This window comes from Anastrepha ludens, chromosome 6 (genome assembly GCF_028408465.1).
Source record: "Anastrepha ludens isolate Willacy chromosome 6, idAnaLude1.1, whole genome shotgun sequence".
Taxonomy (NCBI): domain Eukaryota; kingdom Metazoa; phylum Arthropoda; class Insecta; order Diptera; family Tephritidae; genus Anastrepha; species Anastrepha ludens.
This window is the reverse complement of record NC_071502.1, coordinates 41,165,429-41,309,607: the sequence shown is the minus strand read 5'-3', so window position 1 is coordinate 41,309,607 and position 144,179 is coordinate 41,165,429. Positions and strand designations below refer to the sequence as shown.

General features: G+C 36.4%; 5 protein-coding genes and 1 non-coding gene across 10 annotated transcripts; 4 read left to right on the top strand and 2 right to left on the bottom strand.

The window, feature by feature from the left end:
- The first annotated feature begins 73,608 nt into the window (after positions 1-73,608).
- LOC128868891 (oocyte zinc finger protein XlCOF6) lies at positions 73,609-78,970 on the top strand. Its single transcript, XM_054111462.1, has 12 exons — positions 73,609-73,790; positions 73,860-73,987; positions 74,060-74,229; positions 75,444-75,596; positions 75,664-75,807; positions 75,872-76,001; positions 76,074-76,241; positions 76,301-76,588; positions 76,663-76,888; positions 76,955-77,190; positions 77,265-77,449; positions 77,522-78,970. Exons 1-12 carry the CDS (start codon positions 73,676-73,678, stop codon positions 78,021-78,023), a joined length of 2,445 nt encoding a protein of 814 aa, XP_053967437.1. The 5' UTR covers positions 73,609-73,675; the 3' UTR covers positions 78,024-78,970.
- LOC128868892 (uncharacterized) lies at positions 78,190-97,891 on the bottom strand. 2 transcript variants are annotated; one of them, XM_054111463.1, is made up of 3 exons: positions 97,865-97,891; positions 92,418-92,870; positions 78,190-79,070 (listed from the first exon to the last, which is right to left on the bottom strand). In XM_054111463.1, exons 2-3 carry the CDS (start codon positions 92,752-92,754, stop codon positions 78,967-78,969), a joined length of 441 nt encoding a protein of 146 aa, XP_053967438.1. In that variant the 5' UTR covers positions 92,755-92,870; positions 97,865-97,891; the 3' UTR covers positions 78,190-78,966. The 2 variants fall into 2 exon arrangements, with proteins under 2 accessions (XP_053967438.1, XP_053967439.1); XM_054111464.1 differs by lacking the exons at positions 92,418-92,870; positions 97,865-97,891 and adding an exon at positions 88,005-88,482.
- Positions 97,473-97,554, top strand: Trnas-cga (transfer RNA serine (anticodon CGA)). Its single transcript has one exon. It is a non-coding gene; the product is annotated as a tRNA-Ser (tRNA).
- A 3,949-nt stretch (positions 97,892-101,840) lies between the features above and the next one.
- LOC128868890 (cytochrome b-c1 complex subunit 9) lies at positions 101,841-102,297 on the top strand. The gene is made up of 2 exons (XM_054111461.1): positions 101,841-102,053; positions 102,128-102,297. The coding sequence occupies exons 1-2, from the start codon at positions 101,922-101,924 to the stop codon at positions 102,161-102,163; spliced, it is 168 nt and encodes a 55-aa protein (XP_053967436.1). The 5' UTR covers positions 101,841-101,921; the 3' UTR covers positions 102,164-102,297.
- Positions 102,291-103,008, bottom strand: LOC128868889 (39S ribosomal protein L18, mitochondrial). Its single transcript, XM_054111459.1, has one exon. The coding sequence runs from the start codon at positions 102,888-102,890 to the stop codon at positions 102,306-102,308; it is 585 nt and encodes a 194-aa protein (XP_053967434.1). The 5' UTR covers positions 102,891-103,008; the 3' UTR covers positions 102,291-102,305.
- Positions 103,009-103,370: 362 nt separating this feature from the next.
- Positions 103,371-141,266, top strand: LOC128866208 (tafazzin). 4 transcript variants are annotated; one of them, XM_054106756.1, is made up of 6 exons: positions 103,371-103,724; positions 110,569-110,719; positions 137,220-137,348; positions 139,714-139,821; positions 139,914-140,302; positions 140,403-141,266. In XM_054106756.1, exons 1-6 carry the CDS (start codon positions 103,602-103,604, stop codon positions 140,445-140,447), a joined length of 945 nt encoding a protein of 314 aa, XP_053962731.1. In that variant the 5' UTR covers positions 103,371-103,601; the 3' UTR covers positions 140,448-141,266. The 4 variants fall into 4 exon arrangements, with proteins under 4 accessions (XP_053962731.1, XP_053962729.1, XP_053962733.1 ...); XM_054106754.1 differs by having other exon boundaries at positions 110,557-110,719; XM_054106758.1 differs by lacking the exon at positions 103,371-103,724 and adding an exon at positions 105,974-106,457.
- The last annotated feature ends 2,913 nt before the right edge of the window (positions 141,267-144,179 follow it).

Genomic DNA, 144,179 nt, shown 5'->3' with positions numbered 1-144,179 from the left:
AGAATGGGCGTGTGACTCTGTTAGACTCTATCAATTCTGCTATGTACTAGGAATGTTAATTTTTGGGACTTCATTTTGTAATTCCAAAATCTTCGGAATGTTCCGATATGAAATGATTTTAATTTTGTGAAAACTTATTTTATTTATTAAAAACTATCAACCTATCATTCTTACATTCTATTGATAAATCCGTTTTATTTATAAGCAAAGAAAACGAACATAAAATTCTTCACACTTAAGTGAGGCTGCGTTGCGGTGGCTGGCTGGCACTCTCCATAAGAGTACATATACAAAAACTCGCTCAGGTCGGCTCAAATTCCCCTGTGAAATTTAATATTCATTTGGTGTAACAACTTCATCGCTTCAATAAACGATAAAATATTTTGGAGGCCTGCGAATTCTAAGTCTGCCTGACTTCCAAAGAAATAAGAGCTTAGACAGCGGTGTCATATTCTCGCAAGAATGAGATAGTGCTAGAAGTCACATCCTCCGCCTCGTTCTGACAGCTCTAACAGAAGTCATTAGAGGTAAGCCTCATACATTTGCCATGTGTTCCTATTAGGCAGTAGCCGGTGATGGTACCAACTACTTTACTGATGAATGCTAGTTTAGACTGCTGAGCGACGTATCTAGTTCTGTGTTCATTCCTTCTAAGCCAGATCTCTGTTGTTATCCAGCTCATGTGGAATAGCTCCCCATTCGACTTCGACTTAAACTTAAGTCTTCAACATTTTATAACATATCAGGTCAGTCCATAAGTGCGTGCGTATTTTACCCATAATTTCGCTTTTGTACGATTTTTGCATACAACCAATTATTCGCGTAATATAACGGAACTATTTATATTTTCTTTGACATATTGTGCATTCAACAAGTGATTTTAATCGCGGATAGAAGCATTTGATGCTAAAAAATAAAATGGAATCTTCGAACGCATATAAGAGACATATTTTGCATTTTTTTTTTTAAAGTGGGAGAACAACTGCTGTTGCAGAAATAAACACTGTTCACGGAGAGGATACCGTGAGTGTAAAGACTGCGCAAAAGTGGTTTTAAAAATTCCGAAGTGGTAATTGCGGCGTGGAGGATGCCCGGCGCGCTGCTCGTCCTGAAGACTTTAACTCCGACGCCTTGCTCGAACTCGTGGAAGCTGAGCCAAATTTGACAGTCGATATGATAGCTCAGAGGTTAAATTCATCGGTTCATGGTTCAGTTGAGAAAGGTTCCAAAGCTGGGAAAATGGGTTCCGCATAGACTTTCCGTCGCCAACCTTCAGCAGAGAGTGAATGTGTGTTCTCAGCTGCTGCAACGGCTTGAAAATGAAAGTTTTTTGAACCGTATCGTTTCTGGTGATGAAAAATGGATCCTTTACAATAATCCTGTTCGCAAACGCCAATGCTTGAATAAAGATGAAACACCAGAACCGACCCCAAGAGCTGGCCTTCACACCAAGAAGATTCTCCTGACTATTTGGTGGGCCATGTATTGTTTATTATGAACTTCTGGAACCAAACCAGACGAAAGCTGCTGATTATTATTCCCGTCAGCTATCAAACCTGAATGAGGCACTTAACAAAAATCGGCCGTCTTTAGTAAATAGACGCAAAGTTTTGTTTCACCACGACAACGCAAGACCTCATACCGCAAGACAAACATTAGGCAAGCTGAACGAGCTCGGATGGGAGCTAATGCCGCATCCACTATACTCTCCGGATATTGCACCTTGTGATTATCACCTTTTCCGTGGACTTCAATCCCATATGAGTAACAAGAACTACTCCTCAAAAGAAGCTATAAAAAGGGATATCGAAGCGTATTTTGGCTCCAAGGACAAACAATTTTTTGAGCAGGGAATTAAAAATTTGCGTTGGGAAGACATTGTAAATAATGAAGGAAAATATATTAATAATTAATAAATACTTCAAACATCTTTTTTATTAATTTTAAAACCACCTTTAAAAAACGTACGAACTTATGGGCTGACCTAATAGTTTTTGTACATATGAAAACCTGTCAAAATACTGAGGTGCTATATTTTATCGCGGTCTGTGTATTTGCTTGCCTGCCCACAGCTGTAACCTTAACCCAATCGAAAATATGTATATGGGCAATACTTTCTAAACCGGTTTCAAAAATAGAAGACAGTTTGAATGCGCTAGAAGCCGTAGGAGTGCGACTAATGTTGAATAATCAAAAATTATCAAAATATTATAAAAAAGCTTAAGCAAATCTACTCGATTACTTCAACACTTTATAATCAAAGGAGAATCCAATGCAAATTATTAAGCTCCAAATTATAAACTAACCCAAGGAATATATTTGTATATTTTAAATAAATACAACAACATTGGTCTTATCCTTTTTTCGTTCTATAGATTTTACTTTTCTTAATAATTAATTTAAGTTTCGTGAAATGTGTGCATATTTCTGGGTATTTTTAAAATATATTTAAGAAAATGTATGGTAATTTTATGCTTGAAAAATTCATTTTAATTTGTTTTCATGTTTATTGTCTGTAAGCGCTCCTGCGGTCCTGCCTAAAATCGCTGAAAGTGGCAATTCTGTCAATTTTAAATGATTTACGGGCTTAAATGTTGGGTATCTTAATCTACATAGATCTTAAAAAGGATTTATTTGAGAGTAATATACGTATGCAACACGTAACTGCAAGCAAATAATATTGATTACAATGTTCAGCAATTAAAAAATAATCATTTTGATCAGAGGCCAAAGGCAATGGGTAACAATGCCAAGTGCTCAAGTGCCACAGCAAACATTCAAATTAATATGATGTAAAAACATTTGATTTTCCAGCCTGTGATTTATTGCTGTGGGTGTATAAATGATCTGATAATGTAGCGTCGAACACCATGAGCAATAAATCATACATACAATAATCAAAATACACACAGATACAAACAATCAAACGCATATTTCAAATGGGTGCAAAATGATTTGCTCGAAAGGCACATTTTTAAAAAATCTCACACGGCCTTATGTAATAATTTCACACATACACGCACATACATAAACTTATCTGTGCATGTGTTTATGAAAATTTTAAAACTTTAATTAATTTTCGTCATTAAAAAAATATATTACAAAAAAATACGCATGCGCCAGCTGGCTACCAGCTGAAGTGAGTGCAAAGCAATTTAATTAATTTTAATTGTTTTCCATTTCTGGTGCGTGCTCAAAACATTCACTGCATTTTTTCGCATAACGCAACGAATAGCCGAAAATTTCAAAATTACAAAAACAAATTATTAGTAATAAATAAATGAGAGATTCACATTTCTCACTGTTTTGGTAATAATTTCGGTATCAATTGTCGGCGCACGGACTACCTACATACATACAACCACACACAAACTGAGACTACCAGGTGTAATAATGGATTTCTATTTTCGCTTTTTATAATGCCATTTTCCGTTGGTTGCCGTAGTGTTTTTGTTTTTGTTGTTGCTTTGACCAAACATGTGCAACCGTGGTTCCCATCATTCAAAAAGCAACCCAGAGTGTTTGCTAATTTTCACTAAACGTACATTTCTTTTAAAGTTTACACGCTTCATCTTCAACTAAGGTTTCTTGCTAATTTGGCTGCAAAGTGAGTAAAGCAATTATCATCCATCAAACACAAAAACAAAAACAAAAAACAAGAGATAAAACATAACAAAATATCTCACAGTAACCATCGATTGAGGCTTGATGACGCAGCTACTGACTTTTTCATTTTGATTTATGTAACAGCTTTTTAATTTTATTTTATCTTTTATTAGACGCCTCGTTGTTAGTGACTTTGTAGTTTTCCAGCGTTTCTTTTTTCAATCGCCGCATTTCCAAATATTTTATTTATTTTCTTGTAAACAATTCGATGATGAAGCCGTCCAGTCATTATGCACCTGTGTTTAAATTTTGTATGTGCGTGTGTATGTGTGCATGATTTTTTTTCATTCTATTTTTATACAAACATATAAAATTATGTTTACCACCAATCAAGTACCCTGCCACAACATCTTACTCATTCCCAGTAGTTATGTTTGGGAGTTTGTGCCTCCAGCTGATAATAAAGCAGTATCGGCTCTTTCATGCTACTCATTAATATGTTTAATGCGGTTTGCTGTTATTTTTTGCTAGTTTTTCGCCAGTTGAAGATAATCGTAATAGGTAATTTGGTATTAGCTGGCAAGTGATTGTTTTGTGGAAAATATAGTCAAGTAGGAAAACGCAACTTTAAACATCGGTGAAAAGGCATTTCATAGACAAATCATGTAAAGAGGAGGAAATCAATCTTTCTCAACTTCTGCTTTCAAAAGTTTTCAAATGAAAGTTTTTTCTTATAGAAATGGAGTCTTTGTATTGGATTTGAAAAGATTTTAATTGTTTCTACGCACAATTACTTGTTTCCGCTTTCAACAGCCTAGGAAACTATTAGGAAATTGTATAGATCTGCGCTGCATTTTCTGGAAAATGAATGCTTGAGCTAAGAAAGATTAGTAAAGAGTGTGATATTGAAGTTATCACCATTACTTTACCAGAGGGTTTTCCAATAAGAGGTGTTATTGGAGGCCTTTTCCCGTAAAAGAGCAACCGTTTCGTTGCATGTGTGGCACGTAGCGCCGTCTGGTTGAAAATAAACGTTGTGCAGATCAATACCATCCAATTCCGCCCATAAAAAAATCGTTAAGCATCTCTCGATAGCGCAATCCAGTCACCGTAACTGTTGCTCCGCCGGACCATAAACTGCATCAAACAGTCACACGTTGAGAATAGAGAGGCTTTTCAACAATATATATATATATAATTGGCGCGTACACCCTTTTTGGGTGTTTGGCCGAGCTCCTCCTCCTATTTGTGGTGTGCGTCTTGATGTTGTTCCACAAATGGAGGGACCTACAGTTTCAAGCCGACTCCGAACGGCAGATATTTTTATGAGGAGCTTTTTCATGGCCGAAATACACTCGGAGGTTTGCCATTGCCTGCCGAGGGGCGACCGCTGTTAGAAAAATGTTTTTCTTAATTTTGGTGTTTTCACCGAGATTCGAACCGACGTTCCCTCTGTGAATTCCGAATGGTAGTCACGCACCAACCCATTCGGCTACGGCGGCCGCAACAATATGACTCTTAGATTTTCTGAACCCCAGATCCGACAATTTTGCTTTTTGACGAAGCCACCATGGTGGAAATGGGCCTCATCACTCAAGATGATTTTTCGATGGAATTCCGGATCATTTTCATGCATTTCAACGACCAAATCAACAAAGACAAGACGTTGTTGATGATCGGTTGGCTTGAGTTTTTCTGTTAACTGGACTTTATAAGCCTTAAGACCCAAATTTTTATGCAAAATACGGTGTAATGACGTTTGTGAAATGCCTAATTCCAAAGAACGACGAGGAATGGACAAACCTGGTCTTCCTTCAACACTTTCGGCTACAACAGCAATATTTTCGGCTGTTCTTGAGCGACGTGCACGGGTTTTATTCTTCACATCACTAATTTGTCCCAACAGTTCGAATTTTTTTATCAATTTGTGTATTGTGGTCCGACAAGGTTCACAATGACCCAAAAATGTGCGAGTTTTACGAACCACCTCTGCCAAATTTTCACCATTTTTATAGTGAATTTTAATAATTTGAATGCGATGTTTAAGCGTGTATCGTTCCATTTTTATTAATGGCGTAGTTTCTACTTGTCAAATATCAAAAAATCACAGCTTCAAAAGTGGCATCTACCGAAATAGCGGGCTATTCAAATAACACCTGTTATTGGAAAACCCTTTACTCACTTTTCCCCATCATTCTTTTAACATAAGAGAAATATTTTCAAATAAAAGCTCACCTGCTCAGTCAGTGCACGAGCCATAGCTTCAGAATGTTCAGAATCGTTAGTAGATCCATTTCTAATCGCCAAAGCCTAATGCTTCATAAAACTCAGCAAGCAATGTTAAGTATATCGATGCTGTAATAGAAGTAAACTGAAACATTTTGAAAAAAAATTATAATATAGCGATTTTTTCTAATTATGTTAAAAATTTTGTTATGGGATTATTTATAATAAAATAAAAAAGTATCTTTGGTGCTTTTAGCATTTCTAAATTTTTGTTTATCAATTTAAAGTAATTAAAAACAATTAAAAATAAGTTTAGAATTGAAAAAAAATTTATTTTTTTCTAAAAAAATTTCTGCGAAAATTTTTTCTTTTTGTGATTTTTGAAAATTGGTGTATTTGTACGCTTGAGTATATTATAATAAGAAGTAAAGTAGAAAATTTATTAATGATACGCCGATTTTTTCAATGAAGAAAATTTATTTTACTTATAGGACTATGAATAAGTTCGTGCGGTTTTTTTTCGAAATTTGAAACTTTATTGACGTAAAATGGTTACAAATTTAATATTCAAAATATTGTCCATCGCTTACTACTACTTTTTCCCATCTTTCTGGCAATTCACGGATTCCCTTTGTGAAAAATTCGGTCGGTTTTGCCGCAATCCACGAATCGATCCATTTTTTGACTTCATCGTAATTACGGAAGTGCTGGTCAGCCAGGCCATGTTGCATCGATCGGAAGAGATAGTAATCGGATGGCGCAAGGTCTGGACTATACAGCGGGTGGGGTAGGACATCCCATTTGAGCGTTTCTAAGTATGTTTTGACCACTTGTGCAACATGTGGCCGAGCATTGTCATGTTGCAAAATAACTTTGTCGTGTCTATCGGCGTATTGCGGCCGTTTTTCTCGCAGTGCTCGGCTCAAACGCATCAATTGTCGTCGGTAGACATCCCCCGTAATCGTTTCATTCGGTTTCAGTAGCTCATAATACACAACACCCAGCTGGTCCCACCAGATACACAGCATAACCTTCAGGCCATGAATATTCTGCGCCGACGTCGATGTTGAAGCATGGCCAGGGTATCCATACGTTGCCCGACGTTTTGGATTGTCGTAATGGACCCACTTTTCATCGCCAGTCACAATTCGATGCAAAAAACCCTTTCTTTTGTGCCGTTGAAGCAGTTGTTCGCATGCCATAAAACGGCGTTCAACGTCTCTTGGCTTCAATTCATACGGCACCCAATGGCCTACCTTTCGGATCATTCCCATGGCTTTTAAACGTTTGGAAATGGTTGATTGATCAACTCCCAAAGTTTTTGCAACCTCTTCTTGCGTTTGAGCCGGATCTTGATCGAGCAATTCCTCCAATTCGGTATCCATGAACTTTGGCGGCGCACCCTCGCGTTCTTCGTCTTCCAAGCCAAAATCACCACTTTTAAAGCGTGCAAACCACTTCTGGCACGTTCGCTCAGATAGAGCATGCTCACCATAAACTTCCACCAAGATACGATGACTTTCGGCTGCTTTTTTCTTCATATTAAAATAATGAAGAAGAATTCCCCGCAAAAACACATTATTTGGCACGAAATTCGACATTTTCAAGTCTGGTAAAAATATTGTTGTTTACGCTTCAAATAAAAAACTTATATTGACATTTGTGCCTTACGACAGTAGCTCTCCAATGAATGTTTGGAAATGTGGATCGATGGAATAATAATCAAGTTACGCCATCTGTTGTAAAACCGAAACGAACTTATTCATAGTCCATAAAAAACACATTTGGAAAAAATTTTAATTTCTGTCCAAAGTCTGTGGGGATTTTTTTTGTGATTTTTGAAAATTGGTGTATTCGAATATAATGAGAAGTAAACTGAAAGAATTTGGAAAAAAGAAAATAATAATACAACAATTTTTTAATAGTTCAAAATTCTTTTTAATATTTCTTAATTTTTGTTTCCTAATTTTATTAGACAAAATGTACTTGGAAAAAAATTTTAATTAAATTTTTTTGTTCAAAATTTTTAGGGAATTTTTTTTCAAAATGAAATATTATTGGTTGTTTCTAGCATTTCCAAATTTTTGTTTTCTAATTTAGTTAATTAAAATAAAAATAAAATAAATTTGAGTATAATAGAAAATTTGGAAAATTGAGTATAATAGAAAGGAAATGAAATATCTTCTGCACTTTTAAACAATTTTATGCGATGAAATATATTTAAAAAAACTTTTTGGGAAAAAATTTAATTTTTGTTCAAAATTTTTCGAAAACAAATTTTAGTTTGCTATATTTAAAAAAACACCCTCTGATTTCATATTTCTTTCAATAATAGCTAAGACTTAAAAAGAAATATCATCGGTTCTTTTTAGCATTCCTAAATTTTTGTTTTCTGATATTGTTAGATAAAATGTACTTAAAAAGCACAAATTGGAAAACCCTTAATTATTTAGTTAAAAATGTTTGAAATTTTTATTATTTTAAGAAGAATAGAATATAAAATATAGAATATATATTATATTAGAATAGTAATATAATAAGAAATAAACTAAAAAAATATTCAGAAAAAAAATAATATAATAAAGCAATTTTTTTCAAATAATTTTATTTATTTCATCAGATAAAATGTTATTAAAAAAAATGTTTTTTTTCAAAATTTCAAAAAAAATTGCTTCAAAATTTCGAAATTTTTTTTCAAATTTCAAATTTTTTTAACTTTTTTTAAATTTTTTTTTTCATGTTTTTCCTATTTAAAAAAACCCTTCCCAATTTGATTTTTCTTATTTTTGTTCTGTAATTGCTAAAATTGTGCTCAGTAACCTCAGTATCCATAAATTTACAAGTTATATTCAAATATGTACGGCGAACCAGTGCAAAATATCAACCCCCTAATGAAGGCTAAAGAATCTTCCAAACCAAAATGATTATCGTAGCACAGCAATTTTAATTTATCATTCCCATTCCCAAGAGATTTGGTAGCTCCTAAACCACTCATCTTAAAAAGCCCATTGTATTTAGAGCTCTGGAAAGAGGGCAGATAGTCAAGGAGGGAAAAAGAAAAGTATTAGAGAAAGAGATAGGAAAGGACAGAGACAGAGATAAAGGTAGCTAGTCCTGTGAGAATTTTTCAGATTCTTTGGCAAATCTGTAAATTTCCTCCAGTTTTAGAGAACGAATATTACTCATACTCACGACATCGGTACCCAAAATTCGTAGCCTTGCTCTAGCAAAGGCAGGACACAGGTACACTGGGTCCTCAATGATTGCAATGGTGGTAATATGCTCACTCCATGGGTTGTGTCCTGTAATAATACCGACTATCAACCGAATGTCTTTCCTTCTAATTTTTAGTAGAAAGTTTTCTGTTCGGACTTGTCACAAAACACTTTGCAGTTCTGCAGCGTTCTAGACCGGACCATCGCTCTTTATGTAAATTGTATACATAATCGCTGATCCAATTCATGATTCCTGCGGAACTGATTCCGATTATTGGTTCTGGCCATTGTGGAGGAACCGCTGATCCACGGTTGGCAATTCATCGGCAATTTCGTTTCCTTGAAAACCGGAGTGTCCTGGAACCCATATAAGTACAAGCATGTTCTGTCTTGCGACAGAATTAAGCTTCTTCTTACATTCTTCAACAATCTTTAAGGTTGGCTTCGCATTCTCCAGGGTCCTCAGTACAGCCTGACTATCACTGAAAACTCCAATCTGTTTCCCGCTCCATCTCCTCTTGATTATCCATTCGGCTACTTTCTGGATGTCAAAAATTTCCGTTTGGAAACAGTTGCCGTTTCCTTTATTACTATCGTTTAATTACCATCCGGCTCCAGACCCTATTTCATTCTTGGACCCATCGGTAAAGAAAATATCCGTCAAATGCATCTTCACATCAAATTTCCTTCCAAATAAAGCAATGGGTATCAGGTCGTCTTTAGGTGACAAAAACAGTTGGTACTGCTCAAATAGCAACTGGAAGATTTCTCTGTGTCCCGAAGTTCTGTCTTCGTGCCATAAACCATATCTATATATTGATTTTATTGCTCCCTATTGTATCTTAAGAACCAAGGGGAGCAAACCAAGCATAGCATTTAGGACATCGCCAGTAGTTATTCTCATGGCACCCATTACGCATAAACATACGCTTCTTTGCAGCCTGTATAGTTCCCGGAGTGTGGAATTAACCTCCGTCGCCACCAGACCACAGAGGCGTAAGTGATAATTGGTCTGATAAGTGCTGTGTACATCCATAGGACCAGAGCAGGTTTCTGACCCCACGTTTTACCAAAGACTCTGCGGTATTACTGAAAATTCTTTAATGCCCGATTCACCTTCAGTGAAACGCGTGTCTCCCGGTCAGCTTCTAATCTTAGTGCTAAGGATACCAGGTTATGTTATTCTGACCCTAATTCTCTATAATTGGTGTCGAATTGCAAAGCTGTTGCTAAGCAGATATTTGAACAAAGAAAAGACGTGTGTTAGCATACGTTTGGGAAGTATATAAAACCACATGTCATGTAATAACTAAATGCTATACAAGCACAGAGCAAACTCGCTAGTTATACCGCGAAAATATGATACCAATACTCCATCAACTTCAACAAAATATCACAATAATTGGGCGATTTGTCTAACCGCTTGAAAAAACCTATTACGAGCGTATTTATTTAAATGGCCATTAATATGTCACTTCTTTCAAAATATTACATAATGGCATATTGTATAAATACAAATATTAGCATTTATATTTTAATTATGTTTGCTTTTTTTCAGCTTGAAATTTTGCACATTTTACGCTAAACGCAAGGCAACTCCTATTAAAATGTTCGCATTCAGATCAAAATAGTCGAACTGTCGCTTTTGTCGCTCCTGCTTTGTCATATTGCATTGTGACGTTGGAAAAACACTGACTATCTGACAATAATTGGCGCAAACTGTTGTCGCTAGACAAGCGGCCATAGCAGCAGCTAACAGCGGACAAGGCAGACAAACGCATTTAAAATTTAATAATTGAATTGTTGCAGCACCAAAAGAGAAAAAAACACACAAACATAAAATACGCTAAAGAAATACTCGTAGCGAGGGGCATAGAAAAAGTTTGAATACGAAATATAAGCATATCTACACTTAGTAAAATGTTGCTGCTGTTCCAGCTTTGACACAAATCAATTAAAAATGAGTGCAATCATTGGGCGCGTGAACTCTTGTTGGCCTACTATGAGCAACAGGCAGCCCCAACAACCACCACTCCAATAGCCAGCGCAATAAGCACGGCTGGCAGACATTCCGTCAGCGACATTTTCGCCAAACGAATATTGGGGGAAAATTTGCTGCAGTCCAATGCTACTACTGACGCTGTCGCTACTGCGGCTGGTTGGACTTTCAAAATTCAAAATTAACTAGCGCTTACAAACAACTGTGTTTTTTTATTGGTACAATAATAACAACAATACAACAGCCAACAGCTAACATCCAACAAGCAACAAACAAAAGTGAAGTGGTGCATTTGCTGTGACAGCAACTAAAATAAGCGCACGTTGCAACAAGCGTTGCAAGCACAAGCTGGTGGCAAGAAAGCGAATGCAGAAAAAAGTTGTTGCACCGTTCTGCTGAGCAGCATGCTGATGGCGCAGCTGCTGGTGACAGGATGACAACAAAAGTAGAAACAAAAACACGCTTACGTGTGTGTGTAAGTATGTGTGTATACATTCCTGGTTAGCATGTAGCATGCAACGGCTGTCATAGCCGAGTAGCATGCGCGTGGCCACAATTCGGTTGGTCCAAAGTTCTATGTCCACTTTCAAAAAATAAACTGACATTTGGAGGGGTCACTCCATTTATGAGACAACAACAACGAATTGGAAGAAAAGCGCGGTCAAACTGCTGAAAGGATAATTATATTAGTATAATATATACATACATTAGGGCGGGCAAATTTGAATTGAACGATTTTTTCGACAACAGTCTTAGCATATTTAGATTCTATATAAAATTCTAAGAAAAAGCATCAAATGACAAAAAATGTTATTCTAATAGGCGTCACTCCTCAAGCCCTTGATTGTATTGTAAATGCCTTTACAAAGAAAAAAACACGATAATTTGGAGGCGTTGTCGGGATGGGCCAATTTATTCGGCATTTCTGTATAGAGTTCTAAAAAAAAAACGCCATTAGTGCAAAACGCAAAACGTCGTTAGTGCAAAAAAATCAATTTCTAGCCCTGCAAATTTCAAAAGAATCATCTTAGAAGACTTTTATGACCATAAAGATAAAAAGCAGAAAAAATATATTACAACAACCATATGAAAGTGAAAAGAATCTAAAACCAAAATAAATGTAAGTACTTGTTGATTGTTAAAAAAAAATTAATGATAAGAAAAAACAAATTCTTAAATATCGCAAAATCTTATTGTTTCTCTTCTTAGCAGGCTTTAGTTTGATTTACGTAAAAAGAAATTACGTAGTCAGTTTTCTATTACAATATTAAAAATCACTTATAATTTGCTTTGTAGCGCCATGTGGCGGTGAAAAAATTATAAATAGTTATCAAAAATAAATCCTTCGCATCGAAAAATTCCCAAAATACAAGTTTCATTAAAAACGTAGCATTCATGCTGCTTAAGGAAATACTAATCCTCATATTAATTTTGTGTTAATTAAAAAAAGCTTTATATTAAATTTGAGAGGGGGAAGGGGGTCCAAAATTTTCTTTAGAGCTATGCCCTGTTGGACTTTTTTCTTATAATTTTATGTAGAATCCGAATTTGTTGGGAACGATGTTGGACCCGCTCTAATGTACCCACATATACAGGGTGCGTACGGTATTTGAACTTGGAGTAAAACTAATTACCTTTTATTTAAAACAAAATTTAATGAACCTTAATGTAATCATCGTCATCATCAAAGCTCGGTGTGAGCCTTATTTTCCTCCATAATTTTGCTCTATACATCTTGTAATATAGCCATACTATGGTAGTTGGCCGCTCCTATGCTTCTTAGATCGACCTCAACGTCGTCTAACCATCTTTTCCGCGGTCGCCCTCTCCGAAGAAATTCACAATTTTCGGTTTAATGGGTTTGGTTTGGTTTTTTGGCAAATGGTTTAAAACTTGGTTATGGTAGATCTTTAGCTCCAGGGCGATGCTACGACTACTAATATACCGGTCAACATTGATTATTTCTGTGATTTTATCGACATTTTCGACTCATTTTTAACATCAAAAATGCTAAATGGAATAGACGAAACAGTTACAGTATCGACACCATAACACCATACACATTTCTTGCATTGGTTGCATTTTCGCCTTTATCAAAAAAAAAAAAAACTATAAAATGTTTCAAATTTTTTCTTTGTTGACTTCCATTGTTAACACCCTGTAATTCACAACTGAATGGAACAAATCAAAAACAGCAAACACATTTTTTAGTGTTGAATGTCACCTTGTCTTACTTTACGAGATATCAATCACTACAATCATCTACCGAGAAATTAATGGATATCGTTTTCCCCAAGCTAATATTTTGATTTTCGTTCTTCTACTCAAGGCTTGCTTTGTAACATTTAATGTGGGCAAAATTTGCTCTGCTTGCAGCCTACACACTTCCTTTGATAGCAAACGTTGTACCATCCGTTCCACTGAGAAGCTGTCCTACTTCTTTTAAAGCATTCATTCAGCCTCGGGGAGGCTGATCAGGTCATCAGTAAAGCAACATATTTGGGAAGTTTTGTGGAATATAGTTTCTCGTGTATCAACATCTTTAATAGCATAGTCTTTCCTCTGTATAAATCAGACGCTTTGTCTTGCAAGAGTATTTTTAAATAGGTCTCAGCGAGGGTTAGTCTTATGTACTAGCGAAGCCAATATTTTCAGTATTCCTTGCATGCGTAGCTCCAATTCAATTTTGCATCTTTCAATACTATCGAATGCTTTCTGAAAGTATATAAAGAAGACATGCACGTTGATTTTATACTCACGAAATTTTTCAAAAACTTAGCAAACTAAAAAGCTTTGATCTGTTGACGGCCTTCCACTCCTAAAACCACATTGGTACTCGCGTAATTTTCACCTTACTACTTGCCTCAATTTAATATTGGACATTATTTATTTATGTATTAAAATAAATACAATTATTTATTTATTCATGTAGTACAAAGTAAGACTACAGTCTTTTAGAAGTACATCACCTAACATAAATTTTCACGTGATAAAATTTTAACAATAATTAAAATTACATGAAAATTGTAATAGTAATAATAGAAAATATTTTTTTTCAATCCTTCGAGAGCATAGGGCCTCAACAAGGCTCTTCCAGCGTACATGGTTCTGTGCTATTGTTTTTGCACTGTCCCATGTAATGTCGGCATCTGCTAGTTCACGCAAACTCAACCTTCTCCAAGTGTTTTTTGGTCGACCGCGACCTCTGCTCCCTTGCGGGTTCCAGTCCAGTGCCATTCTCTTGTTGCTATCTGGTGGTTTTCTCGATGTGCGACCTATCCATCGCTACTTTCTGCGTTTGGTTTGCCTAAGGATGAGTTCAGACATTTGTTGACGAAAGATTGTAGCCTCTGTGTGATGCCTTGCGTTATTGTGGTTAACTCTCATAGACTTGGTCTTGGCGATGTTGACTTCCAGTCCGATACTGTGTCAGTACGACTAGTCTGTCCACATTCGCTTGCATTTCAGAGAGTTTGTGAGAGAGAAGGCAGATGTCATCGGTGAAGTCCAGGTTCTCAAGATGTCAGGTGAAACTCCATATAATGCCATTTCTACTCAATGCCAGCCATATTGCACCTCGTTTGATAGTGTCGAACGTCTTTTTGAAGTCTGCCAACAACATGTAGAGCGGGAAGCGCCACTCAACTGATTGTTCTACTATAATCCGAAGTGTGTTGGCTTGGTCAACACAGCTTCAGCGAGGGCGAAAACCAGCTTGCTCGTCTCTTAAAGAGCTTTCGATCTCTTTGAGCCTGCTTTGTATGATCGCGGCTACAATTTTGTAGAAGGTATTAAGTAGGGTTATTCCTCGCCAGTTGCCACAGTCACGCTGGTCGTCCCTGGTCGCAGGTCGAAAATAGAAATGTAAAGTAGAGATGGCCTTATGAAAAAAAGTGAAAAGAAAAATAATGGTTTCGGGAAGTTATAGCCACAGGTATGCATATCCTCAATCTCCGTATGCACCCTGTATTATATACCTCCCCTAATACACACAACCGTGTATGTGTTTGCGCGCATGCGTGCTCCAAAATGCCTCCACAAAAAATAAGTAACGATACACAAGCTTAAATCAACGTGCAACAAACTTTCAATAGGCAGCAGTAGTACTTGTGGCATTAGCAACAAAGAGACATCGTTGCTGCAACAAGAACTACTACAGCAACAGCAATAGCAACAATGTTGTGCAAACACAAATCGCACTTAATCACTTTGCCAGTGTGCGGCTACCGTCACTGCACCAACAAAGTTCACAGACTTGCAACAGCATATTTTTGTTAGTGTTATTGTAGTATGTTGTTGCATGAATGTTGCTACTGTTTACGACTGTGACTTATAATCAACTGACAACTGGCTATGAATGTTGTTGGCTGCTCTTATTTTGGCGGCTGCTGTTGTTGCTGTAGCTGTTGCTTTTTATAAAAGTGACCACAATTGTTGGTTTTGTTGTTGCTACTGTTGCCTCTGTTACCACTGATGGTAATTTATCGTACAGCCACAGTTGCGTTTCTCTAATGAGCGTTCTAATTGCTGCTGGTATTGCTGTTGCTGCCATCGCATCGCCTATTGCCGCCACACAACTGTCTACATTGACTACACTGGCATTTGCATACATACCTACATATGCGTGTGTGTATTTACGTATAAACATTTTATGTAGCGCATGTGAGCATAAATATACATACATATATATATATCACTTGTTGTTGCCATTGCCAGTGCTGTTGCTGTTACTGCAATGCTTGTTAACACTTTTTCTTATCGCACACATGAACATAAATAATAAGCCGCCTATCAGCTGCGATAAGGCCAAGTCATAAGCAATAGTTGTCGGTTGTTGTTTTTCGGGCGCTAACGCTGACGACGTTCTCCAACTGCCCACTGTGGCAATTTTCCGACATACGTACTCATTCCTACAAACATTCAAGCATCGTCCGCTACGTAAGTGAGCGGCGAAAATCAGCTTAAGAAATGAATACTAAGTATAAATATGTACATATGTATGTATGTATCGTCTTAGTAACTCCAACCAACGAGCAAACTGCTCTAACTGAGCAGTCCATTCTCTTTGCTAATAATGCGTTTGCCCAAAGCTTAGACTTACATACGTGCTTAGGCGCGTACTTATTAATAAATGTGCCTCTGTGTGTGCATGTGTGCCTGCATATCGTAGCTTGTATCAGCTTTACAACTACTTTGCGATATGGTAAAGTTAATATGTATGTAATTCAGTGAGAAATCGATGTTTGTTGACGCTTCCGCTAAGCTTTAATATTATGACATAATTAATATTTATGTATGAATATTTATGGAATTGAGATTCCTTAAGAATTAATGATTAAATCTGAGGAACCATTGCAAACTACATTTCTATGTCAATGCTATAGTTATTGTTACTGGAATAGTTCAAGGAGTTCCCAATAAGTCTTCTTCTTCTTGTTGAAAAGCTTGATAACCGCTTACGAGATTTTGAACCAGTCGTTCCTTTCTCGTGCTAATCGGTGCCAGTTGGACACACCAAGTGAAGCCAAGTCCTCCTCCACCTAATCTTTCCAATGCACAGAAAGCCTTCCTTATGATTTCAATTTCATCGGTATACACCAACAATTGTACGATCTTATAAAGTTCAACGCTCACATTGAAGTTCTGCAGCTCGCACGATCTTTGCCAGCATCAGGTTAAGGAAGTTACACGATAGCGAGTCACTCTGGTATCAAACAGCTCGGAGAGGTCCTTCCCAATTCTGATGGCGCTGCTGGTATTGAGCATTGTCGTTTTGCATAGCCAGATTAGTTTTGCGGGCATACCAAATTCAGACATCGCGGCATAAAGGTAACTCCTTTGTATCGACTCTGCTTTCATGGCCCTTTTCCAAGACTTGACGTATTATGAATGGTGGTCGATGGTGAATTTTCCAGATCTAAAGCCACACTGATAAGGTATACAATCAGTTGGTTGATGGTGAACTTTAGCCTTTCACACAATGCGCTCGCATACTTAAATTCTAGTCGGCAGGCTTTGGGTAGATATAAATCCAGACCCTTCTGTTAGGGCGCGCTTTACCACCTCCAGCGCCCAGAGCAATATGTGGCCGAGATACGTTACCTCAACCTGTTTAGCTTGGGACAATTCCTAAATTGTAGGTGAGTGATTCCATGCCGAGTGATCCAAGTATTTGTACGTTGTTGTCAATTCTTCTAATAATTGGTTTCTTTGTAACCTTGAGTAAATGTAACAAGAATTAAATTGAAAAAATGTTGAGGTTTATTCAATTTTGAGAATTTCCGTAGAGAGTTTTTAACATTTTTTTTTTTTTTTTTTTTTTTTATTATTATTTACATTGTAACTAGTTAATAAATTATAAACTAACGAACAATTTGGATTTAATTTTGTACAATACAACTAAATTTAAAAATACTCTGCATCAGGCTTGCAGGGAGATGGGCTACTGCGTGAGTTGGTGCGGTTTTTTTCGTTTCAGCCTTTCTTTCCATTTAACGGGGTCAATTAGGGCTGAGGCTTCGCTATTTACATGGTGGCGTAGTCTTTCCATATGAGACTTAGCGTTGATGTTGATCGAAGTGGCAACTGATTCGATGCCAAGGTCGCGTTCGATATCGGTGTTACGGACGTACCAAGGTGCATTAACAGCGCATCGTAGTACCTTATTTTGGAATCTTTGTATGGATTTTTTGTTGGTTGAACTTGAGCAGCCCCATAGCTGGATCCCATATGTCCAAATTGGTTTAAGCACCTGCTTATATAAAAGAATTTTATTGTATAGGGATAAGGCTGATTGGTTGCCCATAAGCCAGTACATATTTCTAAATCTGATATCTAACTCTTCTCTTTTCTTTTTAACGTGAGCATTCCATCTAAGCTTGGTATCTAGTGTCATACCTAAGTATTTGGCGGTGTTGTGATGCGGGATTTGTACGCCGTTTATATGTAGTGGCAGATATTTGATTTTCTTCTGTGTGAAGTCTAAATGAACCGATTTTGTTTCGTTTAGTTTTATGCGCCATTTAATGGTCCACTCGGAGATTTTATTTAGATAAATTTGAAGGTTTTTGATTGAGTCAATCTGAGTTTCTCCTACCGATAAGATGGCTGTGTCGTCAGCAAAAGTTGCTGTGGAGCAATTTATGTCAATAGGTAGATCACACGTAAAAAGAATATAAAGAATGGGCCCCAGCACGCTGCCCTGTGGGACGCCAGCTTTAATTTCCTTAAGTTCGGAATATGTGTCTTCGTATTTTATTCGGAAAAAACGATCGGATAAGTACGATTTTAGAACATTAAAATATTGTATTGGTAGAAGCGCATTTATTTTGTTGAGGAGCCCAATGTGGCAAACTTTGTCAAAGGCTTTAGACACGTCGAGAAAGACAGCAGAGCACACCTTTTTTTCCTCAAAGGCGTTTTCAATGATGCGAGTAATTCTGTGCACTTGATCGATGGTAGAATGTTTTGTGCGAAAACCAAATTGATGCGCTGGTATTATATTTCTTTGCTTAATAATTATGTTGAGACGTTTGGCTAAAAGCTTTTCCATCAGTTTTGATATAATTGGTAGGAGCGAGATAGGCCGATAAGATGTGACATCATGCGCTGGCTTCCCTGGTTTATTAAACATAATTATTTCAGCAGTTTTCCAATATATTGAGATATGGTGCAATTTGAATGTGGCGTTCATTATTTCAGTAAACCTAGATATCGTGCATTGAGGAAGTTGTTCTAAAATTTCAGCAGTAATAAGATCATACCCAGGCGCTTTTTTTGATTTTAGTTTATTTATTTCACCAAGCAATTCGGAATCCGTAACAAGGGGAATTTCGGCATCAGTTTCATAGGTAAGTGGCTGAATTCCGGCTATCCTCGACGTGTCATATGGCTTAAAGATGCCCTCGAGGTACTCAGCAAAAACATTAGCTTTTTCCTTACTGCTTTTGGCCCAAGAACTGTCTTCTTTTTTGATTGGTGGGTACTGTGTTACTGGCTGTGAACATTTTTTTGTACATTTCCAGAGCGAGTAATCAGTGCTGCGTTCGTTCGATAAGCTCTTTAGATACGTACTCAGAGATCTGTTTTTAAAATCTTTTATTTTCCTGGAAATTTCTTTCGTAATTTTATTTAGTCGTTTTTTGTCGGAGGGAGATCTTGTTTGCTGCCATCGTCTTCGTATTTTGCGTTTTTCTGCGACCATATCTTTAATATCTTTGGTATATTTATGACCTGATGTGACAAACTTTTTTTCCGAAGTGCTACTCCAGGCTGCCAGTTGTATAAGGTTAGATAATCTTAATATTTCATCATCTAAATCGGAAGTGTTGGTAATTTCTGCATTGTGATTATCCGCGGTTAAAACGTTCCTAAAATATTCCCAATCCGTATATTTATTTGTTAGCGTAAATGGCAATTTCTTGACAAGCGCATTTTCATATAATGTTAATAAAATTGGAGAATGATCCGAGTTCATATCCAACCCGCTTTCTATGCCGATATAATTAGCTGATATTTTTTTGGCAATGAAAAAATCGATTAGGTCGGGTATTTTTTGTGAATCCGTTGGCCAGTATGTTGGAGTCCCAGTAGAAAATGTTATACATCCAGTCTGTTGAAGAGCTTTGCATAATTCTCTACCTTTTGTAGTGGTTAATCTCGAGCCCCAGTGTGTGTGCTTCGCATTGAAGTCACCGCCCATTAACATTTTTGACGTGATAACGTCTTATAATTCGATTTAACAGGCTGCACGCACGAGAAAATGTGTCGTTACCTTGCTCATTAGTGTTACCTTGCTCATTTGTCGTTACCTTGCTTATTTATCGTTACCTTGCTCATTAGTGTTACCTTGCTCATTTGTCGTTACCTTGCTTATTTATCGTTACCTTGCTCATTTCTCTGCAAGAGAAAGCGCGGAACGAACGACAAAGCAAACGAAAGGCAACGTTCGACATCTTGCTCTCTCCTATTTAAGTGAGCGTATATATGTATGTATATGCGCAAATGTACATATATAAATTCACGTATTTGTATTCGCATATGCCTTCTTATTGATTATTATTAATTTGATTTACTGGAAGAATTTAAAATAAAACCAATTTTGTTAATAATACCTGTTGTCTTAATGTTATTATTATTAATTTTTTTTATTATATATGAAGGAAAAAATGTATGGTAATATTTACCACATACCTTATAAGATATGTTGTATACTAATATATGTATATAAACATGCATATACATATACAATTTCGCGCAATTTTCAAAAAGAACAAATCTATATGTAATGATGCATACAAGTCATATGGACATATCAAATATACGAATCTATTCCGTACGCAAGCAAATGTAAGCTAATGTGCTTGAACTGCAAGCGGGAGCGCGGAACGAACGACAAAGAGCACAATCGGCCCCCGCGTTCGGCAACGTTCGACATCTGGCTCTGTCCTACTTTAGTGAGCATATATAGGTATGTATATGCGCATTTGTATATAAATTCACATACTTGTATTTGCATATGCTTTCTTCCTGTGTGCATGGTAATGAACCAATTCTCTGTTGAGAATAAACGATGATAGGAAAAGTAGGAAATGAAAGGGAGTGTTTCAAGTGTAAAGTGTCTTGAAAAAGGCAAATCGATGATGGTGCCTCTTAGTGTTGTTGACTTATTAACTTCTGATGCACAATCGAAATTGAAGATATCTTTCATGAATTTGATAAATGTTTCGTCATTTTTCACGTTTGTGTAAATGTAACTTTACCTATTCTGTTGCAATTCCATTTACCTCCTCCTCTATATCCATACAAAGTATCTATCAAACAAATAAAATTAAAATTTTGTTTTGAAAATTGCAACCATTCCATCAATATTTTCTTATGACGTTGTCACGTTAAACTATCGTCAGTAAACCGACTTTACAGACAACCTCTTTTTTATAAAAAAAAATTCTTTTAAATTTTATTATAAAATATATTTTAAATTATTTTTCGGTACCAGAAGTGTATTCATGTTCAACATACTTGTATGACTGTACCACTTACATTTTTGTAACTCACCATACAGTAAATGCCAAGAAAGATAGATTTTGAAGGTTTGCTGTTGTTGTTGTAGCAGCATAAACATTCCCCATACTTATACAGAAAATGTTACTGAAGTGACATCCCTTGACCGGATCATTCCCGTTACGTAGAACCGACTGTCGTGGGAACTCATTCACTATGGTGAAAAAGAAAAGTGAAAAACTTCGGCTGCCACGTCATAAAGGATTCGGCAGCCGAATTCTGCACATTACACACAAATTCACACACTCCTCCAATCAGTCTTTGTTCGGTCAATCTTAGTTTTTTTGTAAACACATCCCCTATTACGTCGGCCCATCAGCTGATTCTGTCAAATTCGCTGATATAACGGATATAACGCCGGTAACAGTCTATTATTGAGAACACCTTCTCAAATCTTTTCTCTGTGGTAAATGCGACCTTAAATGTAAAAATGAGGCGTAACCGTCTTTGAATTTCTCGCCTTTTTCATTGCACATTGAATTTTGGTAGAATAAAATGCAAGTTTCAGTTGGCTCAAAATTCGCGTTGATTATTGACAATTTTTTTTTTTTTTTGCTGGCGGTCTTGCGCATTTTCCCCTTATAATGAATGCCCGGCATTTTTTTACATGGAAGAAAACAACGAGCAACGTCTGCAAACAAAATTTAAAAAATCAGCGCAATTTTCGAGTCACTCAAAACGTGCAGTTTATTATTCAATGGGATTTGAAACTGCGTACTCAAATTTTTTCTAAAAATTCTTATTAAAAAGTTTGCAATTTTTATGAAATTTTTTAAATTTTTCTTTAGTTTACAGAAAGAACTTCAAATTATATGATTTGTATAGGAAAATGCACTATATTTTCATAAAAAATTATTGGAATTAACTAATAAACAAATAAATTGTAAAAATTTGCCATTCATTCTCTAAGCTATGCTTAATTAACGGAGTGTCTATGTAAATACAATAATTAAAAACTTTTTGCATTTTTCTACTAACCAATGCTACTATAAAAATTGTGTCATTGCCAAAATCAATATAATTTACCAATCAGCAACACTTAAAAACTCTGAACAAATTTTGTTTTCAAAGCTTTTAATATTTTACTGTGGCCTACAGAATTTGTATTTTTTTTTCTTATATATTTTTCATTGTACAAATTCTTTTATTACATGAGTCATTTAAATATGTACGTACGTTTGTATTGCCCAACTAGATTTGCTATAATTACAAATAATTCCATAATTTCAATTTAAATGCACCATTCATGTACATACTTACATATGTATGCATTAGGCGGTATGCGCCGCATACCAACGCTTTAATTCCATCATTTCCACCTTTTGATTGCTGAAAAGAGGTGAAAAAATACGCAAATATACAAAAGTGTATGTGTTCAATTTTAAATGCAGCAATTTTTAAGCATTTTTATATACGAACACACACACACACACACATGTGAGTCCATAACAAACGTCCACTTTGACTGAGTATGTGGCTGCCGGACTGTCCAAATCTTTACCATCACCTGGCAGCTGGTATCGGTATCGCCATCGGCATCGGCATCTGCACCGGACAGCCGTCACAAATTTCGCGTGCGATACACAATTCAAATCGAATCTAATGCAATGCAATGCGAGTTGAAAGATTTTCTAGATTAATTGTCGGCTTGAGTGTAATTACTTGTTGCCAGTTGGATTAGCCAACACACTTCAGGGCAATTATTTACGATTTTTTTTTTCATTTTCATATTTTTTATTTTTATTTAACAATGTTTGGTAGTTTATGGCCATTTGAAGGGGCGCCTATCAAGAAAGAGCTTATTCAATTAGCCTTTCTGGCCGCTTAGAAAGCGTAATTTGGTGAAAAAGGAAAATAAGAGTTGTGATATATTTATGTTTGTACGCATGTATATTATTACGATCACTTTGTATGCGTGTGAAAATTAAAATAAGTTTGCGTACAAATTTAAAAGGATTACGATAAGGTGGCAGGTGCATATTAGCGTGAAATTGGCAACCAGGTGTACTGGTTTATTTTTTGAATATTTATTTTAAGAAAACAGTAGTTGGCAACATACCTGGACGGGGCAGATAGAAAGCGAAATGAAACGAGCAAACACCGAGACGCGTTAAGATCGAAAAATCAGGCGATTAGGAATTGTGATAGAGCTGACCTCTAGGTCAAGTGAAACAGAACAAAAGTAAGGAAGGAGTAGAAGAAAACAGTAGATGGAAATGTAGCAACAGTTAGAGGAAGAAGCTTATCAGGGTTAATTCGAAAATGTTAATGCTTCCAAAACGAACAAAGTAGCTTAAAGTACTAGGGCTAAAACAAATTAATCAAATCTAGCCTCCATTTTCCACTCGACTTTGAATTTAAAATGATAAATTTTTCCCATCGTTTCTATGTTGATTTGGTTTGTTTCGTTTAAGATAGAAATGTACGCAATCCTTTTAGAATCGTCTGCTTGTATGCTTGATAATCCACTAAAGTACTGCCTTTTTATTGGCCCAAATTCGAAAATATTTGCACACTTTTCCATAAAAAACGTTAATTCCACAACCCTAAAAAATTACAAAAACAAGTTACATACCTAAAAAACAATATGTTTTAATATTATTTACTTATATGATGTTCAACTTTTCAATTAGGACTGCGCATGCGCTGAAGCAGAATCTAGAACAAGTCCGTTTTCATTTCAATCCTTTGAGGTTTGCTTTTCCAAGAAATTTTTTAACACAATTTTTATATACTTCAAAAAGATTTATTAAACTAATTAAATGCAGACTAGAGCAATCGTTTCTGAAATATTTTCTAAACACAACAAAGACTAAGAGAAAAAATGTTGGCGAACATACAACTTATCTGTTCAGGTGTAATTTGCCAATTACTTTCACTTCGACTACTTATAAGCAAAACTGCTTAAAACCGAAAAAGTAGTGTCGAAAAGGAAATCAAAAACACCGACCAACTTGGATTCCGAAAAATTTGATCGGAATCGAAACGCATTTTGTGTTTTTACTAAGAAACTAAAGACTTAAGACACAAACTTCACGAAGCAAAAGCATATGTACTTTTCTCCCCTTTTACTAAATTTTTTTTTATTTTTGTTGGATATGAAACTCATTTTGTCCCTTCTAATTATATCGCATTTTTCTAAAAGTGTCTAGACAAACCGCCACAACCTTCTAATAGGAACTATAGAGAGTAACTTGTAAGCAAATTTAGGCAATGATGGTATAGAATTTGTGTAATGAGTAATAAGTAATTTTTATTTCATTTATTTATTTATTACTTCAAACTGGGCATCCAGCTTGTAAAGCAATTGTTTCATTTCTCGTCTCTTACATACAACGTACAAGCGTTTTTATAGGAATTTTAGTCAATGCAAGTCAATAACAATTTTTCGGTGTTCTTATGTAATATGATTCTAGCATTCACGCGCCGCACATAAAAGAATTACGTTAGCTATGTTTGCATTTAGTTTCAAGTGTAATGAACCTTTTAAGAAATATGATACTATTTAAACGGCACAGCAAAGTGAATGCATAAGTGGACAATAAATTTAAAAAACCAAAACAAAACAATAAATGTTTATGAATATTAATTTTAAGGGATATCCGACTTATAATCATACTACATTTGCTCGAAACTATATTTTTTTGAATGAATATTTAATATAACGTTTTCTAAATACTATTTGAAATTCCGTTACCAAACAAAATTAAATTACCAAACAAAACCAAAAAGAAAGCTGTTGTTAAGACTACAAAAACCCCCAAATTGCCCTTAAACAACATTGTGGTCCAATGGGTTAATTAATTGCTAATCAAATACAATTTCTGGAAGCTATTTCTATAGACAAATAATTAAACCAACAAATTCAAAAGGCATGGAAAAAATAGCATCATGATAAAGGCTTATCAGTCGGCTTCAAAAAATCGATTTTTTTTTTACTGCAATCGATAGATATTTTATAGGAGAATATGCCCTCAAAATTTTATAGCGCAATTCAAAGTGGTTTCGGAGTTACAGGCCTATGTACCGTCCCTCGTGTGAGTATACTGCCTACCTTCTGTCAAAACCATGTTTTTGAAAATGGCGATGAAAAAAGCGACGAAAGTTATCGTTTCAAACAAATAATCTATATAAATACAATTAAAATGCGCAACTAATTAACTAACAAAATACAAAAAAAATTCATTTTTTAATGTTATTTAACACCTTTTTTGAAAAAAAAACGAAAAAAGCACTTTTTTCAATAATTAATTGTGTGTTCATATTTTCATATTTTTATACAAGAGTAATCTATTATATGCGGAAAAGCCTTCTGAATAAGACAATATTTTTCTTTTGCGTTTCAGGTGAAAACTATGACCGCAATCTTACACGCCGTTTTACTAGCGCGCAACGAGAAGGTGTGCGAGATCCCTCATATGTCCGCCATTTTGTTTTTTTATTTATGATACAACATTGTTAATTACCCTTCAATCATGCCTACAAATAAATGCAAAAGATTATTCCTGTGTGTCGTTGTTTTCGCCTCGAAAAAAAAAATTGAGAAAAAACACCTTTTTTTGAAGCCACTGATAAGAGTAAGTAAAAATAATCTGTGGATCAGGAAAGCGCAAGCAACTTGGATGCTTGGTCCCGTGCCTACTAGGTTTGCTTTCTTAGTGCAATTCAGATTTAAATTAATAAATTTATACCACCTTAATCCTGGAACATGTTCTCCGAATGGCAAATTGTTTTTTATGAGGAACTTTTTTATGGCAAAAATTCAGAGGTGTGTCATTGCCTTCGAAGGGACGACCGCTATTAGAAAATAACTTTTTCTATCTAAGGCAACATAATAAAGCTAATTACCGAAAAACATGGCATCCATTCGTTATATGGAGAAAATGCGCAACGCTTTTAGAGAAAAAATTATTAAAAATCAACGAGCTTTCTGAGCCACTTTAAACCTGCAATTTATTATACTATTAACAGGCGTACCCAATTTTTTTTTTTCAATCCTGAATAAACAAATTGAAAATTTTGAGTGTTATATGTCGAATTTTTTTACAAAGTTTGAAACTTTGACTAACATGATATTTATTGTAGAATAATATATATTAAAAAAAAATTTAAGTAAAGTATTTTAAATATCGTGGTTCCATTATTTTGTACGTAAGTGTATGTATATTATATATTTTAAAAACGATATATTATTGTTGAGTTGCCAATTGCTTTCACTAATTTTTCAGTTTTTACCAAATAGTATTTTTTTCATTGATAATGTAACAACTATTTTTTTTTCTTTACGGTACTTTCAAATATTCAGAAATATGGCGCGAAATTAATTTTCACGCATAATTTTAACACCCAAAACACTACTTTTAATTATTTTATCTTCACACAATTTTAAGGTAAGCAATTTAGGCTGTTTAGAAAATGTTTCACATTTGTGCCAGAAATTTTACCCAAAAGAATATTGTAATGCAGAATTTAGGCCCGCTCCCGGTCGAGAATAATTTTGTAGGTTTAGGTAGGTTTGGCAGCCGCATCGCACATAGAGACAACGATGCCACTTAGACCACGGAATGGGTCCGTTGTGAGCCGCGGGGGCTGGGCTACATTTCCCCTTCCATATTGAACCATAATAATTTTGTAACCTTAGTTAATTTCTACTTCACTTTACTTCCCTTGAAAATAACTGTAATACTTGTGCGCAGCTTAAAAGTGCCCATCAACTAACCTCTAAATATTCGCATTTCGGCCCGATAGTTTTGGAGAGACCAAACAAGTATTTATAGGCATTTTAAAACGAGCTCCAATGATAATCTTAGTTGAGCAAACGATCCGCCGAGTGTTGGTCATTAATAAGCAATTGCGTGCATGAAGTTTTCTATTTTATACCGTTAAGTGAGTCGATTTCAAAACTTGCATATTTGTCATGGCTTTCCACATTCGAATGTAGCCATTTAATTTGTATGCAAATTTGTTATATTTTACAATTTTGTGTAATTCAGTTTTGCATGCTTGAAAATTTCAGGCAGCTAAAATAGCAATTCAATTAATAAATGTACATCTCGACCAGCAAATACAGCAACCAACAATCACCGACTACACCTACATTAATCTTCTACAATTGCGCCGACCGTTCAGTGGCGAGCGAGGGTTTTGACCCAAATCAGTAACGCGGAATTGTGCCGCAATTATCTTCCCCCATTCGCACGTGAACTCATTTCTATACACACTCATTTATTGACTAATTTTTCTAGCACAATGCAAAATCATGTCCGTCAATTTGTTAGGCATCACCGTGAAAAAATAAAAAAAAAAATTATCGTGTTTCATTTATGTATTTGATTTCATGATTCGCACTTTACGCACGAAAATTAGCTACACTCGAAAGAAAAAAAATGCACAGTAGTGATAATAATTATAATACGAAATAATAATTATAATACGAAATAGCAATCACTGCTAATTTAATGCTTTACACTTTGCCACAACAACGCCTTCACCATCTCTCCCTTTTGCCTATTTTGTGGGCGTTTGTTGAATTAAGCAGTCCGTTGGCGCCGAGTCGGTCCGTTGGTGGTTGATTCATTACTGGATGGTTGGAGGGTCTGAGCTGAAAAGAAATACACTTCTACAGTGTAGCTAATTCCATATTTTGTTTATGAGTCGTAACACTTCAACGAATTATTTTTGAACCCTCCTTTCTCATCTTTGTTGGGCTATAAAATGCTTGAATTCGTACCGAAAATATAGTGTAATGAATGATGTGCCCTACTTAAGCGAATCTAATAAAATTATGTAAAAGACGAAACCACTTTTAAATAACAAAAAAATAAAGCTTGGCATTTATTATAATTTATACTCACTTCATCTTTTCTTTAAAGAAGTGAATCATCCTCGCACAGGTCAACGGCTTTGATTTCGCACTTTCATGTATTCCTCTTCAAAGCATCTGCGATCAAAAAGTAAAGTAAAATTTATGTTCATTTAATTTAAAAAATGCAACTATCATTGTCGCTACGCTTGGTAGAGTATGAAGATTTTTTTTTGTGAGCAAATTTCAAAACTTGTTCACAGAACGGAAATAAAACTCATCCCTTTGAAAAGATCATTATTTTTAAAAAATTGCTAATGTTAGGAAAATAATTGTTTTCGGAAAGTCGTTGTTTTTAAGTATTTGCCTATTGAAGAAAAATATTAGCTAATAAAAAGAATCGAACGTAGAAAAAAGTATAAGGAAGTGACTGAAAAATATGGCATCACAGAAAACATGGTTTACACAATTTCAAACAAATAAAGAATCAATAATAGTGTCGTTCGAGTTTAGTGCTACTTCAGGGCGTTGTATGATGAAGAAGGTTACGTTAAGTTAAGTTGAAGCGGTTGTCCACTGTGGGAAACACTCAGGCTCATGATGCCGCGTGGGGAACTAACCCTTATCCCTCCTAAAACCAATGTGTACTTTTCAAAAATTTTGTAAGGTCCTTAATTTCGACAGAGCCCAAATCTTCCAATTCATTAAAGCATTGTCTACCCAAAATGGCGAGCCTACGTCTTGATAGTGCAGGACAGTGACACAGAAAGTGCGGGATCGTCACTTCTTCCTCCTCGTCTAGACAACTTCTGCAGAAGTCATGTGTTTGCACACCCATTTCACCGATTAGGCAGCGCCCCGTAATAACTGAAATCAGTGTGTTAAGGCTGTGCTTATCTCTTCTTAGTAGAAGTTCCGTGCGTTTAGCATTGAGAGTCGGCCACTTCTGTCGGGCGATTTTGCAAGTGGCTTCATTACGCAATCTTTCATTCGCTACTACTCTTACAATTTCTTCGAGGATATGTAGTGTACATGTCATATCATTGCTTATGTACTCATCGGTCAACTTGATGCCGGTCTCGCTAGTTCATCGGCTCTGTAGTTACCCTCAATGTCACAATGGCCAGGAACCCATGTTATCATTATGTGAAATGACTCAGCCATCTCGTTAAGAGATGTGCGGCATTTCATGGCTACCTTGGAGGTTGTCGACTGTTCTGTGAAGGATGTTATCGCTATCGATTTTTTTATCAGTGAAAATGTAGATATCATCTCCAGGTATCGCATCACACTGTACCAGTGTCAAGGCTTTCATTATTGCCATCAGTTCAACCTGACAGACCCTACAGTAGTCGGGAAGCCGAAACTGAATAATATAAACCTCCACCCACCCTGCCCGCGAGCTTTGAGCCGTCTGTGTATACACGGATGGGCTCGCCCTGTCTTACTTCGTCCCGTTCCCACTCTTCTCTTGAGAGTAGGAGGGTCATGAACGTTGTAATGGCAAGTATAGGCGGTACTGTATAGTCCACCTGTCCGGAAGCCCTAACGTGCCAACCAGGTTTTTACCGTGGCCATAGGGTTTGACCACTTACTTATAGTGCTTAGCCTTATTGCCGCACTGCGCTCAATGTACCTTGCCTGCAAGTCTACCGGAAGGAAGTTTAATATCGCATACAGTGCTTTCGATAGTGTGGTTGACAATGCACCGCTCATAAGAACAGATGCAAGTCTTTGGACCTTGTCAACTCTTTTATTGTTCACGCCCTTCTTAAGGGCATTCCACCATATTGCAATACCGTCGTAAAGAATTGCTCTAATTACTGCTGTGTACAACAACCAGTGTATCATTCTGGGTTTCAAACCCCATTTTTCCCCAATGAGGCTTCCGCAGGAGTATAACGCCGTCGTAGTTTTGCGTACTCTACCTGCGATTGTAAGCCCCAGTTTTTGCGCTTTCTGTTACTTTATGGAGTTTTCCTCCTAAAAATATTTCTTGAAGAGCAGGTGTTTTCTGTTTTATGCTGAACAGTATTCGTTGCGTTTTTCCTGTATTTACTTATAGTCCTCGACTTTTGCACCAAAGTGATAGTCTGTTGGGAGCTCTTTGTTGAAGATCAAACAGTGTTGAAAGGTGTTTGCACGAGATTGCTATTACAACAATATCATCAGCATATGAAATTGTCCTACCTCCCATTTTTTGTATGATGAAGAAAGCAGCGTTAAAAGTGTGAACAAAGCTATCCACTAATGGTTAACAGTAACTAGAAATCAAAACATTTCAATATCCGGACCAATTTTAAAGGGCAAAGTAATGCAGCACGCAAGGCGATTTGGTGATCAACACTTCAAGGAAAGCACAGATTGGCTTCATAAATGGCAGGAGGGATACTAAGTAAAGTGTAACAGGTGAATTATTTGTTTAAAGTGGACAGTTTGCTTTATTTTAGGTATTGATATCACATAATAGCAATGATGCTACTAACGAGGACTGTAAGAAATGGAAAACTACAATTTTTGCCGAATTTACTAAAACAGTTCAATGAATGCGATATTTTTATTTAAATTTTTTACCAAAAACAGCTTTAGCTTTCAAGAACGGAAAATGTCATAGTGGCAGAAATAATAAACAGCGAGTTAAATTAATGGTGGCAGCAAATATGGATGGTTCAGAAAAGCTTTAATTGGAAGATGAACCAAACCTCGATGCTTTCGTGGTATTAAGTGGTTACTCGTTAAGTGATTACCCAAATTCCAAAGCATGGATGACCGGGCGGCACCTTTTTGAAGAATGAATTTTGAAACTGGATAAACACTTTCAACTTGAAAAGCGAAAGATGTTATATTGAAAATATACTGAATCCTATTAAGTTGGTGTTCTTTATACCGAATATGACCTCCAAATTTCAACCATTTGACCAAGGTGTGGTTCAAAATATGAAGCGTCACTATCGTAGCAGGATCGTAAAAGACTACGCGTATATAGGTAAACCAAAACACGATCGTAAGAGAAGCCTTTTGGTCTGTAGAAGAAAACAAAATACAGGGTGTCCCACTTATTGATTGCATCAATCGTACATTAAAAGCTTGTAATATTGACGTTGTTAGACAAACCATCGTCCACTGCTTCAAAAAGCTGGTTGTCGTCAGTGTTCTTCTTAGGCCGAAGAGGACGACTTTTAATTTTCTTTAATGAGTGATGAAGGTAAGGAAACGATAGATGCTGTCACACTTTTCTTACATGCAAAATACTCGAGTTTGATTTTTTGTATGGAAGAAAAAGCCTTGCAACGTCAACAAAAAAAATGTTCACAAATCAAAGGTATTCTATAGTCACTTGGAACTTGCACTAAATTCAATTCATAGCCCATTAAATTTAGTGTAAGAATATCTGAATAATAATTATTGAATATCTAATAGCTGAAAAAAAATTCAGAAAATTCTGGTTAAAAAGTTGAAAATATTGATGTTTTGAAAATTTTTGCAGCAAGTTTGGAACTTTGCGTTAGACGGTTTTTGCTGCCGTATGAACTATATCTTTATAACAAAAAATAGTGGTGTGTTTATAATTTTGCAACAGGATGTATATGATAAGAAACTGGAGGTAAGTATTTGTAAAATTTTAGTGTTTCTTATTTATTTTGAATATTATATTCCCTTTCCTTACCTTTCACCGCACACACGCACATATAAATAAATCAAATTTTTGCCCACCTATCAGCTTGTAAACCAAAATTCTAAAACTCATCAATCAGTGTTTGCGAAGAAAAAATGTTTAATAATTACATGAATGTTAACTATTCATTAAGGCTTTTAGTAAATAAAATATGAGCCAGCACAGAATGGGGAAAAAATACAAAAAAAATCATCGCAAAAACTTCATAAATTTGCATATTATAAATCCAGACGCATTTTCCTGCCGATCAATTATATCAAAATCAAAGCCCGTAAAGCTTTGCGTGAACAAAAATACATATGTACATGGATGCATATGTGCACTTACATATTCGACTCAAGTGTGTATAGACCTACGTACACACATCCGCATTGCCTCTTGTGAACGCCTTTCATTATTCAATTTACAGCATACCGATGTGGAAAACAAATTTGTGAACATGGCCAACAAATGGCTCTAAGCTCTGCTCAGCTCCGTAAACTAACGACTGACGACTGGGCAAACGAATGAGTGTACAAGCGAACAAATTTCATGTACGAATATGTAAATCAATTAAAAGGAACACAACGTCACAGGAACAAATTGCAAATTCATTGTGTTGTGCCAAAAAATAAAAACCTGAGCAAAACTGGCATTGCATGCGGCCAACGAAAGGTGATAAAATACACGAATAGGCAGGAGTAAATTAATACAAAAAAATAAAATAAAATAAAAGCAAAAAAAAAGAACTAAACAAAGTAAAGGCAATGTGTTGTCCATTGAGATTTGTGTGGCGTACTTCCAGTTAAATTAAACAAAATCATTCACTCCTACACTGCCAGTCAGTGAAGGTATATAGACTTTTGAACAGTGAAGAAGCAAAAGAGTTATCTATTTGAGTTCATGTGACTTCGAGTAGGCTGGAATTGGTTTAAGAGTAGTTGCATTGGCGAGTGATCACCACAAAACAGTACTGATGAAGTGATAAACGTAATGTAATGGGGACTACCTTCTCATACGTTCACCTTACATCGTTCCATTGAATTGGGTGAGGAAAAGGTGACGCCTATTTGGAAAGTGCGGGTATGCGCTGCTAATATCGATGGAAACAAATTCAATATATTTTTTCTTCCGCATTGCATAGTGAGTGGGTTGAGGAGTGAGTAGTAAGAGTCGTTTGGTGATCAATAACTGCAAGAATTAACTTCTGTCCTCAAATAAGCAAACCGGTTTAGTCCGGTCTGAAAAGCAGTCAAACCAAGTGGAAGTTCAAGTCTGAATATTTTTTAAGGTTAGAGTTTAGGATTTTTTGGGTTAGAGTTTTTTTAGGTTAAAATTCCACTTCTTACACATTCATATAGCCGATCGAGGAAATATGTGACTTTGCATTTCAGATAAATGATGTGTTTAGCAGTACTATGGGAAAACAACAGGAAAAGATTCCTCTTCTTCGGATGTCTACACATTTTTTAAGAAACTTTCTCAGCAAAAGAAAAAATGTAAGTACGCACATTTTTTTCAAAAACGGTTACTTCGTTCTTGAGATAATTCATTAATTGTACAAATTGATAAAGTCAAGAAATTTTCTTAAAAATGTAACCCTTTTTAATCAGAATAATAGCGCTTTATAGCAATGAATTAAAGGTGAAGTTTGAAATGGTTCCTTCTCATTGATTTTTCATGACTTTTTTTCTCGATACGAAATAAATTCGATAATTAATAATTTAATACGATTTTTCCAATTATCATACCTCGACTCCTGCGTCACTTAGCTGATAAAATCGTTTCCTAATGTATGATATGAGTTAAGTGTAACTTACACAAAAAAAAAATAGTTTGATATTGTAGGTGGTTTTAAATTAATCTCCTATAAATACGAACGTGATTGTGCGAATTTGTTTAACAAATTTCCAAGGCGAATCTCTTAAAGGTGGTATCGGTAAATCAGCTGATGTGTTTTTTTTCTTTCGTCGTGTCCATGTGGCTGTCAGCCCAGAATGAAACAAGGGAAATTCGTTATTTATTTTCTTCTTTTCCAATACTTTGGGTAGATAATCAAACGTGCGAACATTGTTGTTGGTCTAGTGCCACCACTTTTAATGAATTTGTCTTGAAAGTGTCTATCTAAAATAAATAAAATAGATGTCATGTGAGTTTCAAGTCGATTCAAAATTTTTCCACGTCAATCTGAAATGAAACGGAAAACGCTATGCATTAGAGATGTCAGTCCCGGAATTCCGGTTTTCCGATTTTTTAAAGTCCCGAAATTTCGGGTTTTCTAATTTTTTTAAAAATCATATGAAACGAAAACATAAAACTCCCTTTTTCTAGCAAAAAAAAACCACACTGACTTAAATTTTTTAGCAAAAATGAATATATTTGGACGTTCTTGTTTTCTTTTTAATATAAAAGGCAATACCCTACATCCATATGTATGTCCCTGTTGTAAAACGCTGCATTGATTTACTTAATTTTAACATAAATGAATATTAGTTCTAAATATTTTTTGCTTATTCCGTTTAAATTGTACGAGATTAAAATTATATAACCTTTTTTCAACCACAAAATACATTTCGTTGATGACGTGGGGCTTTCAGCGACGAAAATCAACAGAGATGCATTCAGTGCCAGATAAATACTAACTTTCTCAGGTACCTGTTATACGCCGATGGCATATGCTTGATTACATACAAGCTTTGCGACCTGAAGTTACTAACTCAAGTCTTACAGCCCATTTTAAATACATTAAAGACTGCCGGCCTCAAAGTAAATTTTAAGAAAACAAAAGCACTATACCGTAATGGCACTATATCGGAGCCGCAACTCTTTGAAAACGTTGATAGTATTCGCTACCTTGGCTGCATGGTCTCTGCGGACGGTGGTTCTGAAGTGAATGATGAATACAGAATTAGCAAAGCAAATTCGGCTTTCGGCATCCTCGCTCCAGCCAAATGCAGAAATGAGAATTTTTGGCTTAACATGGAACGAATGGGAATCGCTAGCACATAATCATATTCGTTGGTGAAGAGGAGTAGTTGGCACCCTGTGATGCAGAGAGGAGTTGAAGGAACCTATTATTCAATAAGTTTTGCTATTCGATAAGAGAAGGCGCTGCTACTAGCCCACATTTTTCTTTTTTTTTTTGTTATTTGGAAGTATGTGAATTTTCATTTCAATCTGTCAATGGAAAAAATCAAGTATCCTGCAATGATTGAATTTTCATTTTTGAAAGGTTTAAAAGCAAAGGAAATTTATAAATAGATTAACGGATGTTGAAAGTATTATATCGCCATCAAATAGTTCAGTAGAAAGGTGGGTTGCTGAATTTAAACGTGGTCGTACCAGCCTTAATCCACGTTCCACGACAAGGAGGTTCAGAAATCGTAAAAAAAATACTGGAAATCGTATTGAAAAATCGTCGAGTGATTGAAAGAAATTTAGTAGATGCCTTAGGCATCTTAAGCGATATTTTGATTGAAATATTGGGTTCCAGAATGCTGTGTGCACAATGGGTGCCGCATTCACTAACAATGGAACAAAACCGCATTCGAATGCGACTTTCTCAGCAACATTTAGAGCATTTTCAAAAGAATAATGCGAGTTTTGTACGTCGACGCATCACAATGGATGAGACTTGGGTCTATCACCGTGATCTTAAATCAAAAGAAAAAGCTAAAGAGTGATGTCAACCTGGTTCTTCGGCTCCAAAACGAATTCGAGTCCAGCAATCGTTCAAGAAGTTGTTAGCATCAGTTTTTTTTTTGTTTGGCACAAAAGGAATTTCGTTTGGGCATTACTTGCAAACTTGTTTTACTAGTAAATTCTGAATATTTCAGTAATCTTTTAATCCAGCTGTAGGTAAAACTTCGTGAAAAAATATCCAGTTTACAAAAGAAAAAAATGTTTCGACATATGTACCTTAAGTTACTTTATCAGCTATATTCACTTTAGGTATTATCTATATATATAAAAAGAAGTTACATTTCCTTGGTAATCTTATAACTCAAGAACGGGCTCACCTATCCAAACCAAATTTTTAGGCTTTGTTTGTAGATGGTTTGTGTTTTAAAATTTTAAGAATCGGATACCAGGGTCTCGAGAAATAGGCCAAAACGTGAACCCGGGTAACCCTAGGATGTGTTTGTACAATATGGGTAGCAAATGGAAGCTGTTGATGATTCTATAGTATAGAGTATTTTTGATGCCGCTCCGTGACTAGGGTCTCGAGATATCGCCCAAAGTGTGGACCCCGATAACTTAAGGATGTGTTCGTACAATATGGGTAGCAAATGGGAGCTGTTGATGATTTCTATAGTATAGAGTATTTTTCATACCGTTCCGTGACTAGGGTCTCGAGATATAATCCAAAACGTGGACCCGGGTAACCCTAGGATGTGTTTGTACAATATGGGTAGCAAATGGAAGCTGCTGATGATTCTATAGTATAGAGTATTTTTGATGCCGCTCCGTGACTAGGGTCTCGAGATACCGCCCAAAATGTGGACCCCGATAACTTAAGGATGTGTTCGTACAATATGGGTAGCAAATGGAAGCTGTTGATGATTTCTATAGTATAGAGTATTTTTCATGCCGTTCCGTGACTAGGGTCTCGAGATATAATCCAAAACGTGGACCCGGGTAACCCTAGGATGTGTTTGTACAATATGGGTAGCAAATGGAAGCTGCTGATGATTCTATAGTATAGAGTATTTTTGATGCCGCTCCGTGACTAGGGTCTCGAGATACCGCCCAAAATGTGGACCCCGATAACTTAAGGATGTGTTCGTACAATATGGGTAGCAAATGGGAGCTGTTGATGATTTCTATAGTATAGAGTATTTTTCATACCGTTCCGTGACTAGGGTCTCGAGATATAATCCAAAACGTGGACCCGGGTAACCCTAGGATGTGTTTGTACAATATGGGTAGCAAATGGAAGCTGCTGATGATTCTATAGTATAGAGTATTTTTGATGCCGCTCCGTGACTAGGGTCTCGAGATACCGCCCAAAATGTGGACCCCGATAACTTAAGGATGTGTTCGTACAATATGGGTAGCAAATGGAAGCTGTTGATGATTTCTATAGTATAGAGTATTTTTCATACCGTTCCGTGACTAGGGTCTCGAGATATAATCCAAAACGTGGACCCGGGTAACCCTAGGATGTGTTTGTAACAATATGGGTAGCAAATGGAAGCTGCTGATGATTCTATAGTATAGAGTATTTTTAATGCCCCTCCGTAACTAGGGACTCGAGATATAGACCAAAACGTGGACCTGGATAACCCTAGGATGTGTTTGAACCACATGAGTATCCATTTCGGCAAAAATGTAAGCACTTATGGATTTAATTGTGAAATTATATGTATTTGGGGAGTTGCGTTGCCATATGTACTCCATCGAATGGCAGATAAGGGGATTGCCGCACGCACATATACTAATTTGGCTGGTACATAAAATAACTCCGGATCAAATCGATAGCCTTATATCAGCTGAAATTCCTAGCCACACTGCTAATCCTGGGTTATTTCAAGTTGTCGTTATATATTACATTTCCTTGGTAATCTTATAACTTAAGAACCGCACTTAAGAATAGCACAGGAGGGCTTCCTAACAATATTGATGCATTTTTTCGAGTTAAGTTTTTACAAGGTAATGAATCCCAAGAGGAATCCCGGAAAACCGGGATCATGATCCGGTTTACTTTACGTCCAATAAGAGAAAGAAAAAGAGGCAGAAAGTGATGAACGCTCGTAATTGGAAAAATATAGCAAGATAAGGTGAACTGGTGGAAGATTGTTGATGAAGCTATGGTCCCTCCCAGACTGTGAAGTTAAGAAGAAGAAGAAGAATTAGTAAAATCCCGAAAATTTTAGGATCATAGAAATTGAAAAACTTTACATCTGATTAATACACGAACGGGCTTTGAATGTTCGCTCGTATCTAAATCTGTTTTAATTATTTTTAATTACTCTATTTGTTGCATTGCGTGGAATAATCTGATCGTATTGCTTTACAATTATTACAACTTCGATTATGACTACGTGCAAACTCTCGAATATACACTTTCGTAAAAGTTTATTAAAGCGTATTTATTAACTTCTTTGAAAATCACTTTTCCCAACACACCCAATAACCAATTTCCGGAGTTTATTAATTAAAATGTACATAAATTCGCGAATAAAAATTTAAGTAACATTTTAAAATCATTAGTTGCACACGCGCCTAGCATAAATAAGTCAATATATCGACTATCAAATTTGTGATACTATCGCAAATGCGATTTAACTTTTACTCAAAGCTTTTTATGGTCAATCAACGTGCGGCCAAACAAATCAGTTGCAAATAAGAAATATACTTACATATTTATGTTTATATATTCGTTAGTATAATTGCAGAAAAACAGAATATTGCGCACGAAAAAGTGCGAGTGCAAATGCTATTGCGAGTGATTGTGAAAATTGGCGTATGGTGTGGCGCATGCGTTTTTAGGCCGACTCCTTGCCTACCGCCAATCGGCCACAGGCAAAGCAGTGCTGCATTCATTACGTATGACGACAACGTTCGAGCACTTTGACCAATAATGTTTCAACAGCAATGCAACAACCCGCTGATTGAGCAGCTGAAATAGTGGCAGCAGCAGCAACAGGAGCATAAGTAATGGCGGCGATTTAGTTGGTGTGATGATGGTAACACCGTTATTGGTCATTGCAGCGGCGATGCGCCCCCTCCAGCTTCACCCACCCTCAAACACAATTACGTAACATAGAAGTCGGAGGTGGTGGTAGGGAGCAGGCAAAGATACACCAGTCACACCTCACACCTCAAATAGTAGCGCGCTACCCAATTCCCAAAGTTAGTCACTCAAATTAAGCAGCTTGCACAGAATTGATTATAAGGCATGCGGCGTGTGGCATATGGCGTGCTGTGCAACAAGAGTCTACAACATGTTGCTTGTTGATTGTGCTACTGCTTGCCATTTATGGTTGCAGTGCGGGAAAATATGATTACTTTAAATGGTGGCAACACCAAAGAGCCATAATCTAAATGTGGTGCATGAAATATTTACACGAATTATTCACGAAATGCGAAAATCTACCGATTTACAAGCAAATACGAATTCACACAAAAACTTGCGCACACAGAAATTTGCAGAGCAATCATTATGGCAGCGCATAACTCACACAAATCGGGCAATATTTAGTGCAACAAGTGCAACAACAAAGCGTAGTGCAACAATAAAAGTAATTGTAGTTGCAAGGAGATCGATTGCCGCCACCACACCAAACCATTTAAGCACCAACGGCAACACCTCCGCCACCGAAACGTTCATCAGCAATCGCCACCCAACCACCTGCGGGCTTATTGAACGCCACGTACGTTTTTTATGTGTATGTAGGTGTGCGGTGAAGGGGGCGTAGTTAGTCGCACGTAATGCTACTTTCTAAAATATGCCGCCTTAATATAGCGAAACTATTCATTTAAATAGTTTTTTCAGCTGTGTGGATTTTCCTTAACTAAATAATGCATGTAAAATATGTGGATGTATGTACATATACATATGAATAATTATATGTGTGTTGGTGTATGAAAAAGAGCACTGATTTAGTTTCGTGTCCATTCGATTTGGTCAATACGCGCCTTATTTTGTGGCTTGAAAAAATCGAACACTTCTTTTTACAACAAATTTATGGTAAAATTTGCTTAGGCGGTTTTCAGCCTGCTCGTCAGTCAGATTGGCATTTGGCGGTACTTTTGGACAATTGGCTTTTGGCAATTGAACAAGAGATATAACAATATCTGCATTTGTTTATATGTATATGTATTTTCACAAAATCGAAATGTAGATATTAGGGATGCCAATTTTTTCGATTTTCCCCATTCCGGAATTTTAGGAATCTCGTTTTTTATTTAAACTTGAAAAAAATTGCATATAGTAAATAAAAAATCAATGGGTAAAAATTATTTCATTAGTAACGAAATAAAATATACTTTTTGGGTGTTTGGCCGAGCTCCTCCTTCTATTTGTCTTGATGTTGTTCCACAAATGGAGGGACCTACAGATATTTTTATTATGAGAAGCTTCTTCATGGCAAAAATACACTCGGGGGCTTGCCATTGCCTGCCGAGGGGCAACCTATTAGAAAAATTTTGTTTTTCATTTTTAGAATTCCGAATAATAGTCATGCTACGGCGGCAAAATAAAATACTGTAGATAAATTTGTCCTTGTTTTGCTTTAGGGTCATGGTGATAGACACAAATCTCATCCATAGAGATGTATCGACGCTTAAAATCCACTTTATCTTTTTGAAAACGCTCTAAATATTGCTGTAAAAGTCGCATAGGGAATGCAGCACTCATTGGGCACACAGCTTTCTGAAACCCAATAATTCACTCAAAATATCGCTTTTACTGCCTAATAAGATCCCTAGGGCTTCTACTAAATCTCTTTCAGTCACTGGACGATTTCTCAATACGATACCCTGTATCTTTTCTACGATTTCTGGACCTCTTTGACGTGGATCATCTTCAGGGCTGGTACCACCACGTTTAAATTCAGCAACCCACCTTTCTACTGTACTATTTGAAGGCGAAAAGTCCTTATACACTTTCAACATCCTTTCATCCATTCATAAATATCCTTTGCTTTTAAGCCTTCCAAAAATAAAAATTCAATAACTGCACGATACTTGATTTTTTCCATTGTAGTAAATGCTGTGACACGTCAGTACTATATGTCTTTTGCAACATTAAAACGATCGGAGATTTCTCCATAAGTAACCCTACTGTCGCCAAGTTTCCACAAGGTGATGTACAACGATTGCTCCAACGAATACTTGGTGTCAGCTGTGCACCAGAAAGGGCTTAGAGCCTCACGTAACTTCATAAATAAAAAAACTTCGATTATACCAAATGCCTATATTTATATAATTCAAATTGATTATTTACAAGAAATGTGTGTCGAGGCATCCGAAAATGGGTAAAAATATATCTTCAGGGTATAGTGCAATAATCTCAAAAAAGTATTTCACTTTTCTTTGTTTGGAACAATCGTTAAACAATAAGCCTTTTATCATATATCTTCTCCTCCTGGTTTCGTCCATGTTTATTAAAAAATTATCACGACTCCTTTCCATCTTCTCATCTGCTATCAAATAAATTAAAATTTCCATTTTTTTAAGCAACACGTTCGTACAATTCTTCTTTAAATCTGCGAGCACCTGGATAATATACACGGAAAACCTTTTTCATAAATTTCAAACCAGCCATTACTACTAACAAATTGTGAAATTGGCTTGTCGGAAGAAACAGAAAAAATTAAAAGAATATTCATTAAAATATTACACAAATTATTTAGAACCTTAAAAAAGTTTTGGATATGTAGTGTTGTAGCTCATTAAATTTTGGTCTAATATTTGCACATTTAAAATGACTCGAAATTCGCGTCGATTTTTGATACCTTTTTTGTTTTAACGAATGCTCAAAATTTGTTTTATACTGGTCGCCTCTGTTCATCCGTTGCTAGGTGATTTTCTGAGCTCCTCCTACAATTTGTGAAGGATTTTTGGTACTTAAAAAAGGATGGATGGAAATCGTAACCCATTTAGCAGAATCTCACTGATGTTATCTTCAAAAGTCTATTCATATTTCAACTCAAGTTAAAAATGACCGATTTATGCTTTAGCACAGCAAATTCTTCTTTAGCGCATCTTGTAATGAAAATTTGTGAGATTTACAATATTAAAGTATAATATCTTAAAAATATTATGTAAAAAATTGAACTGTATCCGACAAATACTTTTCGAGTTATTCAACAATTAACAAAGGGCGCTCGGTTGCTCCGGAGAGAACTTTAAATGGGTTTTCACCAAAACTATGTTTTTTCAACTGGTGATCACTGTAACTTAGAAATCGCTTGGTAGATTTCAACACCAAAAAATTTTGCCTGATCGAAAGATTTTTTTTTCAAAAATTTCGATTTTTTTAAACAAATTATTGTCGGTTTTTTTCTCGAAAATCTGAAAAATATTTCCTGAGGCCGCGATATTGTTAATAAAGCTTCGCTTAGACCTCTGTTGATTCTTCTTTTTCTTGATTTGGCACAATAACCACTTACGCAATTTTGGCCGAGTTTAACAAAAGGCGCCAGCCAGTTCTTTCTCCTGCTAACCGGCGCCAGTTAGACGCATCAAGTGAAGACAAATCGTTCCTCACCTGATTTTCCAGAAAAAGTCTCCCACTTCCTGTGCTACCACCAGCTAGTACCGCACAGAATACTTCGCAGCGTTTGTATTACTCGGATGGCATGACTGCACCATGCCTATGTCGTTGTAAAGCTCATACAGCTCATTGTTCACTCGTCTGCGATACTCGATTCGTCACCAACGTGCAAAGGTTCAAAAATCTTCCGCAGAAGCTTTCTCTCAAACACTTCAATGGACATTTCATCGGATGTTGTCATGGTCTAAACTTCTGTGACATACGATTGGACGGGCATGATTATAGACTTACACTCCTAAAGTGTTAGTTATGTTCGTCGAAGAGAGCCTTACTACTCAATCGCTTACTTAGTCCAAAATAGCACTTGTTGGCAAAAAAGACTATCCGATGATCCCTCTACTTAAAAAAACTGATTGCATTTACCTATGTATGTGTTTACTATCTTGGCCAAAGCAATTTTTCATAATAACCAGCACCGTCCGTGAAATTCCCATAACTTTTAATCAAAACCAAAAACAAAACTTATTTTTATTATGTCAGCAATGCGTGTCTTTGAACATTAATTTTCCAGCTCAATTCCAACAGACTCAACATAATATTTGCTTACTAAAGCAACTAATTCGCACATTTCTCACATTTCTTGCGTATTTCTTTGTATTTGTTTTATGAATAAAATGCATTATTTATATGATTTTGGGGAAAATGCGAACAATGATACAATAAAATATTCGACTATGCTATTATGCTAGACGAGCAGCGATAAGCTCGTAAATTTCTTATACACCAATACATGCATAGGCGCAGATACAAATGTACAAGCAACAGGAAAATGTTACAAGCTTCGTTGCATTGATTTTCATAATTGTTTTAACGTCACATAAACAAATGCGCGTATGTTGCATTTCACACACAGATAAACATACACATATGGACATTTTTTGTTGTTGTTTTTTTGTATTTGCGTTTGAGTGGGCTTGTCGATTAGATTTTTTTGTGCAGTTTTCCTTTCATTATATTTTTGTTTGTTTATTTTTCTTTTTTTTGGCTTTTTTCATTTAATTTTTTTTTTTTTGGTATTTTATTTTACTGTGCGTGTATGCATTCGAAATGCAGAAAAAATTATGAAAACCATAAAATCGATGTGTTTATGAGTATTCGGACATGTTTCGCCGCTGCTATACTTCCTCAAAATTGTTGCATGTTGCCGCTATATGAAGTCTAATGGTTGCATGAATGCCTTTATTGTAAATTATTTATTTTGCTTTCGCATTTAAATGTGACTGCATAAATACAAATAAACAAGCCTATGTTGCAAGTTCTTTTTTTAATTAAATTTTTTTCTTTTTTTTTTTTGTTTGAATTTTTAGCATTATGGACTTCTGCATAAAAATGCAAAATTAAAACTGAATGCAATGAGTACATGTGTGGTATTTTTTTATTTCTTGTTTTTGTATTCTGTTAATATTGCTCCAGCATTTAATGCTATGCATTTCATAAAGCCGAATAAGAAAAACCGCTTGCTTTTGAGAAATCCAGTGCTGGCCATAATTTTATAAATGAAAGTTGCCACACTTGCACACAAAACTAAAATGCATGTATGTACGTGTGCATGGCTTACATTAACAACCAATTGTACACCGACTCACCGATTCGCGCGCCAACAATACAACACTTGTTGCTGGCCAAAAATAAATCGAAACCATAAATCCATATTGGACAGTTTTCAACTTGCTACATATCAGAATGGCCAACATCGTGTCTGCAGGCAAATTATCATCTCATTAAACTGCACTGTGTGTAAAGCAAATGCACAAGTGGATGCAATCATACAATCACACTGGTGCCTGTGTCAGCAATGGCCGGACGCAGTGTTGTAAGAGAGTTTTGCAAGTGCAATACAAGCAGCGGCGCCACAGTCGACACTCTAAGCACAAACAATAAGAATCAGTAGTAACCCTGCAGTGAGAATGCGATCGAGGAAATAAACATTCTAATACATAAAGTGGAATTTTGTATCTAGATTGGCACTAGTGACATTATAACTAGAACCGGACCAGTTGCGAAATGCCCCAATTCATGTTGTATGCAAAGCATAACATAGTATATGAAAACGTCTTATAGAAAATAGAAAAAGTTTCAAAATAATGTTGGATAGTATTCCGCAATAGTATTTTTCATGCGTAAAATACACTCAAACGTTTGCCATTGCCTGCCGAGGGGCAACCGCTATTAGAAAAAACTTTTTCTTAATTTTTGTGTTTCACCGAGACTCGAACCTACGTTCTCTTTGTGAATTCCGAAAGGTAGTCACGCACCAACCCATTCGGCTACGGCGGCCGCCGTGTAAAGAAGGTTACCGAGAATAAAATGAACTATCCCCTATCACCAAATAAGCTGTCAGTGCACTCGGCACCCACGTTACACATATTAACAATTATAGTCTTTGATTCGCAGAAAACTTCGTTTATTTCGGAAATAGCACTAAAAATGTTTAATACCAACCTTGAAATCGAATGGAGATCCTCTCTAGCCAACAACTGCAAGTAGTATAAGTGCTAATTAGGCAATTGTTCAGTAAAGTTCACCTACGCCGAACAAAAATGCCGCACATTATACACGTCCTAGTGTATGACCTTTGGTATGGTCTTTGAGGCCTCCATTCACCATGAAAGGATGAAATATAAGAGATTTACAGGGATATAGACATAGTTCAGCAAACAAAACTTCAGCGGCTAGCTAGCTAACATAATTCATGCCGTACGATTACATACCAACTCTCCAGCTCTGAAAGTATTACATAAATATGGAATTGTTGATGGTGGCAGAGGAAAGAGAAGACCTTTTCGTGCACTAAAAAGTTCAAATAGAGGAAGTCTTGGCTTGGATTGATGTGTTTAATTAGCGCCAGTTAATATGAGGAAAAAAAGATTAGTGTATTTTGTTAAACTCAGCTAGACCAGTTGAGGCGGTTACAATGCTTTCCGTATTTTTTCATACCTTACCTTACCTTACATTACCTTTTCATACCAGAAAAATGGAATCGCGATTATTCATGAAGTGTAAAAGATATATATTATATTTAAAATTTTTTTTACATAAAAGAATGTACAAAACTACGAGTCGCAATTACTCAATAAGCTGTGTAGTCTCCATCGAGTATAGCCTGACAGCTTCTTAGCATGCTTTGAAGCTTTTCTGCGTAGCTCGTCGACAAAGAGGCCCAGACTTTGTGAACTTGTCGCACTAGTTACTTTAAATCGAGGACTATATTTTCGACAGATGCGCTTTCATAATTCCCCACACATTTACAGTGGAGTTGGTGTCTGGCGACTGGGAAGGTCAGTCCATTACTGCGACGCCATTTTCTTGTTTTGTTGTTTCTCAATGTGTTTTTCTGATAGTAGTGGTTTTGATGATGTGGGACGGTAGGATATATTCGCCTCTCTCAGTCGACGTTCGATGGTGTTGATACTCACATCTATTCCTTTTTTAACAAAAACTGATTGTGCTTGGTGTAGTCGCAAAGAAGGGCGCCACTTAAAAAGTTGGGCGATCACTTTATCCTGCTTTTTGCTCGTCACTCGCTTCAAGCCGCGCTCGGAAAACTCATCAACATTTTTGTACACCTTATACCGCTGGTTCCACATCACAACAAACTTTTTTGATTTTTTAATCACTTTTGCAGCCGCGGCGTAAGATAATTTCGGCTCTTTCGAATGCGTGTATAAAAATACCGCCTCGAAACGCTTCGTGTACTTCTTCGTGTACCACTCATTGTTGTTTGGTTGTGTTTACGGGAAAGTTTCGAACGACACTAACCTGAGTTAGCACTGGCGTCATAGCCCTTGAGTAAGACTAATACGCAGCAAAAAGCAGAACGAAATACATCTTGAAGTTACAGGAAAAAATAAACCGGTTCTTTTCTTCTGACACAGGCTGTAGATAGTGTCTTTTTTGCTCAAACAACTCATAGAACAGTTCAGCCAGATTATCTCTTAAATGAAAAAAAGCCTTTTTTCTAAAGGTTCGATTCTGAACTTTAAAGCTCTAAGTATTAAAGTGAAAACGGTATATTTTGTGTTTATAAATTTCTTGCAGAGCTTGACAACAGTTCAGTCTGGTCAGGCTATCTAAATGGTGAAACACTAGTATGAAAAATTTTGCAGTGATTGGTTAATCAGAAAGAAAAGCCCAGAAATATACTTCACAACATATGGATGGAATAGCCACATCGGCAGGCGGAGTGTCGAACCAATTTTCTCAGGAAATGAGAACAAAGTAGAATAATTTGTGCTACTTATATAAAAAACTAAATATTTCTATTGTTCTAACACCACATCATGTCTCTCTCAAGCGAAGGAAGTAAAGGATGTCATCTGATGTGTAGTGAGAAAATGTTCCAGTTCTAAAAAAAATATTATTATAGTTGGAGAATAGTTCTTGTCTGCATTTTGCATTTTAGTTGAAAATAATAAAATACTAAGCTTTCCTATTTCATTTTTTTATCTGAACTAAAGCTCAAATTTGTATTAACATTCGTTTCGTAAATCTTATTCCGGTTTCTAACTCATCCAAAATAGGGCTTTTTGTGCTGAAACGAACTCTATTTTTTTCTTTTTTGACTGCTATGAACTCGTACGTAATTATATTAATAGAATACTGTAGCAAAAGCTGGTAAGCGGTATATTCTGGTGCAATGTCAAGTTAAAGTCACAATTTTCTAACATTGAAACCAGATACAATGCGAACTATTTGAACTTCAAAACGAACTAGTGATTCCTTTTAGTTCAGAGCAAGTACATAAGACTGCAGGGTATCACCCAACCACAGTTTTGTAACAGTAGCACAAACGAATTATACTGCACCGTCTATTCCAAAAAAACTGAACTTTTCATAAATAGAAGAAAATTATGGCGCCATTTTCTGAAAATTCTTTGAATTCAATATACACTAAGCTTAAAACTTTAATGCAAAATAAAACAAAAATCAAGAAATTTCCATAAAAATTTCACAGATTTCAATTAGAGTGTTAGAGAAAATTCGGCTATGCTGTTTCATAGCCCAGAATATTTCAATATAAAAAGGGCTGAGGGTGTTTTTGTTTATAATAAAAAATATATCGAGTATTCGTTATATTGAGAGAATGCATCAGACCTTCAGCCCAAAAAAACATTCTCAAAAATCAATCAATCAAATCGAGTTTTGTTCCACTCTATCATTCAATGAGTCAATAGGTTATAAAACTGCGTACTCAACCTCTTTTTTTTAAATGTACTGGTTAAAATGTGTGAAATATTGATGAAATTTATTGATTCTTTTTAATTTTCACAAAGCTGTGTTTTCATAAACGAAGTATTAAAATTAAATACGAAACAAATAAATTGTCAGAACTTTTAATAAGTCCCTGTGCAAGATTACCATACTATGAAATAAGTGCGACCTAATAATTGCCTGATCTTTGTTAGTACATTTTGTATTGCGGTCCGAAAATGAAAAACAAAGAACCATAATTGACTATTGATTGTTTTGTAAGTATGTATAATTGGCTCTTGCACCCTCTTTTGGGGACTTGACCGAGCTCCTCCTTCACAAATGGAGTGATCCACACTTTGAAGCCGACTCAGAACGCCAACTGATTCTTATAAGGAGCTTTTCCATGACAGAAATACACTCAGAAGTTTACCATTGCCTGTCGAGAGACGACCGCTATTAGAAAAAACGTTTTCTGTCAATTTGCTGTTTCATGCACGGAGATTCGACCCTATGCACTTCCGAGTGGCAGTCGCGCACCAACCTATTCGACTTTGGGACCGCCGTGATTGTATTAAACTTGGTTAATCTTTTACCGAAACACCCCAAATGTTATAAAAAGCGTATGTTTATAATTGTTTTTCCGACACGCATATTCATGAGTGGTGCGCCATCGACTTTAGTCAGGTATATACCAGATCGTAACTGGGATGATTGGGCTTTGGTTTCGATGTCATAACCATGTACCCATGATTCGTCACCAATTCGTCGAATGACCCTTTTAGGGGAAAGGCTAGGTAGGAAATAAAATACCACCCGCGGACCAAAAACAAGCAAACACCTGCTTAGACTACATCTCCAAGTCCATCATTAAGTTAGGGCATTTAATAACTCGGAAAACATAAAAAATTGTGTGTTTCTATATGGCGATGAAACGTGTTTCGCATGCGATGGATCGATGCGCTGTATGAGCTTCACGACGACATAGACATAGCACAGCGCATAAAGATCCAGCGGCTACGTTGTTGGGGGAAATGTCGTCTGAATGGTTACAAACACTCCGGCTCTGAAAGTATTCGATGTGGTACCAGCGGGTGGTAGCAGAGGAAGAAGAAGGCCTCCTTTGCGTTGGAAAGATCAAGTGGAGAAGGACTTGATTTCACTTGGTGTGTCCAACTGGCGCCGGTTAGCACTGGCGTCGGTTAGCACGACTGTCGCGCGTTGTTAAATTCGGCCAAAATCGCGTAAGCGGTTATCGCGCCAATATAAGAAAGTTTCTATATGCAAACAGTTTGATATTTTTTAGAATAGAGGCGTAATAAAAGGCGTGCACTACATTCTGATACCTTCTACCTTAAAATAAACGAAAAAAAAACACCAAAAAAACACTGCCTACACTCCATTCATTTCGATGGACCACAAACAAACAAACAAACAAACAACCGTTTGCTGATTTCAGTATGTTTATGTTTGTTAACCAGCAGCTACATAGTTGTAGCCATAGTCGCCACGCTCAAAAAGCGAATCAAATTGCGATTTCGTAATTTACAAAGCCAAAAACCATAAACGGTAGTTGTGAAAAAGTTTATGCCGCCATTTGTTGAAATAATTTGTCAGCTAGAAAATTATATTTACAATGTGTTCTCTAAATGTGGAGTATTTTTTCAGTGCATATGCACATACATACGTATGTATGTACCTATGTATGTATGTATGTAGTTTGTGATATTGCATTTTCATTTGGGCGTCATTTCCAAAGTGGGTGCTCACTAATACTCATTAAGGACATTCCCACAAGTTCAGTTATTCGACGCGGCTATTCTACTACTTATGGAGCTGTGTGTAGTTTATGAGCACTTACCCAGGCTATTAAATATCCATATCAATTGATTTACTCAGCTTAATTACATACGTAGATCTAATTAAAAGCAGGGTGTTGCAATAGGTTGGTCGCATTCCATTTTTTAGAGACAATTAGAAAAAAATTGCATACAAATTAGCAAGCAGTTCAGAAAGAATAAAAGTATCGAAAAATAAGTACTCGTTTATGAAGGTTAGCGGTATTGGTGATTTAAATTGAACGTATAAAATGTAGTTGGAGACTGATTCGCAGATTAGTTTTTATGTTCCTTTAAATGAAAAGCACAAAAAAATATGAATGCGTAATGCTGTTTGTATGTAGATATCACGAGGTATTTGTATCATATTTGCTTATCAGCCATCAAACGAAGGCTGTAAGAAGGGTATAAGAAGTCATAGGCGGGTCTTAGTGCCCGACATTCAAAGATCTACAAGGTGAAGTCAAAAATAAACAAAACTGAGCTAAAATAATAACTACAGGAGCTTTATTCTGATAACTTCGAGTTTATTTATTAAATATAGTCTCTAGTAGGCCTCGATACACTGTTTTGTGCGATCTAAAAGCTTTTCGAAAGAGTGTTTCAGGTTGTCGGGAAAATCCTTTGGGATGGTCCGTACGGACGCAAAATGTTTTCTTTACATGCCCAAATGCAATTTTCCAAATAGATAGAAGTCACAGGGAGCCATAGCAGGCGAATATGGTGAGTGATTTATGGTTAAAAAGCGATTTCTAGTCAAAAAATCAGTCACAAAGGTGGATTGATGAGATGGTGCATTATCATGCAATAAGCACCAGGTTCTTCCTTCGCGGTATTCAGGGTGAATTCGACGAATGCGATGCAACAAATGCTTCTAAACGCCAAGATAGAAAATTGAATTGACGGTTTGGCCCGTTGGCACGAACTCCTTGTGAACAATTCCTTTGGAATCGCCTTGATTTTTCACTTCCCCAAACGGGATTTTTTGGGTGGTAGCTCGTCTGGGGGTTTCCAGTCGGCACTTTGATGCTTAGTTTCAGGTTCATGTTGGCAACACCACGTTTTATCACCAGTTACAATGTAGTAAAGAAAGTTCGGCGTCTTTAATGAGGTCTTTCGAATGTTGAATTCTGAGCAACTTTTGGCCCTCAGTTAAATTATGATTTTACTGGAAGTCAGCTAGGGATGTAACTTCCAACGCACTAACTCATTAAAGAGATAGCACCATCAAACACATTTTTATGGCGCCAGTCTTCTTTATTTTGGACTTCACTTTATACATATCAAGAAATTGACGAGTATGAGTACATTTAGGTTAAATGAAGCGGGTCGCTGGAAGGAAAAAACGTATGGTTATGCCAGTCTATTTTTGCGACAAACTGAGCACACCTCGTGTATGACTGATTACATCGTCCCGACGGTAAAATTAAACAGGAATTTTGCCACTGTCTTTCCATATCAGGAGATATGGAGTAAGGAATTCTCATTAAACAACATCGAAACTACAGTCTATACAGACGGTAGCAGGCATAGACGATTTATCATTGATTTAGAATGAAAAATTCATACGTTTTTCTAATGCTTGTAGGGCCTTCCAGTCGGAAGTACTGGCAAATGGGGAAGCTTGTAGGATACTTATCGCAAATTTCTCATTTAAGGGCAATATAGCTATTCTTTCGGATAGCCAAGCTGCAATCCAGGCACTGGATTCGGCTACAACAACCTCTAAGCTAGGGGAGTAAAGCAGAAATAGCCTTACCACCTTGAGTGTAAACCACAAAGTTACCTTAATCTGGGTCCCGCGGCATCGGAACAATGAAGGTAGCGTAACAGCAGTTGAACTGGCTAGAAGGGGATCTGCCATGAATAGCATTTTTGCAGAATCGGTATTCACACCACTGGGTGCAATGAAGAATAGAATTTTCACAAAATACCTCCGAATCGCGGATTGTAAATGGAGAGACCAGACTACATGCAAAATTAGAAAAACGTTATAGCTCACCTACAACCTCAAACAAACGAAGGGGTCGCTTGAAGACTCACGGAAGCCATAACTGGATTTTGGTCTGTCGGGAAACATGCAGCCAAAATGGGAATCTTTTACAACACACACTGTCACAATTGTAAACAACCGGGGAAAAGGAAACAATTTTCCATTTCCTCTATGAATGCTCTGCCCTATGGAAGCAAAGAATGTTAACCCTGGGCAAACCTCTGTTCTAGAGCCTCGAACAACTGTTTGACTTAGACGTCAACAACCTACTAAGGTTCTTAAACCGCACAGACTGGATATGGTCGTACTGCAAATAAGCATAAAACAAGTTGGTAGCGCGATTGTGGCAACAAAACGTTGCGTAAACGCTAATTTGATTCTGGATGAACCAACCAACCATGCTTTCACTCCTGCCTTCCTTGGCCCAGCGCCAAAAAAAAAATTCTCCAGCAACGTAAAAGCACTCTCAAAACGATACACCAATGGGCATCTCGCGCAGGGCTAGGGATAAACGCCGGAAAAACGGGCATGGTACTTTTTACCAGGAAGTTCCGGCGTGGAACCTACCGAAGCTAGGCAACAACGAACTACTTCTCAAAGACTATGCGAGGTACCTCGGAGTAATACTGAACAGCAAATTGCTGTGGAAGCACAACGTTGAGGAGAGGGTGAAGAAGGCCAGTAATGCATTGTACGCATGTAAAAGAATGCTGGGCGTTACTTGGGGTCTATCACCCTCTCTGATGCATTGGTGCTACACAGCAGTAGTCAGACCGATATTGCTGTATGGAACCTTAGTATGGTGGACTGCGTCAAAAACACTGACATACTTAATGCCGCTAGAAAGGATTCAACGCCTCGCTGCTCTGTGCATAACAGGAGCGATGAAGACCACTCCAACGGCGGCGCTGGAAATGATACTCAGCATGCCACCTACTGACCTCATGGCGGAAAACCTGCCAGCGAAATCCGCGTGGAGGCTAATGGCTGCGGGGGTATTCACCTGCAGAACCTTCGGTCACAGCTCAATAGGAAAGTGGAGCTCAGGTGGCACGGACTACATGACTCTGTACTTTAATTGGGAGAGAAGGTTTCGCACTACAATTGAAGAGGAGGGATGGCACAAAGGCATGAAGCCTGGCCATAGAACTTTTCACATCTATACAGACGGCTCGAAAACTCCAGACGGAGTGGGAGCGGATATTTACTGCTCAAAACTAGGAATAAGGCAAGCTGCCAGACCACAGCAGTATTTTCCAAGCGGAAGTTTTTGCTGTGGGGAAGGCCGCGGAGCTAGCCTACTCTAGAACAAGAAAGAACTCAACAATTAATATATATGTGGACAGTCAAGCAGCAATAAGAGCAATATATTAAGTCCAAAAATGTATTAAGTCCAAAAATGCTCGACGGAGCAGGGAGGCCATAAAAAGGCTAGCCGGAAACAATAGGCTGCATGTCTACTGGGTACCTGGTCACAAAGGCATTATGGGGAACGAAATAGTAGATGAGATAGCAAAAAGTGCTGTGAGACTACCATTTGAACAAGAGAACGACATACCAAAACCGCTAAACACAATATACAACGAAATGGACGACCACATGAAAAGGCAAGTGGAAGCTAGGTGGACTAACTTGACCACATGCAAAACAGCAAAAGTCTTGTATAGAACTAACGACAAAAAACTGACTCCATTTGTACTTACGCTCTCGCGAAAGGAATGCAGAACTATCATAGGTATGCTAACAGGCCACAATCTATTGGCTGCATATGCGTACAAGATAGAGATTGCTAACACGAAGAAATGCAGAAAATGCAGAGAGGATGTTGAGGATACTTTAGAACACCTTCTGTGCGCTTGTCCGGCATTATTAAAAACGCGACTAAGATGCCTGGAAGCCCCACTGTTTGAGGGTCTGGAAGACGTCTCAAAAGCGGAGCTCCCAGCCCTACTTAGATTCGCCAAAAGCGCTGACATCCTACATGATGTCTACTTTAGGTATTCATAGAGGTCGGTCTCCATCTGGTATCGCTAGTGACCAAAAGGTCTATGCGCGGCTTATTGCCAACCTGGCTAACCTAACCTAACGTAAAAGCCATGTGAGTAGTTTTGGATTCATAGTTCCAAAACGGACCATAGCACTCTGCATCACCCGCTTGTTAATCGATACCTTTTTGAGTTTTGCGTAATGTTTTTAACTACGAGTGAATTATTTTGTGTACCTTCTCGACAAAAGGCTGCCTTATAAATATCATTTTGGTAAACAATATTTTGTATTAACTCTTTTTAAGCTTTATTTCGTATATTTTTTAACTTCTTCTACGGTCTCACCAATTCGGGCAAAACATACAGTCATATGCACACACACACACAAACAAACATATTGCCTACCGTGCACATGGATACGAGTGCAGACTTAAAATGCTTGTAATGACCATAATTGTTGCAACTCTTTTATGCCATTATTGTCAATTTGCAATGGCATTTATCGCATTGCTTGCAACACCAAACAAATGCATTCATACTTACATACATGCATACATACATAGATTGTAGCAAACGACTAACTAGCAACAGATGCAGTAGTTCCTACTCCCCAACTAGACATGCTCAAGAAAAAGCCAATATGAGCGAATAGAAAGTATGCACAACAACACCAACAACAAAGGCTAAAGTAAAGAGACAAAAGCAGACATCCAGCTCGATGTTATATAATTTTACTGTAAGTGACCACTTTCTTGCATTAAACATGTTGTTGCAAAATAATATAACTCTGATCAAATAAATGTGGCATGAAAAAAATAAAATCAAAATTAGAAGAAAAAATTATTTGAAAAATGAACTCAAGCAAAAAACCAACAGGCAGACAGTTTGGTGGTGAAGCAAAATCTCAGACATAAAAGCGAAGCATTGCTTTCTGCCGGTAAATGCTTGTTGTTGTTTTTCCTTCTGCTGTTGTTGTTGTTGTCGCTTTGACCGACTGACCAATTGTCTGCATGCACCAATTCACCAATTGACCAGCTAGAAATAATTCAATCGCATCGCGCGCATTTCGCTTGTGGCATGCAATAATTGTGTTATGTTGCGTTGTGTATGCATTGTTGCATATTGCGGGAGTTACACGTGTTTATCTGTATCTTTGTAAGTACGTTCACACATACATATGTACATGCACATATATGTACTCGTATATGTACTAGTGGATGCTTGTAATGCCGAAAAAATACCTTCGGTTCGTTGACTTTTGTCCACCACTGTGCGTCTATGCACTATGGGCCTCATAATGTGCAAAAGCGATTAAAATTAAGCAAATTTCATTTAACATTTGTATTCAAAAGTTTTTGGAAGCGCTGTTTATGAATTTCAAGGTAGAGCTCAAAATACGAAGTGGCGGATATAAAATGACGAACTGAGATTGATATTTGAAAGGGCGGTATACAAATTATAAATATTATTAGTAGCTGCCTCGGGAGTCTAGCATAAGAGCACTAGCCTTCCATGCCAGAGGTTGAGGCACGTAAAGTACGGTCCTCGCACTTTTCCAAATTTACCTACTTTCCCTGTTTGTAAAACAAAAAAATCCTCCAATTCCATTCCTCAACCCCTAAAACTTATCCTTTCCATCCTTACTCCCGCACAATAGTCTGCGCATTATTTGCATTGTGGCTGCTAAAACAAGCAAAAAACAAAAACAAAGAAAAACACACAGTTACACATTGCATCAGTGGCGCCAGCAACAGGAAGCGGACGACCGGGTTAATAGCGAAATCCTCAACTATCTAAGCGATCCTTCTGCCAGAAAAATGTGACACATAGACGGCGCTCCAGGCAGTAAGAAGGCGCTGTTCCTAGGCAACAACCAGTGTGCATTCCCACTACTTAGGACTGGTAGCGGCAGGCTAATCACCTAACCTGCCAGTAATCAAAACAGACTAACGATACCAACGCCAGACGGAGACTTGTCGAGGTCCTATGCTCCCGAGAGGAATGAACAAGGAAAAAAAAAAATAAAAATTAAAAAAAAAACTTTTTTTTGGTTCACGAGTTTTTTGTTTGTGTTTATTTAAGGCTTTAAGAGCACCGTTTTTTATTATACTTGACCTAACCGCTATTTTATTATTATTGTTACGATTTCTTTTCATACACACGACTGAGTTTCAAACTTCGCACAAAATTTTCAAACTCTTTCAAAACTTTCAACTTTTTGACCAGAACTTTTAGAATATTTCAGCATTTTTATGCAGTTTTATAGTTTATTAAATTTTAGTATAGAAAAGTGCAAGTTTTATATACCTACAAAATATCAACAAATTTGAAAATTGGTTTTTTGCTAGAGTATCACGACTTTTCTGCTGCATAAAGCCCATGATCGAACTTTTTTATTTGGTAGAAAAAGCCTAACACGGTCAACAAAAAACAATTGAAACTTGGGCTTTGTTAGACTAGAATCCAATGGGCTATAAAACTGCATGCCTAACAAAAATTCCGAAAACTATGGTTCAAATGTTGATAGCTTTTAAATTTTGAAAAAAGTTTGGAATTTAGCGTTATATGATTTTTTGGTAGTAAGAACTAAATTTTTATAAAAAAATAATCATGTATTAATACAATAATTTCGCAGCGTAGTGTATAAAAGCAGAAATCTTAGTGGTACGAATTAATAGTGGGTTGAGCAAGTATAATAAAAAACGCAAGCATCGGTTGTTTGTTTAGCTGCATGAGAATTGTCGATATCAATAAATATGATTTGACAGCTGAGTATGGCAAACTATGTTGATGGTAAATCATTATGAGTTGTTTAACGCTAGAACAACGCTTCCAAATTGTGAAACTTTACTTTGATAAAAATATGTATATCTGTTCGCGAAGTTCATAGAGCACATCGTGTCATACTGACTGAATTTTCGTTTTCAAAAATTACTCAGCTAAACTTCGACAACATTTGGTTCCAACAAGACTACCGTCTTCGATCTTCGATTTATTGCAATACGTAAACAAGCCACCATTGACACCATACGCCCAGGCTTATTGGAAAATGTAATCTAAACTGTGATTGATTAAAATGGGCCATGTAACTAATAGGCGCGACGGACATATGCCAGATATCATATTGAAAAAATAAATGCCATGAAATTATCTACCCGATTATAATAAAAAAACATCATTCCAACAATATTTCTGTTTTGTTTTATCATTTTAAGTTCTCAAACTCTTGAAAAAAAATACCCGACCCGATCATTGCCTGAAATAAACGTCATTCAAAAATTTACAATAAATGTGTCAGGCAGTACGGCATCCTCACTTGCTTCTTCATAGTTATGGCCATCTTCTACAAATTCATTTCTATTGGATAGATCATAATTAACATAATTGGAGGAATAGAGAATATTACAAATATACGCGTTATCGCTACTCGGCTCTCATTGAATGCGTCAGAGTTGATTGTTGCGCTGACGTAATTTTAGAGTTTTGTTAACATTTTCTGTTTCCAATTTTTTTTTGTCTTTCCGTTCTCTTCCCCGTTTTCTTCCTTGCTTACATTAACCTAACCTAACTGATAATTTATGTTTACAAAAATTTAATATTTTGGCTCTTTATTTTTAGTTCTCTCACGCAACTCAACACTCATTTGCGTCACGGTAAAGTGAGGCTAATTTTTTCGATTCAATCTGCATACAGGGTTTGATTGAAAAGTAATGAGCCTAATTTTTTTTAAGCAGTTTTATTAAACCTTTTGGCTTATACAACTAATATTCTTCATAATAGGACCCTTGAGCGTCAATACACCGCTGGTAGCGATCCTTCCACTGCAGGAAACATTTTTTAAACTCATCCGGCGGAATCGCGTTCAATTCGGCTGTCACAGTTTTTTGGATCACCTCGATGGAGTCTCAAAGCACCAGGTTTCATCTCCTGTGAAACAATTGTCTAAAGTATTATCCTGTTCGTCACTTTCCAATACTTCACGACTCTTTTCCACACACTATTGCTTTTGTTCATCAGTCAAAACCCTTGGAACCAATTTCGCATACACTTTGCGCATTTCAAGTTTTCCGGTCACGATTTGCCGCACATTGTAATAAGTTAAACTTAACTCTTCACTGATCTCACGTAGACTAGCACGACGGTCAATGTTAAAAAATTCCCGAACCCGGTTCACATCTTCGTCTGTTTGCGTCGTCGAAGCCCTTCCAGATCGCTGTTCGTCTTCAACGTCCTCCCGGCCTTCCTTGAACGACTTATACCACCGTTTTTCCTGGGCACTGGACAGAGATTCAGTAAGCCTCCTTGAGTAGCCCGGTACTCGTTTTGTTTAGCTTTAAGCAACATTTGATCGAGTAACGTTGCTCCAACGATCGCTGTATTTTCGCCACTGTATTTTGTATTCTATTACACTTACTTGGTAAATTTCTCACACTTGGCATCTTTTTATTGAAGTTGTATTTTACTATGTAAAGAATGGAATATCTCCAACAGTGTGTTTCTGACTGAGTTTTCTATCATCTGTGACCCGTCATATCTTTGGGCATATGATTAAAAAGTTGTATATTAGTTGGTGAATATTAAGTGGGTGAACTTGTTTCCAAAGTATTTCCAATCAAAAAAGAGCAAGTGTATCCTGAATTGTTTTTAATATAGAGATAGTTATTACTTGATTTTTGTTCTATGAGACTACTGCCTGGCAGAAGTATCATAATATCAAATTACAGCGAGAGTAACTCGAAAATAATCGCTACTTTTTATGATAAATTTGATAAAAAGAAAATTCTAATTTAATTTTTTTGTTTGTATCCCATTAGTAAGAAGATGAAAAACTGTGCTACTTTATTATATCCAGAACTTATAAATTTTAAATAAATTTTTTAATTGTTTTTGGAATAAAAATGAAATTTTGAAAGTCCAATTCTATCGTATTAGATTTAACATTATCAAGCCGATGTTTTTCTAGTCAATTAAACTGTATTATAATTTAACTTTTTAATAACGACTTTTTGTAGTATTTAGTGAGTAAGAAAAATTGTAATTTAACTTAATTTTTATTTCGTTTGCTGAATATACTTTTGTAATAAGTAGGCAATAAGAACTATTGCTTATTGATTTCTAAAATAAATATATAAAAAATAAATAATTTTTGACCACTTCTGTCCCTCTGTACTGTTTGCGCCACGAAATTCTGCGCCAAAGTCAGTGTGGCTGCTTTTAGGCTTGAGGCTGTGAAATTATTGTTTTATTGTTGTTGTTGTGTTGACTTGTTGCCGCTGTTGTATTTGAGAATTTATTGTCATAAAGATTATCTTCGCTGTTGGCGCTTTCAAATGGCCGCTGTTAGCGCACTTTAAATTTATAATCTGCGCGTCCAATCAACGGTCATAATTCATAATTCGAACAAGTCGCTTGCAATTTAGTTATGAACCTACGTGCATTCGTACATAGTAAAAGCAAACATAAGTACGCTTGTAAATACATGCGTACATAACAGTGCATGAATTTCATAGGCCAACACTTTTGATTTTCTTTTTTTTTTTGTAATTTGCTAGGCTTAGAGGGTAAAAAAATAGCTAAGGAAAAATGTATTCTAAAGGTTTTCTAAATTAAATTAACTTTTTTATTTATTAATTATTAATTTTGAGATGACAAAAAAGTTGATTTTTGTCGCACGATGCTATTAAATCATTATCGGTTGCTGTTTCTTCCACTGGAGCATAGGGGCTCAATAAAACACCTCCATCTGATTCTATTTTTTGCAAGAAGCGTGATTTCGCTCCAAGTTTTTCCTGACGTTTCAACTTCCATCAGGACTGTTCTTCTCCATGATATTTTTGGACGGCCATCCTTGTGAGCACCTTGTGGATTCCAATCCAGTGCCTTACGACAGATTTAATTTGCGTCGTTGCGAAACGTATGCCCCATCCACCTCCACTTTAGCAGTTTTATCATGTGAGATACCGGCTGGATTTTGCACCTCTCGTATAGATCGTCGTTACTTATGGTGTTGGGCCACTAGACCTTCAATATCCTGCGTAAACATCTGTTCACACAGCTTCCATACAAGAGTTCTGATAGTACATTTGTCTTAAAGATCCGTAATTTTTAATGTACGCTGAGGATGCTCGAATACCAGATGCTATTAAATGGAATAATATTAATTTAGCTATGGTTTAGCTAAAGAAATAATTTCCACTTTAAATGAATGAGTCTATTGATACCCATTTACTCATTATTTATTCTATGCTGGTACAATTCCTTTTGTTGCAATTTTTTCGAGTGAAGTTGTTTCAAAATAATGTATATCTAAATCCCGAGATAATTTCGGGATTTCAGGATGGTAGAAACGAGATCCTGAAAATTCCGAAAATCCTGTAAAATGTACGCTAATAACTCTGCACAGTATGCCCCGACCTGCCCATGGTTTTTTATATTTTGAAGAAGGTTTTCTTCAACATAAATTGCATAAAGATGTATTTCTATAAGTGTGTTGAAAAATCATTAAATTAAGTTTCAAACAATGAGAAATCGAAAATTACCCAACCTATTGGAGTATTTCCATGCGAGTTTCGTTTTTATTATTATTATTTATTAGATATATCAAAATGCTTATATCTAAATATAGAGGAGTACTAGCTGCCAGGGCTTACGACTCTTTCTTTAAGTATTTAATACCTGTGTTGATTTAGTTCTAATTATGGAGTTTAAATTATCTTTATTGACTTACATTGTTTTAGAAAGTTATATATTTTATGAATGTTTTCAGAAGAAGTTTTTTCAAGAAGTGCGGAGGGTTTAATGTCGCCAAATATTTTGATCCTGTGACTTCGGAGATTGGGGCATTCATCTAGTAAGTGGTCGACCGTGGAAAGTGATCCACACCAAGGACATGTGTTTTTGGGTTTCCCTGTGAGGAGGTGTTCGTGTGTCAAGAGGATGTGCCCAATGCGTAACCTTATAAAGGTAGTGGTTTGGCTCCGAGTGTTATTATTTGGAAAGTGGGGCTTTTGTCCTGATGGGTTAGCTTTACTGTACCAGGATGAAAATTCTTTCCAATTCTTATCTTTCTCACTTTGAATATATGCTGCAACGGTCTTAATCGAATCGTGTTTTTCAAATGTTGCAAAAGTAAGGCAGGGTTGGAGATGGATTTGTTTGGCGGCCGCATCTGCTGCCTCGTTACCTGGGATCCCAGCATGACCCGGGACCCATAATAAGTTGATCTTTTTATGATAAGTATTTAGTGCTGCTTTAATATTTTTAATTAGACTACTGGAGGTGTTTACGCTTTGGAGTCCACTCAGGCATGATAAACTGTCTGTGCATATTACGAATTTCCCCTTCAGTTTTGTCGCATATTCAATAGCAATTTTGATTGCCAGTGCTTCGGCTGTGAAGACTGAGGTTCCACCGAAAAGCCAGCCACCTGATATGATTAATCCTGTGTTGGAAACTACGGCAAATGTGGCAACATTATTGGTTTTGGATCCATCTGTGTAGATGAAGCTCCAGTTGTCTTGAGTATACTTATCAAATTGTTCGCGAAATAGAGCTCTGTAAACTTCAGGACTAGTTGCGGCCTTTTTATACTGATGTAGGCAAACGTTTATGGCTGATTTATTAAAGATCCACCAAGGATGACGTGATGGTTTGTTACATGTTTTCGGAGGCAGAATATCTAATTTTTTGGAGAATGCTGCGCAGCGCCTTAGGGCGGATATTTGTTTATACACCCGCTTGTGGGTTAAAATGTTTTTAAAACAATTAAATAGCACATAATTTGTTGTATTCATTAAGCGGGGGACCAATTTCAGCGTGGTTTCCTTTACCCTTTCTTCTAAGGAGGAGAATCCGGCTTCAGCTAGTATGGCTCTGGTTGGTGAAGTTTTTATAAATGAATAAATATTTACTATCACGCTGTTTGATCAAATTTATCTATTATTTCCTATAACTATTAAAATTTTGAAAACAATAGAAAACAAATATTGAAAGGAGCATTTTTTGAATAAATTGCTGCTTGTGAGTATGTTCGCAGTGTGCCAAACTCTACTAAAGCAGAATAAAGAAAGTGGTTGTTGTTGTTGTTGTAGCAGCATACATATTCCCCCATACATATACGGAGAATGCTACTGAAGTGACAGGCCTTGTACGTGGATATAAATCCGGATCGTTACGGTTACGTAGAACCGACTGTCGTGGGAATGTGTTGGTGGCCGTTAGTTTATTGGGTATAAGAATAAGTTTTCTTCCTTTCTTAGCCAAAGTTACGAATTATTTAAACAATTAAATAATACATGATATTAAGTGAAGTATGAGCCATTAGAAGCTACAACTTTACTCCATCTTTCAGGCAGTATACGGATTCCTCTGACGAAAACTTCGAGTTCCTTTGACTTAATTCATTCATTGAGCCAGTTTGCGATGCTCTCATAAAAAGTGAACCGCTTTCCAACAAGGACTTACTGCATTGATCGGAACAGAAGATAATCCGAAGGTGTCATTCTGGGGAATACGGCAAGGGGCAAGATTTCTCAATTCAGTCCCTCTAAATATTTCTGGACCGACTTAGCAACGTGTGACATGCCGTTGTCATGCAGAAAAATCACTTTTTCATGTCTACCGTCCCATTCCGGCCGCTTTTCTTTGAGAGCTCAATTCAAACGCATTAGCTGCAGTCGGTAACGATCACCAGTGATGGTTTTAGATGGTTTAAGGAGTTCATAATAGACGACACGCTTCTGATCCCACAACATAACCTTTGAAGCATGAATATTTTTTTCGATGTCGATGAACCTGGTTTACCTGGCGGGCTCCAACATTTTCGACGCTTAGGGTTATCATTATATATATATATATATATATAATTGGCGCGTACACCCTTTTTGTGTGTTTGGCCGAGCTCCTCCTCCTATTTGTGGCATGCGTCTTGATGTTGTTTTACAAATGGAGGGGCCCACAGTTTCAAGCCGACTTCGAATGCCAAATATTTTTTATGAGGAGCTGTTTCATGGCAGAAATACACTCGGAGGTCTGCCATTGCCTGCCATGGGGCGACCGCTACTACAAAAAACTTTTTCTTAATTTCGGTGTTTCACCGAGATTCGAACCTACGTTCTCTCTGTATTCCGGATGGTAGTCACGCACCAACCCATTCGGCTACGGCGGCCGCCGGGTTATCATTATAGATCAATTTTTCATCACCAGTGACGATGCGATGCAGAAAACCGTTTCTTTTCTACCGTTCAAGAAGCATCTCAGAAGTCACCAAAAGTCTCTTGATATTCGTCTCCTTCAATTGAGATGGCACCCAGTTACATACTTTCTGAACCATTTGCATCGCGTGCAAACTTTTATCGACGGTTGATCTGTCAACATCCAACTCTCGACATGCGTCTTCATCCAATAATTGTTGCAGTTGAGTATCTTCGAATTTATTCGGTGGCCCTCCACGATCTTTATCACTCATGTCAAAATTACCACTTTGAAAGCGTCGAAACCACTCTTTACAAGTTGTATTTGATGGAGCATGATTATCGTAAATACTGATCAATATACGACACGTTTCAGTTGCACTTTTCTTTAAAAGGTAATAATGAAGCAAGACTTCCCAAAAATGCTATTTTTCAGGACGGGCGTAAACATTTTTGACGTCAGATAAAAAAGGATCTTTACTCTTCAAACGAATCTCTACTACTGCGGTCGACACCTCACATATACGAGGTGTGTTGAAAAAGTATCCCGAATCTTGAATTTTCGCAGGTTACGTTTATTCGAATTTCGATTTTTTTGCGGCAATATGTTGGTACTAATGTCTCTCACTCATGCCGACGAATTCGGCCATTTTGAATGTTCAGTTAATTGCTGACAGCTGCTTTGCTTGCATGTGTTTCGGCTCGTCTTCTATTCAAAAAGATGGATTAAAGAACCTGTATCAAATTTTGTGTGAAAAACGAAATTAAGTGCGCGGATGCATTTCGAATTGACGAGATAAAGACGGCATCGAAGGAGGAACTGAACAAGATAAAAAAAAAATATTTTTTGAAGTGCTTCGAAGATTGGAAACAACGTTGGCACAAGTGCATAATATCTCATGGGGAATACTTTGAAGGGGACAAAATAGATAATAATGAATAAAGAAATTATTTTTGGAAAAAAACACAAAATTCGCGATACATGCCATTCAGCGTTTTTAAGCATAAAGAAATACTTACAATTTGAAATGAGGTATAATCCATTTAAATATTATCCATCTACTACTACTCACCTCTTGCAATTATTCCAAACACGCGCTTTATATGGAAGAAAATTCTGAGCATCGTTTACAGAAAAATTTGAATAAATCAACGCAATTTCTGAGCTACTTCAAACTTATATTCCATTATAATAAAATTGAATGGGTTATTAAATTGCATACTCAGAGGTTTTCTTGCGATTCTAATTAAAAAAATAAAAATGAACAATTAATTAAATTAAAATATATTAGATAAAATTTTTTTCAAATTTGTTGAACTTTTGCGAATTTCGTACAAAGTTGGGAACTCAAGGACTCTCAAGGTTTTTGTTATGCAATGAATTATCTATATAATTGGCGCGTACCCTTTATTGTGTATTTGGCCGAGCACTTCCACCTACTTGTTGTGTGCGTTTTGATGTTTTTCCACAAATGGAGGGCCAGACAGTTTTATGCCGGCTCCGAAAGGCAGATGGTATTTTATGAGTATCTAGTTCATGAAACAGCTGTTTACTTTTACTTTAATAAAAAATTAACGAAAAAAATGTATCTGTATACTTAAAAAAATTTCTTTAACCAAACAAATTTTAATTTTATTATGGTTTGCATTATTATGTATGTTTTGGATCTCGTTTTAAGCACTCAAAATGAATGGACGGGCAGTGACATTTTTGGATCATACACAAAGGTAATTGGGCTTTTTTGCTGTACTAATTCGCCCTGGCCATGACAATCGTATGACTTCTAGGGAAAATAATCCATGAAAACCACGAAACTCAGACCTGTGTTAAAAATTTGAATTGCTAAAAAATGTTGCGTATCCGCCATGTATGCATAAAGCTAAATTTTATACACTAGTGAGTACAACGTAGCTTGCTTTGCTTTTTCAAAATGAAGATTTATATTTTTTGAGCGACTTAAACTTATGAATACCACAATTGCGTTTTGTTTTTATTTGATTGCGAAACTCAATTTTTTCATTTCGAAAATTTGTTCTATGCAAAAATGTTTAATTTTCGGGCTATAAATTATTCGGTTACATTTTTTTTAATATTTGATTGGTAGTAATAAACTAATTTTTGTGAAACAGTGTATTTTCCTAATAAGCTATAATAATAAAGTAAAACATAAATAAAAAACAATTGCAAATTTATTTTACTTTGGGTATTTTTCTACATTATTTAATGTCTCAGTAGACTTCCCCTTTTTGTTCATTCTCCATCAATATTTGTTCATATTATTAAATAATGACGATGAATTTCTGATTTTGTAAAATACTGTAACGATGATTTTTTTGTGAATTATTATATTTTTCTGATAAGCTATAAAAGGAAAATAAAGCACAAATTTAAAAAAATTATTATACGTAATTTGGATACATTATCAAATTTCCCAGTATAGTTAGTTGCGTTTTTATTCAATCTCATCATTATTTTTGTCATATTGAATGAATGAATATATTTAATTGATTTTTTTTTTATGTTTCTATGGCTTTCAACATAGTTTGAATTTCTTTCTCCTTGGTATTTTAACAAAAAACAAATTAAACACGCACGCATCCCATATCGGTGGTCGGACGTCGTCGGTCACCTTTTCTCATTTTGTCGACAAGTCGCAGAAGTCGATTTCGCGACATCACTATACTTGCATTTTACCAGGCGAACAGGAGCACGCAGCCGGTCGACCGGTCAAATATTTCTGCAGACAACTAATCACAAGCAGCATGGTTTCAGGCGACTTTTAGCGAAGTCAAGTGAACAGAAATGGTTGATAACACAGCTAAATTGAAATTTGCTGTGCACCCTGTGTTGGGCGCTAATTACTGATTGCTTAACACAAAAATCAAATTTCTTACAGTAAACAATGTAAAAAAAGAAGTAATCGAATCAAATTTATTACAAAAATAAACAATGAAATCAAATCTTCAACGCTTTTGCGGAATACTTCGCCAGCGGGTTTAACTCAACGTGAATTTCGTAACAAATACCTTATTTGCTGAAGTGAATGGCAGGTGGCTTAACTTGCAGAGGGTGGGCCAAGCCGAAATCGAAAATCATCTGGATGACCTAAGTTAACCGGTCACTTGAGGGCATTCAAGGTGCGAGGGTAGTGACGAATGGCAACCATTAATATCAGCGCGAACCATGCAGGGCAATCAGCAATTTATTGGCGATCCCTTCAAAGACACCAAAGATAAGAAGATGTATCCGTGAAAATTTCATGATGGTTCAACTGGCAAAATCATATGGCGTACAGTAATTGCAACTGGGTAACGAATACCTGATTTTTCGAGACATTGAGGACGAGCGACGAGACGTATTCCATATTCTTAGAATGCTTTCTGTGGGTTGATTAACACGTTCCCTGTCCCAATACAAAAATGCAAAATTGACCGACAAGTCCAACAAGGGTTTTTGAATAGTTTGTTTTTTTGTAGTCTAGGATAGCTTTAGTCTTAATAATAAATAAAAAACAAAAAGCGGATGTAGGGTATTTCTACCTGAAACACATATGGTCCATGAGCGTAGAGGGGCATTTTTGCTTCTGCACGTTCATGAAACATATGGCTCAGGAACGTATCAGTGCTTATCAGGCGCACGTTTACTGAACCATATGTGGCTCTGCGGACAGGGAACGTGTTAAAAGAGCTGGTCCAAACATACATGGTGAAAACTTTTCGTCAAGAAATCGACAATCTACCAACGTGATATAAACTTCATAAAAAGAGCTGAAACTGAGAGCTGATTTCCAAAATGTGAAAAAATGTCATTAAGAAAGAAGGTAGCTCCACTTAACGATATTAGCTGTCATTTTACTTGTGCTTGTAATGTGTCATAATCATCGGATAGAAAATTGTAATTAATTTTTTTTTCCAACTGCCTTTGAAAGAATTTTACCAAAGTAAATTTAAATATGACATGGGTAAAATCATGTAATGTATATCATACATTAAACTTGTTTGGGATCGTCTGAGAATACTAAGAAAGTTTTAAATTTAGTTATGTAAAAGAATTTCCCATCTCGAAATACAATAATTTACTTTTAACTATTAGCAATGTGATAACTCTGCCAGCAAATATGAAAAAATTATGTAGCTTTAAAAATCTCAGTATCTGTCGAAAAATTTCTAGTGAAACTACGTTCTTTCATGGTTTTATAATTACTTTTGAAATTATAGCAAAAAACTTGGATGTACCACCTTGTAGATACTTACTTATACATATTTCGTTCAATAATTATTGTAAATCATGTGGCTTTCGAAAGTGATTTAAGTGATTTAAATTTGATTTCAGCATCCCGATATTGTACTTACCCAATTCCTGCATTATGATGTATTCAAAATTGTATTTTATTTTTCATATTCCATTACATAACTTAAAAAGGTTCCTTTAACTTCTAAAAAATTATATAAAAAACAGTATAGAAATTAAAAATTCTTATTTTCTATTCCAATACGATTTTCATTTTTTCGGTGTCACGAAATCACTGCACTTGCGGTAGAAACTAGGCGGTCAGAAAAGTCGGCAGCTAGATACACGCTGCATAGTTTCAGGCGTTAGCTCGGAAGGAAGAGTAGATACAGTACAATCGGTGTTGGATGAACCGCGACTTAATTGAACTCTTCGATGGAGTGAACACCAAATCTCTTTCAATGAGTACTCTGTAGTGTGAGGACATAATTTCTTTTGTACTGAGTTTAATGAATAAAAAAAAAATAAAAAATGTGTTAGAATGGCGTCAGAATCTATCACAGTTTTTGGCAAAACTGTCAAGTGGGCCGAATTATCTTGTTAATATAATTGCTCCTCGAAAATGTGAAGTTGAAACTTTAAAGGAGTATCTTAAAGGAAAAAGAGACAAACTAGTATTAATAAAGCCTTTTTTGGAAACAAAATTATACAAATATTTGAATTGAATCTGATATTAGATTTTAAATCAAATGTATTTATTTAGTCAGTGAATTAACTTAAATTGTCTTAGAATTCTCTGTTTGAGTTCTATGAACATTTTTAATTCAGTGGACAGGCCTTGCACACTAGCCCAGATTGTGCTACATATTGTATATTAATTATGTTCTCACTGGCAGTTATTTTGTTGTGCAGCCGCTACCTTTGGTTATTTCGCAATAATATATACTATCATAACTCTTGTAAAACCATAAAAAAATAAAAAAAATTGTAAATTACCCGTAAGTAACACAACTATGTTTTATTATATGCGAATTAAAAATAACTTGGTACCAAAATTTGTTTAAGAATCTATTTTTTTATTTAAAGTTTTCAATCAAACTCAGACATTACTCTTCTTCCGAGCTGTGTAATGCTAGAATTCTTCTTTTTTTTTTGGTAGGACTTGTGTAACATCATTATCCGAGTCACTAAAAGAAAATTCATCAACGCTTTCCATAGGCGCAGCTTCACTAATTGAGATGTTGGCTACATTTTCCACTTGGTTACTAAAAGTTGATTTACTTTTGGATGGCACGAAATGAGAGATTAGGTAATTTTTCCAAATTCTTACTTTTCATCACACGCGGCCTTTGAAATCTATTAATCCGCAAAGGTTTCAAAAAACGATCACCTGATGCGTTACTACAAAGAAGTGAAGGGACCCTATCCTTAGCTGCTTTAAACCTTCCTGCTGATCTCTCCGATTTTGACAAACAATTTTTTTGGGCATTTTTTCCCATACTATCTTGGACTCATCGGCATTAAATGCTTGGTCAGGAACGTAAGTTTTGTCTTTAATAATTTTTCTTTTGCAGATTTTTCATCATCAGAGGCGATTTCACTTTTAAGTTGAATGTTATGCAGATGGTGTATTTTTTTTTTTTTAGTTTTCAAAACATCTCTTGCTTGCACTAAATTCTTTAGTATAAGTAGATGGAGGTTGTTACTTTTCTTTAAAAGAGCTAAAAATTTTAAGCGCTTTGTACCTTATCGAATCTGCGGTACTTTTTTTACTGTTACTCCCCATCCAAGTTATTAGAGCCTTTTCTACTGATGCTATTAAACCATATCGGTGATGTGTGGAGAATTTTAGTTTGTCTAAAACTACAATTTTTCCTCAAACTGATTATCTTGCTTTCCTTGGGTTTTCATTTTGTTGATATTCAGTAATTAGATTTGAATACTTCAAAGCCTTCTATGATAATTTTAATGGTTTCTTACTTTAAGAAATTAAGAAAAATTACCCAAGACATAATAAAATAAAAGAGATAAAAAGTGATTAACATTTTTCGAATTACAGATTTTTAACTAAACATTTTATGAGTAAATATTTTATTTAAAAAAAAATACACCCTATCGACCTATAATATTTTTATTTCAATCGTTAAACTTATTACACGTCAGTACTAAGTTAAATTTTTTAAAGCACTGCAACTCCATATTTGTGTTTTTTTCATTTTTGTGTGCTTATATTAAATGCAAATTTTGTTCAGGTTGAGTCGATTGCAATTGCATTTTTAAATATGAAGAAGAAGGAGAAAAGCTTGCCATTAAACATAGAATAAAATTTCATTGAAATGACTTCCACGGTTGGCTCTACAGTAGCCTATTCGGAAAACTCAATTGATCAGTACATTTTCACGAGTATCAGCACTTGTTGTATCTGCATTTGCAATTAGATTTCACGTTTCAACATTTAAATCGTCGTTGGATAGCTGTCTCAGGATACTATAAAAAAGTCTAATAGAGTCAAATCGCAACTTGCAGCCGCCATTGCCTTCCACTACAATTTTGAAAACAAAAATAGGTTCATAATATCATTAACTGTATTAACAGGTCATTAACTCCGTTTTTTTTGTTCGCAGAAACACAATCCACATCAAACACTCACTCGTTTTGAATGCATCAGCTACCCCATGGCGCCGTATGAGTTTTGCTTCATTTGTGCACCTTCACGTTAGCATCAACGTTTTGTATTGGGAAATGGTTTGCGATATTTATGATTGAATTAAAAAGTGTAGTAGGCTATATAATTATGGCAAGTTGTTGATGTTGTTGCTGGTTGCGGGTGATGTCACAATCGATTACAGCCTTTATTGGATTAACGTCATGTAATTTGGTAAATCGAAATGTGGGAAGATATATATGCATGTACAAATGTTTCTTCTCTATTTGATTGTGTGTGTAACGGCGTTTTATTTGATTTAATTTCATTATTTAATTTTTCTTTATATTACCTAATACTTTGGTATTTTATATATTTTTTGTTTTTGTTTTTTTTTCTATTATTCTGTTTGAATCTATTTCGTTTCATAAATTGTTTTAGTGGACTGCGATTTTAAATGTGTTTAAATTTTTTTGGAAATATTCATTTAACAGGATGAGAATTTCTGATAAACTGTATTATTTGATCCTGATTTACTTATTTATAATTTTATTTTTATACAAAAGCGCACTAGTACACAGGGGTATTAAAACTTGGTTAACATAACGATTGTTTGTATACCATAACGGGACATACCAAAATATTTCGAAAAGAGAGAAATCGGCTTAACAAAGTTTGTCTAACCATTCGTGCACACGATAACTCGAGAAATGAGATACGCTAATAGCCTAGACAGACGGTGGCGTTAATCGGGATTAATATATACATATGTAAGACATATGTATTGAAAATGGCGAAAAATCTAGCTCTATCCACACCCACTTACCACATGGCATTAATTTTCAGGAATGAAAAAAATGCGCTTTTCAGCAATAATAAAGCAAAAATGCTAAAATTGTGTATGCGGGATATCAGAGCTATAAAAACTGCTCATTTTTTTAGAGTAAATTTGTATATATGTATGTAAAGTATATATGAAACTTTTTTCTCAAACTCAATGGAACTTCGTTCACGCATTGTTTTTGACTTTGTCAAGCACGAGGTTTGAAAATTTTGAAAATTGTGAAGCAAATATAACCACGCTTACCTCGACAAGTCTTTTAACCACATTCAACGGGAGCTCCTCACCACTGTCACGAACTCTCGCTCCTCGAATATCCTCTGGCACAATTACGCTCCGGATATTGTAACAAGTTAAACAATACTACCTATCCAGAATCGACCCTGAAAAAGCATTTTTCTTGGGCCTACCGTTAGATAAAATTGACGGCAAGAACTGATGACTTTACTGCTCTTAAGAGGACTTTATGTCATAAACTGCTACAACAAAAATACTTACCTCACCTACAAAATAATTCTGATTTGCTTCTGCGAATTTCTAGTATAAGAACCCCTAAAATCTCTCGCATGACACTTAAAAAAAAACTAAACTGGAAGTCTTGGGAGTAGTACAATTTATATGGTTAAAAAAAGTAAAACATGAGTCAAGAAGTACATCTAGATCCAATAATTCTCAAACAATAGAAAGTTTTATATATAGAAAGTTTATATATTATATTTTTATTTTTCTACAGGGTCCGGCACTCGTAGTGTAACCAACTTCAGACCGCTCGCACAGCTGATGCACGGGCATCTGCTGTCTGTTAGTTGGCTAACAGAGGCTAGTTCAGAGTATTGTTTACAAGCGCGCGGAAGCATTTTGCCAAGAGTAAACGCGAAAAAAGAAAATCAGTAATGGATTTCAAACGTAATTGCTTTATATTTGGCTGGAAAATCACAACCAGCAATTGGTCGTTACTCGAGCACCTCAAAGTAAATAAAGTTTTTATTTATCGCACCATTACTCGTTACAATGAGATTGCAACGCCACGTGAAATGTTTCAAAAAGTGAAGAAGCGACTTGAGCGAAATCCCCGACGAAGTGTGAATAAAATGGTGAAAGAATTGAAAGTATCTGACCGTAGCATCAACCGCATACTGAAAAATGATCTCAAATTCAAGCCTTCTTCTTCTTCTTAATTGGCGCGATAACCGCTTACGCGATTTTGGCCGAGATTAACAAAGCGCGCCAGTCGTTTCTCTCTCGTGCTAACCGGCGCCAATTGGACACACCAAGTGAAGCCAAGTCCTTCTCCACCTGATCTTTCCAACGCAGAGGAGGACTTCCTCTTCCTCTGCTACCACCAGCTGGTACCGCATCGAATACTTTCAAAGCCGGAGCGTTTGTATCCATTCGGACGACATGACCCAGCCAACGAAGCCGCTGGATCTTTATTCGCTGCGCTATGTCTATGTCGTCGTAAAGCTCATACAGCTCATCGTTCCATCGTCTACGATATTCGCCATTGCCAACGTGCAAAGGTCCAAAAATCTTACGCAGAATCTTTCTCTCGAACACTCCAAGCGTCGCTTCATCGGATGTTGTCATCGTCCAAGCTTCTGCGCCATACGTTAGGACGGGCGTGATGAGAGTCTTGTAGAGTGTTAGTTTTGTTCGTCGAGAGAGGACTTTACTGCTCAATTGCCTACTTAGTCCAAAGTAGCACTTGTTGGCAAGAGAGATTCTACGTTGGATTTCAAGGCTGACATTGTTATCGGTGTTAATGCTGGTTCCTAAATACACGAAGTCTTTTACAACCTCAAAATTATAACTGTCAACAGTGACGTGGGTGCCGATACGCGAGTGCGCCGACTGTTTGTTTGAAGACAGGAGGTACTTCGTTTTGTCCTCGTTCACCACCAAACCCATTCGCTTTGCCTCTTTATCCAGTTTGGAGAAGGCAGAACTAACAGCGCGGCATACGCCAGCAATTGTACGCTCTTATAAAAAATTGTGCCTGAGCGATTAAGTTCTGCGGCTCGTACGATGCTCTCCAACATCAGGTTAAAGAAGTCACACGACAGCGAGTCACCCTGTCTGAAACCTCGTTTGGTATCAAACGGCTCGGAGAGGTCCTTCCCAATTCTGACGGCGCTGCTGGTGTTGAGCAACGTCATCTTACATAGCCGTATTAGTTTTGCGGGGATACCAAATTCAGACATAGCGGCATACAGGTAACTCCTTTCCGTACTGTCGAATGCAGCTTTGAAGTCGACGAAAAGATGGTGTGTGTCGATTCTCCTTTCATAGAGATCCAAAAGTCGCATGATTTCACACCAAAGCAGCAACAAGTCAGACTTGAAAGAGCGAAGGAGTTGCTTCGTTTGCATTTTCTGACGAGAAAATTTTCCAAATTGAGCAATTCGTAAACTCCCAAAACGATAGGTTTTATTTCACCGCCCGTTCATACGAGAATTTGAGTCATCGTTTTCATCGAGCCTGAAGCCGTGGGCAGACAAACATTTCGGTGGGAGACCATGGACGTTTCAACACAACTCGGCACCGTCTCACAAAGCTCGAGAGAACCAAGAATGGCTAAAAAATAACGTTCCGTACTTCATAACGTCCCCACAATGGCTCTCAATTTCACCAGATGCGAATCCGATGGATTCTTTTGTTTGGGCCATTCTGGGGAGCAAGGTCCGAACTAAAAGATTCACCAGTCTCAATGGGCTGAGTCTCGCGAGGTGGCCAAAATACCTTCAAGTCACATTCGGGCAGCTTGCAATTCGTTTCTGGACCGTCTCAAAGCCATAGTCAAGGCAAGAGGTGGTCATATCGGGCAAAAGTAAATTGATTCTTAATTTTGCATTATTTTCACACATTTTTTACTTTGAATTGAATATAAGTAATTTTCCACACTAAATGTATGGCCTTTTTAATTGGTTACACTTCGAGTGCCGGACCCTGTATAATAGAGCAATGGTTGTATACGATTTGGCCATCACTGTAGGTATGTATCCGCAACCAATAACTTAAGTAAAATTTCGGATATATTAATAAAAGTCCTGAGATGAAGTAAGTTACCGTTTAAAATGACCCAAGTCGGTCAACAACTTAGCCCACCTTCGATATAATGGTGCACTTCAACGCTTCCAAAATGCGACATTCCTGCAACTAACAAGGAAAATGTGCTCAAATTTAATTGTTGTGCAGAATCGTCGAATCACAATTAGAGAAGTTGCGAGGATGTCGGCATATCGGTTGGCTCATGCCATGCTATCTTTTCGGGAATTTTGGACATGAAGCGTGTGGCAGCGAAGTTCATTACAAAATTACTGAATTTTGACCAAAAACAACGTCGCAGGAGCATCGTCGATTATCCATATTTGCTTAAAAGGTTATGACATCGAAACCAACCGAGTCAAGCAGTCAAGAAGTGAATATATCTTCCAGACGAGTGTACCAACATAAAAAAAATAATAATCACAAGTCAAATGAACGTAGCCCACGAGATTTGATAATTCACCTTATTTTTTGAACAGACCTCGTACATACATACATATGTATATTCTTGCTTCTTGTTGTCAAGCCAATGAATAAAGTGAAATGAAATTAATAGAATATCAAACATAAATTGTAAAATTGCATGTTTCCCAAAACAGAATTACAAACAACACGGAAAAATGTTTTTTCATTCAGCGATATATGAAATAAAGAGCATAAACAATTATTCTATTTTTTTAATTTTCAGCAATTTATTGTTTGCTTCTTATAATTCTTTAATTGAATTTAGCGACTCCCTGTTCTCCATCTCGCCATAATTTCACACGTAGATGTCGCCATGCACATACACAATCAGCTGTTTCTTCAGTAGTAAAATTTTTACGCGCAAGTTCACGTCAAATATTTTTGTAAATAAATCATAGTTTCCTAATGGCTGAAGAAATGCCAGAAAATACCAGCGAAGATGAACAGTTTTCGGACGCTCCTGAAAGTATCGAAAGCGATGATGAAGCGCTACCAAATTTTGCTTTCCCCAATTTAAAAGGTGAGTTAAATCAAACGTATGCACGTGCTTGTGTACATTTGTACATATAATAATGCCTTTCGTACGCAGATGATCCAGATTTGTTGTATGAATTCAACACTGAAGACGACAATGCAGATAGCCTTAGGGAATATTTAGATGAAGCCGTCGCAAGTAACTTTAACACATTGGAATTCAAATGGAATAGTGAATGTTTGGTAAATAATCGCAATATAGAATGGAGGAATAGCAGTAAGATGACACATTCGATGTGATTTTAAATTCCGTAGATATGCTGCGAGCAGTTTGAAGAGTATCAAGACTTGTTGCAGCATTGCATAATGTTCCATGAGAATGAGTTCAACGAATATGCATGCACCTTGCAGGATTGTGATGTGGTGTTTCGAAGTGAGTACTCACTTGCCAGACACTTGGTATTGCGACACAGCGATTTGCAAAGGTACGCATAAATACCAGGGCAGGTGTGAATGTTGGTTGTGCCGAAAGAATTCCAATGTGCAACTTGTCAAAAAAATATCGGGAATTGCTCATTTAAAAAAGTGCGAGTTTCACGCGTCTAAATTTTTTTTTTTTTTTTTTGCTGGAATGTTGGTACAACTGTTCTCTCTAGTGTCGCAAAGTTTGTGCGTGATCTGTCAATTAGCTTGTTTTTGGCATATCAGTCAACCACAGGTGTGCTCTACGATTTTCACTATAGATAAAAATGTCGTACAAAGAATTTGTCTAAAATTTTGAGTTTTTAACGGAATTTCGTGTACCGAATCATTGAAAATGTTGCAGAAAGCCTATGGCGAGTGTTCGTTATCAAAAACACTGGTATACGAGTGCTATAAGGCTTTTCCAGAGGGCCGAGAAGTCGTAGAAGATTTGCCCCGATCTGGTCGCCCACCAACGGATGAAAATGTCGACAAAGTCAAGGAAATGGTACTGGAAAACCACCACTTAAGTTTGAGGGAGGTAGCTCGTGATCTTATCGTGTCTCACGTATCAATTCGCAACATTTTACACCGTCAATTAGGCATGAGACGCGTGACTGCCCCACTCGTTCCAATAGAGTTGAATTTCTTTCAAAAAATGCATTAAAAGAAGGTGGCTGAAGACATGAATTCGAACCCATAATTCATAACAGGTGATAAGATGTGGGTATATGAGTTTTACATGCAAACCAGTCAACAGGCGGCTGAATGGCGCTATCCACATGAGTTATGCGCGTAGGAAACGGCACCATGATAACGCACCGTCTCACAAGGCTCATATTGTGTACACTTTTTTTGACCAAAAACTGGGCAAATATCATCGAACAACCACCGTATTCACCTAGCCCTCTGTGATTTTTCCTTTTCCCAAAACTTAAATTGCCACTCCGCGGACGCGCTTTGAGTCGATAGAGGCCATTAAAGAGAATTCGCTGAAGGAGCTGAAGAAGATCTCTTCAAAAGCGTTTAAAAGGTGGTTAAGCATATGTGTATTGCTTCGAGTGGAGCCTATTTTGAAGGCGACAAAATAAATTTTGATGATTAAACAATCATTTTGCGTTTTATTGAACAATCCCCGGTACTTTTTTGACAGAATGTATATCTATTTAATATTTGGCAAAAATGTACTGTTACTAGATCTGTAGAACTTGTATTCCTTTATTTCTTGATCGTTTAGCATAAAAATATACGGTAGCTGCCCCTATTGCGATCTACGGTTCTCAAACTTTCATCAACTGAATAAGCATTCCTGTTATCGCAAACTAACGCGCAGAGCTTGCACGCAGCCTTATTGCCAATATTGCAAACAAGAATTTGTCTCACACAAAAGGTAAATACGGATTTGACAATACGAATATTGTTCCATATAAACTAAAAAATGTTTACTTTGAATCAAGATTTGTTTTTCACTTGCAATTTCATTTGGCAAAACGGCGTTCTAAAATCTGTTTGATTTGCAACAAAGATTTTACCAATGTAGACGAGTTCTTCGTGCATGTAAATTATGAGCACGAACCACCGGGAACACTGGCGTGCACCATGTAAGTAGTAGCAGTAATGAAGTATTAAAGAAATATATTAACCTTTTCCCCACATCACTGCTAGCTGTGATCGCATATTCGCAGAAATGGAGCCGTTCGTCAAGCATCAAAATTCGCATAAAATAAAGCCTAAATATGAGTGTGATGAATGTCTAAGAACTTACCGCAACAAAAAATTACTACAAGCACACAAGGTATGATAAAAAAATATATATATATTATTTTTTTTTTCTTCGATTTTAATTAGTACCATTTTTAACTTTTAGGAAGGTGTGCACACCAATATTGAATATAAATGTGACTTATGTCCGAAAATATTTCCCAGTTTAGCCATCCTTCAAAATCACTTGAAATGGCATGAGTCTGATGCCGAAGTGCGAGTGTTTACCTGTACAAGTTGTGGCTTGATTGGAAGTGACTGCGACAGTTTAGAGGTTTGTGCAATTTTGTTTAGATATAAATATCTCCATTTATATTTTTCACGCCATTGCAGAAACACACTTCAGACCTCAGCACCGACTGTTTTTATGGTGAAATTGAAGAGGAAATACTCATTGTAGCTTACAGCTGTCATTTCTGCGCACAAGATTTTAAAGATAAGGATTCACTTAGAAAGCATCGTGCTACGGGCGTCCATGAAAATGAAATGTTTTACTGTCCCCTATGCAATGAAGAACTCGAAGATCATAAAGCAAAGCGTACACATATGGCTACGCACAAAAATTACAAAAGTTGGTTAGAAAGCCTACCACTAAAGCGACTCTTGATGTGTGATGTGGGCGTAAGTGTCTATTATTCAATGAGTTTTAAAACTCCTTAAAATTCCTTATTTATTTTAAATATTTAAACTTTAAGGATTGTGACGAGTGTTACAAGCAATGGACTCCATTACAGAGGCACAAACGTCACGCTCACAAATCAAATACCTGTCGAATATGTGATCAAAAGTTTGCGAATTCGAATGAACTTCAAGAGCACATCGCACAGTGCCAATTAACTGCATTAACCTGCCAATTTTGTGAAAAAGTATGTCCGACCAAAATGTCCTTGGCCGTGCATGTGGCTAGAAGGCACAATAACAGTATGTACATGCGCCTGGAATCGCTTACTTTATTTCATTGCTAATAATGCCTTACTCTTCTTGCAGAAAATGTCTTCTGTCCGCATTGTGCAGCCGCATATAGAGATGAGCAGGCCTTGCAAGAGCATATCGACTATGTACACGTGCCTGTCCCTTGTACACTTTGTGGAAAAGTAATCAAATGCAGGCGATACTTAGAGGTGCATATGCGAGCAATTCATGTTAGTGAATGCAGATACTTTTGCACGCATTGCAATAAAGGTTTCTATCATCGCTCGCAAAAAGAATTGCACGAGGAGAATGTATGTTAATAAGAGCAAAATAAATTAATATTGCAAATATGTTTTGAATATGCGAATTTATGCGTATTTTTCAGGTTCACCCGGCCGCAGTTTACAAATGTGGCGAATGTAAATTTACAACAAACTATGCAAAATCATTAGATATCCATATTGCTCGGCATTTGGAAATTTCCGAATTCAATTGTCCGCATTGCCCTAAAAAATTCGGCCGTAAAAGCGCGCTTAATATGCATATCAGACGGCATAAGGCTGATAAGCCGTAAGTATTTCGCGATTAGAAATGATTTGAAAATTTCAAAGAAAACTTTATCATTATCTCTTCCTCAAACAGCTTCAGATGTTCAGACACCATTGTTGATGGCTGTGATGCTGCATACGTCACACAACATCTACTAAATAATCACATTAAAAGAAAACATTCCTTGCATTCGCAACAAACTAAAGCAAATAGTGTTACCAGTCAGCAAAAGAAAAGTACCGCAGCATCAATACGAAAATCAAAATCAAAAACAAAAAGCAAAACAGAAACCGAAACAGTGAAAAACAAGTCCAATTCAACAGCTAAAGAAATAAAGTGCGAGAATGTAAATGCAAACAACGATATTACACTGTCCAATACAGGCGCTGTTGACATACTTTTTGAAGCCGAGGAATCGAGCATTGCTGCAGTGGAGCTGCCGGGTGAAAACTCCTTCATGGCTGCTGAAGTTTTACCGAGTGGCAATAACGAGACTTATATGCTGGTGGTAGTGGACGATGAGACTATGGAAATGGTTAACAACAGTAGCGGCGAACTTATTCTACTTGAAAACGTCGAATATCCTACCAGCTGAATGTTTGCTAATCCACTTGGTTTTTACCCCAAAAATAATTTACACACACACATAAAGGGTTTTTCAATTGGTGTGGGTCGATTTTGGCGCCCTGTGGCAGCCATTTTGTTTTGTGGACATCTGTCAAATCTTTTGTTTATTATTCAGTTGTTTATGCCAAATCATCATGGCAAGTTACACGATTGAACAGCATCAAAATAAGTGTTCATTAACGCAAACGTTGCGCGCATTGCGCCCATTTTTCGGTAGACGTGGTGGCCCTTCCAATTTCTTATGGCCCATATTGAACCATATGGACCTAGACGACATGTCGTTCCAGCAGGACGGCGCTACGTACCACACAGCAAACGCCATTTAATTCCATTTCAACATCTACCCGCTCTTATTGAAAAACCCTTTATATGGATATTACTTACGCAATACATTCTGACGAGTATTTATTGTTTGGTGTTTTAAGGCTTGTTAAAAGTAATCAATGGCATTGCATATGTAAACTACAATGTTTGGCAGTAAAAAGAAACAACGAAGGGCTGCTCGATTCGTAAATATCTACGGTCTATATTTCTTCTCGTTTCTACCAGGTGCGAACACCATACATCACGTGCGCTTTTTGATTATTTGTATATATTATATATTTATTGAACTAAATCCAACTTCAATTGTATATATATATTTGTATGTATCCGTAAATTTACGTACATATGCCTTTGATTTGGTGTATAGAGCTTTTGTATAGATATTGCATTATAAGTTTTTAAAACACTCTACAACTTACGGTATTAAATATTAATTGCGCTTAATTGCAATACATAAATTTGATTTCATCTACATATCATCAAGATACAACGCAATTAGCATCGTCGTGAAGAAAAATTGGCGTATTCCAGTTTAGAATGTTATATTCGTAACTTTAGTGTAAATATATGAATTAAAATTGTCTACTTTAATTTGTCTTTTTTAACTTTTTGGCTTGTTTGGTTTTTAATTTCTCTTGCTTTTTCAGTTCCTTCTCCATTAGCGACTTGTATAGTTTGTAGCCGAAGAGCGCTGAAAAAAATAAAAAAAATAACATAAATAAGTGATAAATAATTTTTGTTTAATTTAACGAGTTCAGAATTTCAAAAATTTAGTACTTAGACTATGCTCAAGTGCTGATTAAAAGAAATGAAATACTGAATCTTCTATTAAGGGGTAACACCACTGTAGAAATTTCAAAAAATTGATTTTTTTTTATAAGCTTAAACAATTCTTTGAACCTTTTAAAATACAGAACAAAAAGTTTTATATGTTACCGAAGTTTATTTCATAAATATTTTAAGCTTTTAACCAAGCGTTAGTGACTGCTACCTAACGACTTCTCCAAATTTCCAAACTTTAAACGCGTTTTTCTCAAAACACGTTTTCTGAAATTGGCACGCAGCATAACTCAAACAATTTTAAATATTTTTAATCAGGGTTTTCACTACGTCTTTATAATAGCCTTCTTAAGAGAAGAGCGTAGGGGATTTTCGATAGATTAAACAATCGGTTTATCATTATTTAAATGCCGTTTTTTAGTCCAAAATAGAGTTTTTTCCTTCAAATGCTTGCTAATCCACAAAAATAAATATTTTTTAAATTCCCTACGTGTTTCTCTAGCTATTCTTATCTAGATTAAGGAAAAAAATGTTTCTTTGTTCCAGATTAAAATTTGCACCCTCTGTGCTGCGTGCCGCGGAGCTCCTTCAAGAGAAACCACATTACAAAAATGTCTCCAATGCCGCCATTTTGTAAAATTTTTCGATCAAACTTTGTAGTTTTGTATTTTAGTATAAAAGTAATAACTTCCCAAATCAGAGTGATTGTTTTCCCTTTCCTTCCTATACAAAAAAATTCTTCAAAAATCGTGTTTATTTTACGCGTGCACAGTGGTGTTACCCCTTAAACGATAGGAAATGCAATTCGGCAAAATACAAAACTGTGGTGGCGCAAAATTATCAATTATGGAAAGATTTATAATATTTGCAAATATCGTCCTCTGGCAATCATATTTGACACTTGTGAGCTAGACAGCTGCAGCATACAAACAGACAAGCAATGGAGCACGTAAGGGTCAAAATAAAGATTTCCGTCATTCAAAATAATTTTTTTTTTAGTAAAAAGTTGAATGGTTAATTTTGCGCCACACTTTAGATACGCCAAACACGACAGTCGGCTTTACTTCACCGGAATGCTCTGGATTTATATCTGCCTAGAGACTGTCGCTGTGTAAAATGACGTTGAGCGCTGCAGTAAGCCCCGTCAGGATCGAAAACGACCTCTCCGAGCCGTTCGATAACAAGCGAGTTTTCAGACATGGCGAATCTCTTTCGTGTGATTTCTTTAATCTCCTACTGAAAAAAATTATTCGTGCTGTTGAATCGCTTTGGCCCTATCTACTACAAAAAAGTCATACTATTGGCGTAAGCTGACGATATTGTCGACCTGAACAACCGCGCCGTATGTTCAGCGTACTCCAGTCTGGAGAAGAAAGCAGAAAAACGAGATCTTGCTGTGAACGAGAGTAAAACAAAGTGCCTGCTGTTAACATACAAAGAGTGCTCACGTCTTGGACAACACGTCACTGTTGGCAAATGCGAATTTTAAGTGGTGAAGCCCTTTTTTTTATCTTGGAACCAGTGTTAACAACATCAACGACGTCAGCCTAGAGATTGAACGAAGGATAACTCTTGCCAACAGGTGTAACTGTGGGCTCAGCAGACAATTGGGAAGTAGAGTCTCTATTGAAAAACGCAAACAGCACTGTACAAAAGCATCTCCGTCCTTTTATACCGCGCAGAAGCTTGGACGATGACGACAACGGATGACAAAGCACTGGGAGCGTTCGATATAAAAAATTCTCCGAAAAGTCTTTAGTCCTCTTCGCGTAGGGGAGAATGAGTTTCGTATCCAATGGAACAGCGAGCTATATAAGCTATTCCGAGGTGTGTAAATAGTGACGCGTATTATAATATAGCGGCTGCGCTGACTTGGCCATGTTTCGAGGATGAGCGAAAGTGCGGGGAAACCTACCGGTGAACGACGAGAAAAGGAATATATATCTACATGGGGGAGACCAAGTGAGGCATAAAAGCACTGAGGCAGCACTCGGTGTCACCAATTGACGCCAGCAAACTGAGCTAGATGACACACGGCTTGGGATTCGACCAAAACCGACATACGGTTGTAGTGCCATCTTACTAAAGTAAGTAAGAGACTGCCACTTCAGCAGCATTCCCCTCAGCAGAAGGATTTGTACGACGAGGCAATCCAACAACGACAAACATTGAGCTGCATAACACTGGCAGATGCTGGATGCAGTAGCTGGTTCAACGCCCACCTATTCGAAGTCGGCCTCGATAGATTCAACACATTTCTGTCCGGCATTTCCCGTTCACCTTTTAATCTGAGCTCCTCGAAACAGCGCGTCACCTGGGACAACATATAGATGACACAGATGGCCATAATAATTAATAGAACATAGACATATGGCGATCCAACTTTTGAGCGGCACGTATGTTATTAAATTAAATTTTTTATTTATGAAAGGATTTTACAACTCAAAAGCACACGAATTTGATATAAAAGTTTGTTATCCTTGACCGCAGCAAAAAAATACAATATTTGGTCCGCATTATTTAAAACTAAATATTCAGAGCGCATTTAGCTATTTTTGTCGCAAATGTTCTTTCACAATATCCAAAGCAGGAGTCTCCTGCCCGAAATCCTTAATAACCACAAAAGCACATCCGCCAAGTCTACACCATTCACCCAATTTCTTGTGTGCAACCACACGGATAAGTGGAATTTGATGTTCATGGCATGGTTTCTTGTACAGGTCGACATCCATTAAACGGCTTGGAGTTTGCCCAAAACTTTGCTCGCTTGGTGGATGCCATGAAGTATGTCTAAAACACGATTGGTGCGACAAGTTTTGCCGATTAAGCAGAACACGAACTTCGTGAGCACGTCATTATGAGTTGAAAAAGAAAGGGAAATGTAATGGTCCTAAGAAAACGGAGAAGACGACATTGAGAAGAACTTGCAAATATTGACAGGTCCATCCTTTAGACAAACGTCTTACTTGACTAGCTTGATAACCTGGCGCTCTTCAATTCCCTTTTTACTTTATGTCGCGAAGCCCAGTAAAGCTTCACATTTCTTGCGATAGAAAAAAGGCCTGGTTAACCTTTTATGTATATATGTACCATAGAAAGGAATTAGTTTATCAATATGAAATGTACAAAGGTTCAGTCCAATCTACATATTTATGGAGCTCGGAATGTCTCGCACATCTTCAGGTGTAACGGCGACGCTGTGCTCCCATGAAAATCCCACTTACGAATTCACATACGCCAAGAATTAACAGAATTAAGCAACATTGAACTGTTATTGTTGTTGTTGTAACAGCAAAAAATACCCCCTTCAATTTTTGAGAAATACTGCTGCAGTGATAGTCGCATTACTAAGCGAATATGGCTTATCCTGGGCACCAAAACTTCGGGATGCCTGAGTATATTGGAAATAATGCCAATATTCCAATCTAATTTTGTTCAGAGTGATAGTGATTCAGATTCTGGTCGCTTTTTAGATCGATCTTTAAAAATCAATCCTCAACTCTGAATTTTAGGCACCTAAGTCTATGTATCATATGATGATGTCGAACATGGCATATTAAGCTTAAAACCCCTGATCACAGACAGATATCAATGGCCTTCCTGTAATTTTTCTAAAGAAATGCCCGGCAGTTATTTCACCTCTAAAAATAATCTAAAGTAAGTCATTATCTTTTGGAATTTTCATTGATGGCTGGAAACTAACAAGTATATCCCTAATTTTTAAAGCCGCAATAAGAATCAACAAAGTAATTATCGACCAATTTCCAAACTCTCGACAATTTCAAAACTTTTTGAAACCATCGTCAAAGAAAAGATGTCCTTTGCCACTAAAATAATCGTGCAATCAGCATGGATTCGTCACTGGACGGTCCACAGTGTCTAATCTCGCTGTTTTTAGTGAATATTGCATTAGGGCTTTCTTAGCAGAGCAAAGCATAAGTTTTCTTACACCTCACAGAATTCTTCGTAATGCCCTTCCTTTCTATATTATTTATATATTTTAGATAAGTTCAATACAAATTGTGCCCGCAATGCTCCTACTGAACGTGCTATTCGTAATTTTAATGACATCTCCAATTCTAATTTGCTCAGTTGCCAAGAAATAATTTTTTGTTCTACTGACTCTATATTTTAGTTACATGTAAGTTTCTAATTGAATTATGTATATATTTCCATTACTCTTTAGTTTTAGTAGTCAGTCGGAAATTATATTTTCTTGACCTTTTGAATAAATAAATTAATTAATTAATTTGGATTTTAGAAGCCCTAGTAGAAACTCAAATACGAGCAATTATTTATTCAAATGCCTTAAATCTTTAAGGTGTTTATTTTGTCTGATTTTCAAAAGTAAAATTTTCCCATTAATTATTTTTTTATACTTTTATAATAAATTAAGTAGAAAATCAAGCACCCTAACTTGCATTGAAATGGGACTTGCTCAGTTGGAGCCGTTAATTAACTAAACACGAGTAAATTGTTTGCCCTTCCTGACCAAACGCTAATAAAAACGTGTTAGAAAAGAGAAAAACCTTAATTAATACGCTGAATATAATAAATAACGAGACTTTTTTTAGACCTGATGAACTTTCGATAGAGTTTATCTGTTAAGCGAGTCGTTAAAGTAAGCACATTTTGGTTATGTTTACACTGCTCACAGTAAAACCATTTTTAAAAAATGTGGAACTTCATTTCTAAAACGAATTTCTGTATGTTAAACTTACTGAACACTTTATCCAACTGAGCAGCTTTTAAGCGAAATGATTAATGTATAAATGATATACAAATTTCACTTCTATTGATAGCCATAATACATTGAACAAACCGTTTTCATAGTCAGCAAATAAAATTGTAAATTGGCCGCCTGGGTTATGTGATTGAAATACTTTGGACTATTTATTGTGAGGGTACGTCAACACACTGTTCTAATTGACGACTTAGAGGCCTGCATTCGGGTCGTTATTAGCCAGGTTAAGTCGGTTATGCAGGTATAAATACAAAATTGGAGCGATCGGAGTCTCATCAAAGGGCACAGTGGTGATGGCCACGCGCGGGAAATTATTAATAAGCACTAAATGATGGAAAACAGAATAAAAATATTGTTTTTTGTTTTGTTCTATACCTCTAAAAGAAGCACCTATTGCATACACATGTATGCATGTATATTAGGGCGGGGTCATTTTGTTCCGATATAGTTTCAAACAGATTCGAATTCTACTTAAAATTATAAGAAACAAAGTCCAATAGAGGAAAGCTCTACAGTTAATTTCGATCCCCCTAAATGTCAAATTATGCTATGTTTAATTAATACGAAGAGAGTTATATCGAAATTAATATTTACCTAATTATCATGAATGTCTTTTTTTTTTTTTGGGAGTTTTTTGCTGCCAAGACTAGACACGAAGACGAAGGCACTTGTTTTCCATTTCTCCTATTGTGCTTTTCTAGGTTGAACAGCGTTTCACTTGACATTAGCAGGAAAGATTTCTTAAAAAACTTAAAAACAAGCAGAACAAGTTTCAGAAACAATTTTTAGAATCTAAGAATCAAAATATCTTTACAAATTACCAGCAATCCTTAAAAAATTCAACTTTTTAAACAATTTTCTGTATAGAAATTATATTCTTAGGATTGAAGAGAATATTACGTCAAATCCCAAGGCCTTTTGGCGGTTTGTTAAACCCAACAAGTCAAGCGCTGGAGTCTTTTCTGCGGCGCGTTTTAATGAGAAATCTGCTACCACACCTGCGGACGTAGACAACTTAGATTTGAGATTTGTGGGGGGTTGGACAAGTCCAAGCACTCAGTCAGTAGACCATTGTACTACTACGTAGCCAAGTTGTTTGCCGATTTTTTCAAATCTAATTTCACTTGTGATGATGCAGACTCATTTTCTTCTTGTCATGTTAATCTACTGTCACTTTCTACCTTTTAATTTTGACTATTTAAACCTTGTTTCTCTGGACATTGAGAATGGGGTCATGGGTTTAAAAATTTCTACGCAGACTAATAAGGATAGGCTCTCCGTAATTTGTCTTAAAAACTGTCCGGATATTGTTATTCCTATGAAAGTAATTTTTAAAAAATCTTTATCTTCTGGAGTTCTTAACAACTATTGGAAAATCCCAACTATTTCTCCAATTTTCAAAAGCGGCCAAAAGAATGATGTGTGCAATTACTTTCTTTCTATTATATCCAAAATTTTCGAAGGAATTGTAAAAGATAAGATGCACTTTGCGACTAAGAGTTTAATTTCGCCCAATCAGCATAGATTTGTCACGAGTAGGTCTACAGCTGCTTTTGGTGAATATTGTTTTTCAACTTTTGCTGAAGGCTTTCAAGGCAACTGTGTTTACACGGCATTTTCTAAAGCATTTGATAGAGTTTCTTATGCAATTCGTAAGTTAGCCCCGCTTGGGTTTCATTCTGTTTTCGTTCAATAATTGAAATCTTATTTATCGGACACACGATGTGTAGTAATGATTGAGGATGAATGAACGGAACCTTTCACTGCAACAAGACAGTATTTTAGGGCCTCTACCCTTCGTTCTATTTATCAATGATATTAGTAGTAGTATTAGTTTTTCGTTTGCCAATTTCCTTCTTTATGCTGATGATTTGAAAACAGTTTGTGTGGTTAGAAGAACTATGTTGCAATCGGAAATTAATGCGCTCATTCGCTGGTGCGGCAACTCTGGCATTTCTCTAAATATCAAGAAATGTTTTCATGTTACTTTCGCCAAAACTCAAAGTGTTACTTGAATCTGTCCGTGAATTCAAAGATCTTGGAGTGATCTTTGACTCACATTTTTCATTTAATAGGCACATCCTAATAATTAATAGACACACCTTAGGTTCTATACGGCATAATAGCTTGAAATTCTCGCACCCTGACACTCACCAATTAATTTTTATTTCCTTTATTCGCTCTAAATTAGAGTATGCACCATTTATCTGGAGGCCTTGCCACCAATTTGCAATTGGCAGAATTGAACGTGTACAGAAGGTGCTCCTCAAATATGCTCTGAAATGTTATATTCTCATATCTTATCCCTTCCTATAAGTCCCATTTGATTTTAATTAACTAAAAGTCTCTAGAGAGCAGGTCTATACTCTCACTGCCTTTTGTTTTTAGCATAATTTAAGGAGAAATTGATTGCTCATCCTTATTAAGGAACATTCCCTTTCTATCCTATTGCTCGCGTTCTAAGAGAATTCAATGAGATTTCGATTTCTATTTCGCGTGACTTTTCGGTGACAAAAGATGATTTTTATGAAATCTGAACTCTTTTTTTAATTTAATTAGCCGTAGTAATTTAAGTTCACATTCGCTCTGAGTTATCTGTACAAACTATAATTCTGTGCTAGACTTGAAATAAACGAAAGTACTTATACATACGTATAAGGGTTCCCGAAGTACCTTTTTTTGGAAAAGATTTAGCTCAATAGTAATTGGGGCATCCATAACTTCGATACAACTTTTCTACGCCCAAAGATTAGAGAACGACCGAACTTCCGCTTCGGTCACAAAAGTTCAGTTCGATTTTGTTTCGTCTTCGGCAAAGTAATAGCTGAACTTTGGCTGAATATTTCTTTTATTTTTCAAGAGTTATATAAACTCTTAGTTTTTGGAAATTTTTGTTTAATACTGGTACCATATGATCCACATTTTCAGTTGAAAAATATTTCTTTAAAATATAATCTCCATAGAGCTATGTAATAGCTAATGAGCTCTATACTACAACAGCAGCAAAAACATTCCCCATACCCGTACGGGAAGTGCCGCTAGGGTGACAGTCCCTGGCCGCATATATAGTAAATCCGGGTCGTTTCGGTAATGTAGAACTGACTGTTGGAGGAATGCTCATACTTATATAAAGCTGCTTCCCCAGGAATTTTTTTAAAAATCTGATTAAAAAATCTGAAATTTTGATGATAATAGTAATAATTTTAGAAAATTTAGAACTTTGATTTATAAGGTTTTGGTTATACAAGAATTTTCTCAAAATTCAACGAAAAATATTTTTAGCATGAAAATATTTGGAATATTGTAAAAACATGAAGTGACATTTGAATACAAGTGAGGCTACTTTCAAAATTTGGGGCACCTAAAATTGATTCAAATGACCTTTTTTCTTATAATTCTTAAGATTCGAATCTGCCAGGCACGAAGTCGAAAAAATAGTTTCATACAAAATGGCCCGCCCTAATATCCTATATTATATAAATACAGAGCTAAATTATTGACCGAGAAAACATGATTTTTCATATACCTATTAATGTCGTTAGTCGTATGTGCGTGCGTGAGTACACAAGTCAACAGCAGCAAAACAAATTAGTGATTTGAAGAAATGGTTACTACGTGCCCAGGCTGGAAACAAACATCGTACAAAACCCGTTAAACCACTTTCTTTTTAACGTTATTCATTAAATAAACAACGTCGAACTGTAATCAAAACACGCAACATCATTTTCATGCATTTCAGAGCATTTCTTGCTCTTGCTTGCTTGCTTGTTTCGGGCGAGATCAAAGTGCACACACACAATCAGTAGTCGAATAAATTTCCGTTTGTAATCACGTTAAAAGCCATCTAACAATAATATAATATTAGTGAAACCATTTGCCACAGCTGATTCATAGTCTCTCACACCCAGAGCGATCACAAATAAATAGAAATATAATTGAACTATAATTGAACGATCACAAATAAATATAAATATAACTGAACTTTACAACCCAAGCACGCGCACTCAAATTTTCAAAGCTTCTTCATACGAGTACTAATCATTTAACAATAATCGTAATAAGTAACAAAGAAAAAATAATTCAGCTAAAATTCCAACACACCGATCACTAAAAGCACTGTAAATATCACAGCCGCCACGATCGAGTATGTGTAAACCTGCTGAAAGTTCGTGTATTGCATTAGCTTTTGCTCGGCATGCTCGATAGTGTTGCGCAGCGTATCCTTAGCATTGTGTAGAAATTCGATGCGCTCCTGGCCCGAAAGCGATTCCACCTTCTCCTGCAGGGCATGTATTTTGTCGACCAGCCGTTTTGCATAACTATTATCGCCGCCAATTTGCCTTATGATCGATTGCACAGTGCTTTGCAGCTGATCGATTATGTGAAGGTGTTCACCGCCGCCGGTTGCCATAACCGTCAGAACATACGCTCACGTATTGGGCGAATCTACAAAACTATCTATGGGTTTGTGCACGCGAGCGAGCAATGCCACGAAAAATTGTGTACGAATATGTTAAGTGACGGCGTTCGACTGCTAACGAATCAGCGTCCAACAAGCGGAGAGACCGACAACTGCTGAACACTAAGTACACGCGAGTCGTTAGAGGAACCACGTGGTGGGAGCGTAAAAAATGCAAGACAGTCGCATAGAAGTTGGCGCGCGCTTTATTGTTTCATTATTTTTTATTTTTCTATTTTTGTTTTAGCTTTGCTCCATTTATTGTGTATTTCATGTGTGTAATGGTTGGTGTATACATGTCGCACGTTTGCTGGAAGAACGTCATAATTCAACAAATCAAAATATCGAAAAAAACCGGCTTAAAGTCTTCCGTTACTATTGCTTTCTATTACAACAACTCATATTTTATTGCTTTATGTTTATGGGCGCTATATATTTTACACAGCATAGAAGGAAGACTGGTTGGCATTTCTGCATATTATCTTAAAAAAATGCTTTTTAGATATGCTACTCTTCCAGCGAATGCGCGTTGCGCACTATACATACTCGAATGTAAGACCTAAAACATTTTGCCGATAGTGTTTACATTGAATATCGTACTCGTATAACTTATCGTACTGATATGGCCGATAAGCGAATGGTAGATAGTTGGAGTTGAAACATATTAAGCTTATTTAGGAAGTTTGGAATTTTGCTTACCGCAATGGCATGAGAAAATATAACATATTAAAAATCGGTTTTAGCACCTTAAAATATTATTTTCACTTTGGTAGGCATCGTATCAGAAAGTTATTGAAAACCAATAACAGCTAATAGATTTATACACAAGAATTGGGACCAGATATAAATAACCCCGAACATTCTTGAGTCTAGTATACTATTTTATCTCGCCCCGCAGACTGGAACTCTTCCAATTGAAATGTTCTTTCTTACAGCATTATTTGCTCATAGGGTGGCCCTTCCTTAAATGCCTTGAGTTTCATATAAAACACTTGATAAGCTTAGGGAGAATGGGTTCGAAGAAAATGTTTAAAGAATACATATGTGTATGTAACACATGGGCTGAAAAGTTCCGGGCCTAACACATAGATGGCACTAGTTTTATTGTATTCACCTCTTTTTCAGTTAATACTAACCTTAGCTGCTAAAATTTCATTATATTCTATTCATAGTTCGTGAGTTATTGTGCTAAGAGTGATGCTACTTTTGTCATTTTCGAAACAATGGATCAAAAAGAATTTCGTTATTTAATTTTACACATCTTTTTGATGGGAAAAAATACCGTTCACGTGAATCAATAGCTTCAAAAGTGTTATGGGGACTCCGCTCGTTTAGGAACAACAACAAAACGATGGTTTGCTGACTTGGCCGTAGAGACACCCATGATGCACAACGCAGTGGACTTCCAAATGAGGCGGTAACACAAGAAAACAAAAAATCCACAAAATCGATTTGAATGATCGACAAGTGAAGTTGCGTGAGTTAACTGGCATCGTAAAGATTGTGTTGGCTTTATATTGCATAAGCATTTGGCTATGAGAAAACTCTGTTCAAAGTGGGTGCCGTTTTTGCTCACTTTCAAGACAACAGCACTTGTTCCCATATTCGCCAAATTTGCCGACCAGCGACTACTGGCTGTTCACGGGCGTCAAACAATGTTCGCCGGTAAATTTAGCTCGAATGAAGAGGTTATCGCTGAAACTGAGGCCTGTTTTGAGGCAAAAGAAAAATCGTTCTACAAAAATGGTATTGAAATGTTGTTCTTGATGGAAATTAAGTTGATGAATAAAGCTAATTTTGAAAAAAAGAAACGTGTTTTCTTTGTTAGGCCTGGGACTTTTCAGCCCATGTGTTACAGGTGTACATGCATCAGACCGCTTCTGGAGTAAACTTTATATTCTTTAATGCACAAATAACTATTACGAGTACATTCTACATTCGTTCAATAGTCATTGCGGCGTCCATAACTTCGATACAACTTGTCTATGCATCTATTTATGAAATTTTTTGTTTTTGCTGGCAATGTCACGCATTTTTCTTGAAAATTTGCAGAATTTTTGCAAAAAGTTTGAAAAAACGATTCACATGGTTTTTGTTGTATAATGAGTTAAACTTTTATAAAAAAACGAATAAACACTAAATAAAAATATGTAACAACTTGTTCATATGTTGCACAACAATTTTATTGCCCGTTAGTGTAAATTATGAGCTTAAATTCTTTCGTATGCCAGTCTATTATATGTTACCAGAACGACCTAGAGCATTGTCACTCCATCATTTACATTTATGCTGCTACAACAAATAGAGATTAAATTAATTTAATTACAATTTATGCAGCTTTTTTGCTTATTTATCAATAAAATAAGTGGACTTTGAAAAAATCATTGAATGTTTATTATTTGGGCCCTTGCATATGTTCAGTTCGGTTTCGGCCGAAATTGGCAGATGCTTGGTTCCACCTCAAAAATAGATGTTCGGTCGTTCCCTGCTATAGATAGAACCAGATCGCGGTCCATAGACCTAAGCATGCATTTGATCTTATTACTGAGCAGGAGAAATTTACTGCGAATAAGTTTCAACATCTGACTACCGCTGTTCGGGACGAAAATATGTTGCATTATCCGAAAACATTGGCCGCCGTAGCCGAATGGGTTGGTGCGCGACTACAATTCGGACTTCACAGAGAGAACGTTGGTTCGAATCTCGGTGAAACCCCAAAATTAAGAAAAACATTTTTCTAATAGCGGTCGCCCCTCGGCAGGCAATGGCAAACCTCCGAGTGTATTTCTGCCATGAAAAAGCTCCTCATAAAAATATCTGCCGTCCATTTGTGGAACAACATCAAGACGCACACCACGAATAGGAGGAGGAGCTCGGCCAAACACCCAAAAAAGAGTGTACGCGCCAATTATATATAATATATATATCAGAAAACATTACTCATAATTACTCCTGGATTCTAGGGCAAAATACAATTTTTGACTAATGTTATATGTCAAAGGTGGCGCAAATTTAATCATCAAATTTTGTTTTTGAATAACTTTTTTATTATTGTAAATACCGCAAATTGTTTTAAGTGATGCAAATCTTTATTTTGACCTTTGCGCCACCGTGTATTAAGTCTCATCTCTGCATGAAAAACTAACGTGATCAACAGACAGCAAAATCTGGAAACCGGCCCCTCAGATTAAAAGATAGACAAACATTTAAGTGCAATTCTAGTCCATCTACAAAACTATGTTAAGTAGAAAAAAGTCCGGATTAAATAATATGTTAAGACCTCCTGCGATCTTGAAATCAGTGGATCAAGGTGGAAGTTATTAACTTAGTAAACAATTATTTATTGCAAGTTCATTTTCTAACGATGAACCTTTCTGCCTTTAGGTAAGGATATTTGTTTATTGAATCGTTGGAATGATATAAAATATTTGAAATATTAATTCTCTCCAAATACGAGTAAGTCCTAATCGCAGTGCGTGCACTTAGCTTTGGGAGAACATTTCTGAGAGCAGCAGTCCTCCAATGAACTAGTCTGTGGGACGGTATTTTTTGGCAGGAACCGCAGAACAATCGCAATTACAAAAATTTGTTTTTATTATTTGGATTTTTTGTTTTCATTTTAAAATATAATAAATTTCAAATTATGTAAAAATTTCAAGCCTATCAGTGGAGATATAGAACTTTACCTTTACCTTACTTTAGTAAGGGCAACTGTGAACTAGTGAGACTTTAAGCACATTTAAGGATTCTTCCCAGAAACCGGGTATTATTTTCCCCCCTTTTTTTTAAGTCCTAACACTTTCTTAATTTTGTGGCAAAATGTTGAGCCAATCAGAAAAAAAACTAAGGAGATATAGAACTTTATCTGTAAGAATTTAGCAATTTATGGTAGTAAATCTGGTTGGCGTGATTTCGTTTGAAACTAACTTAAAATATTTAATAAAAACACACATTTTTAGAAATAAAAATAGATATGCATATACAGTTTAAAAACCTTTTTAATTTTTAGAAATTTGTTAATTAGTATAGAAATTTCCTCTGTTTTCCTGGCTTACCAAAAACGAGCAAAATAAGCGCAATCATTGCAAAGAAGATCATATAATCCCAGGAGGAGTGCACAGGGCCGGGCTCAGCATAGCGGCGCATAAAATCCTCAGCTGTGCCTTCTTGTGGATTGTAAAGATTCTCCTTTAAATTTTCCTTTTCCTCGTCGCTTATACCCTCCATCTGTTGGATCAATTTCCAAACCTCATCAACACTAGGCATTTTAAAATTGCCTTTAGGGTCACCAAGATTGCCATACGGATTACCAAGATTATCACCAGAACCAGCAGCGGCAAGTGCTGCCACATCTTCGGCAAACTGTTGTTGATTTACTGGATCATCGGCCATTGTGAGCAAAGTAATTGTCTGTTTAATGCGTTATTTTCGTTTTTCTGTTTTGTTACTGCTCCTGCGATACGCGAAGCACTTGCTCAGGATACGATAATTGGCACTTTAACGAAATTCTAATGCAATCCGTATGTGATAATTTATTGTTGTACATGTGATTTCAGTTAAAATATTTATTTGTTATTTTTATGAGTAGAAAAGGTAATTTCATTTAAATAATTGCATTAAAAGGATTATATGTACGATTATGCTTGCAAGGGAGGACGAATATATGATGAGAGCTTACAATTTACACAAACAAAAAATGTGTACTGTACATTTTTGAAAAAAAAAAATTCCAATAATTAAAATTGAAACCGATTTTAAACCCAAGTAATGTGTATATAAATTTTTCATAAAAAAATGATATTCTATATTCTTATGGAGTGTGGCAACGACCGTAACCTAACCTAGATCCATTTTCCAATTTTTTTCCTCCCAAATTTAAAAGTTAATTTAAAATTTTGTCACAGTTGAATTAGCACTGCAAAAGTGGCGCTAAGACTGACAGTATTAAACAAAAGCGCTCGCTTCTTTAAACTTTCTAAAAATAAGTCCAATAGTTCCTCAGTTACTGTGAACGGAATTTATAGAATTGACTCATTTTGAATTGAAGAACCTGCAGTGGCGGTATTTTCTGTAATCTGACCGGCACAGGAACATTTAAAGAATGATAGAAAATATTGGGAAGGCGGAAGTACGTAACTATGATAAACTGAGCGTAACCTTAGCGTAAAGTGAATATGCAAGGTGGCTCAAAATTAATCATCCTTTAGCAAGATTTATAATTTTTGCAAATAGCGTTGTATTTCAATCAGAATTTCACACTTGTGAACTAGATAGCTGTATACTAGGCCGGGTCGATTTGTGGGGAGGCAAAAAAATCGCCCATTACTCTGTAAAATCATATTCTAGGGATCAAAATAAGAAACTTTGTCGAAGGAACCATACCTCTAAAACGAATTCTGATGCCCCCCAATTTGGGTCGAACTCTTTAGTTTCTTTTCTCATGTAAAGGCCAAAAATGGTGATATTTTGAAATGATTGTATGGGGAACCCCCAGGGGAGCTCCAGGGGGTGTGCCACTGGCATGGGTGGATCGGCCGTCCAAAGTTAGTGGGGGTCGGTCATACATTTGCACTCGATTGGAACACTCTAAATGGGTCAAAGTGGGATTTTTCGTTCGACCCAAATTGGGAGCATCAGAATTCGTTTTAGAGGTATGGTTCCTTCGGCAAAGTTTCTTATTTTGATCCTTAGAATACGATTTTCACAGAGCAATGAGCGATTTTTAAATCGACCAGCCCTACTGTATACACATGGCTGGTCTATGGAGCACGCAAAAGTCAAAGTAAAAATTCCCATCATTCAAGCCAATTTTTTTTAGTAAAAAGTTGTTCCAAAAAAAAAAACGGATGATTAATTTTGTGCCTCCTTGTAGGTAACATGCGTGAGGGAACGATTCAGAGTCTTAGGGGCCTAAACAAGATGAATAGACAATGAAATATAAATTTATTTCAATAATCGATTTTTGAAAGTTGTATTTCGAAGAATTTTCCATTGAAAGTTCTGTTCAAACTAAATAATATAAAATAGCGATAAAAAATGAGAGTATCTTATCCTGTATTTAATAACTTGCTTTGTACTACAGTTACTGTCAGAGTATTCAAAATAATTATTATTTTCTTTACATAATGAGCCACATGCTGAGGAAATGAGAAACTGAATGGCAATTTAACTACCAAGGCCTCTAGTTTATAAGACACTATTCTTTCTTATTCTGTTATAGAATTTAGCTAGAATTAACCTATATATGTATATATACGAGTACTATGGAAGCATGCAAAAATTGAGGAATTCTACAAAATGTCATAAGCTTTTTTTTTCATAGGCAAGGATTCTTTCTAAAAGTAGTACCAACAAGTGCTTCTTGGAAAACGTTTGCTACGATAAATGCGTTTGGAAGAGAAAGAATAATTGAAAGTATTTTTTAGCAATTACTGAATGTCACTTAAATGAATTATTCAAAACAAATCATGCTTTAAAAAATTAGATGGAAGCACGTCAACACTTTAAGGTTTCAACAAAGAAATACAGCTTCGCACAGTTAACTGCCACTAAAGTTGAATTTAAAAATGCTAATTTAGCAAGTCAACATTTTTATGGTCTTTCATTTCTTTATTTTTTTTATAATATGTAAGTATTTAGTACTGAAGAATAGAACTGTGAGAAACTAGAATTAGTAATTTATATAATAAATTGTATTACTAATTTTGCTCAAAAGTTGAATCACTTTTGAACACAGTTAATTTTATGTCAAATTTACGTACAAATTATGATTTTAGAAGATTGGGAGATAATTTACAAAAACAAAAAAAACACAATTTGGGAGATATGACACGACAATCAATTATTGTTGTTGCAATGATAATTGGCCGAAAATCTAACTCCCACGAAATATACAATTTTCAAACAGAACAATGTAAAGGGTTTTCCAATAACAAGTGTTATTGGTGAATGGATTGCGCTATCGAGAGATGTTTAAGGGGTTATATAAAGTTAGAATTTTCAAAAAATCGATTTTGTTTTTATTTTATTTTCTTATTGTACATATATTTAAGAATGAACACAGAAAATTTATTATCGTTCCGGTGAATATTTTCGAAGTTACACCCAATTTTGAAAAGGCCTTTCAGAGAATTTTTACCCTATGCAAAGTGCTTTTCAAACTTTAAACGCGTTTTTCTCAAAACCGCGTTTTCGAAGTCGGTGGACACGATTACTCAAAAACGGCTGAACCGATCGTCTTGAACTTTTAACACAACCTTCTCAGATATATTCTCCAGGTATTAATCGAAGGAATAAGAATTCTAATGATTTTTTTTAGGCAATTTTTCGCGAAATTTTGACTATTCCGTCGATTAATACCTAGCTTTATCTATCAACAAAAATAATCTAATTGGCTTTTCAATTTCAGATAATCCAAACCGGAGATATTTTGTCCACCGCCGAACGTTTTTTTTTTTTTGTTTAGGACGCTTGGGTTATCATCTGCAGGAGCCGTGCACTTCAATATTTTCACTAACTTTACGTGCTATTAGTAACTTTAAAGTAGACATTATTTGAATAATTAAAAATTTTATTTGTTTAATAAAATCGTTCTTTGTAAAAAATTAATTAATGATTTTTTATGGCCCGAATTGGATGGTATTGATCTGGACAACGTTCATTCAACAAGACGGCACTACGTGCTACAAAAGCAACAAAACCATTGATCTTTTACGGGTAAAGTTTCCGGACCGTATTATCTCTCGAAGAGGTGATCACAATTGACCACCGAGATCTTGTGATTTAACACCTTGTGACTTTTTTTTTTGGGCCACTTGAAAGAGAGGGTATACGCCAGCAGCCCAGGGTCGATTCAAGACTTCGAAGATGGAATTCGTGAGGCTATCGAGGACGTAGGGCAGCCACTTTGCAATTCGGTTATGGAAAATTTCATGAAAGGGATATTGTACTGTAAGCGTGGACGTGGTGGTCATTTTATTTTCCACTATTAACGGCATACCTTCCTCTTTATAATGAAATGAACATCCGATCGTTTATATAAAAAAAAATAGCATTTCTCTGTTTGGAAAACTCTATAGCTTCACACTCGGCAAATTACCTTATACTTAAGTCAAACAAAGTTTTTATTCAGCCGATGAATTTTTTTCTGTAACAGACTCCTGATTTACTTGGCACCGTTGAGCATAGAAAGTCAATCGTAGGGTTTATTATAATTATTATTATCTGGAGTGGTCACCATTAAGTTCGGATTTTAACCCTTTGCAGTCGTATGTCTACACTCAGCCACCACAGCAAGGAATCATATTTTATACTGTATTTACATATTTATAGAATTAATAAATCTTGTTTATCCTTCATAATATTACATGTTATGTATCACTACTCCTTCAACGGAAATTAATTTTGACCAGTACGACACCCAGTCCAAACTTAATACGACCGCAAAGGGTTAATATTGTTGAGAATTGCTAGAAGGTTTTGGATGATCGCGTTCTTGTTCGGAATTATTCTAAAATTTCTCAATTAAAAATTAATAGCTTTAAGAATTACGAATGGAAAGTAATTAGTCAAACATTGACTGAAAATTTCATCAATTCTATTTCGTAGAGAATTAAATCTTGTTTATTCTAAATAATATATTTAAAAAAATAAAACAATGGTTTAATTAAAAAGTTATCTTCAATTTTTGCGAAAGGCTAAAATTGTTAAGTATCCAACTTTTCTGAATTCGAATAGACACGAAAAAATAAAATGTAACAATTTCAAGTCTTTTTTTTTAGTACCATCGGACTTTTGCCCAAGACTGTAGAAAAGATTTTATTATATTAAAATCAAAAAAAATTTTAATTTAAAAATACAAACATGAACAAAAGGGCATATTTCGTGCTAGCAATAAATTAGTAATCCAAATAAATAAATAAAAAAAGCTGTTTTTGTGCATTAACATCAATAGTAATAGATAAAAGTTGCCTGATGATACACCCCAACTTTAATGCTTTTCCATTTATAATTATCCGGCAGCATTGCTATTGCGCTATACTACACATTAAAATAATTGCCTGACATGCACAACCGATTGAAGTGACAACTTAAGCAATAAAATATTATAAGCAGTCGTGGCCGAGTGGTTAAGGCGTCTGACTCGAAATCAGATTCCCTCTGGGAGCGTAGGTTCGAATCCTACCGGCTGCGCAACTTTTTTTTCTTATTTTTTTTTTAATCAAATATTTCTTAATAATTACTGCATTTAAATTTTTCATCAATCAATTATTGTTATATTAATGTCCCAAGTGTCATATAAAAAGTGATATTTTTTTCATAGTTCATCCACCACAATTTTAAATGAATCGAACTAATATATCAAGCGTTAGAAATAAATAGGAAATAATATAATTTCGAAGTATCACTGCCTCCCAAGCAAGCATCGTTAACTGCAACATTTTTAATTAAATTATTGCACCGCAACTAAAAAAATATTTATTAAATTAGTTTAAACAATTACAATTTCTGAATGCACAGCCGCACAGTAGTTCACTAAATAAGATACTGATATTATTAAAAAGCATTGTGGTCAATAGAAGTCCAGAAATGGGTTTTTCTCTGAGGTAAATTGTAAAGGAATATAGCGCTAATCTGCTTGAACGCAAAATATAATTTATACGTTATTTGAAAGGTGCAGACTTTTGACAACGTCAGCACTTCTCTGACCACCAAGACGCATGCGATGGTCGGCAAAGCAAATAAATCGACGTGTTCGAATGAAATATAATAAAATACGTATTGTATAATGTACATAGAACGCTATTATTTTAAATATACAAGAAAAAAAATTAAAACAGATTATACATACAAATTCATATGTATGTGTACGAATATGCATGTACATATGTATATGAAAAATCAAAGGAACGCATATCATATAAATTGTGATAAGATATGAAAAGCTTTGTGTTTTTGATAGGCTGGCGTTAACTTACTTGTGCGCCAGTGGTCGTAGCCTCGTTTGCCTCAATATAACAAATTGCCGGCATTTTTCCATCACCAAATATAGTGCATGTGTATATTCATGTAAACACGCATGCATTAAACAAATTAAAAATGGGAGCGCGACATTGCTTTTCAAATATTTTTGTATGTATATTTTTGTAGATTAGAGCATTAAAAGTTTGCCCTTATAACAAATATGAACTGATAAACTTATATGTATTTAGTTATACCTATTGTGCTTTATTTAAAAATTTGTATTCTAAAAAAATATGTCAATTTTAAAAGAACTTTCTGCATTTTATTAATTCTGAATCAAACAAAATTATAATCGCGATTTTTCCCGATTTTCTCACTTTCATATTATTATTGTGTTGGGGTTAAAGAAAATGTTATAAAAATTGCAAGAATAAAGCCCCAATAAAACACAAACTCATTAAGAAGTTAGCAAAACAGCAGGAACAATTCGAAATAGCATACAACTAAACTAAATTAGAAACGACACATTCAAAACCATCTTATTTTTTAAATCGCTAAGAGCAAGAAAACTTCAACATGAAATAAGTAAAAAAGCATGCCGCCGGTACTAAAATCTAAAAGGTGTGAATGACTGCAAAACTCAATTGAAAACAACAGCTAGTTTTCGGTTGGAACGTGGCATAATTTTTGATTGCAAAGTAACAGTAAGCTGGGTTTAATTATATCAGAGAACATTAATTTCCTTGGGAACCTTCAGCAACAAATGGGTATATTTATAATTTCAGCATAATTAGGGGAAAGTTAGCTTACGCAAGTTAACATAGCTTAGCGTAGTAAAAAGAATTATAGATGGCGAATTAGTTAGGAAATCAACGTTATCTGATTATATTGCGAAACGTCTTAGTAGCAGACGGGTATCAGTATTATCCATCTTATATTGCATGCGACAGATTTTTTGTTGAAAAATATTGATAATTCATGAAATGGTCCATTCATTTACATTCACTCACCTGCAATCCCAAATACAATCACAGCCGGTATATAAACTGCCAGATCGGGAATACTTTGTTGAAATGGTGAAGATGCATCAGTTAAATCAACCATGTTTTTCACTGTTGTGTGTAAACAGAAGGAAACTACAAATTAAATTATTAATATTTGTGCTTTAATTATAATAATTAGCTGGCGGTTTCACCAAAGCTTCACTTGGTTGGAATATTTATAACTCAAATTGGATTTTGCAGTCTTGTGACGTACAATGAAGATGGTGAAAAAGCTCAAGAAAACAATAAAAGCATTCACAATGGTAGATTTGAGCAATAAAAGTTAAAATTCGATAGCAAGCGTTCGCAAGAATGGCAGAACACAAGACTTTGCAGATTGAAGTAAAGTTTTTGGAGTTACTTTGCCGTGACGCAATTTTAGATAGATTTTGAAAGAAACCGGTGGAAGATGTTAAAATAATGAGCATGTGTAAATTTTATAAAAATACGAAATAAGTTGGTAGTAAACACAATACTAAAAAAAGTATGTTAAATATAACGAAACTCTTTAATTACGTCAGGTCAAAACCTTTTTCAATGAGATTCATTCAAGACTGAGTATTATGCACCGTTCTGAAGTACAATAAAAAACACTTATTAAATAAATCCTCAATCAGGAGTTTCTCTCTTCACAAAGTAATTTTTTTATGTAATGAAAATTGTGTTTAACCATATTTTAAAGAGTTTTTCTATGGTAAATTTGACCACACATAAGGCACTAAAAGTTTTGAATTATCGAAATTATAATTCTTCACTGCGAAACTTACCTTCATATTCAAAAATATTTAAGTCATTGGAATTAGCATGGAATCCTTTATAGTCCAGTTCCTTTAAAGTCCAAGTTCGAATTACGTAATTCGCCATACAAAATATTTCTATATTTTCTTTCTATATATTTTGTATTCATCTCCATCACCGATTACAAAATCCTTGGTTCTGCAACTCCAGCACCATTCCGTTTACTTTTTCACCCCATATCAAATATATTTTGACGTGATAACGTCTTACAATATAATTCGATTTAACAGGCTGCACGCACGAAAAAATGAGTCGTTACCTTGCTCATTAGTGTTACCTTGCTCATATGTCGTTACCTTGCTCATTGCCGTTACCTTGCTCATTTGTCGGTACCTTGCTCATTGCATTGAATGAACTGCAAGCGAAAGCGCGGAACGAACGACAAAGCAAACAAAGCAAACGAACGGCAACTTTCGACATCTTGCTCTCTCCTACTTAAGTGAGCGTATATATGTATGTATATACGCATATGTACATATATAAATTCACGTATTTGTATTTGCATATGCCTTCTTATTGATTATTATTAATTTGATTTACTTGAAGAATTTAAAATAAAACCAACTTTGTTAATAATACCTGTTGTCTTAATGTTATTATTATTAATTTTTTTATTATATATGAAGGAAAAAATGTATGGTAATATTTTCCATATACCTTATAAGATATGTTGTATACTAATATATGTTTATAAACATGCATATACATATACAATTTCGCGCAATTTTCAAAAAGAACAAATCTATATGTAAAAATGCATACAAGTCATATGGACATATCAAATATACGAATCTATTCCGTACGCAAGCAAATGTAAGCTAATGTGCTTGAACTGCAAGCGAGAGCGCGGAACGAACGACAAAGAGCACAATCGGCCCCCGCGTTCGGCAACGTTCGACATCTGGCTCTGTCCTACTTGAGTGAGCATATATATATATGTATGTATATGTATGTATATGCGCATTTGTATGGTAATGAACCATTTCTCTGTTGAGAATAGGACGATGATAGAAAAAGTAGGAAATGAAAGGGAGTGTTTCGAGTGTAAAGTGTCTTGAAAAAGGCAAATCGATGGTGGTGCCTCTTAGTGTTGTTGACTTATTAACGTCTGATGCACAATCGAAATTGAAGATATCTTTCATGAATTTGATAAATGTTTCGTAATTTTTCACGTTTTTGTAAATGTAACTTGACCTTTTCCATTGCAATTCCATTTACCTCCTCCTCTATATCCATACAAAATATCTATCAAACAAATAAAATTAAAATTTTGTTTTGAAAATTGCAACCATTCCATCAATATTTTCCTATGACGTTGTCACGTTAAACTATCGTCAGTAAACCGACTTTACAGACAACCTCTTTTTTTTATTTTGGTTTTTTCGACAGTCTAATGTCGTTTGCTGGTTTCTTATTGCTGGAAAGAGTAAATTAATTTAGCTTTTTCGCTGCAAAATATTTCTTTCTCCCAATCTAATGTTCACAGCAAATAATAATAACAAGCAACAAATAAGAATGAGAAACAAAACTGCCTAGGTGAATTACGAATGCGGCGTGAAAGTAGGGCGAATTCCGTGGGGTGGAGACACAGCATAAAACCTTCCACAATTAATCGATGTTTATCGGATCTACTGTGATTGAATAATTTGACAACCACATTATTTTTGACAACAGCTGTTACTTGATAATTATCTACGTAAGTTTACGAAACGATTTTGCGAGTCAATTGGAAAACGTTAAAATAATTGTGGGAAAATGAAGGTTATCTACAACTCTTTGTTCAAAAGGACCTCCACCTACGCCGTGGCAATTATGGCATCAGTGTTTTTCTTCGAGCGCGCACTTGATGTAACGTCGAACACAATTTTCGATTCGATCAATAAAGGAGTATGTTGAGATTCGTCAGCCTGTGCAATTATGTAAGACCATATATTTGACCATGTATTTTACGATCTTTCTAGAAACTGTGGAAGGATATCAAGGACAAATATGAATAAGTTAGCCGGTGCTTGATGAGTTTTTGATCCGAATCAAGGGAATATTCTTCACGCTGCCGATGAATTAAAACCATACATACATACATTCAACTTGAATAAAAATGAAACGATTTATCGGTAAAAAAAAAGGAAAACCCATTGTTTATTCTTTTTTGTTTGATACATTTTTCTTCGGTTGTTGTTCGGATTGTAAAAGGTCTTCCACTACTTCCCATGGTTTTTCGTGTCTCACAGCATCCCACGGCAGTGGTGCAACGTATCGTTCAGGTTCTTGCAACTTAAGACCATTTTCTTCTAAGGTTCTGAGAAATTTGTCAATTTTACCACCAGGAACTGCGTCGATATTGCAGGCCATTTCGGTAATACCAGATTGAAGGCATCTCATAGCAAATACGCGTGCGAGATTTACGAAGGCAGGTGTGTCGCATGTTTTGTATAGATGTTTCTTAATGGCCCACTCCGATGTGCTAGCACCGATAACTGGACCATTTTGGAAATGCCTGACTTCTGCAGTAGCGTAGCGACCACTTACAGTGAGTTCCAATTTGTGCCAAAATGAACGTCCTGGTTTCTCCAAAAAATATCCGTTGGGTTTAAGTGCAATACGCAATCTTTCCAGATTACGTGGATTACGATTAATTATCACCGGTTCCCCTGTGGGTTTGGTGATTTCTTTGATTTTACGTAGCACACGTGAAGATTTAAGTGGTTGGAAATGCCCAGACATGATTTAATTTGGTATATATTCCGTTCAAGTATTAATAAAATAAAATCGTCTGGAAAAACAAACCACTCACCAACCGCAGAATTTTAACTTCTTATACGAATAGTTATGCTACTGATAAACGCCGATGACAGTTCCGGCAGAGAGTAGGAGAATTCTACGCCCGCGTCTTTTAATACAACGGCGTCAATTTATAATTTTTTTGTTTCTTAATCCGTGAAATAAGTTTGCATTTAATAATTTGAAAATATTTACATGCATCTAGATCGACGAATTCCCTTAGTAAAGAATAAAGTTATCTATTTTTGTACTAAATAGCTGGTATAGGTATGTATTTTTTACATTATTGCTTAATTAAACACCAAGGGCGCTAATGTATAGAGGTAACACTAACAATCTCATTCACAATGAAAATATAAATATTTACGAATGAATTGAAAAAGTAACGAATAATACAAAACAAAATGCCAAATAATAGAGAACTTTGACGTTCTCTGCAAATCAGACTTATTTATATTTGCCAATTTTAGTTATGTTCCATTTCAAAAGACATATTGACTAAAGTTAATCTATTAACTAACTTGGCTGCGGATTGCAGCTAAAAGTGCGGTTTCGGAGAAGTTGGCGTTCTCTTGTGCACATCTCCGATCAACATTGCCTAACAGTATTGTTAGGAACTTTCATTAGCAAGAAAGACAACATATCAGAAAGGAGATGTTGAGGTTGGCTGGATCAAGTTTTTGCGGCCGTTTACGGCTCATGGGGGGGTCGAGTCACATGAGAATTGTGCGCCTTCAAAAACCTTGCGCTGCTGGATATCCAACTTCATCAAAACGGGTAAGTGAATGTCTGAACATCCTGGACACATTCAAATGCATACATACATATTTTCAATAAATCCAAAAACAGAAAATCTTCAAACAAATCCAATTATTCTCCAAGGCACTTTGGCTATAAGCTATTAACATTGTGTGCAGACAAGGTTGCGTGTTTGTCACAAGTGGCGTGACTTTCACGGCCAATGTTCTCATTTGTTGTTTTGTTCGAAGACACACTTAATTATTTCATGGAAGACACAGCGGTTGAAAATAGCGCCTTTGAAAGAGGCTATTATCAAGGTTAAAAATCGTTTCTTGCTTTGAAGGCGGACAGAATTGAAAAAGTACAAGTAAAAACTAAACGTATGCGCACTGCATTGTCAATTTCTTGATCGATTTAAGCAAACATCTATGAAAATGTCAACGTTCCACATGCCCAAATTGTGAGCATTGGAAAAGGATGTATTTAAGGATCTAAATTAAAATAGTGTTTTAAAAGGAAAAATATATACACCTGTGTTCACAAAATGAGCAGCGCCACATATTGCCAAGTTTTGATTTTTTATTTATCTTTATTCAATTTTTTTTGTAAAAATATAGTTTATATCACAACAAAAACCATAGAAATTGAAGTCAAACTTTGTACAAACTTTAAAAAATTGCACAAATTTTAATGAAAATTTCAAACTTTTTGGTCAGAGTTTTTAGAAAAATGCTGAGTATGTAGTCTTGTAGCCCATTAAATTTTTATGTGATCTATCTAATATAGCGCCAGTTCAAAGAGACTAAAAATTAGATTTAATTTTTGATTTTTTAAATTTTTTATTGTAAAATTCACAAATTCCAACAGCGTACTGTGTAGTGTAACTATAGTAGTGGTTGGTTGGTTGGTTTGAGTGGTGATTCTTCCAGAATGCAACTAGCGCTTCCGCACCCTTTTGTAGCCACATCCTCGTTACCAACTTGTTTAACGGTTATTTACAGAATAACTATATCCAGTCTGCGCGGTTCAGGAACCTTATCAGGTTGTTGATATCTAAGCCAGTCAGCTGTTCTAGACTCTCGAACAGCGGTTTACCCAGGGTTAACATTCTGTCCTTCCGTAGGGCAGGGCATTCGCAGAGGAAACGGAAGATTGATTCCTTTTGCTCCGGTTGTTTACAACTCTGACAGTATGTGTTGTGAGGGATGCCCGTTTTGGCTGCTTGCTCTCCCACAGACCAAAAGCCAGTTATGACTGCCATTAGTCTCCAGGCGTCCCGTCGTTTCATGTTTATCAATGTTGATTTTGCATTTCGTCTGGTCTCTCCATCTACAATGGTGCGATTCGGAGGTATTTTAGGGAAAGTGCACTCTTGACTGCACCTAATGGTGTGAATACCGATTCTGCAAGAGCGTTATTCATGGCAGATCCCCTTCTTGCCAGTTCATCCGCTTTTTCATTACCTTCAATGCTCCGATGTCCCGGGACCCAAATTAACGTAGCTTTATGGTTTTCGCTCAACGTGGTAAGGCTAGACCTGCTTTGTTCCACCACTTTAGAGGTTGTTGTAGGCGAACTCAGAGCCTGTATTGCAGCTTGGTTATCCGAAAGAATAGCGATATTGCTCTTAAAAGAGGGATCTGCGATTAGTAGCCTACAAACTTCCCCAATTGCCAGTACTTCCGCCTGTAAGACACTGTAAGTATTAGGGAGACGCACAGATTTTTCAATTTTAAGTCTATGAGAATACATATATACCAGCTCCAACACCACAATCCATTTTACTGCCATCTGTATAGACTATAGTACCTAGTACAGTGAAAATATAATTTTTTTATTTTTTATTTTTGAACAAAAATTATTTTTAGTAAATACATATATAATGGGTTATTTTATCCTTCCGTCAGTGTACTCGTCAACCCTCCACAGCGCATACGATACCTCCTCAGCGTGAATAAGCATACATATATTACATAAGCAATTGCATTCTGTGTTTAACATTGTCAAGTGCGCGACTGCAGGCGAGACGCCAGCATGCTTTTGGGGGTAGCTCAAAGTTCTTACTATGCCATTGTGAAGTTGTAAAATTTTGTTCTCTCTGAGCGCTACTACGAATAGTTTGATAATATGAAATGTCCACAGGTGTGCGAGTATAGTCTGCTATCAGCAGCCGACAACTACAACGGGACTACTCGGAGCGTCATTGCACACTCACTTGTACGCTCTATTGGGAGATTTTAGCTAGCTCGCGACAGCTGGTGGTTGCTTGCCTTTTTGCTAGCAGATGAGTGCCAGTTATTGTTGTTAGCTCCCACCGTTTGGAAAGGCGTAGGAACGCGAACGCGTCGTGCGGTAATTTGCGTGAAGAAAAAAGGAAATTTTGCAGTAAAATAGTGTCAAGCAGTTAAGATTTGTGTCAGAAAAAACGTATCAAAGATCGAAATAGTATACGTCGTGTAACATATGCAGCCCAATTCGTCAGCATAATTATTTATAAACTATATGCAAAAAAAAAAATATTTAAAATAAAATGAAATTTTAATACATAAAGTACAAAATCAAATTTGATTAGAAAAATTATCAAAAATTCTGTGCTATATTTAGTAATGAAAATAGTCGCACACTTCCGACGACAACGACCGGGCAAAAGCAAATATAATAGCGGCAGAAGTAGCAGCAGCAGCCGCGGCAGGAAACCCACCGAAATTAACTAAATTAATTTATATGCTTAGTTATGGAATTGGCGTATGCTTTTGCCACTTAACAAGGGTAAATAGCCTTAATTTAAATGTTTTCAAAATTTGTTTAAATGATAGAATGAAAGAATGTGCGAAAAAACAAAATGTTTTTGTAAATGAAGTGACAAAAATGATTTTAAAACTTATGTTGTGCCATTTTCTTAATTTTCTGTCTTTCGTTGGCTCCGTCACACCCCGAGTAGATACTACAATTTTATTTATGTTTGTGTCACTCCCGCCTCAATAGGCGACTAGGGAGTTACGCTGTAGCCAGGAAGTTCAACATCTCAATGTATTTGTTGTTTCGTGCTCTTGCAATCACCTGCCACCACTCTCACGCATGCCGGTTTAGATAAAATGAATCGCAGCTTCACAACTTGTGTCATCAGTGGCTGTTTTTTTTTGTATTTTTTTTTTTTTTTTGAATTGCTTTGCTTTGTCTTTTTGTTGTGCAAATTTTTTTCTTTTACGTAGCGAATAAATAAGTGAAAAATTAATATTGATATTTCAATAACAACACGTAATATTTCCGCTTAAATACTGTTTTTAGCTCTGTTTACGCTATCATTTCTACTAGCATAACATTTTTTTGAATAAAATATATTTTTGCACACATTGCTCCTACAGTTAAGAGTAGCCAAAGCGAAAGCGCCATCACCTAAAGGGATGCAAACGGTGGCAGCAACATATCTGGCTGTGGTGGCAATGGGTCTGTTCATGTAAAAATGATCCAGTAACTTAATTTCCGAGAATTCTCTCTCAAAGAGAAAAAAAATTAAAAAAAGTTCATTAACGCAAAACCAGTAACGATTTGCAAGTTTTATGAACAGCTGATTAAATTGCAGGCAGGAAAAATCACAAAACTTAAAAAAAATTTCACTTGAGCTACCTCGTATCAAATTAAAAAAAGATAACGCAAATAAAATGTAAAATAACGAGCTTCAGAATCACATAATTTCATCTTGTCCACAATAATTTGTTGCAGTTCATCATCGCTGTCAGCTGAAGAACATTCCATTAGAAATTGCAATTCGCTAATTTTAATTCGTGTTTGTTTTTACTTTGCAGTCAGCTGTTTTTCTCACTTGCAAATTCTTATAAGTAAAATTTATCCAGTAAAAACTTTCAACTTGAGAGATGTCATTTTGCTTTCTCACTTTCCCCTACTTTGTAAGTTTTTGAGTACATGAACACCAAAACATGTAATACAATTGTTACAAACTATTTGCTTCATGAACAGACTTTATAATTTGATGTCGCAAATTCGTTAAGTTTCTATGTTTTAATATAGATTGGCCTAGAAGTAATACCCATTCAAAGGTTAAGCATAAAATGAAACCAAGCCCATTAAGGGCATTAGAGTAAACAAAAAAACCGAGGTCTCGGTGCTACCCTTCGTAACACTATTAAGTACCGTTTTCTCAATATCTGTTATCTTATCAGAAGATAATCTGTAGATAAATAAAGAAGAAAGTTAGTACGCAAACATTTGTCGGTTAATTTCTAATAATGTTGAACGGAAGATGAGCTGCCAACAGAAACAGAAAATAGAAATTGGTAGCTAACAGCAGTAAAAATAATATTGTATAAATAAAAATACATTTTTTTTGCTATCGATTTGCAAAATTACTAAAGTTGTTTTTAATAATTCAGTTATTCACCCGAATTTCCGGGGGTAAGGTTAATACGTTGAAAAAAGCAAATTTTTAAGAATTTTTTTTTGGAGATTCAAAATTGCAAAATTGAGCGAGTGGCAATGAATCTCCGGAGGCACCTCGAAAAAAGTTGATTTTGCATAAAAACTCGCAACAGAATCATCTGAAAAAATAAAATAAAATTCATTTGTTAGAGGAGATGTTTCTCTCGAACCACTCCAGGGAGAATTTGTTTTTTCGATTTTCCAATTTTTCGTTGCACAAAACAGATTTTCGCAAAAAACAAAACAAAAAAAACTGGCAAATTTGTTTTTGTAAAATTAATAATTAAAAAAAACAAAACAGTTGTCAGAAATAGCTGGTGACTTATGTGAAAAAAATTGCAAAAATTTAGTTAATTTTTTTTTCTCCGATCGACTTGAAAATTTGACACAAAAAATGTTTAAAAACCTTAACCATTTTAATTATTGTAGCTCATGTTTCTGGAAAAAATGTAGCCAATAATTAATAAAGTGCCCACTGCGATTGGGCGTTTTTCTAAGAATCTTATTAAAATTAACTTTCGCTTCTGCCTCCAAGAAACCATGTCCGTAATCTAATTTTTAATAACTGGCGTGTCGCTCGGCTGTCGATGCATTTTTTATTCGGCATTCAAGAAATTTGGTTTCCGATTTCTTGTTGTTTTATCATTAAAGTTAATTATTAGTAACAACAAAAAACGCAGCTATTGTGTAATTTAATATGAAGTGAAATTACACATATATACATAGTTCCAAAAGAAGCAAGAACAAAATTTTTAATTGCAAATTAAAATGTTTTGTCTGGTGCCCATAATTAGGATTAGGATTTCAAAAAATAATTACAGCAAGAAAACAACTTACGAAGAAAAGGGTTGCTGTCAGTTTTAATACTCTCCTCCAAGCTTCCCAGACCGTGTTGTCCTATATTGAGATGAGAAATCTATAGAAGTGTAACTTCTTCATACATTGGGCCCATAATATCTGTGCTACTTAGGCTCATAACTTCTAACGCCACAATTTGTGAATAAATTCTGGTGCTTCTTTTTTCAGATTTAGAGTTTTTTTAGCTTTGTCCTTCTGAACTTTGATTTGCATGGCATAGCCTGTGTGCTTTTTAGTACTGTTTTTTGGTATTTATTACAAATTTTGTCAAATTCTCACTTCGCTATTTCTGTATAGTATTGCAAAAGGCGGCCACCATAGCCAAATGGGTTGGTGCGTGACTACCATTTGGAAGACGTAGGTTAGAATCTCCGTGAGCCACCAAAATTAAGAAAAAGTTGTTTTCTAATAGCGGTCGCACCTCAGCAGGCAATGTCAAACCTCCGAGTGTATTTCTGCCATGAAAAAGCTCCTCCTTGTGGAACAACATCCAGACGCACGCCACAAATAGGAGGAGGAGCTCGGTCAAACACCCAAAAAGGGTGTACGCGCCAATTATATATATATATAATAATCGGCTCTATAATAAATTTATGAAAAGTTTGAAATTTGAACGGAATTTTTTTCATAACTTTAGAAATCTTTTTTAGGTTTTACTGTTTTCGCTAGAATGTATAAAAGATAACAAGTGAACAAAAACTGTCAAAAAAATTATTGCACGATTTTTAGTGACACTGACTGTCAGTGTGTTTGAAGAAATTAAACCTTAGCTAATTTTTCCCATCGAAAAATTATTTAAAAATGAAATATAATAGAAAATGAATACAAATTTATTTGACCTGTAAGCTCGAATTTTTCGCTTTGTTTTTCTCCACTATAAACCGCGTCAAAACGCCTTTGTAACGATAAGGTTAAACAGAAAAGTTTATTAATAAAATAGCAGCTGAATAATAAGAAAAAAAGTAATATTAAAATCTTACCTCTTTACATTTTTGGCCAGTGCATAAAATTTTGATTATTGAAAAACTATGATCTTCTATGAAATTTCTGCCTTAAGTGACAATAAATTCCCAGTGCGATTATCAAGTAAAAAAATAAAAAATTTATTTCTGAAGAAGCATATTGCCTGCTCATACATATACAATACATACATATGTATATTTTGTGAAGCTATTTTAAGCACGCCCGCGTTTCGCTGTCATTGTGCAACACGCAATTCTTGCATTTTCGTTTGTGCAACAACTTGAAATGAAATACAGATAGAGAGTTTTGCTTTATTAATTGTTTTAACATTGTTTCAGTTAACCAAATTCACTAAAAAGTAATGTTATTTACATACATACAAATGTATGTACAGCCTTAAGTGCCTTAAAGAAAAAAAAAAGTTTAACAAAAGCGTTTTTAAATAAAGCGAAAAATCAAAAACAACAAAACGGCAATCAATTAATTCATACATTTTTAATTTCCTTGTGTTTTTATTCTCTCTATTCAACCATCTCAAAACCATCACAACCACCAACGAAACGAACGAACACCAAATCTCGCCTTCATCATCGCCTTTGCATTTCGCCAGTATCACATCCAGCCTCAGCAAGAGCCCCAACCACAGTCACAACTCGCTATGAGCTATAACATCGATTGGATATTCAACCGCATGCGGTATCATTCAGGTTTCTGGCTCATTGCTAGTCAGATTGTCATCACAGCGGTGGGATTGTTTGCCAAATTTGTGCTGGGTAAGTACAAGCGAAATTTGAAAAGAAAATAAAAATTTGAAATTTGACACAAAAGCCGTATTTTAGCATGATTCAATTATAAAAGTTTAGGTAAATAATGACAAGGGGTTTTGACACTCCCTTATAAAGGATTACATTTACGAAGCATGAAGAAAGAGGGAAACATGTTTTTCCTTTGATAAACGATGATGATAAATGGTTCACTAGACAGGGCTAGTTTACTGAGGCCGCAGCCCTTGGTCGGGAAAAATCCGAGTCATTCCGGTAACGTAGAATCGGCTGCCATGGGAATGTATAAAGGTACTGAAAAAATACGTAAAATAGCTAATTAGTAGGCCGGTAGGTGAAATGGTTGAAGTACCAGTCTGGAAATGTAGCACTAGCGTTTTGATATTGTTATGAGATCTCTAACAGTGAGATATCTACAGCCGGCGTATTTAACGTACAGGGTGGCTGATGAATTTTGATACGTTAAGAAACTCAAATAACTTTTTTTTTAGTGTATGGAATTCATTTATTTTTTTTTCAAGTTGAAGGTCATTAAATTTTATTAAATGTAGCTTAACTAGTTTTAAAAATAATTGAATTTAAATGCCGCCCATGCTCGTTGACACAAGTGCGGCATCTTAGTAAAAAGTCGTTCATTGCTGCTTTGAGAGTTGCGACAGGAATAGCCGCAATTGTTGCCCGAATGGATTGTTTTAGTTCATCCAAATTTGTTGGCTTTGTTTTATAAACTTCTTGTTTACATTGTTTACATAAACCCCACAAGAAAAAGTCAGGTGCAGTAAGGTCAGGCGACCTGGGGGGCCAACGAAATTCGGAGTTTCTTGAAATCAGTTTATTAGGAAATTTTCGTCGCAACTCTGTCATAACAGTCTGGGCTATGTGAGACGTTGCCCCATCTTGTTGAAACCATACAGAGTTGAAAGGAATTCTCTTTCAGCGTAGTTCTGGATAGAAAAATTCTTTCAGCATTTTCAAATAACGGTCTCCAGTAACCGTAACGGTGTGACCATTTTCTTCAAAAAAATAAGGCCCGACAATACAGCGTGAAGAAACCGCACACCACACTGTCACGCGAAGAGGATGCAATTCCGTCTCGTGGAGTATCTGTGGGTTAGAAGTACTCCATATTCGACAATTTTGTTTGTTCACATTGCCGTTTAAATCGAAATGGGCCTCATCAGACATGAAAAGGCAGTTTAACATGTTTTGGTCTTCTTCCACCATTTGCAGGATCTTCTGGCAAAATTCCAAGCGAATCGGCAAGTCTGCTGCATTCAGTTTGTTAACCATTTGAATTTTGTAGGGAAATAAGTTTAAATCTTTGTGCATTATTGTTTGCAAAGACTGTCGGCTGACACCAAGTTGAGCAGATAAGCTTCTTGTTGAAACCCTTGGATTGCTTTGTATAGCTGCAGCTACAGCAGCGATCGTTTCCTCCGTCCGAACTGGTGGGTTTCGATGATAAGGCCTTCTTGCGACTGTTCCTTGCTCAGCAAAATTATTCACCAGTCTCATTATGGTCCATCTGCTCGGGGGATCGCCGCCAAACATCCGCCTGTACTCTCTCTGTACCAAAACTACGGACTCCAGTGCGTGATAGCGGCGGACTATCCAAATTCTTGTTTGCGTGTCCCAGTTATCCATTTTAATAAATTTTAAAGACCAATCTGCAAATTAAAACAAAAATGGAACAGATAACTTAAAAAGAAAAAAAGTTATTCAATTTTTTTTTGTAGCGGCTTTCATCAGCCACCCTGTATTTTGTTTCTAAGTTTTACTAAAAAAGAAGGAAAAATTATACTCAGCCAATTGGTAAATCGTCTCTTTAGCCATGATTCCATCATAAAACGTTTGCCCAACAAACAAGTTTCTTGTTCCCTTTTGACAAATCGGCTTCCTTAGCAAGACACTGTGTTGCTCATTCTAGGAATTTTGAACAAAAATGGAGGTAAAGTAAAATCTGTAGGACAAACATTCCGTTGGCATCACCACTGCCATTATTTGCTGTTTTGTTTTTATATTCGCTGAAATTTGAATTTTAGTAAGTTTTCTAGTAAAACCTAAATATTTAATGAATAAATTATAAATTTGCATTTATCATGTTATTTTCTTTGAGGCTTTTCCGCCCCAGTGTAGCGACACCCCTTTCGCACACACATACACACACACGCACATGTAAGTTCCATTTAAACAAGTGGCCGATAGTTACATATTAGAATTTAATTCTTACGCTGTGAACCTTTGTGCTTACAGGCTTCTACCTGCCAACTACAGCGCCTCTCCTTCTGTGTCCTACAGTCTATATCTTCTTTGATGTGGACATAAGTTCTATGCTATTTTTCTTGCCTCCCGGCTGTAGTCTGTTTTCTTTAGCTTAAAAGTTAAATATGCACTTATATTTCTAATATATTTATAATATTTACTTATTCATGGTAGATGATAAGATTAGCTTCAGTAAATGAACTAATACAGACAGGTAATAATAAGGGCAGTCAATAAAGCAAACAAGAGCAATAACTAATGCCCTTTCCAATTTTATAGTACGAATGTATGCCAACAAATAAAACAAGCTTTACTTATTGAGTTTATTTAAGTTGAAATTTATCCTAGTCACCATAGTTTTTGCTCCGGTTGTTGTGTAATTTGAGGGCAATGTTTATACTTGTGTACCTGGTAGTTAGAAAAGTTAAAACAGCTAATTAAATTTTGTTACGAATTTAGTTAAACAAACATGGCAAAAGCAAGTTATAAATTGTGCCATAAGATAATGGGCGCAAGAAAATATCAACATGTTTCATGTTCCGCAAGACGCTATAAAAAACTTAAAAAAAATGGGGCTACAGCAGAAGCAAAGTTGTATAGTCGCCACGAGCACTCGATTGAATACATTGTCGGCTTCATTAAAATAACACTGGGATTGACGGAATATGTTTCCGATGAGGTTACCATCACTTGGGTGTATGAAGTGAAGTCCTCAAGAGGTTCAATAAAGCCTGGCTCCAGCCTTTTGAGTATTGCTAAAAAAATTTGGCTAGTATTCAAAGGTATTTTCCAAACAAGAATGTAGCAATTAAAACGTGTAAATGTTAAATATAAGAAATTGGTAAAAAGCCCCTTAAATATTGTATAATAATCAATTTAGAAATACACAGATAGTTTGTAGAGTAGTTAGTAATGCAACAAAAAAATGTGACTTGGGAGCAAACGTCCAAATTTATGTGGACAAAGCGTAGAAAAGTAAGGAGTTCGTTTTTATTCAATCAAATTTAAGATGAATCCGCTTCTTCTATGAAATAATTCATTGAGATCCTAATTTGCGCAGGTAACATGACAGCTTCATATTGGCGAAGCATCGCAACTTGGCGGTCTACTTTCAAATTAAAAGAATTAATTCCCAAAATATAATTCCTAGATTAAGTTAAGCCATTTTTGGGTAATTTCTGCCAATAACTTCTATTTATATTTGTATGTATTTATACACATACATATGCATATGAAATAAATTTACATTGTCCATGAGCAATGAATTTTAAAATATTATTATAGTTTGGGCGATAAGAAATCCATTATATCCTCGGTCGATGGCTGTAGTGATCGATATCTCGTAAAGTAACGATCAAACAATTTAAAGTTTATGCTTGTTGTCCAGGTGACATTTCATACTAAAAAATTCTTTAGCTGTTTTTTGTTTGTTCCATTCATCGATTTCGTTCAGGCATTTTTGATATTAAGAAAAATGTCGAAATATCGAAGTTGGCCGGGGCAGATATGCCATGATCCATAAAACAGTATGATTTAGAATAAAAATACGATTTATTTATTAAAAAGTGCGTGTAGCGTAGTACACTCAACAGAAGTGAAACTTTCAAGGTAGACAAAGAAAGAGGGAGAGACCCGAGAGAGAATGAGAGAGAAAGAAAGAATATATATATATATATATATATATGTATATATATATACAACATTTGCAGAGAATACAAATAGACAAAATTTACAAAAAACGGAGAAGGGTCGACCGGTGTAGGTAAACGCCGGCCACAAAACAACAAGAACGCGCACTACTCCGAGCGTTTATCACCCGCACAAACGCAGGGATTCTAGGACCGACGCCTAATGGATAACACTTTATAGTACGCACAAGCACTAGCCAGGAAACGAAAATAAGCGCCAAAAAGTAGGCACTAAAAAAAATGCAAAAAAATGGGGTCAAAAACGCCCCAAACAGTAGGCATAAAGAAAATATAACGCGAAAAAGTAGGCACCAAAAATATATTTCCTACAAGTTTGCACCAACTAACAAGCGCCAAAAAGTAGGCAGTATTATCTTATTAGAAATTAGCAACCACAAGGAGAAACTCAGGAAAAATAGCCTAAAGTGTATCTAAGATATATATAAGGTATAGCTCTCTCTCTCCTTTTCCTCTACGTTATATCTTTTTTTTCTCTCGCGGAACAAAAATACCCAAAACGTTGCATGACCTTGAAATTTTACTCTCCATTCTCGCTCGTCCATCGACACCTAAGAAGTTTCACTTCAATAATGTGCACTTAAGTCTTTTTGGCGCAAGTCATAAAATATATAAACATTTATTATTCGCTTAAGAAAGCAGTGCTATTCCTTGACAGGTACGGCGAGTCGACCTAATGTACATGCATACATACATACATATATCCTTTCCTCTCAGTGTCAATGCAATTGTTTATGCACGTCCACTCGATTCAAATTGATTACGGCTCAGTTCAAGCATGACAGGTGGCCGAGTGAATTATGACAAAAGGTGCAGTAACGCGGGCATTCAAACTGTTACACATACTACTATATATACATACATATATCTACATACTAAATAGCCTTCCCGAACGCGTTTGTCTTTTCATTGCCTCAAATCCTCTGCAAACACTCAAACATTTCCCTTGCACATTTCTGCTCAAGACTGTGTACTGCGGCATTTTTAGTGTAATTGTTAAAAAAAATATGCACAAAGTAGCGTACACGGAAATCCGGAGACTCAAAAATCTACATAATTTTTATTGCATTTTTGGTCACCAGAAACTGAGTCGAAATGAATTTTAAGACATACATACAGCTGCTGTCAAAGTAATAGTAGTGGCCACACTTTGGGAAAGAAATGAAGAAGAAATAAGATTTTTTATGCAACATATTTTTGTTGTTTTTATTTTAAGGAATTATGACTGTTAATAAGAAATCCATGAAAGTAAATTTTGAAAAATAATTAAATTTCATACGCATTCTTGCATCAAAACTTTTGCGGCCAAAAAAATAGTAGTACGATTTTCATGAATAAAAAAACACCTTTTCTTTTCATCACATTTAAAGGAAAAATAATACTTAAATAATCATAACAATCTAGTAATTACTACCGTATCTTTTGTTCGATATTACCACAACACATCGCCGATGCATCGAATTAAAGAGTTTTCACATCGTTCCTTAGGTATTGATTTGCATGCCCGCTCAGCTGTTTCCCAAAGCTGATTATTATTTGTTGGATGAGCATCAGAAACAGCCTTCTTCTTCACATCGCACCACAAATTCTCTATTGGACTGAGGTCTGGAGACTATGCAAGTCATTTCATAACCACAACCCTTTTTCTCTGTAACCACTGCTGCGTCAACTTGCTTCAATGCTTTGGGTCATTGTCCTGTTAGAAGACCCAAAGCAGTGGAATTTCTTCGCGAGCATATGGTAGCTCAATTTCCTCCATATTTCAATCATCACGGTTTCCTTTATCCAGTATATCGGTCCTACACCATAAAATGAAAAACCATGCCCAAATCATAGTACTTGATCCTCCATGTTTAATAGTTGTGGTTGTGTATTTCGGGTCGTCTAATGTATTAGCGAGATCCTCTGGTACCATCGATTTTGGATTCATCTGTACACAAAATATTTTTCCATTTCTCGGTGGGCCAATCGAAGTGCTTATTTGCAAACTTTAGCTTTTGTGCCACATGCCTTTTAGTTAGTAATGACACTTTTCTTGGGCTATGAGCTGCCAAGTTGTGTTCCCGCAAACGTCCACAAATAGTTTCCACGCTTGCCTCCAAATCCAGTTCACTTCTAATTTTAGTAGCAGGTGCGAAAGGATTATTCTTTGAATACCTAATCACACTATTATTTGACTTAGCAGTAAATGCGGGACGCTGTCCACGTGTCTCTGGTTGGGATTTATATTTTTATGCGTTACAAAACATTGCCGTTGGCGGCCGCCGTAGCCGAATGGGTTGGTGCGTGATTACCATTCGGAATTCACAGAGAGATCGTTGGTTCGAATCTCGGTGAAAGCAAAATTAATAAAAACATTTTTCTAATAGCGGTCGCCCCTCGGTAGGCAATGGCAAACCTTCGGGTGTATTTCTGCCATGGAAAAGCTCCTCATAAAAATATCTGCCATTCGGAGTGGGCTTGAAACTGTAGGTCCGCCAATTATTTATTTAATTTTTTAAAACATTGCCGGTAAACAGCCCACAATATCTTCAACTTCTTTGTAAGCTTTCGCTTTCAAAATTAGTTTTTTATAGGATTGCACTGTTCAGCGGTGCGTGCTTGCCTCGTACCACAATAAAATTCAATCAGGTTTTCACAAAATGATGTGGAAATACATAAAAAAATGTAGTACTTACCTTTTTGTTAATTTTTTTCTACGCTCACTCTTTGCACTACTATTATTTTGACTGACTCATTAGCCAATAAACTTGAAAATAAATGAAATTACGTCACCAAGTACTAATGTATACCGTTATAACGGTACTTTTTTTTTAACTCTGTCTGTACATCAATATCTTAAGGAGAACACAGCACAAAGAATACAACGAAAAATAATAAATATATTAAATTATGTGCGGTACTAGCACTACTATTATTTTGACCGCAACTGTATGCCTTAGCTGTTTTATTACAAATTTCCAAAAACAAAAAAAAAAAAAAAGTTGTACGAGTATAGAGCGTTTGGCGGAAATTGCAATTTATTTATTAAACGAGTTTATTAAATTTTTAATAGCCTTCAATGAGAGTATTGTTTAAAGTAATATTTTCGCTGCTCGGAAGTTCTAATTAATTTGAGAAAAATTGTAATTAATATTTAGTTTTTCCTCTTTTTTTATGCGCAGTCAACTAAATTTTGTATGGTTTCGTCGGTAATGCCGTCATACCAAACATTTTCGCTAATGACATCTAGCTCCTGATAGCATCTTGGTTTTCCTTTTCGTCACTTTTAGCTTCAAATTGTACCAAATATTTTCGAACGGGTTGAGATTGGGACTATTTCCAGACCATTCTTTAGCCAAAATACCGTTTCCCCGCAACAAATAATCCTTAACACTGATAAGGAATAAATAAAGGTAAGGGCGAAAAAGTTTAAAAACTTACAAACTAATAGAATCCGTACACATTTGGCCCAATGACATGGGACATAAAATTAACTCGTCTTGTTGTGAATAGAGTTCTATTGAAGGCATTAAATTCTCAGCGAGTCTCCTATATTCCGTTAAAATTCAATTATAATATATCGCTACACAGATGTCTGGATTTTAGTGCGCGCTACTGTGTGTATGAAAGTACAAAGAATGGTTTACTCATAATTAAAAATCTGGGTCAAAATCGTATATGGCATTTCGCTTGGGAACAGTCTGCGGGGGCATTCTACTATTAATGCCTTCACACTTCCACTGTTAGTTAGACATATTAATATGTACATACCAGCTTGATTAAAAAGTTCCTGGAACAACCGCTAGGCGACGCCCTAAGTCAACTGATTTGAGTTCTGTTTTTTATTAGGTGACCACATCTATGATTAACATTCCTGCCTAAATTTTGTAGCCATAGCTTTCTTCTTCTTAATTGGCGCGATAACCGCTTACGCGATTTTGGCCGAGATTAACAAAGCGCGCCAGTCGTTTCTCTCTCGTGCTAACCGGCGCCAATTTGACACACCAAGTGAAGCCAAGTCCTTCTCCACCTGATCTTTCCAACGCAGAGGAGGCCTTCCTCTTCCTCTGCTACCACCAGCTGGTACCGCATCGAATACTTTCAAAGCCGGAGCGTTTGTATCCATTCGGACGACATGACCCAGCCAACGAAGCCGCTGGATCTTTATTCGCTGCGCTATGTCTATGTCGTCGTAAAGCTCATACAGCTCATCGTTCCATCGTCTACGATATTCGCCGTTGCCAACGTGCAAAGGTCCAAAAATCTTACGCAGAATCTTTCTCTCGAACACTCCAAGCGTCGCTTCATCGGATGTTGTCATCGTCCAAGCTTCTGCGCCATACGTTAGGACGGGCATGATGAGAGTCTTGTAAAGTGTTAGTTTTGTTCGTCGAGAGAGGACTTTACTGCTCAATTGCCTACTTAGTCCAAAGTAGCACTTGTTGGCAAGAGAGATTCTACGTTGGATGTCAAGGCTGACATTGTTATCGGTGTTAATGCTGGTTCCTAATTACACGAAGTCTTTTACAACCTCAAAATTATAACTGTCAACAGTGACGTGGGTGCCGATACGCGAGTGCGCCGACTGTTTGTTTGAAGACAGGAGGTACTTCGTTTTGTCCTCGTTCACCACCAAACCCATTCGCTTTGCCTCTTTATCCAGTTTGGAGAAAGCAGAACTAACAGCGCGGTTGTTAAGGCCGATGATGTCAATATCATCGGCATACGCCAGCAATTGTACGCTCTTATAAAAAATTGTGCCTGAGCGATTAAGTTCTGCGGCTCGTACGATGCTCTCCAACATCAGGTTAAAGAAGTCACACGACAGCGAGTCACCCTGTCTGAAACCTCGTTTGGTATCAAACGGCTCGGAGAGGTCCTTCCCAATTCTGGCGGCGCTGCTGGTGTTGAGCAACGTCATCTTACATAGCCGTATTAGTTTTGCGGGGATACCAAATTCAGACATCGCGGCATACAGGTAACTCCTTTCCGTACTGTCGAATGCAGCTTTGAAGTCGACGAAAAGATGGTGTGTGTCGATTCTCCTTTCATGGGTCTTTTCCAGGATTTGGCGTATTGAGAATATTTGGTCGATGGTGGACTTTCCAGGTCTGAAGCCACACTGATAAGGTCCAATCAGTTGGTTGACGGTGGGCTTCAGCCTTTCACACAATACGCTTGCTAGAACCTTATATGCGATATTTAGAAGACTAATCCCGCGGTAATTGGCACGAATTGCAGGATCGCCCTTCTTATGGATTGGGCAGAGCACACTTAAATTCCAATCGGCAGGCATGCTTTCATCCGACCATATTTTGCATAGGAGCTGATGCATGCACCTTACCAGCTCCTCGCCGCCATGTTTGAATAGCTCAGCCGGCAGTCCGTCGGCGCCCGCGGCTTTGTTGTTTTTTAGCCGTGATATTGCTATTCTCACCTCGTCATGGTCGGGTAACGGAACGACAATTCCGTCGCCAACGATTGGGGTATCGGGATCTTCACATTCTCTATGACATGCGCAGCTGTCACCGTTTAACAGGTTCGAGAAGTGTTCCCTCCATAATTTAAGATTGCTCTGTACGTCAGTCACCAGATCGCCGTCTTTGTTCTTACAGGAAAACGCCCCGGTCTTGAAACCTTCTGTGAGCCGCCGAACTATCTGGTAAAATTTTCGGGCGTTGTTCCTGTTGGCCAGCATCTCAAGCTCCTCGCACTCACGTATTTCGGCCTCTCGTTTCTTCTGTCGGATAATACGTCTCTCTTCCTTTTTCAGCTCTCTGTAGCGATCCCACATGGCTCGCGTTGCGCCCGATCGCAGCGTGGCTCTATAGGCGGCATCCTTTCTTTCTGCGGCAGCATGACATTCCTCGTCGTACCAATTGTTTTTTCGGGCTCGCCGGAATCCGATTTCTTCTTCGGCGGCGGTACGTAGTGAACGAGAAATGTTGCTCCATTGCTCGCGCATGCCGGTTTGTTGGGCAGTGCTCTCCGAGAGCAGGAGTGAGAGTCGAGTGGCGAATCTTCTGGCTGTCTGTTGTGATTGCAGCTTTTCGATGTCGAACATTCTTTGCGTAGGTAGATGTACGTTTTTTGCTGCACAGGTGCGCAGCTTGGCTGCAACAAGGTAATGATCCGAGTCGATGTTGGGTCCTCGGATCGTACGTACATCAAATACACTAGAAGCGTGTCTTCCATCTATCACAACATGATCGATCTGGTTTCGCGTTTTTCGATCAGGTGACAGCCAGGTAGCTTGGTGTATCTTTTTATGCTGGAATCTGGTGCTGCAGACTACCATGTTTCGGGCCCCGGCGAAGTCAATCAGCCTCTGTCCGTTACCGGATGTTTCGTTGTGCAGGCTGAATTTTCCGACTGTGGGACCAAAAATTCCCTCCTTGCCCACCCTGGCGTTGAAGTCGCCAAGCACGATTTTTGTGTCGTGGCGGGGGCAGCGCTCATAGGAACGTTCCAAGCGCTCATAGAAGGAATCTTTGGTCGCATCGTCCTTCTCTTCCGTCGGGGCGTGGGCGCAAATTAGCGAGATGTTAAAAAATCGCGCTTTGATGCGGATTATTGCGAGACGCTCGTCCACCGGAGTGAACGACAGTACTTGGCGACGAAGTCTCTCTCCCACAACAAATCCGACACCGAATTTGCGCTCCTTTACATGGCAGCTGTAGTAGACGTCGCAAGGTCCTATGGTTTTCTTACCTTGCCCCGTCCATCGCATCTCTTGGATGGCAGTGATGTCAGCCTTTACTCTCACGAGGACATCAACCAGCCGGGCAGAGGCACCTTCCCCATTAAGGGACCGGACATTCCAGGTGCATGCCCTCAAATTATATTCCTTATTTCGTGGCGGGTCCCAAACCCAGCGCACAACCAGCTATCCTGGAATGCTTCGCCTTCTCACGTTAGCTCACTCCCGAACGGGTGTTCGGAAGCTACCCAGAGGATACGTGGGCTAATCCCGGCCGTTGTGAGCTGCTTGAACCATATGTAGAAGAATCGTCCTGGCCACTCCCAAGTGAATGGCGATCAGTAACTTTCCCCACTTGCGTGGACTTCTACACATGGAACCATCCTCCATAGCTTTACATTTGTAAAAGTTACGGCGTTTTGAGTAAATCTATCTCTGTACGTGTTCTCGATTTTTCCAGTTTTAAACGAGTTTGTACTAAATTTTGCGTTAAAAATGAATTCAATGGTGCGAAAGCCGTAGAAATACTGGGAAACTGTTTCGGTAATGATGCTCTAAAGAAAATAGTGGCATACTAGCATGGACGCTTCAGAAGAGATCGTAAGTCCATAGATCGTTCGAAAACTGGGGGGAAGCATCAATAAAGAGAAAAAAAAGTTGTTCAATAACCGCAAATTAACCATCAAAGAGCTGGCAAAGGACTTGAACATTGCCTATGGATCCATTCAGGACATGATAGTTAATGAGGGTTTGCTGCAAAGTTGGTCCAAAAATAACTGAATTTCATGCAAAAAAGGGACCACGTTGATATTGCCAAAAGCATGATTTCTATGTCTGAATTCGATCCAACATTCATCAAATGCACCATTACTGGAGAGGTTTATAAGTACGACAGACATCAGGCAAGTGAGTGGAGAGCTCCGAATGAACCAAGACCAAAAACATCACGTCGTTTTCAGTAAAAAAAAGCGATGCTCTCGGTTTTATGGATTACAACGGTATTGTACACCGCAAATTTGTGCCAGAAGGCCAGACAGTTAATAAAGACTATTATTTGCATGTAAAGAGGTGTTTACGTGAGGCAATTCGCCAAATACGATCGAATTTGTGGGAAAACAACTCGTGGATTTTTTATTATGATAAAGCTACGTCGTACAGTGTTATCATTATCCGTGAATTTTTAACCAAGAACGAAACGAATACCATCTAACAGCCATCGAATTTACCTGACATGTCTCCCTGCGAATTTTTTCTGTTTGATCGAGTCAAACAACCACTACGGGGAATCCGTTTTAACAGCTGAAAGGAAGTAATGAAAAAATAGACGACGGCTCTGATGGCTATATTGAAAATAGAGTTCCAGAAATGTTTTGAGAGCTGGATGAAACGCGGGCATAAGTGCGTTGCAGTTAATAGGGAATACTTTGAAGGCGATAATATTGTTTTTGGGGAATAAACTTGTATTTTGAATTTTCTGAATATATTCCGGGAACTTTTTGATCAAGTGCATACATGCATTGACGCACATATTCTTTGTTAGATGCTTGGCCGAGCTTTTTGAATGGCAGAAATGTACTCCCGTTCTTAGTTACGCACAAACCACGTATGAATGTATGTAAGTACGTATGAATGTACATATATGCTCCATTTGTGGCACAATAATGAAATTTGTGGACACTCGTTGCAAATACGGCAAACTAAGTAACATCGACATTGTGGTATTCGACAGCTATGCTCTTTTCATATTCGATCTGCCTTCATTCAATTGTCCGCTTCATAGCCAAGTGCAACCTTATTTTATACTCCCACGCCATGTTGCGTAAGATTCCATCTAATCTTTATTCGCTGAGTACATCAGTCTAAATTGGCACTCACGCAAGAATGATAGAATATAAGATTGCGCCCATTCGAGGGCCATGTGGAATGTGCAGAAGAATCCAAGAAAAAGAAGATTACCAAAACAACGCACGAATCAATTGCACAAGTGTGACGTCACGTAGACAGCGATTCTGTGAAATGATTGAAGCCATAAACGCGCCGTTGCATATGCGCTTAAATGTTATAAATAATATTAATTAACACAATTTAAATAAATAGTTGTGGATAATATCACCACTTATCTCGCTTATCGATTATAGGCAATTGCCATTGCGAGTTTTTTTTAGTTTAAGCTCTAATATGTGTAGCGCGCAAAAACCAATGCTATTTATATGATATGTAAATAAATTATACTTGAAAAAAGGATAATTCCATAAAGATACAGAAGAAAATACTTGGAATTATAATAAAAAAATATCTCCATGACTTGATTGGCAATTTAATTAATTATTCCATTGGAGTCAACTCTTACAGATCCATGATAATTAAGGGGTTATACGCAGTTATGAAGCAAATAAAAGACGGGTTGTCAAGGATTTATCCTGAAGAAACTTCAGAATATTTTAATTTGAAAATTTTTGGCGGTTATAAAAGCATCCTTCAAGAACGTAATACAATTTTTTATTTATGAAAATGTTGATTATAGAGCGCGCTGCAGGCGATTTCTGGAACCTCCTTTAAAAAAAGACGATTTGCGGTGTACATCGTAACCGTTTTGAAAAAACACGTTTAAAGTTTCAATACCTACCTTAAAACGTGCCGAGGCATCTCTACATATTTAGGTATAACTCCGAAAGTATTGCTTAGATCTACTTCAAAGTTCGTGCGTATACTTTTGAATATATGTACATTACAAAAATGCAATAAAAAAATCGATTTTTTTGAAAGTCATAACTGCGTATAACCCCTTAAGTAACTCAGTACCTGATAAATTGTCTATGCATTATTTAAATCTAATATTTTAGACCTAAGTTCATAAGATCACAAAACCTTGAACGGATAAAAACACCGAAGAAAAATTCACAGCACTACGTCGAACTGTTGTTGTAGTAGTGGCTTTGCCCTGTCAGTGTAGTGTAATCACCGGTCGTCTTCGTCTAGCTCATCTAACGGTAGGCCCAGGAAACTGGCTGTTTCGACAGGTTGGGTCCAGAGGGAGATGGGTGTTAGGTGAATGGGTTTGATGGGGCATGTGAAAAGGTAATTAGTGTTGTGCGCGGTGCCTTCACATGCCGGACATATGTTTAGTATGTCGGGGTCGATTCTGGATAAGTAGGAGTTTAACCTGCTACAGTATCCAGAACGTAATTGAGCCTCGTGTGACGTCGAACTCCTTCTGTCTGGTTTGAATGCATGCCAGAATGGATCTCTCAACGTACACTGATATATTTTAATAGCATTAAGGGTATTCGCCAAATTGAATGGCCTGACAGGCTAGTGCCAAACCACTTAAAAGATCAAAGCAATTAACCGTCGCTTTTTAATTAAAACTGTTGTAAGAGATGTACATATGTTGATTGAAGATAGAGTAGCTGTTATATATTACAACTTTTTATATTATTTATTATAATGGGTGTTTTTTTCATCGCATGAGAACTATCGGTATCGATAACTATGGTTTGACAGCTGAGAATGACAAGATTAGATTTGTGGGGGTTTGGATAAGTCCAAACACTCAGTTAAGATGACCATTGTACTACACCCGGATAGATTACACTCGAAGAAATCGTTGCCATGACAGGCAGGCGGTTCTACGTTCGGGATGACCCGGATTCATATTCAGCAGCATGTGGATGTGTGGGGAATGTTTATGTTGCTACAACAACCACAACAGTGGAATAGAGAGATAGGATAGGATACATTATGGATGGTAAGACAAAAAAATTGGTTTGAGGTCGCTCTTCCGCGCATCTTTCGGATTCATTGAAGAATCATAGGAGATTCCTAAGAGTATCAACTTTATCCATACTCAGTACATCGCGTTGTACACCCAGCTGTACTATGGTTTAGAAGAAAGGTCGCTAATTTCCTGTTCGGCTCTTTGACAAAGCACCTGGCTCCTCTGCAGAAGCCCAACTAAGACCAACGTCAATCCATAGTTGAATCGAATGCAGAACTGACATCTAGAAAGGGTTCATGGCCTAGTGGTATGCTTGCAAAGCCGTCATTAGCCAGTCAACCAGCCAACTCGTTCCCTGTAAGACCACAATGCCCAGACACCCAAATAAGACAAACTTTGTTGTGTTTTACAATACTGTTCAGTTTTGTCTTACATTCAACGACTAATTTCGAAGAGCAGCGTGAGTTAGCAAGAGCTCTTAGTGCAGCTTCACTGTCACTACAAATTACAAACCGCATTGAAATTTCTGTACCGTAAGGTTTGGAAAATCATCATGAATCGTTTAACTCTCGAACAATGCTTTGCAACTGTGGAAATTTATTTTGAAAAAAAAAAAAAAAAAAAAAAAAAAAAATCCCGCCGCGAATCTCATAGAACACTGAACATCTTTCGAAATGAGGAAAGCGCTGCCGTTACGATGAATGGCGAGCGCTATCGAGCCATGCTGACTGAATTTTTGTTTCCAGAAACTATTCAGCTAAACCGACGCGATTCAGTTTTAACAAGACGGCGCAAATTGCCATACGCGCGCTTAACAATCATTTTATTGCAATAAACCATCTACCATTAACGACATATGGCCAAAATTGGGCTGATCGAATGTACTATGTAACTCGTAGCCATGGCCGCCGGATTTTATATTCAAAAATAAATGCCTTTATCTACCAGACTATAATAAAAAAATTAATTCCAACAATATTTCTGTTTTGTATTATCATTTTAAGTTTTCAAGCTCTTAAAAAAACATCCTATGTATTAATTTGAGGAAAAAGAAATTCGATATTTTTGCGCAAATGGTATAAAACTTTTTTATGGTTGATCTTTAGCTCCTGGCCGTGCACGACTACTAACAGGCCGGTCAACTTCGATTATTTCTGTGATTTTATCGACATTATCGACATTTTCTTTAGCATTAAAAATTTCTGAACAGATTTGATGAAACAAAAATTGCACGTAAATAGCTGTTAAAGTACCGGCATCATAAGCAGCATTCAAAATTTCAGCGGCCTGGTTTGCATTTTCGCCTTTATCAAAGAAAACTGTAAAATATACCGAATCTTCTGTTTGTTGACTTCCATCGTTAACACCCTGTAATAACAATTTTTATTAGTGTGAAATGTCACCTTGACAACGAGCATAATCTTTCAATTGTTTGTTCGATACTTTCCGAGATATCGATCACTACAGCCATCTACAAAGAAAATAATGTACATCCTTTCCCCAATGCAGTGAAAACGTCAATTAAGTCTTGTAAATTTTTGAAACCTAACTCAGGATCATCTCACTGTGCTTAAATTTATAATGATTTAAATTTATAATTATAAAGTTTAAGTTGAGAAATTTTTGAAATCAATGCAGGGTTACGTTATAACTGCGGTAGACTTACAACAGAAATTTACGAAACCTGTTTAGAGGATAGAAGAGCTAATAAATGCTACTTTTGCTTTAAGTGTGCATGTTATGTTGTTGCTTTAAGCTATTATAATTAGCTCTTTTGCACGAGTGCCGGCCCATTCGTTCGATTTGGTGAATACCTCTATGGATCTATTAAGGGGTTACATGGGTTTCGTCGGGTAAAAAAAGCCTATTTTCAATATTTTTTTCTCTGTAAAAAATTATTTATTTAATTCAAACTTTTTCTGTCTCATAGATACATATTTAAAGAATAATTTGTGAAATTTTCAAAAAAAAAAAAATTAAAACTCCTCCATTGTGACGTCATTTCCGGTGACTCCTCGAAAAAAAGGTGCAGCATAACTCCTGACAAGATCATCAAAAATGAAAAAACAAAATAAGTGTTTTAGTTAAGACCATAAACTCGTGCTTGAACGAAGGAAAGAAAAAAAGTAAAAATTGGAATTTTGGCAGACATTTTTCCAAAAGAAAAAGAAAATTTCGGTCAAATTTGCTTGACATTTTGTTTTTTTTTAAATAGTTGCGTGATTGAAAAAAAAAAAATCCTTCGAACACCTGTGTAAAATTTCATCAAGATCGGTTGAGTAGTTTTCGAGAGCATTTGACAACCGACTTTGAAAACACGGTTCCGAGAAAAACGCGTTTGAAGTTTTGAGTAACAATAAAAGTGGCTTGGAGCGCACACCTTCCAAAGGCTGTATCTCCGAAACTATGATCGACTTGATAATTTAGGATAATAGTCTTGAGATGTTGTAGAAATTAATAAGCCAAAAAAAATCGATTTTTTGAACCCAAGAAACCCATGTAACCCCTTAAAGCTATATAGAAAAAAGGCTTTTTTAGAGTGAATAAAGGAAGGAAATTTTAAAATCGCGTTTAATTAAGCTTAGATCGCCTTTTCCTTGGTATCAAGATAAACTCTTAAAATTTGTGATCAGATTTGTGCAATTCGAAAAAATCATTTCTATTCAAAATATAATCATGAAGCCTACTACTACATTGTAGCACATTTATGTATATTTTAAAATTCACTGATTGAATGAGTGAAACTTAACGAGCTGATAATAAAAAGAAATTTGATTATTCTGAAATTCTTATCAATACTTAGTTAGCATTTTTTAAACGTTCATAAATCTCAATAAAACTGAATAATTTTTTCTACTTAAAAACTTTTGTTTATAATTTTTATAAAAGGTTCTTATGAAGGTTATCAAAACGGGACAACTATGGTCATACAAATACAAGGTGGCACAATTTGAATTTTTGCAAATGGCGTCGTACGTCAATCATATTTTACAGTTGTGAAGTAGGGATTTGCAGCACACAAACAGACAAGTAATGAAGTGCAAAAATAATTTTTTTTATTTATATAGGGTTTTTTTAATAAGAGGTGTTATTTTGATGTTCGAAGCAAAAATGCTATTTCTTAATATAAAGGATCCGATGTTTATTTAATTATAAAGAAGAAGGTATGCCTTTAATAGTGGAAAATAACATCACGCAAATTACCACCACGACCACGGTTACAGGACAATATCCTTTTCATGAAATTTTCCATAACCGAATTGCAAAGTGGCTGCTCCTCGATAGCCTCACGAATTCCATCTTTTAGGTCTTGAATCGGCCCTGGACTGTTGGCGTAGACCTTCTCTTTCACGTTGCCCCAAAGAAAAAAGTCACTAGGTGTTAAATCATAAGATCTCGGTGGCCAATTGTGATCACCTCTTCGTGAGATAATACGGTCCGGAAACTTTTCTCGTAAAAGATCAATGGCTTCGTTGTTAGTGTGGCACGTATGGCCGTCTTGTTGAATAAACGTTGTCCAGATCAATACCATCCAATTCCGGCAATAAAAAAATCGTTGATCATCTCTCGATAGCGCAGTCCATTCACCTGTAACATTTGTTATTGGAAAATCCTATATATATGTATATATATAATTGGCACTTACACCCTTTTTTGGGGGTTTGCCCGAGCTCCTCCTCCTATTTATGGTGTGTATCTTGATGTTGTTTCACAAATGAAGCGATCTACTGTTTTAAACCGACAGCGAACGATAGATATTTTCATGACAGAAATACACTCGTAGTTTTGCCATTGCCTGCCGAGGGCAACCGTTATTAGAAAAAACTCTTTCTTCATTTTGGTGTTTTTCGGAGATTCTAACCCACATTCTTCGAATGGTAGACACGCACCAACCCATTCGTCTACCGCGACCGCCATGTTTTTTATTTAGTAAAAAAGTTATTCAAAAACAAAATTGGGTGAGTAGTTGTTTAGTGTTAGTTGTATTTGCTAATTCTACCTATTACAGTGAAACCTCCCTTGGGCGGGCACTCATCGTCAGTCAGCTTTTATCCGTCCCACTAAAAAGGAGGTAACTTCTTCCGAAACGTAAGATTTGGTATAGAAAAAAATGTCCGCTCAAGGAAGGCGTCCAGGTAATAGCGGTTATACTGTATCGACATTCAAGCATTTTAATTAAAGTTTTATTATTAATTTTTTATATTTCTGTAAAAATTTGCATGTTTTATTGTATTTATTAACGGAAAAGCTCAATTAATGGTTAAGACCTCTATTTAAAACGTGTTAAATATATTCAATACTCACAAGTCAAGGAAGGTTAGAGTGTATTGCAATCCTGTTAATTTCGTAATACTCTGTTGCTGATGTTCAGCAAACAATCTGCTGGATAGTTCGAGAAACTATTTTGCTGAGAACGTGATATTTGAAAGAGTTAGAAATATGTTTACAGATATTGTTATTTTATTTACTGAACTATTTTCAAATGTGATAACTCTTTTCCCACCACTCAGTATTATATTACCATCATTCTTTTGTTTATCACTTATACGAGTATTACCGGGTGAATTGTATAACTTTTTTATAAAATAAATCTCGTATCTCAAGATAAGCAAAGTTACTTTTTCAGCCATTCTATGTGCGCAGTATTCTTTGTGCCAAATTCAGCAGCCTATTGGCACCCGAATAAATGAAATACGAATATTTCTGTGTGTGTGTGCACATGTACATACATACATACTAAAACGATACGTTAATCGTATCAGTTAGATAAGTAAATGTGCGTTGCTACTAAGGTATTTATAGAAAGCAAAGTGTAGGCATTGCACTGATCAAAATACCGCGACGTGCAGTCAATGTACTCACGGTCGTGTTTGCTTTGATCAAAACATAACAAAGACACGTGAGTCAACCCGCTGTTTAGTATCGGTGGGAATAACAAAAGCTGAGAGGAGGGGAAACATTAGTAATGGGGGTATTCACAAGAGCTTTTGTTGTTTTTGCTCTTTGTTATTGCTTCAGCCAACTATGACTGAGCAACCTACTATGTTTATCATGTCATGCGATGGTAGGTAGGGTAAGTAGGTAAGTCTGGTGGCTGCCAATATGACACACATAGACCTGTCGTAGGTCCTTTGTGATACCACTGGAAATTCTTCTTTACACTATAGGATCCCTTTTAAACCATCCCGTGGCTCTTATAAGTTAAGCTAACTTCGTTAGTTTAAGATGCACTACCAAGCGTGTAAAGTCTTCTTCTAGCTAATCCTGCACAAAGAAGGTTTTTAATAGTTTTCTCCTCTTCTGTATTATAGCAGCAGCATACAGTAATCGTAGTACGGAACTCCCAGCTTTATAGCAGGGTTACCTATTAAACAGTCACCTATCAAAGCTCTTGTATCCTCCTGTTGAGTTTTAGCAAGCATTTTGCACGACTAGAGTTGAGTTTCGGCCATATCAATTTGCTTAATTCTCATATTGTTAGGTTTTGCCATTTTAGTAGTTTCTCTGTCTGTCAGTAATTTACAAGCGGCTATGGGCATGGGTGTCAACGCTTTATCCGATTGAATAGTTCGGGTTGTACCTTTTCTATCAAGTTCATCTACTTATAGTTTTCTGCTATATTTCTTTGACCTGGCACCCAAATGAAGTTTATATTGAAATACTGGGATAAGTCCCAGGAGTTTATAAGATTCTGTGACTGTTTTTGTGCTGTGCTTTGGACTACAGCGCTTTCATTGCTGCGCGGTTGTCGGAATAAATGACTGTATTCCTGGTGAATAATACTCTTGTACTTATCGCTGTAAGTCCTTCTTTAATAGTGACTTCCGCTTAAAATACGCTATAGTGATCGGGTAGGCGTAATGATTGCTTTATCTCCAGTTTTTTGCAGTATTCTTGGTTCTGGGCTTGAACTCATTTCGGAGCGGAAAAACCAGGTTCACATACTTATTTTGCCCCTTATTTCGATTTAGGATCATGGTGATGCATCGACGTACAAAATGTTGCTCTAAATGTTGCTGAGAAAGAGGCATTCGAATGTGGTTTTGTTCCATTGTTAGCGAATGCGGCACCCATTGTGCACACAGCTTTCTGAAACCCAATAATTCAGTCAAATATCGCTTACACTGCTCAATAATATGCCGAAGGCTTCTACTAAATCTCTTTCAGTCACTCGTCGATTTTCCATTACGATATCTTTTTTTCTACGAGTTCTGGTGTTGTTGCTGTTTTTCGACGTCGTTGACGTGGATCGCCTTGAAGGCTGTACGATCACGTTTAAATTCAGCAACCCAGCAAATTTTAAACCACAATGCTTGACACCTTAATGGTGTGTTTGTAACATACAAAAAAGTGTAATTGTGTTAGAGTTTCGGTCACGCAGGTTTTGTTGGGATATGCACTCGTATTTGTTTGAAAATCGACTTTTTTTTTTATTCTCCGTCACCTTTGGAAAATGTAAAACAAAATAAAATAAATGTAATATATAAAAAAAAAATTTTTTTTTGTGATTCGAACCAAGGATTTTGGATCGGAAGCCCACATTGCTAGCCGCTCGGCTATCGCGCTATGCTGCCGGCGCTGGCCTAAAAGTTATTTTGTTCGTCGCTACGTTTATATGAAACTGGCACTGAAACGAATCCATATGAATGAAAGGGATAGAAAATCACACGTACACAAAGTTTTTGGCACGATTTTCCCAACGCTTTTAACAACGTGATTGTAACGAGGTGTGGTTAGTGACCGTTTAACGGTCACGCGTTCCGGTTACCGGCACTCTTCTTGCTGGGACATGACTGTATACATACATACATATGTATGCCCACAAGCGTTTTGATTTTGTATTGCATTTAATGAGGCTATGGTAGTTTTGCAGATACTATGAAAGTGTATCTATTTATATTGCAAATATGCAAATAACTTCCTTCCCAAACTCTTTTAAAATACATATGTTCATATTCCATTTATTCCGCTATTTATATCTTACGCTTTAATTCTTCTAATTTAGATTTGTGAAAAACCTTGCCATCAATTGGCCTTTTTATTATTAAGCAAATTTATTCACTATGATATTCCTATTTTTATTCACAAGTACCCTTTTAGGCTGTATTTTTTATTGTTGTAGTAATTATTGTTGCACATGCAACAAATAAACTGACCCATACAAACGTCTTATTGTTGTACGAGCACTGTACAATACCCGTATCAGCATCATCGGCTCTTTTGGACGGCGCTTATAGTGTTCGTCATTGTTGTCACTGTTGTTGTTCTTGTGTCGACTAGACGGTTTTAAGGTTGTTCTAAATATATTTATCGTCGCCTCGTTTTTTATTTATTTTTTTTTTTGTTTTGTTGTGTAGCCGTGGCTAATTTGGTTGGCAAAAAATCACTTCTCGTGCATACATACACACACATATTCATACATACATACATTGTTTATGATGGTGTTGCTTTTATTTATATTTTATGTTGCATCATCATATAACCTAACCCAGCAAAAGACTTGCCGTATGTAGATGAGGTAACATGTTGAGGCTTCTTTTCGAGGCGATTGAACTTGTTGCGTTTTCTTCTTCTTCTTGTTTACGTTATTTTACTTTGCCTAGTTTTGCTTCCATGCGCTCGCTAATTTTTCATGGACACTGCAGTTTGAACTTGATGGAACGGCATTAGAGACGCCTTTATTATCAGCATAGCTAATCGCGAATGTCGTCGAATAAGCAAAACTTATAGAAATAATTGCTCGTACATATATGTATACACATTCTATATACATACATACGTAGCTGTAAGTAAATATGTGCAGAAGATGCATGTGCATATTGATATTGCACTCACGCTGCTCGTTTTAGTTTTGCATATTTATGTATGTAACTTTTGTCCATGGCTCACATTTTCACCATTTTTATAAATTTGTTTGTTTAGTAGATGAAGTGATTACACTAGTTTACAGGCAAAAAAGCACAAGAACAAGACCATCCCATATTTATGTATTTAAAATAAGTTGCGGTTTTCGATATATCGCCAAATAACGGGTTTAGAATAAAGAAAGCTGGTAGATCAATCAAATTAATATACATCTTGAGAATCCATTAGCCGATCAAAGTAAACTGTTAGATCAAATTAAGAGACATACAACTTTCCTATTTCTTTTTTTTTTGTGTACTTAATTTTTCAAAGTCAGATGTTTTCAAGATATTAGCAAAGTGCTAAAAATATTGCAGTTTTTTTTTATTTTAATCACAGGCGTTTAAATTAAAGATTTTAAATTGTGTGGAAAAACATATTTTATTATTAAAGTTATTAGTTTGGGGGAAAAGAAATCCATTATTTTTATTTTTCATTTTGCGCAAATGGCTTAAAACTGTTTTATGGTCGATCTTTAGCTCCTGGGCGATGCGACGACTACTAACATGCTGGTCAACTTCGATTATTTCTGCGATTTTATCGACATTATCGACATTTTCCTTAACATGAAAAATGCCTGAACGGAATAAACGAAACCAAAATTATACGTAATGAGCTTTTACAGTATCAGCACCAGAAGCGCCATTCACAATTTCAGCGGCCTGGCTTGCATTTTCGCCTTTATCAAGGAAAAACTGTATAATTTATCGATTTTTCTCTTTGTGGAATTCCATTGTTAACACTTTGTAACTCACAACGTAATCATCTCTACAAACATCTACCGAGAAAATAATGTATTTATTTGTCCCCAAACTAATATAAAGTGGCCGCTTTTATTTAATTTTTCATAACTCTTACGTTCTCTGTTCGATTTGCGCACTTTTTTAATCTTCATATTTTCGTAATAATTTATTTCAAAATTTTGAATTGCATCCATATTACCTTCAATGTGATGAATTGGCCCGAAACCGTTCCACAAACAGCAGCGCACATCATTACTGAGCCTCCCCCTCTTGCTTTATGATTGGTGAGACGAATGCTGCACGTTTTGACCGCCGCAGGTACTTCCTACCATCTGGACCAACTTTATTTATTTTTATTTTATCGCTGAATAAAATATAAGTCACTGATTTTGGGATCAGGATATGTGCTCTCGATCAAATTCATTTCGGCGTTGTTTTTGTTGTTGTAGCAGTAACAATTCGGCGTTGTCATTGCGATGCTCTTACCAATTGCTTCTTCCGTGCCAATCGACTGTGAAGCTCTGCGTCTACCAATTGAAGCCCAACTTTTCGTTATTGGCTTTTCCAGGTGAACAAAAATGTCTCGATGGATATCAGGAGCACTCTTCCTCTTTGACAATCTAACAATCATCCTATCCCTCTGGTTAGTGGAGAAAATGAGCTGTGCGTGAGGTATTGGAATTTTTTTTTTTATTATTTTCCCCTGGTTGACGCCCATCGTAAATTATACATACAAATTGTGGCGCTGAGTTTCGAGTCTTTTTTGCTAGATTAGATTGGTAATGATATCTTTCTCGAACATCATAGGGATTTAGGAGCGTAACAGACAGTTTGCCGTTCTGCAAAAAGGGACTTTTAGACCCATCAAAGGGGCTTTTCTCAAAACTTAATCTTAATACGTTAATATGGTCAATAAGAGCTTGATAAATCCTGAGTCATCCATCTATAGGTTATTTTGTATCTTTAATTAATTTCACTATTTAGTAAATTCTTCTCAAAAATTTGTAGAACAAAATAAAAATCGACATCTGCATTGAATATTTTTTGAGGATGTTTTGCTTTGCATTTTTAAGGTTTCACCAGTGGAAGCGTGCGAGTAGAGTCGTCCCACACAAACACTAAGTAATGATCAATGTGCGGATTTGATTTTGTAAATGCTTTGTTTGACCTGTACCTTGATTTTTGTAAATCTGAACTAAGCTGGCTTACGCATTTTTCATCGCATTCGTTGAAAAGTTAATTACCGTTCTGCGATTCACGCAGTGTAGAAAACAATGTTGCAGTCAGCATTTTTATTTATTTTCGCAAAAACGAAAAAAGAGATGTTCAGCTGGGGGAAAATGAGGTGTCGATTAGTTAGAGGTGAGGTGTGTATGTGCATATATAAATACCTGTATGGCGTTAAATAAATTTAGCACTAGGACTTATTCACAAAACTATAAATATACACTAAACTACTATATGGGTAAGACTCCGTCAGAAAATATGAGATTTGCAAATGGTCTTTCGATTTCTTTGAAACTTTGGGAAATATTAGTTCTAGGTAAGATACATTCGAGCCTAAAAGGATTTTGAAAAATTTTCAAAATTGAGTCATCTACGCCATGTTGAAAATCGGGACCGTGTTTTTTTTCAAAAATCAATATTTCTTGAACCGTTGGATGGATTTCAATGCAATTTACAGACAATATAGAAACAAATAAGTAGTTTAAATTAGTATTATGTTAAAAAAAAAATTTCGAAATTTTGACCAAAAAAAAGTCAAAAAAAATTTTTGAATCAATTTTTAGTTGATTTGGCCAGTTTTTTAGATCTTCTGTTATACACGTAACGATTCCTTATGATTTAACCTTTATTTTGAAAAAAAAAAATTTATGGTGTCTATAATAGTTCTCGAGATATTGCGATTTTAGTGGAAGCGCGCACCGTGAAGTTCGCGGTTACGCAGCGCGGGAGTAGAAAAACGCGCACAGACCTGCAGCAGTCTGCTCCAGTCACTTCATACAGGAACACATAACGCAGCGCACATTGCACACCTGTTACCTAAACCGTGCGTGCGCGCTTCCACTAAAATCGCAATATCTCGAGAACTATTATAGACACCATAAAATTTTTTTTTTCAAAATAAAGGTTAAATCATAAGGAATCGTTACGTGTATAACAGAAAATCTAAAAAACTGGCCAAATCAACTAAAAATTGATTCAAAAAATTTTTTCGACTTTTTTTTGGTCAAAATTTCGAAATTTTTTTTTTAACATAATACTAATTTAAACTACTTATTTGTTTCTATATTGTCTGTAAATTGCATTGAAATCCATCCAACGGTTCAAGAAATATTGATTTTTGAAAAAAACACGGTCCCGATTTTCAACATGGCGTAGATGACTCAATTTTGAAAATTTTTCAAAATCCTTTTAGGCTCGAATGTATCTTACCTAGAACTAATATTTCCCAAAGTTTCAAAGAAATCGAAAGACCACTTGCAAATCTCATATTTTCTGACGGAGTCTTACCCATATACAAAATTACAAAAAACTATACTCAAAACTACAATAACCTATAAATCTCAGTTTCAAACTTTGTGCAAATTTGACAAATATTCAACAAGCTTCCATCAAAATTTCACACTTTTTATCACATTGACTTCTGAAATCTTTTCTACTGGCAATTTCGGGCAAAGAACTTTTTTGCCATTCGTCCATTTCCTTTTCTACATCATCCATTGCCTTTTCTATTATCTCTCTTATCTACATTAACCTAACCCAATGTTTCATTTCTGTATACAAAACTTTGAAACTGCTTTAGTAGTGTCAGTTCTTTCACTCATCTCATCTACGATTACGTCACGGTTAAATTACGCTCAATTTTCCTATTCAATGTGCCTAGAATTGTATTTTATCATTGTTGATTGAACAGTTTGAACTGTAAACAACTTTTGCGATTTTGAAGTATTAAACATTTGCTTAAGGTGTGCTGGACCACGAACTGATTTCGTTACATCATTTAAAAGTGTGTATGGACAATATAATAGACATAATGGGTTCTGAGTGTCCTTTACTTTGCACCTGACCATCTAATTGTATTTTATTAACTTCTGCCAAGGTTTAGTACGAGTATTTCCAACTATGATTCAGTTATGTGGCATTAACCAAATATGGCTCATACCACATCTCAAACATGTGCAGTATGGAAATTTCAGCTTGTATGGGAGGTGCCGTGCCTTTTTTCCGATAACCATATTTTTTCTCCATAGGTATGGGATTGACATCGCATGGAATGTCTTCGCATCAAATTTCAGTACAGTATGGAAATTTTAGTTAGTATGGGCCCATAGCCACAATTTCAACAAAATCTTCATAGCTTTCAAAATATATTTTAGTATTGATTAGCTTTATTTAACTTCTAAGAGCTGCCATCGCCTTTTAATGCATAAAATAATAATAATATAATTTAATTTCTTTTTATGAATTGCAGTATTTCTGAACAAAACAAAAGTATACAACAAAGAAAGACTGATAAAGGAGTTAGGGAAACGTCCAACCGGTGTGCCCTTAGTCACAATTTCAAATCATCACTCATGCTTCGATGATCCAGGATTATGGGGTAAGGTGTAAATATATACATAAGTACATATGTATGGTATATCTGCAAAGTTTTGACAATTTATTTGTTTTTAAATATATTTCATTTTTTTTATATTTTTTTTATATTTTTTTGTTTAACATTTTTTTTATATTTTTTTTTTAATTTTTTTTAATCTCGTTTTTTAAATAACTTGTTGACTTTATAGCTGATGTGCTCTATGACTGATTCTAGAAATACTCTTTTTTATCCGCTGCCAATCGTTTGCATGTGCGTTATCTGAGGTAATAGATGTGCCCAGGGCTTTTGTAAACTGCACGTGTTTTTGCATCTTTGAGCTTCTCAACATTGAACTTCTTTTGCAGTTTGTGTTTAGTATATTTATTGACAGCAGCTGTTCTAAGTTTAACTATCGCGATGAAAAGATGGTGATCGCTAGATATATCAGCGCCATGTTTGTTGCGTACGTCCATAAGCAAACAACGTCACTTGCGACTTTTATTGCAATGTGATCAATTTGGTTCTCGGTTGTGCGATGGGGTGAGGTCCATGTTATTTTGTGAAAGCGCTTTTGGTTAAATATTGGGCCACCAATGACAAGATTGTGTTTAGAGCATAACTCGGTGAACATTTCACCATTTTCAGTGAGTGCTCTATCGTCCCTTTAAGACCCATATTGCTCTGGCCGACTAACTATGTCGCCTCTCTTGATGTTGTTCATCACATCCGTAAGTCTGCAGTAAAAGCGTCGTTTGGTGTTGAGGTATGCAACATTTGTTGGCGCGTAGCATTGGACTATGGAAACCTTTTTTGCTCTTTTGCGCAGTCTTATCGAGATGATTCTTTCAGAATGCGCTTTCCATTCTATCAGAGCTGCAGCAGCTGACTTGGACAAGAGGAAACCGACTCCACTCCTTCTCTGGCGATGGTTGGTTGCCAGGTGACTTCTCTCGCGTCGGGATACCTGATTTAGCAGAGACCAAGCACTACAAGTTGGCATCGTTCAAACTCTTTACAGAGTTGCGGAAGCTTGGTTGGCTCAAGCAGTGAGCGCACATTCCATATTCCCATTCGTGATCCATTTTTCATGCTTAAGGTCTTCAGAATTAGCAGTATCTTTATTTCTAATCTAGAGATTAAAGATTAGCAGATAGATTAGCCTTCTGCATCCGAGCCAGGAACCGGGGCTGCCTTGCTGATGTAAAGGTTATACCGCCTTGACTCGATCGAGAGAGCCTCGTTAGCAAAACAGGGCGTACCAAGTCCAAAACAGTAAGTTGAAGACAGTGGGCGGAGGTTGTTAATTGGAAAGGAGTGGCTGTCTTATATGCATCACATCCCCATAAAACCGCCAATTCTTTTATTTTTTTATTTTGTATGTATATTTTTGTTTAATATAATTTTATTTTATTTTATTTTATTTATTTTTTTTATTTTTTTTTATTTTTGTTTTTTATTTTTTTTTTTATAATTTTTTTGGAATTATTTTTAATATTCTTTATTTTTTTTTATTTTTCATTTTTTATTTTTTCCTATTTTTTATCTTTTTATAAAAATTTCTGACCACAACAAAAGCCATATATGTAACTTTAGGTTTAAAACGTTATCCAACATTTAAAAATTCAACAAATTTTCATCAAAATTTTAAATTCTTGAGTTTTCTAGAAAATTCTAAAACGCAGTTTTTTAGCCGATTTAATTTTAACTCAATATTCTGTCAGTTTAAAGCCGCTCATAATTCGCGAGGATGGTTGATAATATTTTTTTGGTGACAATGCTTTGCATTTTCTTCCATACGACGAAACTCGATTTTTTTATATGGAGAAAATGCAAAACCGTCAGCAAAAAAAAAAAAAAAAATTGTCAAAAACCAACGTGTGTTTTGAGCCACTTCAAATTTTCACTCTTTTATACCATTTAATGGGCTGCAAGCTGGAAATTATTCTAAATATTCCGATTAAAAAGTTTGAAATTTTGATAGAAAAATGTTGATTATTTTTTAATTTTGCACAAACTTTAAAACTTTGAATATTTAGTTTCTGTAGAAGGTTTTGCATTTGTTTCCGTCGCGATCGAAAACTTGTCAGAAATCAACGCGATTTTTGAGCCACTTCAGAATTTCCAAGATTCAATGGGATATGAAAGTGCATGCTCGAATTTTTTTTAAAAATTTTGAAATTTTATAAATTATGTACACAATTTTAAAATTTAAATTATATAGTTTCTAAAATAAAAAAAAAAAAAATAAAAAAAAATAAAAAAAAAATAAAATATATTTTTATAAAAATACAAAAGTAATTAAATACCTTGCAATGAGTCGCGCGCTGCTATTATTTCGAACACAAGTGCACATATATTATTGAACGAAAATATTTTTGATTTGCAGGTGTGCTTCCAATAAAATATTTATGCAACACATTTAGGATACGTTGGTCGATGGCAGCGCATGATATTTGTTTTACCAATAAATTTCATTCGAATTTTTTTATGTATGGTAAGTGAAATGTTTTAAAATAAATAACACAAACTAATTATGAGGGAATTCAACTAAATAATTTTTATTACTATATTATTTTGTTTATGCAGGAAAATGCATTCCAGTGGTACGTGGCTCCGGTGTCTATCAGGATGCAATTAATTTGTGTATACAAAAATGTGCGCTCGGCCATTGGGTGCACGTCTTTCCCGAGGGCAAAGTTAACATGACCAAAGAGGAGATGCGCCTCAAGTGGGGTGTGGGTCGTATTATATACGAATCGCCACGCATTCCGATCATTATACCCATGTGGCATGAGGGCATGGATGAGGTGTTGCCCAACACAGAGCCCTACATACTGAAGTGGGGCAAAAAGGTGACACTAAATATTGGCAAACCAATAGACTTGCACGATTTCATACAGGATCTCAAAGATCGCAAAGTGCCTGAACCGGAGGCAAGAAAATTAATAACCGATAAAATACAGGATGTGTTGCATGTAAGTTTGAAAGCTTAGCGGAAATATTTTTTTCCTATTTGAAATATTTTAATAGTGAGCTTTATATATATTTACATCTATACTCCTCTCTTTCTTGCAGTATTTACGTAAAGAAACACAAGAACTACATAAAAAGCGGCTATAGAAATTAAGTAAATTTGTTGTACATAATTATTTAATTAAAATTATACTCACAGACAAGCGCCTTGCGCCTTTTTAGCACTTATGTGTTTAGGAAAAATACAATAAAAGTAAATAATTTATCACGAAAATATTATAGAATTTAAGTTTCTCGAACAAAAAAGTGCAATACTTTTTTCAAAGCTTTCTATCTAAACTTTTAAAATTTATGTAGCTATAACGCCAAGCGAAATTCAAGTTATTTTCCTTAATTTTCATTGCAAATGATTTGTTCCTTAAAAGTAAAGACGCTCATTTATTAAAAATATAACAGAACTACTGTATTATAACAAAAAGTAATGTAAACAATCTGACGTCCCCTAAAATGTGTCTTTACATAGAGGTTTATGTATTATAACCATCGTATCTTGCCTGTTTTAGTTAAAATTTTAGTTGTTTGTCTTTTAAAAAATAAACGAAAACTGAAATACACTACTTAGGCTCATGTATTCGTACACTTTTACATATTGTGTTTTATGTAGAAATAAATGATATAAATATGACTAGCTATAATATAAATACATAACGAATGTATGTATGTACCAAATATCCAACCGAAATTTATAGGTATGCGAATTAAAATAAAACATATTTATATACTTAAATTGTAAGCGTATTGTGACCGTTGTGCGAATCGTATGTCTAAGCGAGCAAGAACATATTTCGAGCTTGTGAAAAGAGCCTGTGAAAAATGTAGTATGTAGAAAAATCTTATTTAAAAAACGAGCATCACTGTCAAACTTTTAAGTATTATAAATATATGCAAATTGTGCTAAAAACTCGATACTTAAACGTTTACTTAAAAAAAGAATAAAATGTAAGACAACAAGTAGAGTTTTGTACCATTTACACTACTCATAGGGCGCTTAAGAATTGTCACTCCGGTAAAAAAGTGTAAAAATAACCCCCGGTTTCGTCAAGGCTGATTTAATCCACTTGTGAAATAACAGCATTAATATGGCTACCAGGTGTACGCCGTGAATGTACCTCCAGCATATCTCCTTAGATTCAGCACTTGAAATAATCATAATCGGGAACTGCCTAATGAGGATGCATAGAAAGGGTACGGATTTCCAATTAAATGAATTTTGTCGCAGTTGCAGTATCGAAGCGGAAGTTGAGTATATAGAACATCCTTGATATCCCCCCATCCTGACTAAGTGGACCACTACCTGTGAAAGGATTTAGAGAGGAGAGAAAACCGTCTACAGCCATCTAGTGCTGTTGATGTAGCGGAGGAGAGAAAAGGGATCTAGGCTGGAGAGTTTCATCAAGTCATACCCAAAGGGCACGCTAAGGAATCTCAAGCGCCTAGCCGCCAGAGCCGGACATTTGCAGAGAAAGTGTTCCACAGTCTCTTTCTCTGCAGGATCCCCACAGCTTCTGCAATAGGGGTTGTACGGAATTCCAAGCTTATCCGCATGAGTGCCGATCACCCAGCGACCAGTGATCACCGCAATGAGTTTGGAAATTGAATGGCGGGGGATTCCCATCACCTTAAGCGTTCTGTTTCTATCGTATTGAGGCCATAGTGCTTTTGAAATAGCACACGATGAGACAAACCTCCATCTGTCTTGCGCTATTTTTGGAAAGAAATTGTGTAGTTTCCGTTTAACGACGGCCAAGGGGATACCGATGTCTGAAAAGGGGGCAGCTGGAACCGGTTCTGCCGCCCCATTCCTGGCAAGCTCATCGGCAATTTCATTTCCCTCTATGTTCCTGTGCCCAGGGGCCCAGATGAGGGAAATGTTTCCTGCACGTTCGAGACGTTTGAGTTCCTCCTTACAGGAGTTCACAAGAAGAGAGCTGTAATACGACGACGACAGTGCCTTGATTACAGCTTGGCTATCGGAAAAAATATTAATGTCTCCCTCCCAACAGCGATCCCGAAGCATTTTGCATGCCTGCAGGATCGCGAAGACCTTTGCTTGAAAGACGCTGCTTGTCTCCGGCAGTTTAAAGGAGTCCGAAATGCTGGCTGATTTAGAGTAGACCCCCGCTCCGCTCCAGACTCCATTTTGGATCCGTCAGTGAAAACAGAGGCATCTATATTCACACCAACTATCTTTCTAATCTTGCCTGCTCGGAAAGATAGCCCTAGCACAACCCTCAAAGCACAGTTTGCGGATGGAGAGGTCAGAGCGAATATCAGAGAAGGAAGGGGAGATCTGCTTCAGGATGCTACTATGTCCTACAGGAAGTTTCAAAAGCCAATCTCCTTCAGCCTAATAGCACTCTGAGCAGCAATGGATTTAACCTGCAGATCCACAGGAATAAAGTGGAGAATATCGTTGAGCGCAGCGGTGGGACATGTTCTACAGGCACCAGTGATGCCCACACATGCAGTTCTCTGCACTCTCTCTAATTTAGTGGTGTAGCCCTTCTGAAGAGCTACCCACCAAACTAGGCAACCGTAAGTCAAAATTGCCAGAACCACTGGCCTTCTTAACTCGATTTTCTATGTGCAGCTTCCAGTGGAGCTTGGGGTCAAGTATTACACCACGATACTTGACTTTCGATGAAAGAGTAAGACACTGGTTGTTAAGTCTAGGAAGCTTAAAAGGTGGAGGCTTGTATTTTCTGGTGAATAGCATCAACTACGTTTTGTCAGAGTTGACTCTGAGACCGCTACTGGCGGCCCATCTGCTGAGTAGAGCCAGTGCACCTTCCAAAATTTCAGGGACCTGAGACCGTTAGGACCAAGTCATCGGCATATGCTACCACCTTTACCCCACCCCTGTTTAAGCGAGTTAAAGCTTCATCCACAGCTACTAGCCAAAGGAGAGGCGAGAGGACGCCGCTTGCTGTACAACCACTTCTGAAAAAGCTCAGTGACGCACATGCGGAGCATACATATTGCGCCTTTACTCCAAAAATGTCATAATCCAAAAAAAAAAAAAAAAAAAAATGTGTTTAGATAAATATATTTCTGCAGACTACAGGCTGTTGTTGTTGTTGTAGCAGCAATACTAAACCCTGACATTGTGTTGTAAATCACCGGTCGTCTTCGCCTAACTCATTTAAAGGTAGGCCCAGGGAAAGGGGTGGTAGATGAGTGTGTTTGATTGGGCATGTGAAATGGTGGTTAGTGTCGTGCGGGGTGCCTTCACATGCTGGAAATGTGCTTAGGATGTCGGGGTCAACTCTGTATGGGAGGTTTAACCTGCTACAGTATTCAGAACGTAAGTGTGCCAAGGTTACGCGGGTCTCACGGGGTAGCTGGAGCTATTCGTCTACTATGGGTGGTGGTTAGACTCCGATAACGGCATTCGGGGGTCGGGAGCTTAAGAAGGTGGTAAGTGTCTTCCGATGAAACAAAAATGTTTTTAAGAAACAGGTAAAATAGTTCCTTCGGTTTCCGGAAAAAACATTTCTTCTTATTAATAATGCGCCATGTCATCCCAAAGAAGGATAGTTAAAGAGTTACAATGGCCAAATATCAGTAATGTGGTTTTCTCTAAACGGCGCGGCTCTAATATAGTCCATGGATTAAAACGTATAAGGTTTACTAAATTGAACTACAAAAAATTCATCATTCACATTACTGCTCGTGGAGAAATTGAGTCATCGCTCGATGAGTCATTGCCAAATATCGAGTTGAAAAATGCAATATTCGTTTTAGATAGTGCATGGGATACTCTGACTGCAACTTCAATTCAGTCAGCGTTTAAAAAAACTGTTTGAAAAAGCGTCTGAC

What these genes read in the sequence shown, in the direction of transcription:
- LOC128868891 (XM_054111462.1), top strand. Translation starts at nt 73,676, where the DNA reads ATGGCTGAAGAAATGCCAGAAAATACCAGCGAAGATGAACAGTTTTCG. An exon ending in AATGGAATAGTGAATGTTTG is followed by an intron (nt 73,988 to 74,059) that starts GTAAATAATCGC and finishes TAAATTCCGTAG; the next exon opens with ATATGCTGCGAGCAGTTTGA. An exon ending in CGGCATAAGGCTGATAAGCC is followed by an intron (nt 77,450 to 77,521) that starts GTAAGTATTTCG and finishes TTCCTCAAACAG; the next exon opens with CTTCAGATGTTCAGACACCA.
- LOC128868892 (XM_054111463.1), bottom strand. Translation starts at nt 92,754, where the DNA reads ATGGCCGATGATCCAGTAAATCAACAACAGTTTGCCGAAGATGTGGCA. An exon ending in GCTTATTTTGCTCGTTTTTG is followed by an intron (nt 79,071 to 92,417) that starts GTAAGCCAGGAA and finishes TATTTTTTTCAG; the next exon opens with CGCTCTTCGGCTACAAACTA.
- LOC128868890 (XM_054111461.1), top strand. Translation starts at nt 101,922, where the DNA reads ATGAAGGTTATCTACAACTCTTTGTTCAAAAGGACCTCCACCTACGCC. An exon ending in TCGATTCGATCAATAAAGGA is followed by an intron (nt 102,054 to 102,127) that starts GTATGTTGAGAT and finishes CGATCTTTCTAG; the next exon opens with AAACTGTGGAAGGATATCAA.
- LOC128868889 (XM_054111459.1), bottom strand. Translation starts at nt 102,890, where the DNA reads ATGTCTGGGCATTTCCAACCACTTAAATCTTCACGTGTGCTACGTAAA.
- LOC128866208 (XM_054106754.1), top strand. Translation starts at nt 103,602, where the DNA reads ATGTTGAGGTTGGCTGGATCAAGTTTTTGCGGCCGTTTACGGCTCATG. An exon ending in CGATGATCCAGGATTATGGG is followed by an intron (nt 137,349 to 139,713) that starts GTAAGGTGTAAA and finishes TTTGATTTGCAG; the next exon opens with GTGTGCTTCCAATAAAATAT. An exon ending in TTCGAATTTTTTTATGTATG is followed by an intron (nt 139,822 to 139,913) that starts GTAAGTGAAATG and finishes TTGTTTATGCAG; the next exon opens with GAAAATGCATTCCAGTGGTA.